The sequence below is a fragment of the Muscardinus avellanarius genome, assembly GCF_963383645.1.
Source record: "Muscardinus avellanarius genome assembly, chromosome: 1".
NCBI lineage: Eukaryota > Metazoa > Chordata > Mammalia > Rodentia > Gliridae > Muscardinus > Muscardinus avellanarius.
The window spans coordinates 131,044,676-131,188,854 of NC_137786.1; the positions used below are offsets into that span (position 1 = coordinate 131,044,676).

At 45.5% G+C, this 144,179-nt stretch overlaps 2 protein-coding genes and 1 pseudogene across 3 annotated transcripts; 2 read left to right on the plus strand and 1 right to left on the minus strand.

Annotated features, from left to right (window-relative positions):
- Window positions 1-23,830: 23,830 nt before the first annotated feature.
- ADAMTS8 (ADAM metallopeptidase with thrombospondin type 1 motif 8) lies at window positions 23,831-45,310 on the minus strand (the record flags this gene model as incomplete). Its single annotated transcript, XM_080705813.1, has 9 exons — window positions 23,831-24,401; window positions 27,463-27,638; window positions 27,747-27,919; window positions 30,439-30,622; window positions 32,688-32,989; window positions 34,167-34,334; window positions 34,908-35,043; window positions 37,291-37,530; window positions 44,570-45,310. 9 exons carry the CDS (start codon window positions 45,308-45,310, stop codon window positions 23,831-23,833), a joined length of 2,691 nt encoding a protein of 896 aa, XP_080561939.1.
- A 5,936-nt stretch (window positions 45,311-51,246) lies between these two features.
- On the plus strand, window positions 51,247-52,216 carry LOC308260510 (large ribosomal subunit protein uL30-like; annotated as a pseudogene). Its single transcript has 2 exons — window positions 51,247-51,948; window positions 52,155-52,216. The product of its transcript is annotated as a large ribosomal subunit protein uL30-like (transcript).
- Window positions 52,217-66,022: 13,806 nt separating this feature from the next.
- Window positions 66,023-90,334, plus strand: ADAMTS15 (ADAM metallopeptidase with thrombospondin type 1 motif 15; the record flags this gene model as incomplete). Its single annotated transcript, XM_080707542.1, has 8 exons — window positions 66,023-67,505; window positions 78,992-79,124; window positions 79,793-79,960; window positions 80,180-80,463; window positions 85,986-86,163; window positions 87,349-87,530; window positions 87,637-87,812; window positions 89,560-90,334. Exons 1-8 carry the CDS (start codon window positions 66,549-66,551, stop codon window positions 90,332-90,334), a joined length of 2,853 nt encoding a protein of 950 aa, XP_080563668.1. The 5' UTR covers window positions 66,023-66,548.
- Between the last annotated feature and the right edge of the window lie 53,845 nt (window positions 90,335-144,179).

Sequence of the window (144,179 nt, forward strand, 5' to 3'; positions counted from 1 at the left end):
CCACATGCCGTGGATGAAGAGAGGGCTCATGATAGAAGGCGCTCCTCCTGGGAGCCACACCATTGGCCCGGCAGGCAGCTCACTCTTACCACCTTCAATTTCCCGAGTTCAGAATCAGGCCCCACACCCTGGTGATAAGCTGTTAACCTCCAGCATCAGGGCCAAGCTACTGTGGAGACTTTCTCTTTCTCCAGCTTGGCCTCATCAAAGTCCTTCATCTGGACATGCCACAAAGGTCAAATGTTCCACCTGGTCTCATGATTTTGGCTTCTATAGATACCTCTGTGCCGCCGAAATCGTTATTCCAGGACATGTACATACATACATACATACATACATACATACATACATACTCTATAGTGAGCCAGCAAGCTTCAATTAAGGTGGTGTGTGTGTGTGCGCATTTGTAAAAGTGATTACAAATGAAACTGCCTTCTTAATTTTTTTTCAGATGGTTTGCTATTGGCCTATAGAAATGCTATTGATTTTGTATGATTTTGTTTACTGAATTTATTAATTCTAACAGCATTTTCAGTGGAGTCTTCCGGATTTTCTTTAGATATGATTGTGTCACTTGCAAATGCATGCATGTGTGTACATACAGGAACATGCCTATGCATATGCATACAAAAATGTGTAACTTTGGCTACACACCTTTATTCCTGGTACTTGGAAGGCTGGGACAGAGGATTGCAAGTTTGAGGCCAGCCACAGCAATTTAATAAGACCCTATTACAAAATAAAAGATAAAATAGGGTTTGGGGTGTAGCTCAGAGGTAGAATGCCTCTGGGTTCAGCCTTTAGTACTTTCCCCCCAAAACGTGTAACCTCTCAGTGAATGGGACATGAACCTCTTTGTAGACCTTTTTTCTTCTGCTATCTGATAGAATAAAATCTGAAATAACATACATAGTTTGAGGAAATCAAGAACATTTCTAGCACCTAACTCTTCACAGAAAAAGTATACCCTAGATTTAGAGACAGATTAGAGTTCTCAGATTCAGGAATTCTTTAGAGTTCATCCAGTTTTTCTTGCTTTGTCCTACCAAGTTACAGTCAAGCCATCAGCAGAGGGCTCCCTCAACCTTAGAAGCTGGTAGAAATGCTTGGAAGATGAGTCAATATAAATGGAAGAATTGCAGATCTTACTGTGAATTTAAAATCCAGTGCCCCATACCAACCTGGGGATTTTTTTTTCTACTTTCGTAAAGTATAAAATTGGTAGGGATTACATTAAGTGTGTCACTCACTTTGGGTAATATGGACATTTAAACAATATTAATTCTTATAATCCATGAACACAGAATGCCTTTCCACTTATTTGTAGACCCTTCAATTTATTTCATCAGTGTGTGTGTGTGTGTGTGTGTATGTGTTGTTGGGGATTGAACCTAGGGATATTCTACCTCTGATATATACCCCAAACCTATTTTATTTTTATTTGAAAATAGGGTCTCTCTAAGTTGCTGAGAGCCTTGCTAAGTTGCTGAGGCTGTCTTCAAACCTGTGTTCCTCTTGTCTAAGCCTCCCAAGTACTGGGATTACAAGCATGCACTACCATGCCCGGTTATCAAGTTTTATAGTTTTATTGTAGAGACCTTTTGCCTCTTTGACTAAATTTATTACTGAGTATTTTATTCCTTGTAGCTATTGGAAATGGTATGGCTTTCTTAATTTCTTTTTCAGGTAGCTTGATATTGGTCTACAGAAATGCTATTAATTTTTGTATGTTGATTGTGTATCCTGTAACTTTACTGAATTTATTAATTATAACGGAATTTTTTTGTGGTACTGGGGAAAGAACCCAGGGCATTCTACCTCCGAGCTACACCCCCAGCCCTATTTTTTACTCTTTATTTTGAAACAGGGTCTCACTGAGTTGCAAAGGACCTCACTAAGTAGCTGAGGCTGACCACAAACCACAATCTTCCTGTCTCAGCCTACCAAATGCTGGGATTACAAGTGTGTGCCACTATGCCCAGCTTCTAACAGTATTTTTTTAGTAGAGTCTTTAGTATTTTCTTTATATGTGGTCATGTCACCTGCAAATAAGGTGACTTCTTCTTTTTCAATTTGGATGCTGCTTGTTTCTTTCTCTAGTCTAATTATTCTGGTTGGCACTTCCAGTGCTATGTTGAATAGAAGTGGTGAAAATGGGCATCTTTGTCTTATTCCAAATCATGGCCATGGGAATGTTAAGTGAAATAAGCCAGGCACAGAATGACACATGCCATATGATTTCACTTATATGCAAAATCTAAAATAGTTGAGCTTATATAAGTATAGAACAGAGTAGTGGTTACCAGAGGCAGAGGAGGGTGGGTGGGGAAATGGGGGGCTATTGGGTAGTGGTACAAGTCATAGCCAGATAGAAGGAATAAGTTCTGGTGTTCCAGTATAGCCAACAAGATTGTATCATATAATTCAAAATAACTAGAAGGGAGAATCTTAAATGTTCTCATTATGAAGAAATGACAAACGTTTGAGATGATGGATAACCTAAATACCCTAAGTTGTTCATTACACAAATGCATAAATGTTCTGAAACATCATACTGTATCTCATAAAGATGTAGTTATTATCTGTCAATTAAAAATATCTAGTGCCTCAAAGTATTCTGAAGAGAAGAAACCCTAACCAGTCTTGAAAACAGGCCACTTCAGCATGAAGGTATTTGCTAGCGTTTACATTAAATGGCACTGTTTAAATTCTTGAATCAAGGTCAGCCTAATGTTTATGTTCAGAGTAACACATAGCTAAGTTATCCTTTAAAGAAACTAAGAAGTAGGTCAACTCCCTGACCAATGGTTTAATTGTTTCTGGGAGGGTGGCTTGGCAATTCCTATCAAATCACAGAACTATCACTCAACATTGGACCTGTAATTCTAGCACTTGGGAGCTGAGATAGGAGATCATAGGTTTAAGGACAACCTCAGCAACTTAGTAAGGCCTTTTTTTTTTTTTTTTGTACTTGAGATTGGACCCAGAGGCATTCTACCTTTGAGCTACACCCCATCCCTATTTTATTTTTATTCTGAAACAGGATCTTACTAGGTTGTTTCAGTACTTGCTGAAGCTATCTTTGAACCTACAGTCCTCCTGTCTCAGCCTCCCAAGTACTGGAATTACAAGGCATGCACCACTATACCCAGCCTTTCTTTCTTTCTTTCTTTCTTTCTTTCTTTCTTTCTTTCTTTCTTTCTTTCTTTCTTTCTCTTTTTCCATCCTCCTCCTCCTCCTCCTCCTCCTCCTCCTCCTCCTCCTCCTCCTCCTCCTCCTCCTCCTCGCCTTCCCCTTCTCTGGATATTAAACCCAGAGGCATTCTGCCTCTGAGCTATATACCCTCAGTCCTATTTTTATTTTCATTTTTGTGTTTTGAAACTGGGTCTGCGCTTCTTCTTTCAGCCTCCCAAGTACTAGGATTACAGGCATGCACCACCAAATCCAGCTGAGACTCTTGTTTCAAAATTAAAAATAAGTTGGGTGTGGTGGTGCACACTGTAATCCCAGTACTTGAGAGGCTGAAACTGGAGGATCACAGGTTCAAGGATAGCCTCAGCAAGTACTGAGACTTTCAGTAACTAACCTGGTGAAACCTGGTTATAAAAATGGGGGGGAGGGCTTGGGATTTAGTTAATTAATTTGTTAATACAGTTTAATAATTAATTAATATAGTTTAATTAATTAATTAAAAGGAATTGGGGATATAGCTTGGGGATGACTACCCTTGAGTTCAATCCTCAGTACCCTCCCCACCCCAAGTAACCATTGGTCCCAGGTGTGCACCAAAGCTTTTCAGATGCCACTTAGGTAGGACACCTAACTGACAAAGTGCCATTTTGGTGTATTAGGTGCCCACTGTCAGCTGTCTAAGTGCTCTGAATTACAGCTGAGGATCTGTGGGGTAAAAGCACTGCTAAAATACCATTGACCTAGCGTTACACCTCTTGGGGTACTCTCATTTCCCACTCTACAGGTACGGTGGCCGACGATCCAATTCCAGGTATTTTTAAGAATTAGTGTGAGTCGGGCATGGTGGCATCTGTCATCCCCATGTGCGAGAGGAGAATCACACATTTGAAGCCAGCCTCAGCAACTTAGCAAGTCCCTCAGCAACTTTTCTAGACCCTGCTTCAAAATAAAAAATAAAATAGGGTGGGGAGTCTAGCTTAGACATAGGATGCCTCTGGGTTCAATCCCCAGTACCTCCCCCCCCAAAAAAAATAAAGCAGCCGGCACATCCGAGTAGAAATTTAGGGGAAGCCACTCCAGCCTACTGCAGCGAGGAACTGGACAATTTCTGTTTGTCCTGGCTTCTTTCATTCAGATGTTTCTCATCAGCCACATTCAGATTGATTCCATTTGCAAAGCTCTCCTGGCAGTGTTGGTGGATGAGGCTTGGTGGCAAAATCTCTGGCATTTTCTGATCCTGTCCAGGCCCTGTCTACTTGTGTAGCTTCTTGGAGCTTTGGCTCCTCCGCAGAAACTGGCTAAGTGGAGGTTGCTGCTGAACACAGCCAAACGTAAAACAGAACACTGAAAAGCCGAAACCGAGTGGATTTTCTAAATGCGTGGGGGAGGGACTGCAGCAGAGGAAAGGCAGGAAAGAGCCAGACCAATCCACGTTCCAGTGAAGGCTTGTCATTGCCCCTCCTTGACAACATCTTCGCTGGTTGTGCAAAGACCCAAGGTCACATCCCCTTTTAGGCTCCAGTCTCTCTAGTGGATGTCATTTAAATACGTGGGTCCTACCCCGTGCCTCCTCTTATTTTCTGGTCCTTAGGAAAGCAGGTGATCTAGGAGACCCTGACTTTACTTATTTGGGCCCTGCCTTGCAGTTTCTCTGGGCTGCTTCTTGGTGCCCACCTCCTGAGCCCTTGGTTCCACACAGGTGCGCAGCTTTTGCTTCTGTATTGGATGCTAAGTTGGCTTGGATTGGTAGGGAGAATGCTCACTGTCCCACTCTTCATGTTGCGGTGGCAGGAGAAGGTGTCTGGTTGGAGAAACTGCCATTCCCCCTCTTCCCGCCTCCAGGAGTGGGAAAGGGACACTGCTGCCCACGGCCCTTGGCTCTCTTTCTCCTGGGCTGCCGCATGTGTTCTGTTGCATGGATTCCTCATCCTGCTGTCTGGGTTTTATTGCCCCACAGCAGGCAAACTAAACTGGGGAGGCAATTGATTCTCAGCAAAGAGGAAGCATTGTTTTCCGGTCTAAGATGTTATCTAGTCCAATAAAGGGTGTGCTCTCTCTCTTTCTACACACACACACACACACACACACACACACACACACACACAGTCTTATACTCACAAAGTTCACAATCCAAAAAAGTAAAAAGGGCATATAGGAATTGATTGTGGTGACACATACCTGTAATCCCAGTACCTGGGGCGCTGAGATAGGAGGACCACAGTTTCAAGGCCAGCCTCAGCAACTTAGAGATCCTCTTTCAAAATAAAAAATACAAAGGGCTGGGGGTGCAACTTGGAGGTAGGATATTCCTGAGTCCAATTTCTTATAACAACAACAACATATAGGGAAAGTTACCCCAATTCTTGTCTCCCACTCTCTTACTGCCTCTCTACAGAGGTAACCAATGTTTATATCTCTAGTGTCCTTCCAGGCATGTTGTATACATACACAAAGAAATACATGCTTACATATGCTCACATATTTTTTTCTACCATCAGTAGCAGGTGATATTATACATATGTTGCTATAAAATGTAAAAATATTAAAAAATATTTTTTGTGGTACTGGGGATTGAACTCAGGGGCATTCTACCTCTGAGCTACAGCCCTAGCCCTATTTTATTATTTTTATTTTGAAACAGGGTCTTGCTAGGTTTATGAGAGTCTCACTACTTGCTATGAGGTTGTCCTTGAATCTGCAATCCTCCTGTCTCAGCCTCCCAAGTACTGGAATTATAGGTGTGTGCCACCATGCCCAGCTTTATTTTATTTTGAAACAGGCTCTAAGTTGTTGAGGGTCTTGCTAAGTTACTGAGGCTGGCCTTGAACTTGTGATCCTCCCGTCTCAGCTTCCGAAGTACTGGGTTGTAGGTGTGCATCACTATGCCCAGCTTGTCCTTCATCTTTATAAATAACTAAATAGCATTTCATTGGATGAATTTCCTAATCTTGGACAAATGAGCATCACGTTATTTCATTATTTCTGATATTTTGACTTTCAGATCTTGCATTTATTTTTCAAGATCTCGTTACCCCCAGGAGATAGGAGTGGGATACGTACTCTATGTTTCTACCAAGCCTCACACTGGATTCAAAACTACATGCCCGGACTTCCGGGAAGATGGCGACCGAGAAAAGCGGGGCTTAAGAGTCCCGCTAACAACCAATCTCCATTACCACAAAAAGAGCGCCTTTCATAGCCAGAAAACACCATCACCAGAAAAACAAAAAAAACCACCAGGCTCCAGAGAGAAAGCGGACTGAGAACAGAGCTCAGGGCCACAGAGGAGACACACGTGCCCGAGGACGCGGCAGCAGCGCCATACTGCCGGCGGCAGCGGCGAACTTAACGGACGGCTACAGCAAGCCAGGTGAGCCGCTGCGGAACAGCCAGGCGGGATCTTTCGGCTCAGACAGCATTTAAAGCTCCCAGTGGCTGAGCTCAGCACACGCTGCAGGGATTCAGAGTGGAAATCAAAACCAGAGAAGAAAAAATACGCCAGCCTCATGGCCGAGGGCGTGGCAGAGGCGCCATATTGCCACCGGCGGCGGCAGCAGCAGTGAATTCACCGAGTCCAGTACAGCTACATCTGCGTACTCAAGAACAGTGAGTCAAATTGCGGGCCACAGAGGAGAAATCGCAGTATTGGGCCTCCTGGGACTTGACCCAGTGAGGGAGTGTTGGTGGCAGAGATATCAAACCATAGGAGAACGTGCAACCTGGCACCCCCCATAGTTTAAAGCAGCCTCTATCGACTCCCTGGGTCGGAGACTCTGTGATACAACCCAGTAAAGGAGTAGTGGGGTCTGAGATAATACAGACTCGAGATCCAGAGCACCTTAAGTGAAGCCATAGTGACCCAAGGGAAGAACCCAGAGAAGGCACAAACCTCCAAAATCATGGGAAAGAGGAATAACACTGGAGTAATGAATGTGCACAACCCCACAACATCAGAACCTGATAAAACAGAAAATCAGAGATTTCTAGAAGATCAAATCAGGAAAATAACTGTAGAAATAATAGAGGTGCTTCGAAAAGAACTCAGAGAGAGCCAAAAAGAGATAAAGGATGCAATTAATGAAGTAAAGGCCTCAATTCAAAGCACAAACAACCGATTAGACCACATGGAGAACAGAATCTCGCTCTTAGAAGATGAGCAATCCAAAAATGAATGCATAGTTTCTAATCTAGAAAAAAATATCCAACAGCAGGAATCTGACATTGAAGAAATATGGGCCCATTTTAAGAGAGCTAACCTAAGAATAATTGGAATAGAGGAGGGAAAAGAAAGTGATACCAAAGGGATCAACAATCTCTTCAAGGAAGTAATAGCAGAAAATTTTCCAAATATAGAGCAAGAGGTTGATACACAGATCCAGGAAACTTATAGAACTCCCTTTAGACAGGATCGGAGAAGAGGATCCCCACGCCATATAATTGTCAAAATGACCAATGTGGAAGCCAAGCAGAGAATCTTAAAGGCAACAAAAACAAAGGGCCAACTGACATTCAGAGGCAAACCAATTAGAATCACTCCAGACTTCCCAAACCAAGTCATGAGAGCCAGAAGGGCTTGGAGTAACATATTCCAAACTCTGAAAGAAAACAACTTCCAGCCAAAAATTTCCTATCCAGCAAAACTTTCTATCAAATTAGATGGAGAAATAAGAAGCTTCCATGACAAACAGAAACTGAAGGAATTTATGTCTTCAAAACCAGCGCTAGAGAAAATACTCAAAGAGATTAACTACAAAGAAGAAATAGGTAACACTCACCAGAACCAGAGAAACAAGAGTTTCCATCCAACAGACAACTAAGATTGGTTATCTGTGGAGATTCATTATTTATGTTAGTCTTTTACCTATCTCTAAGTTGTATTGTTTGCCTTTATTGTTGTTAATTTTTAGGATTTCTAGTTGGAATATTAATATACCTTCAGATATAGCATTTGGAAATATTTTATCCAATTCTATTAGTAACTTTTAACTCTGTTTACATTGTCTTTGGATATACAATATTTTCTTTTATTTTTTAGGGAGTTTGTATATTCTTCTGTTGCCTGTGCCATTGAAATCATATCCAAGAAATCACTACCAATTTCAGTGTTGTGAGGTTTTATGACCCAGATTTTCTCCTAAAAGTTTATAGTCTTAAGATTTATATTTAGGTCTTTTATCTATTTTGAGTTAATACTTGTATATGGGATTAGGTAAAGGTCCAATTTTATTCTTTTCCATGTAATTATTATTTTTCAACAATATTTAGTTAAAAGATTATTATTTCCACCACCAAATGTTCGTGGAAACCTTGTCAAAAATAACTTGACAATATAGGGAAGAATTTAGCTCTAGGCTTGTATTTAACTCCAATGGTCTATATATCTGCCTTTAGAACAGTACTACACTGTTTCAATTATTGTAGCTTTATATGGTTTGAAATCAGAAAATATATATCTGCTAGCTTTGTTCTTTTTCAAGATCGTTTTGGGTATCTAGAATTCATATTCCATATTAGGATAGATTTTTTTCTGAAAAATAAATATATAAATATATGATAGTTTCACCTAAAAAACAGAAAAAAATATGCTCTAGTTAGAAAGAAAGCAAAAAGAAATATTGAAATGCTATCTTTAAATCATCAAACGCTTGGTATCATACAAATGAAACTGTTATGTGAGATTATCATTTTTAATTTTGGATAAATTGCTATAATACTAGATGTCAACCACTAAGCCAAGCATGGGAAAGAGGGATGGGGAGAGAATGGGGTGGGGATCGGGTGGGGGCTGACTGGGCGATGTGTGCATGTATGTCTACAAAAGTTTGTATCCCACTATGATGTATGAATACAGTGCACCAATAAAATAAAATAAAAAAAAAACAAACTACATGCCCAAAATCATTCATACAGTTTTTTTTTTTGTCTCCCTTAATTTTCTCCAATTTGACCCCATGCACAGAATTTATGCCCCAGTTTGGGTGTTCACTAAATAAGGTAATTTTATGCTTATCTTTCTCCTCCTTTACCTATACTCTCCTTCAACCCAGGGATTTGGTTGTAAACAAAATACTGTTCCAGTGAGTGTGTTTTATTTTCTAAGGACCTGAGGTATTGAATTCCCTATATTCATGTTGTAATTTGCAAAGCACCTCAAAGCTGGGCGTGGTGCTTTACACTTGTAATCCCAGTACTTGGGAGGTTGAGACAGGAGGATTACAGATTCATGACCAGCCTCAGCTACTTAGTGAAGCCCTCTGCAACTTAGTTAAATACTGTTTCAAAATAAAGAATAACAAATAGGGCTGGGGATGTAGCTCGGAGATAGAATGCTCCTGGGTTTAAATCCTCAATACCATATAAAAAAATGAATAAATAAGCCAGGCATGGTGGCCCACTCTCGTCATCCCAGCATTTGGGAGGCTGAGACAGGAGGATCACAGTTCGTGGACAGCTTCAGCTACTTAGTGAGACCCTCTACAACTTAGTGAGACCCTGTTTCAAAATAGAGAATAAAACATAGGGCTGAGAGTGTAGCTCGGAAGTAGAATGTCCCTGGGTTCTATCTCTAGTACTACAAAATAAATAAATAAATAAAATAAAAATTAAAAAAGCGCCTCACATACATTCTTTCATTTAATGCTTATGTAGTTTTTTTTTTGTTATTGTTTTGTTTTTTTAGTTCGGTGGGATATTTTCTAGATGAAAAACTGAGGCTTGGAGGAACTGAGTCCATGGCTTATCCAAGGTTAATAAATGGCAAGAGCTGGGCGTGGTGGCGCATGTTTGTTATCTCAGCATTTGGGTGAGACAGGAGGATCACCATTCGAGGACAGCCTCAGTTACTACTTAGTGAAGCTCTTTGCAACTCGGTGAGACCCTGTTTTATTTTATTTTATTTTTTGGTGGTACTGGGGGTGGAACCCAGAGGCTTTCTACCTCTGGGCTATTCTCCCAGACCTTTTTTATATTTTATTTGGAAACAGGGTCTCACTATGTTGCTGAGAGCCTCACTAAGTAGCTGAGGCTGGCTTTGAACCCGTGCGATCCTCCTGTCTCAGCCTCCCAAGTGCAGGGATTACAATCGTGCGCCACCATGCCCAGCTGAGACCCTGTTTTAAAATGAAGAATAAAAAATAGGTCTGGGGCATAGCTAGAGGTAGAATGCCCCGGGGTTTCATTCCAAGTATCTCAAAAAAAAAAAAAAAAAAAAAAAAGGCAAGAAAACTTGAAACCAGACTATCTAACTTTCCCTCTGCTGCTTTTCTTTTTTCTTTTTTCTTTTTTGATTATGTTGGGTGGCTCAAGTTCTATCAAATTTCCCCCTCAGTTTTGCTTCCATCACCAGACAGAGTGAGGCTATTCAGACAAGAGGAATGATGGACCAGTTTATTCACACTGATCCACTGGGACAGTACACAATATAATTAGTGAGATGCAAATTGTCAAAAGAGCAGGAGAAAGATCCTTGTGCCGGGCATGGTGGTACATGGCTGTAAATCCCAGCACTTGGGAGGCTGAGACAGGAGGATTGGCTGTTTGTGGCCAGTCTCAGTTACTTAGTGAGGCCCTCCACAACTTAATGAGATCTTGTTTCAAAATAAAGAAGAAAATAGGGCTGACGGCATAGCTTGGAGATAGAATGCCTCTGGGTTCTATCTCTGATACTGCAAAAATAAATAAAATAAAATAAAAATAAAAAGGGCTGGGGGTGTAGCTTGGAGGCAGAATGCCCCTGGGTTGGGTGCCCAGTACCAGAGAGGAAGAGAGTTGTGCAGAAGGGCCAGGTTGGAAGCCTCTAGCCTGGAAGCTCCTGTCCAATGTGGAGATCAGGGCATGCGGTTGGGGAACTGGAAAAGAAGAAAAGAATGTCCACCATTTGAAGTTTGCTACACACCACACGTGTCCATTAATCACTGGTAGAACTTGGGAAGGGCACTCACGGAGCTATGACAAGACTGTGAAAGTTCACACGAGGTCTCCCTGATGCTCTGCCCAGCAGATAAGGAGCGGTTTCCAAGGGCAGTCGAGAGGTCTGGGAAGTGGCGATGCCCAGTGCTGAGTGATAGATTCTGTGCTCGACTCAGAATGTTCTTTTCCCTCCAGGGTCAAGTTCTCTCTATGTGTGTGTCTCTTTCCTGTCCTAGGATGGGGTTTCTCTCCAGCAGCTTCTTAGCTACTGTAGCACAAACTTCTGGCAGTTTTGCCACATCTGTTTACTGCATGTTCTCAGATATACTCCTTCCCCCCAGCCATCCAGACTTCCAAGGAGCTACTAATGGGGCTTGGCTGGATGCTGCTGCAGAGAGCCAGCAACCCTACAGGATGCTGGCGCTGTTGAAGAAGTCGGAACACCAAGTGCTCCCGAAGGAGGAAGCCCTGCCTTATCAGGGGGCGCTGCTGAGAGGCCCCGGAGAGAGGCGGGGCTGGGTTATCCTAGGCTCAGTTGCTGAGCCCGGGAGTTTAGGACTTATTCTATAGGAAGTAGGGATGAATGAGGAACTTTGAGGAAAGAAGTGACAGGATTAGACATGATCTAGATCCCTAGCACAGCAAAAGAAAAAAAAGAAAAATAAAAAGGCGCCGGGTGTGGCGGCGCACACTTGTAATCCCTGCGCTTGGGAGGTGGAGACAGGAGGATCGCGCAGGTTCAGAGTCAGCCTCGCTGGCTTAAGAGACCCTGTTTCCAAATAAAAAATATAAAATAGGTCTGGGAGTGTAGCCCGGAGATAGAGGCCTTCCAGGAACCCCAGTACCAACAAAAAAAAAAAAAAAAAAAAAAAAAAAAGAAAGGAAAGAAAGCGAATGCCCTTATTCATTTGTTCTCTGAACACTGAAAGTATATGCTATGGACTGAACTGTCTGCCTCTCCCAACTTTATCTGGCGGAACCCTAACTCCCACTTTAATTGTATGGTTGTCCCTTGGTATCTATGTTGGATTGGATCTAGGACCTCCTCTTCCCTCGTGGATATCCAAATCCCCAAATGCTTAACTCCTTTATATAAAACAGCAAAGTATTTGCATATACATCCTCCTATATACTTTAAACCATCCCTGGATGACTTCTAGTACCTAATAAAATGCCTACACATCACTCCATCACATTGAGTCCATGTTGTAACCAGCACCATAGCAAATTCAAGTTTTGCTGTTTGGGAATTTTTAGATTTTTTTTCCCCCCAAGTATTTTGTATCTATGCTTGGTTGGATCTGAGGATGTGGAGTTCATGAAATGGAGGGCTGGCTGTATTTGGAGCTGGGCCTTTGGAAGATAATTAAAGTTAGATGGTTAGAGGTCGTGAGGCCAGGGCCCACATGATGGGATTTGTGCCCTTACAGGAAGAGCCGGTAGAGGTCTCTCTTTTTTGCCACAATCATGCATGGAGGAAAGGCCTTCTGAGCCCCATAAAGCAGTGACCATCTGCAGACCAGGAAGCGAGCCCCAGCAGAACTCAGGCATGCTGCTGGCATTCTGATCTCGGACTTCCAGCCTTCAGAATGTGAGAAGTAAATTTCTGTTGTTTGGGCCACTCCTTGAGTGGCATTTTATTATAGCAGCCCAAGCTGACCCAGACAGTGTGTGATCACATGGTCAGCACTAGGTTTGCTCCACGTATCAGGCAGTGAACAGAGTTTTTGCCTGCATAGGGCTTGTAGTCTAGACAGGGAGGGGAGGCCTTAAGCATACCTGGAAGTAGAGGTACAGGGTGATTAGTTATGAAGGAGAGTAACTGGGACTCATTTGGACTGGCGAAAATGAAGAGGACTTCCTGAGGTTGGAACTATCTACCTGAGACCAAAAGATGACTTGGGGGAAGACAGGCAGAGAGCCGGGGAGAGGGGATTCCAGGTTGGGACAACAGATATGAAGGTCTCAGGTAGGCGCTCAGGTTTGGCAAGAAGCTGACAAGAGAAGATGTCCCCAAGAGGGAGAGAGAAATGACTGGAAGCTGACAGGCAGCAGTTCACATAGGAACAACATCGCCTTTTTTTTCCTTCTTCATAATACTGGGGATGGAACCCAGGGGTATTCTACCTCGGAGCTACACCCCCAGCCCATTTTATTCTTTTTATTTGAAACAGGGTCTCACTAAGTTGCTGAGGGCCTTACTAAGTTGAGACTGGTCGCAAACCTGTGCTCCTCCTGTCTCAGCCTCCCAAGTACTGGCATTACAAACATACATCACCATTTGCAGCAGGAACGTATTCTTAAGAGGTTGGCTTTTTATGCTTAGTGCATTAGGAAGCCATTGAAGGCTTTAAGTGGAGACGTGACTTGGTCCAATTTTCATGTTTAAAAGCGCACTCTGAGTAATGTGAGGATGAGATTAGAGCAATGTCAAATGAAACCTGAGCTGGAGTGAGGGGACTGAGCGTCCATGAAGGCAACAGTGGAGGGAATGGAGAGAAGCATTGGCATTATAGGGCCAGTGGATAGGATGGAGGGGGATGGAGGGGGAAAGAAGGTAAGCCAGTTGGGAACCTGAGACAGGAAGATTGCAAGTCTGAGGCCAGCCTTGCCAACTTAGTGAGACCCTTAGCAACTTAGTGAGAGCCTGCTTTTATTTTTTTAAATGGTACTGGGAATTGAACCCAGGGGCACTATAACTCTGAGCTATAACCCTAATTGTTTTTATTTTTTGTTTTGAAACAGAGTCTCCCTAGCTTGCTGAGAATCTTGCTAAGTTGCTGAGGTTGGTTGGTCTTGAACCTGCAATCCTCCTGTCTCAGTCTTTCAAGTTCTAGGATTACAGGTATGCACCACCATACCTGGCTGAAATCCTGCTTTAAAATAAAAATAAAAAGAGGTGGGGGTATAGCTTGAAGGCAGACTGGTCCTGGGTTAAATCCACAATTCTCCCCTCCCCACCCTGACAAAAATAAAAGAAGGCAGGATACAGGTGCAGCAGCTGGGAAGAAGGGTGAGTTTGACCAGGTGCATCTGGTCTGGTGGGGAGGGGGTTGGAAACATACTCAGTCTGTGTAGAAAGAGGTTAACACAGCAGGCCTGTTTCTGCTGTTCTTGGATTCGCCTGCTTGCAAGGGAGGTCCTTGCTGGTATCTGAGAACTTGGCTTTCAGTGCCCCCCAGTCATTATTAGTTAACTGATAAGATGGGGCTTCCCATGGCTAGACTGTGTGCCAACAATATGACTTAAACTGAATGCCAGTTCTCCTTCTGGGAGTCTGGAATTCTGGTAGCAGTAAGCATAAGGGGCCAGAATGGACAGCCCCTGGACAAACTTCGGGTACCGAGTCTCTGTTGGGCTTCCTTTATCGGAAACATCTCACACATGTTGTTGTATTTTTGTGGTAGGGGAAGAGTGAGCCTGTGTGGCCCTACATGGGAGGGAGATGGCATAAGGAAGGCTCATGAACTCCTGTAGACTCTGTTTGCGCCCTCGCCCCTCATGGTCCAGCTGTATATATGATCATACCATTACAGCAGGTCTCTCCAGAGTACAGCTACAGGCAAGTCCTGTGAGTCCTTCTAGAGAATTTTCAAGTAATAGGGTGTTCTTGGGGGCCTCATACCGCAGCTTTGGTATTTCGGTTTGGGAGTGATCAGCATGTAGATAAACACAGGACCCATGGGAAGAGATAAGATCTGCCAGAAAGGGCACGTAGAACTTCGAGGATTGCCACAGTCAAGGGACAAAGGGAGGGAGGCAGGCAACACAGAAGAGGACCAGGACCCAAACCAGAGGACTGGAGAATGTCTGCTAAGTTTAGCACAAGGTTGTCGATGACTGGCAAGATAGTCCTTCAAGCAGTTGTGTCATTCGGGGTCATGAGGAGAGGAGTGGGTCTTTCAAGTGTGACTGCAGAGGGAGCAGAGAGGTAACACGGGATGTGGGGGGAAAGCGGACATGTCTTTTTTTTTTTTTTTTTTTAAGATGGAAGAAAATGTGATCATTTGTTTTCTCTGTCTGCTGAATAACAGGCTTTAGGCTAGTCTCAGTATTGCAACTCCTGTAATCCCAGTACTTGGGAGGCTGAGAGAGGAGGTTCTCAGGTTCAAGGCTAGTCCTCAGCAACTTAGTGAGACTTTCTTTTAGATAAAAAATAAAAAAGGAGCTGGGCGTGGTGGTGCACGCTTGTAATCCCAGCATTTGGGAGGCAGAGACCAGAGGATTGAGGTTTGAGGACAGCCTCAGCTACTTAGCGAGGCCCTATGCAACTCAGTGAGACCCTGTTTCAAATATAAAAAGACTAGCTGGGCGTGGTGGCGCACGCTTGTAATCCCTGCGCTTGGGAGGCAGAGACAGGAGGATCGCGCAGGTTCGAAGCCAGCTGCGCGCACTGGCTTAAGAGACCCTGTTTCCAAATAAAAATGTAAAAATAGGTCTGGGAGTGTAGCCCAGAGGTAGCAGGGCTTCCAGGAACCCCAGTACCACACACACAAAAAAAAAAACCCAAATATAAAAAGACTAAAAACTAGGGCTGGGGGTGTAGTTCAGAGATAGAATGCCTCTGGGTTCCACCCCTAGTACCACACACACACACACACACACACACACACACACACACACACCATATATATATCCACACACAATAAAAAAAGGGCTGGGGGTATAGTTCAGAGGTAGAATGCCTCTGGGTTCCATTCCCAATACCAAAAAGTGCAGGGGCTGGGGATTGGAGCTTGGAGTTGGAATGCCCCTGAATTTAATACTCAGTACCAATTAAAAATGCAAATGACACACAGTAGGTTACAGGGTTTGACTCACAAGGTGTATGGTCCAACAGCAAAGACAAGAAGGAATCCAATGTGCTGGATGTTTGGAAGGTGAAGTGCATAGCACCTTGGAGGCCTTTAAACTACCCTGAGCATTTATTTGAGGATGACAGTGAAGTTTAATCTGGGGCTCGAAGAATAAGCAGGAATGTGTTGAAGTGGGGAGAGGAGATAGAGAAAAAGGAACATTTTAGGAAGAGGGAAGAATATATGTGAATATCTGGAGGGACAGAAGAGTGAGTACTTTGGAGTAACACGAGGGAGAGTAGAGGTGGCTGCAGAATGGCAGGAGGGAGAGGAGAGGGCACCTTCAATGCTGGTAGGAGGAGCCAGTGATGGGGGGAAGGCTCATCGCTGGGATGAGGTCTTTGATAAGGGTGGAGGGCTGTGGTATCTAGAGGGCCATAGTTTCAACAATAGGAAAATATCCCACCATGTATCAAAAACAGAGGGGGGAAATAACTGATTTTAAAAGGGAGGAATATAGTGAAGCCCTGTTTCAAAATAAAGAATAAACTATAGGGCTGGGGGTATAGTTCAGAGGTAGAATGCTTCTGGGTTCATTCCCCAGTATACACACACACACACAAAGGATGAATCAGGCAAGACCTTGGTACTGGTGATAAAAGATCAATAAAATTCTTGTATAATGGCTTTCACATTCTTGTAGGGCAGTTGCTTTTCTTTTTCCACCCTACCCTATTCCTGTGATCTGGCACATTTGTAGGCTAGGGAATCAGAAGGGTGTCTTTGAAAATTCAACTCAAGATGGAGGATAGCAAGACATCCTTTCGGAAAGCCAGAGATGAGCTTGCTGGAGGCCAAGGTGGACACTGTGGAAAGTCTTTTGCTTCAAACTTTATTTTCTTTGGTCCTGTCCCCTTGAGGGCTTGCCCTCTTCCCTTCTTCAGCCCTGGAGTCTGAAGAGCCAGCTCCATAGAGTAGTGAAACTAGACAGAACTGAATGTCTGGTAAATCATGCCAGAGGCCAAGGTTAGAGTCTGAGCAAGTGGTGGAGACCAGAGCAGTCAACGAGGATGATGGGGTGGAGGAGCTGCACCAGTGGGAGGCTTCATGTTAAGACCCAATGTGCTGTGCCCTTCAGAGGAGCTGAGGAATTACTTTAATAGGTAGAGGAATGTTCTTGTGAAACTTCACCCTTTTATGGACTTGACAGAGATCTGAATATGCTTCTTGAATCCAAAATAAGGTAGAATTGTAATGTTCCATTAGTGAGACTGTGTCTCCTCTTTCTCTGCTATGATAAGGGGTATACTGTGGATTCCACAGAGTAGTATGGGTGAAGTTACCTACTCACAATGAGATGTGGCAGCATCATAAACTTGAGGGAGTGAAGAAAGCAGAAAACCATTCCTGTGTGGACCCAGAGAGAGAGAGAGAGAGAGAGAGAGAGAGAGAGAGAGAGAGAGAGAGAGAGCTGCCCACTTGGGTTGCTGGACAGTTTTCATTGGACGTCGTGACTTTGTAGTGGCATGTCTGTGCTCCATGGAGTGATTCCCCAGTGGTGTGGATTCTGCTCATTAGCATAATGCTAATGAGTATGAGGAGAGAGTTGATGGATCCAGAGAAAGCCAATGGGGCTGGCACCAAAGAATGAGTATATCTCAAAAGAAGGGCCTGTGCTTTGCAAAACATCAGGGTTTCAGTGACATTTGGTGAGCTCTCGCTAACCCTTGAAAATTCGAGAGAGAAGGTATAAATCTCGTGGTGAGTTGTATCCAGGTCTGCAGTGCTGGTCCTCAAGGCCTCACCACCTTAAGGCCCACTCTGGACTTGCCCAACTGAAGAGAATTAAAGGCTTGGGAGGCTGAGACAGGAGTACTGTAGGATCAAGGCCAACCTCAGCAACTTAGTAAGACCCTTAGCAATGCAGTGAAACCCTATTTAAAAAAAAGGAAAAGAAAAAAAAAAGAGAAAAAACAGCTGGGAATGTAGCTTAGAGGTAGAATGCCTCTGAGTTAAATCCCCAGTCTCCTTTCCACCCCCCCCCCCACCAAAAGAAGAGAAGTAAGGTTAGATGGGGAAAGTACGTTTATGGGGGTGTTTAAGGACCTGGGTACCCTGTTGATGAAGAAAGACGTTTAGTGGGAGCTAGTGAAAGATCTGGAAGGATGGGAAGTTGTGGTTGGGGAGTAGGACATTTGAATTTATGACTTCAGAGGTAGAGAAGGTCTGAGTAATCAGCAAGCCAGGAAGTGGTCTTGGGAGGAGCATGGTTGACCTTTGTCATCACTGCGACCCCCTCTTTGATCCAACATGCAGATGGCTTTACTCTCTCCTTTTGGCATCTGATGTATCTCCCTTCCCAACTTCCCTCTCCCCACTTTCTGGTCCAGCAAGAGGAACTCACAGCATCTTTTCTTACTTCCGGAGAAATTTATTCCACATGTGTCTGATTCATTCGCATTTACAGAAACTCAAAATCTCCAGCGTCCAAAAATCCTTTCAACGATTTTTTTCCTTCCCTTTCTTAGAAGCAGGAAGTTGTGTTTGGCTGAGGACAAGCTTTCAGTGCCCCTGGGATGTACAAGATGTTTGGAATGAAGAACGGTGAGACCTGGGGAAGGCTTCTTTGCTTTCTCCTCTCCTGGGGTAAGCGCTTATCTACCAGGGGTAGGCTGGGCAGCTCCTGGGGACGGAAGACTAGCCAGAACTTTGCTGCTTTCCTAGCTGAGCCCAAGGCCTGAGGGAAAGTATGTTCTAAGACAGACAGGTGGCTTTCTCTTTACTTTAGTGTTGCAGTTCAGAATGTACTTGTATATTGGGTGTCATCTCTCTTTTCCCAAACGTTGAGCAGTGGCTAGCAGGAGTCCCTTTATCTGTGTTTGTCCTCTCTCCCAGGGAGTCATGGGTTGGCTAGCACTCAATTTTAAGCAAAACTGACTACTTCCCAGGTGAAGCATTAGAGAAGAAGGAACCAGGAAAACATAGTACAGGTTATAAAGGGACATGCCTATTTTGATAAGGCTGGCCTGGCCATTCCAAAGTATTGACCTACAGAGTAGACAGGTGCTGGTCAAGGGCCACCATGGTATAGACTAGGCATGGGCGTTCCAGTTAAATCACTTTGCTTAGCTAGCACTCCAGTTGCTAGCTCCTCTTGTCATAACCTTGATTGTTTAGAAGCTCCCTCCCTCCCTCCCTCCCTCCCTCCCTCCCTCCCTCCCTTCCTTCCCTCCCTCTCCTCCTTCCTTGCCTCCTCTTCTTCCGTTTCCACTTCATGGTGTAGGCACTCATGCTAGGCACCTGCTCCACCCCTGAGATACACTCTCAGTTGCCTAAAGTTGTTCCCTATGCAAGGTAAATGACCAGAGTATTTGCTCTTTTAATGATCACCCACATTGAGCCAGCAAAAATGTCAGCTTAAATGGGTGCCTTCTCTCTCTTTCATGTCCCATACGCAGCTTTCCCACAGCTGCAAGCTCAGCCAGGGGACCACCAATGGGGAGATGTGCTGTGCTGGAGGAGAGCTTCCTCATAAGGACGTACTGTCCTTTAGCCACGGCCACCAAAGGAGAGCAAATCCTGCTTATATTTCTCAAGGATAGAAGTTTCGTCCCTCATTTCTTCTGCTTTCTGTCCTAGCACACTGGATGATGTATTTCTCAGGACCTTGTAGTAGTAGTGAGTTTGACAAATGGCAGAGTTACTGGTGGGGACTGCTGGGCAGGGATATGTATCTCTTCACTTGCAGAATTCTCTCCCTAAACTTGTAAAATCCTCTGGTCAACTACAGGGGAATAAAAGGCAGAGAACAAACCCCAGACAAGAATTTACTTAGTGTGTGTGTGTGTGTGTGTGTGTGTGTGTGTGTGTGTGTGTGTTACTAGCGATTGAATCCTGGGGCATTCAGCTTTTGAGCTATACACTTGACTCTTTTAAGAAATTTTTGTTTTGAAACAAGGTCTCATTGAGAGTCTTGCTATGCTGCTGAGGCTGGTTTTGAATTTGGAATTCTGTTGTTTCAGTCTCTACAAGTACTGGGATTATAGCCATGGCTCACCACACCCATGGATTCACCTATTTTAAGGATGAAAAGTTAGAAATGGCCAGGTGTTGCCGGGCGTGGTGGCGCACGCTTGTAATCCCCGAGCTTGGGAGGCAGAGACAGGAGGATTGCTCAGGTTCGAAGCCAGCCATGCTGGCTTAAGAGACCCTGTTTCCAAATTTAAAAAAATATAAAAAAATAGGTCTGAGCCGGGTGTGGTGGTGCACGCTTGTAATCCCTGCACTTGGGAGGCAGAGACAGGAGGATTGTGCAGGTTCGAAGCCAGCCGCGCGTGCTGGCTTAGGAGACCGTTTCCAAATAAAAATGTAAAAATAGGTCTGGGAGTGTAGCCCAGAGGTAGAAGGGCTTCCAGGAACCCCAGTACCACCAAAAAATAAAAAATAAAAAAATAGGTCTGGGAGTGTAACCCGGGTAGAAGGGTTTCCAGGAACCCCAGTACCACCAAAAAGAAAAGAAAAGAAAAGAAATGGCCAGGTGTGGTGGCTCATGCTTGTAATCTCAGTATTTGGGAGGCTGAGAGGAGGATCATAAGTTCAAGATCAGCTTTGCCAACTTAGTGAGATCCTGTTTCAAAATAAAATGGTCTGGGGGTAGCTGGGCATGATGGCACATGCCTATGATCCTAGTACTTGGGAGACTGAAACAGGAGGATTGCCGGTTTGAGGACATCCTCAGCAAGTAGGGAGACTCTCATCAACCTCACAAAACCCTGTTTCAAAAAAGGGGGAGGGGCTTAGAGGTGAAGCTCAGTGGTAGAGTGCCCCTGTATTCAATTCCCAATACCACCACCACACACAGGAAAGAAAGCAAGAAAGAAAGAAAGAAAGCAAGAAAGAAAGAAAGAAAGAAAGAAAGAAAGAAAGAAAGAAAGAAAGAAAGAAAGGAAGAAAGGAAGAAAGAAAGGAAGAAAGGAAGAAAGAAAGAAAGAAAGGAAGAAAGAAAGAAGAGTTGGAGCCCAGGGTGGTAGCATACACTGTAATCTGGACTTGGGAGGCTGAGACAGGAAGATCGCAGGTTCACAGCCAGCCTCAGCTACTTAGTGAGATCCTGTTGCAAAATAAAGAATAATAAATAGGGCTGAGGAAGTAACTCAGAGATAGAATGTCCCCCCGGTTCAATTCCCATTACCTGAAAAAAAAAAAAGTTAGAAATGAACCTTGATGCTACTGTAGCACTTTTGAAATATTTCTGGCAGCTGCTTGGAGGATCTGGACATGGATCCAGATCAATGTCCAATGTAGATCAATGTGAGTCAGGGCCTAAGAGACCTCCATTAGAAGGTACCAGCACAAGTTTCCATCAGGAGCCTTAACTGGAAAATGCAAACTCTTAGCAGAGGAAATATAGTCTTTCCTTCTGTGGGTTAAGGGGGTGGTTGTGGTTGGCCAGGGCAAACAATGGTGTGGTCTCCCTCGGCAGCTCTGTTCTGAGTCCCTGAGCTGCAGCTGTTGAATTTCCAGACACAAACAAGTATGCGTTCTGTGAGCCTTGCCGAGCCCACACAGCAAGGGAGAGCCAAGCTGGATTCCATTCTGCTATGCACATCGGCAGCTTCGTTGCCAGCTGAACTCCAGGGCAAAAGCTGTGTCTGGTCATGATGCAGGCAGTGGGGATGGCACAGCTGGCTTCACATGGCGGACACACTTGCCCTTGCTTATTTGGGGGGAGAATGAGAAATGGAAGGAGATGAAGACTCGCAGAGACATTCGTTGGCCTCAACAAAACTGGGGCACAACAAGGAAAAATTTGCTTTTACTAGTGGTCAACAATATGCCTGTGTGTGTGTGTGTGTGTGTGTGTGTGTGTGTGTGTGTGTGTGTATGTTTAGGTAAGCCTGGCCTGCCACTCACTAAACAGATGAAGGAGACAGGGAAAAGCAGCCGACTTGGTGTCAGCTGCCACCATGTAGAGACTAGCTAAGGGACAACAGGGGCTGAAATCCCATTGGCCACCTTTGTCCCCTGAGGATTGAGTCCTCATCTATACCAGGGCTCCATCTAGCAACTTCTCTGCCCCTGTCTCCATGTCTTCAGAGAAAATTGAAGGGAAGGTCAAAGGGGTCAGAGGAAGATGCAAATTTAGGCATTTTTTCTGCTTTTGCTAGAATGCCATTTCTTGTTGTATATTTCTTTACACCCATTCAAAACCAAGGACTAAGTTTCCTATATAGAGGACAAGAACCAGGTCGTTCTTCTGAGCCATAAGACAGAAGAGGAGATATGGGCAGGAGAGGGGATTTTGGAAGCTCTCAGGTAGACTTTGTGTACCTTGAGGAGAATGCCATTCTGGGTACAGGGCTCACTGGGACAGTTCCAAGTTGCTTAGACCAAATGAGTTGTGAGATGTGGGTGAAATTTGGTACAGGTCAGGTAGACAGCAGGCGCTGAAGCCATTGAGATGATGTTACCTAGACATATTAGGATTCCTGAGATACTAAGAGGATCTTGTGCTCTTGGTGTACATAAAATGAGGCAGAATAGCTTGTAAAAGTGATGATGGGGCAGCTCATGAGTTGAATAGGATTTTTTTTTTTTTGTAAGAATAATGAGCACAGCCAGGCGAGGTGACACATGCCTGTAATCACACTGAGAGGATGAGATTGGAGGATTCCAGGTTTGAGGATAGCCTCCACAACTTAGTGAGCCCCTCAGAAAGTTATCGAGACTGTTTCAAAATAAAAAGTAAAAATTATAGCTTGGAGGTAGACTGCCTTGGGATTCTATCCCCAGTACTGCAAAATAAATAAAAAAAGGATGGAGGTGTGGCTCAATGGTAGAATGCCCCTGGGACCCGTCTCCAGTACAAGTCCAGAGGCACTGTATTACCACTGTGAGCCCTGAACTAAAATTTCTTGTAGCACAGGGGTTCTCAAAGTGTGGTCCCCAAACTAGCAGCCCCCATCTCACCTGGAACTTGTCAGAAATACAGATCTTCAGACCAACTTCTGTCCCACTGGATTTAACCCCCCAGGGGTGGGACTCACCAATCTGTGCTTAAGCCCCTGATGCCCACTGACACGAGAGCCACTTGTCCAGATCATGCCAATGAACAGTTGCCCAGATGAGCTGGATTCAGCGGGCTTGTTAGAACCTGAAGCAGTCGCCATCTTCCTGAAGGTCTGAGGAGACTTGGGCCAGGCGCCAGCTGCCCTGCGTGCACTCCAGGAGAGCTGACCTAGCTTTAACTCTTATCTTTGGGCGCTGGATCCTCTGCCCTTTCTCAAGAAAAGAATAAACCAGACCAGACCACTGTGTTGGCATAAGATCACACTTTAGTTCAGAGACACATTGGCATAAATACTTGAAAAGTGTCCACTCTGGCACGTGATAGCCTGGGAACACGAGGCTCTCCGCAACCCTGCAGTGGACCCTGTGACTCTCTAGACAACGAATTTTAATACTGACGACAGTCATGGTCATTTCCAAAGACATCTTGAGTGCAACTACAAAGCTGGCTCTGACATTTGCCATGACTCCTTGCCCCACATCGTTCTTGTGTTCATTTTTCCCCTTTGAGGTAGATTATTTATCGGGGAAACCAAATAGAACAAAATATATATATTTTTCATTTAACCTTGCTAGTCCTTTGCAAACAGACTGGCTCTGAGTCTCCTGTTTGAATCAATAAGCGCACTTTTACCCTTTTAACCTATGCCCTCTGAACCTGAGCAAAGGTTCAGCCCACTAGACAGTTGACTTAGGATCTGTCATCTCCGTCCCCTTATGATTTCAGGCAGTATCCAAAGGGCTGTGGCAAAAGAAGGCCTGGACAGGCTATGCCACCTTGCTACTCAGGGTCACCATAGTGGGGACCCTTGTCTATACCCCAGCACCCCAAGTCCATGAGCACAAGACACTTCCCTGAGATGGGATCACAGGGGACATGGCTGGCTTTCACACGGCTTGGCATCCTCAGGTTTTAAAGCTTTGCTGCAGGTGGCAGAGGCCTGGCCTGAGGGGTCCCTGCATTCCACAGTCCGCCGCTGCCAACCAGCTCCGCAGGTGCTGGAGCACTCAGACCAGTCCCCCAGTACCCACTGCGTATGGAGCAGCGGCTGGATGATGTTGGTGGTTGCTCTCTCTTTGCTGTTCTGTCCGCTGAAGTCCATGTTATTTGGAACAAAAAAGGTATATTTGACTTTGGGGGGGAAGACCTCACCGGGCACAGTGAGGAGCTGCACTATCAGAGGCTCAGGCAAAGGCCGGAAGCTCTGCAGCCGCTCCAGGGTGGCAATGGAGCCGCTGTACTTTAGGACGGTCCCCTTCACCAAGATGTCCTGCTCTATGGCAGAGATGGACAGGTTGCCATTGAGCAGGTACTGCCCGTCGGAGGTCCTCAGAGCCAGGTAGTTGCCGTCATTCTGGACCCCTGGGTGGCTCCGCTGTTTCACATCAATGTTTGTGGCGCCAGCTGGGATGGTGATGATGTCACTGTAGCCAAAACTAGGATAGGGATGGAAAGACATTGTTAGGACTGTTGGCTACCCAGCCTGGGTCCCCTGGGTGCCCTGGAGACTAAGTGGGCACTCAAGTCCTCAGGGAGGTGGACAAACAACTAGCCAATAATGAAGTGATTTCCCCACAGTTCTAAATAAATTCCCCATCGAGATAGATGGGAATGTCTCATATGCTGCGGTTTTCAAGGGTTTTGCTTCGTCTGGCGCAAATGGTTGAGTTGAGGTATCTTAACAACAACACGGAGAGGAGAGGAAAGCCCAGAGCATTTGAAAAGCCGTGCTGGTTCAAGTAAATACGCAACCATGGCTCAAATGAGATCTCAAATATTTTTAGCTACTTGTACTGGATAAAACCAGGGTTGGCCACCTCCACACCCAGACCTCAAGTCCATGTGGAAAAATCTGATTCCTTTATCTATTCCAGAACTGACTAAGATGGAAGTCCCACACCACCTCTTGGAGTCAACCAGCAACTAGTATTTGGTTACTGTGCACTTAGGGCAGGATCTCAGGATGGTGGTGGTGGGGTGGGGATGGTAAAGCCTGCTGCTTGGAGCCACTTTCTGGGTTGCCCAGATACCATGAGTACTGAGCTTCTGCAGTGAAGGATGCTGTTTTGGGGAAATATCCCAGGTCCCTTATAGGCATAGGAGTTTGTGAAGGATGGAGAATGCTTAGTCCTTTGTTTTCCTCTGGAGACTGTGTTAAATAGGCTGGGAAGAAAGTGAAGAGTACTGAGGAGGATAGTCACTCAGCTTCTTTATTAGTCTTGCTGTGGTCCCATCTGGAGCTGGCTGCTTAGCCTAGGGTTATGAAAGAATCCTATGTCTATCTTGAAAAATAAAGGACCCAGGATCTGAATAGCTTTCCCCTTTATATCCTTTGAGCTTAAATGTGAAAACCTTTCTCAGCTGTCTGCTATGAGTTAGTTCTATTCTTTGAGGCTGATGAGATGAAGAAAAAAATATACATGTATTATATATAACATATATGTAATATATTATGCAGAGAAAATGAGTGACTATGGAAAGGATGGAGCAAACAAGCATCAATAGGTAGAATAATAACAAGTGAATATTTTTTATAAGCTTGGAAGATCTGCAGGTAGGATGGGGGAAGAGCTTGGATGCTCACATAACTTCCAGAAAAACATGTATGTATCAGATGCCAGAGTGACATAGTGTAGCCTGTACACCTGGCCTTGCCCTTATTCTCTAGGAAGAACATAGAATGGCAGAAAGCAAATTCATGGAGGACTTAAGGAATCTCAAGTTCCCTGCCAGGTGTGGTGGCACATGCCTATCATCCCAGTACTTGGGAAGCTGAGACCTGAAGATCACAAGTTCGAGGCTGGCCTGGCAACTTAGCAAAACCTTGTTTCAAAATAAAAAACAAAAGGCAAGCATGGTAGCACATGCTTGTAATCTCAGCATTTGGGAGGCTGAGACAGGAAGATCACAGTTCGCAGATAGCCTCATCTACTTAGTGAGGTTCTTTGCAACTCAGTGAGATTCTGTTTTTTTTGTTTGTTTGTTTTTGTTTGTTTTTGGTGGAGGTGCCGGGGATTGAACCCCGGGGCCTCGTGCAGAGATTCTGTTTTAAAATAAAGAATAAAAAATAGGGCTGTGTGTAGCTCAGAGGTATAATGCCCCTGGGTTCCATCCCCAGTTCAAAACAAAAACAAATAAACAACCCCCCCCCAGAAAAACAAGAACAAAACCAAAAACTGGGTATTGGGCACATGCTTGTAATTCCAGCATTTGGGAGTCTGAGATAGAAGGATTGTGGTTCCCAGACAGCCTCAGCTACTTAGTGAGGCCCTTTGCAACTCAGTGAGACCCTGTTTCAAAATAAAGAAGAATAAAATATAGACCTGGGGATATAGGTCAGAGGTAGAATGCTCCTGGGTTTCATCCCCAGTATCACAAAAAAAAAAAAAAAAGGAGTTGAGTGTGGTGATGGACACCTGTAATCCCAGTACTTGGGAGGCTGGGTTAGGAGGATCACAGTTTTGTGGCTGCCTCAGCAACCTTGCAAGGCCCTTTGCAACTTATTGAGACCCTGTTCTGATATATAAAAAAATAATAAAATAGGGCTGGGGATGTGGCTCAGAGGTAGAATGCCTCTGCATTTGATCTCCAGAATCTATCTCTCTCTCTCTCTCTCTCTCTCTCTCTCTCTCTCTCTCTCTCTCTCTCTCTCTCTCTCTCTCTCTCTCTCACACACACACACACACACACACACACACACACACATAAATTGGGGGGGGGTAGCTCAGAAGTAGAGTGTCCCTTGGTTTAACCTTCTGTACTAAATGAATGTATGAATGAATGAAGGAGTAAATAAATAAAACCCAGGTTCTCTTTTTGGGTATTGTTACCCATCAATGTGATATTAGAAGAGTTAATCTTTTTCTGCCTTACTTTCTTCATCTGTAACATGGAGAATAATAGTACTGGCCTTGCCCACCTCATAGACTTATTTTAGGAATCAAATGAGGTCATGGAAGTCAAGGACTTTGGCAAACACTAGGAGCTTTATGAAGATAGGGCATGCAGATGTTTGGAAAGTGTTCTGAGTAGGCCACCGAGGCTACTCCTTTGTACCCCCTTCTCTGAAGATCCATCTAAAGAGGGAACAGACCTTGACAGGGAGAGACATCCTTCCCATCACGGAAGCCTGGAGGAGCTGTCTTCTGGCAAAGGCCCATGTTACTCAGCACAGCCCTCCTGTCGACTAACTCGGAGCCGATACATCCTATCTATGGGGCTCTGGCTCTAGTAAAATAATGGCTACCCTGGGTTCCACCCTTTCTATGACTAGACGCTGTGCTAGGCACTCCACGCATCCCATCTCACAGCCTCCTTACAGTGACTCTGAGATAGATGACTGCTGGCTCTCTACAGGGAAACTGAAACTCAAAGTGTTTAAATAACTTGTCCGATCTACGGAGCTATTAAGTAGCAGCCACAATTTAAAGTTGGGGCAATCAGAGTCCAAAGCTTGGTATGTTCTTCTGCCAAGGTATGACCACTAGGGATACTTACTTGGAGGGGGTGAAGGAACCAGAGACCTTCCTGCATGAGTTGCCTTTGCCCCCACACACCCCACATTTGTCCAGCTTCTTTGGTGAATCCAATACATGGTCACAGCCTGCCTTGACACACTGGCCTCGGACACAGATGGCCAGACTCTCTGGACCACACAGGGTACCATCGACCACCTGGAAAAGGAGAGGAGAGGGTGTGTGGAGTGCAGAAGCAGCCCACAGGTGGGGCAGCATGGGCGGCCTTCCTCCCCATCTCTGACCAGGTCCCAGGAGGATTCTCACCTTGGCTTCAAACACTTTGAACTCACTCCTCCCTCGAGCTCGGCAGAACAATTTGCAGCGGTCCCGAGGAGACACCCCTGAGTATTTGGGGACCCACTGCAGGAGATTCCCATCGAGGTCAGTATAGTTGTAGGCGTTATATTTCTCACACTGCTGTTCCCTGAAGCTTTTCCCTATAAAGAGTAGGAAATGGTGTGGAGATAATAGAGCTACTAAGATAAACAGGACCCAGATGGAGAAATTCAAGGCCCCTTTCATCCTCTACAGAAGGACCCAACATTCTTAGACACACCCTGACCTAGATGCAGGAGTGACCCTTACTCAAAGGAGCAATGTAAAGCCACCAGGCCTGGTGCTGGCCTTTCTAGGATAAATAGCCTTTCTATTTGGGAAATATATTCATTCTATTTTGCAGATGAACAAACTTAAGTGGGAATAGGGAACAATTCAGGAAGCATGGAAGGTACAGAATAATGCATGGAGCTATATTTTCAGGGCTTTGTTAATGGTCCTCTGTCTTCATTTCCTTGGTGACACTTGACACGGGGCTAAGAACTCCTCAACCTGCATTTCTAGCTCTGATACTACATCCCACTTTCTGCAATTCTGGGTGTTTATGAGAGAGAGCTCCAGTTGCATGTACGGCCATTTCCTCCAGCTCAGCAACGCCCAGCGCCATCTGGTCCTTCTACCAAATGGCTTGATTTTCATTTGATGACACTATCGTATTCTAGTCTGTGACTGGCACTCTAGAGTCTCCTGAGCATTGGAGCATCTCTATCTGTTATTTCCAATCTGTCACACACTCCTCCACTTTATGTAGGCCAATTTGTGATAGAAAATGCCTGCCTGCCATTCTGACTACCCCAACCAGCCTCTGTGTTTCCTGCAGGACAGGCATCCAGCCTCCTGTACGGCCTGCCTTTCCTTCCTCCTGCCTCACACTGCCTGCAACCAGTCCATTTGAAATAAGATGTGGGCATTTCTTCCTGCACTTGATGAAATTAGACCTGCTTTTTCTGCTGCAGTTCTCCACCCTAGCTGTGCACTTGAGTGGCCTATGGAGACTTCCAAACACCGACATGTTGTCTGGAACCTCTGAGGTTCTGAGTCCATAGAGTGGAGGGGGTCTGGGCTGTATTTAGAAAAACTTCCAGGTAACCTGTTGAGACAGTCATCACAGACAATCTCTGGAGGTTTTCTCAGCCTTCCAGGACCTTTGTGATCTGGTCTTGATGTGCTGATCATTTTTGGTACATCTCATACCTAGCCTCTATCTCAGTCCTCTGGACTCTCCTATGTCCACACTCCCACTTGAAACTTCTGCCTTGCACAGACTTTTCCTTTCTCAGAGCTCCTTCCAAGCCTCAGAGGTTAAGCTTTCATTGCTGTGTGAAGAGGTTTGGGTCTCTAATCAGAATGTAAGCCTCTTGAGGAAAGAGATCAGGCCTTGTATATTTTTCCATATAATTTTTTAACATCTATTATAGTTCTGGAGAGAAAAGAGTACTAAAAAATATTTGATTGAACCAGGCATGGCAATGCACTCCTGTAATACCAGTACTTAGAAGTTTGAGATAGGAGGATCACAGGTTTGAGGCCAGCCGCAACAATTTAGCAAAGTCCTCAGCAACTTGTTGAGATTCTGTTTCAAAATTTAAATGAAATAGTGCTGGTGTGTGGCTCAGAGGTAGAATACCCCTGGGTTTAATCCCCAGTACACACACACACACACACACACACACACACACACAGGGACACAACTTGACTGAAATCATGCTGTCACCTCTCATCTGTGCTTACCTGGCACCTTCGATTCATTTCCCCCGCCTTCCCTAGCAGCATCTCAGCCCATCTGCCAGGCAAACTCGCAACTTCAGAGCAAAGTTCTAGAGCCTCATGTTACTGCTGATCCTTCTCATCTTGCAGAGCCTACATATTCCTCTCTTAGACCTTAATCCAATGCCAGGTGTCTTGGTGCGTGGACGAGTATCCCAAAACTCTGCCTGTCTTTTTGGGTCTGCCAGTACTTATCTGGAGCTAATGGGGATCTGGATGGGACAATGGGGAAAAAAGTCCAAGGATTTCCTTTCATAAGATCGCTGCTGCCCTTTGTCACCTCTAAGTTAAAGTGCGTGTTTTCTAGCACATTCTGTGGGAAAATATGTCAGGGGCAGGTAGAGGTAGTATTGCTTCCTGGGAAGGTTCTGTCAGGCGGTTGCCATGGCCCCAAGGGAAGAGGGCCAACTCTTCTCAGCAGCAGTGCACACAGGAATCAGATTAGAACTCTTCCCTCCTCTCTGGGTTGAGTGTTGGTTGAGAGACCTTGGAGATTTGGCTGTGACACTTGCTTTGGTTGGAAAACACTCCCATTTTGTGCACAGATGAGGGCTCAGATACCTCCAAGAGGATTGTTATCCTAGACATCAACCCCTCTGTGTGTTGGTCAGGAGTGACATTCTCTGTCTCCCCATATTGGAGGTTCAGGGCAATCTCTCTTTTGACTTTTCCAGCTCCTCTCCACAGTGAGAGCTGTCCTGGGTCCCTGAGAGCCACTCCCAAGCAGAGCCCATTTTAGTCTGAATCTTGGGCTCAACTCTGCACCCTAGGAGACCCACCCTTCTCCCTCTGGGGATCTGTTTCATCAAAAACAGCAGCTGCTTTGGCAGGTGCAGCCCTAAGTGGTGATTACCATCAGGGGGGCATTCCTCCATGTGGCATGACTGGTACTTGGTTCTCCGACCTAGGCAGTATCTTCCTCCGTTCTGAGGCTCAGGGTCCTTGCACTCACGGTGTGAAAACTGCACTCCTCCTCCGCAGGTCCGGGAGCATTCTCCCCAGGCTCCCCATGGGGCCCAGCCTCCATCCACCACAGCCTGCAGTGCACACACACACACACCACAGAGTCAGGAGCAAAGGCGAGGAGCTTTAGTCATTGGCGCAAGCTGGTGGCCAGGGGCATGGCTTCCTTGTCTAGGTAAACTACTTTAATCATTTGTTTACTGACTGTGTGGGTAGCTTGGCTTAGCTTTGTGAACAGAGAGGCCATGCTGGGCCCACTCCCAGCTTACTGCTTGGTGTCTAAAACAGTGCCTTGCCTTGGTCATGAGCCCAAGAGAATACTTGTTGAGTGAGTAAAAGAGCCTTTCGTGGGAATCAGGTTGGGTCCGATGCAGTGGCTCTCCACTGGACCACATTCAGTCCTCTGGGAGACATTTGGCAAGGTTTGGAGACACTGTGTTTGCCCAAGCAGGGGAAGGGAGATGCTACTGGCATCTAAAGGGTTGAGATGGTGCTCAGGTTGGTGCTCAGTATCCACCAGCGTACATACCCCACAATAAAGACTGATCCAGCCCCAAATGTCACTAGTGCTAAGGTTGAGAAATCCTTGTCTAGAAGAGTAGTCGCTGAGGTGTTGTTCTTCATCTACCAGCTACTGGGAATAAAATGAATACCTGCCAGGTTTACAACTGACTTATGTGAACAAAGTTCCCCCTCCCCCGAAGGTTCATAGACAGTTCAAAATAAAAAAAATTTTTAACATATTATAAAAGTAATGTTTGCACATATAAAAATGATAAAAAAGAAAGGTATACTTAAATAAAAACAACAATTCCATTATCCAGGTAAAGCCATAGACATGATTTTCATCAATATCCTTTCATAGTTTTGCTCTGAATCATAAAGATGTGGTGCTTTCATTTTACAGAGATGCTCCTAGATACGTACATTATTTAGTGATCTGCCTTTCTGACTTAAAAGTAGATGACGACCGTCATCATGTCGCATTCTCTCTGCATTTAGCTGGGCTCTGCTTCTGAAGGTGGGTGGATCCACCTCCCTCTTCTCCCTTCATTAATTGAGGAGAGAATGAATGGGGAGGCTGGGAGGTGGCTGAGCATCTGAATCCATGAGTCCTGCATGGCTCAGGCTTAGGACGAGAGTGTGTGGTTTATGCAGCACCAGAAGGCTGCTGGGGGTCAGTGCAAAAGTCACGCCACTGAGGATAGCCCTGGGGACCGTGGTTGGGCCATCCTGGCAATTCTGTGCTGGGCAGGGACCAGGCTGCTAAAAACAGCGGATGCTGTTTCATCATGATGGCTCTGTGACTCGCGTTTTGGATGTATTAAGAACAGGGCAAAGGAGTGAATCATTAAAAACCCTCATTGGCATGGCCTTGGTTTTTCGTGTAAGTTTCCTTTTACTGGGCCAAGTTTTCTTTGCCTGGTCAGAGGTGGCTCTGATCTCTTCTCCCCTCCTCCTCTTGGAGTATGGAATTCCACAATTACTCTCATTCCCCTGACCTCTAAGTAGGAATTCAGCTCAATGTGGGTAGCCTATGAGCACTTTTCACTCAATCCTTGATGAAATGTTCCTACCTCACGTCACTCTCCATTTATAATGGAGTTCATACAGACTGCCCTTACTGAGAGCCTACCTTCTGGTTTTCACACCTCTCACTAGTCTGTGCAAGTCTGCAATTTGGTTCCAGTGCAGTGCAAGCAAGGAGCTACCTAACTGCCCGGAGCAATGGTAACATTCCATTGACTACGGGTACATACACTTTGGTTTCTTTGTTCCAAGATGAGTGATTTTTTACATGTTGTACTGCCAGATGGTTCACATGTTGTATAGCCAGATGTAGTGGCTCATGCCTGTAATCCCAGTACTTGGGAGGCTGAGACAGGAGGATTGTAAGTTCAAGAACAGTTTCAGCAAGTATTGAGACTCATCAACTTAGTGAGACCCAGTTTCAATAATAAAAATAAAATAGTACTGGGGTTGTAGCTTGCAGGTAGAATGCCCCTGGGTTCAATCCCCAGTACCGTACACACATACACACACATAAAAGAAAGAAAGAAAAAATATGTCCTGACCTTCGACTGTGAAAACAATCCTACCCTGCTTCTCCGTCCCTGCCTGCCTCTTCTTCCCTCTCACCTTGGGCTTCTCTGCTTCTTCCTTGGACAGACAGCTGCCATCCAAGCACATGTGCTCAGGTCCGCAGGGGGTACCGTCAGCCCAGGGAAGACTGCCATTCTTCGTGCGGCAAAGGGGCTCTTCACCATCCCTGTGGCACCAAAGCTGGGCACAGATGTCCTGGGCAGGGGTGTTGGGGCAGTGGTGGAAATCCAGGCCAAAGATCTGCTTGCACTGTTGGTCCAGCTCATAGAGGGCTTTGCTCCCTGGGAGGTCAGTGGGGAGGGGCAACCCCGAGGTGGGGGTATCCAGGAGACAGTCCCCTGAGGAGGAAGGAAGCCCAGTAAGAACAAGGGGCGGGGCCTCCCTCTCAGGTCTCCATGGTGTCCCTAGGATACCCAAACTCCACGTGATGATGTTTAAGATCCAGGCAGCATGGTTTCCTTGACCTCAATCTAAGTACTGTCCACAATCTTATCCACGCAAAGCATGGCTGATTTTGACTAACTATAGCAAAGGCTTTTTCAGAACTGACTTTCTCTTGCTTTCTGGAACATCTAAGATGCATTCCCTGTGACACTCAGTGTGGATATAGTAAATGCCGGCTAATAGTACCATTAATCCACATCTCAAATAACTGAGGATATAAAAATACTCTTAATGACTGTACAATTATTCTACATCTCAATATAATTTGAGATATAAATATACTCTTAATGACCATGACATGCCAATACAACTCAAGTATTGAAGAGTGGATGATCTACTATTTATTTATTTAGGTTGTGAATTCAGGTACATTCTACCTTTGAGCTATACTACAAGTCTTTTCTTATTATTTTTAAAATTTTGAAAAAGGATCTTGCTTAGTTGCTGAGGCTAGATTTGAATCTGCAATCCTCCTGCCTCAGCCTCCCAAGTGCTGGGATAACGGGCATGCGCCACCGTGCCCGGTGATGATCTACTATTTTTCCATCACCTGAGTGCCAGCTGACTTCAACGAGAAGAATCTATAATATATGGCTTCACTGCTTTACTCAACAGTTAAACTGTTTTTGCCAGGCTCCTGACCCCTCACTTCTTGCCCTCGCAGGACCTGTGCACTGCTTCTTTGTCATTTCTGAGCTACCATAGGATCCATCACTCCAGCTTGGAACATTCTCTTCTCTTTACTACAAACATTCTTCCATTCCTTTAAGCTCTGTTCCAACCTCTTCCAGATAACCTTCTGAGACCGATTCCACCTGCTCTGACGAATAAATCTGTTAGCCCAGAACTCAGCCTATAGGGAGATGGGGTAAGGATGAGCAGTTGGGGGGTGCTTAGAATGCCTTTCTAGAATGGCCAGCTCTGAATCTAGCTGCACCCTGTGAGCCTTGTGAAAAAGCACAGCTGCCAGGAGTCCCCGGTCAGTGCAGGTGCCATGAGCGGTCAGGAGACTGCCCCCCACCCCTGGGCAGCTGGGCCAGGAGAAGCAGAAAGGGAGTCAGTGGTGCCTACCGTGGCCATCGTCCAGGAGCTCAGTGAGGTACATGGCGCTGCAGGGAGACCAGGGCAGTGTCTTGTTCAGGTGGACAAAGAGTGGAGCCATCATGTGATGCTTGCCCAGGGGCCCAAAGAGCCTTGCGCAGGGCTTGGAGTCATCATGGGGCATGCTGAGAACGTGCCCTGGAGAAGCAGAGAGCAAGTGGGCCATTCTACCCTGTCACCCCCTGCCCCTTTCCAGCTGCCCTGCCCCCGCTCTAGCGCCCCCAAGTGGCCAGAAGTGGTGCTGGCCTCAGCAGTGCTACCTGGGTACCACGTCCTCAAGGGACCCTTTACACCTTGACTCCCTGAAGATTTTTGTTTCAGGCCTCATCTGGGCTTTTTTCAGCTGACTGAAGAACATGGTTCCCCTTTATTTTCTGCCCCTGCCCGTCTGAAATTCCCATTCGCCACACCATCTGTTGTCTAACATCCTCACAGCTAACCTCAGCTTATACATAGCATTGGGACTACCTGAACATTTGTTTCAGGGGCTGGCATTTTCTACGTGACTTTGGATGATTTGAATGTTGGGATCTTATGCTCAGGGTGGGAGTGCAGTGAAAATAACAATCACACGTCTGCGTGCATATGACCCCTCCGTGGGACTTAGGAGGCGATAATGGTTAAGTGTGATGGCTGGATCGGGGCAACTCTGAACTTAGAAAAAGCGTTCCTTCTGACATGGTGACACAGCTTGGGCAAGGTGAATCTTACCTAGTTCATGGGCCAGAGTGTAGGCTGCCTGGAGTCCTTCATCCTCGATCACGGAGCAGCTCTTGTTGGGGTCGCAGATTGTGCCGATATCCGCCACACCCAGAGTGTCGCACATCCCCTCCTTCCCACAGAAGTTCTGCTTGGCAGAGAGAGCCCACTAGTGATTGTGTGCCGGTGGGCAGCAGCCAAGGGGTCAAAGGGAGGAGCCAGCTGCATGTGGCATTTCCCACTGAGCTTCGTGGAACTCTCAGCTGATGTCAGCCTGAGCATGACCTGTGTTCACTGAGCTTTTGTTTCTTTTCTTTTTTGTGATTCTGAGGGTTAAACCCATGCACATTCTACAGCTGAGCTAAACCCCCAGCCCTATTTTATTTTTATTCTGAAGTAGGGTCCTGCTAGGTTGATGCGAATCTCACTACTTGCTGAGGCTCCTCACACCTGCAATCCTGTCTCAGCCTCCTAAGTACTGGGGTTACAAGTGTGCGCCACAGGAGTAGGTGGTGGCAGGAGGGTTTCATGTGTCTGGATATCCTACCTTGTGGCCCTGGATTATTGGGTTTTTCTGTCTTCATTATGATTAAGTTAGTTCACCCATTTTCTGTCTTTCTAACTTGGAAGGTGATCTGTAACATTTACTTTTGTTACAGCATAAAGTTGGGCATGGTGGCATATGCCTGTTATCACAGCCACTTGGGAGGCTGAGGCAGGAGGATAACAAGTTCTAGGCTAGCCTGGGCAATTTAGTGAGCCCTTGTTTCTAAAATAAATAAATAAATAAATAAATAAATAAAAAGGGTTGGAGTATAGCTCAATAGCATAGCTTATTTACCATGCACAAGGCCCTGGGTTCAGTCCATTGTATCATAGACAATAGGAACAATAACAACAAAACTATACACAATACACACACACACAGCTGTCGAGAGGGATTTCTGACTGACAGAGGACAGAAAAGTCTGTATGAAATGAACTATTCTCATAAGAAATGCTGTTTATAAATTAGGCATGGTGGCACAACCTATATCCCAGTACTTAGGAGGCTGAAACAGAAGGATTGCAGGTTCAAGACCAGCCTTAGCAACTTTTTAAGACCCTCAGCAACTTAGTGACACCCCATTGCAAAAAAAAAGAAAAGAAAAAAAAGAAAAAAAGAGAATGAATGCCAGGTGTGGTGGCGCACACTTGTAATCCCGGCATTTGGGAGGCTGAGACAGGAGGATCACAGTTTGCGGACAGCCTCAACTACTTAGTGATGTGAATGCCAGGTGTGGTGTCGCACACTTGTAATCCCGGCATTTGGGAGGCTGAGACAGGAGGATCACAGTTCGCAGACAGCCTCAACTACTTAGTGATGCCCTTTGGAATTCAGTGAGACCCTGTTTCAAAACTAAAAAAGACAAAACACTAGGGCTGGGGGTGTAGAGCGGAGGTAGAATGCCCCGGGTTCCACCCCATGTACTGCAAAAAAAAAAAAAAAAAAAAGTAAAAGAAAAAGAATAAGAAAGAGAAAAAACAGCCAGGTGTGGTGGCGCACACTTGTAATCCCTGTGCTTGGGAGGCGGAGACAGGAGGATCGGGCTGGTTCCGAGCCAGCCGCGCTGGCTTAAGAGACCCTGTTTCCAAATAAAAAAATATAAAATAGGTCTGGGAGTGTATGTAGCCCGGAGGTAGAAGGGCTTCCAGGAACCCCAGTACCACCAAAAAAAAAAAAAAAGAGAAAAAACAAAAACAACAGTCTGTTTCTCATTCTAGGCTGGCAGTGCTGTAGGGCTGGTGGAAACTTCATAGGCTCATTTTGGGGACGAAGCACAGTGTGGTGGTTCAGAGCATGACCCTACAGCGAGCCTCCCTGGCCTCAGCTGTATGTGGGGTTGCCATTGGATGGTGAGAGTTGTGTGGCTTTCCTATGCCTCAGTTTCCCTAGTTGTAAAAGTGGGATAACACCCTGCTTGGTCTGGGGTCTGCCATGGCACACTACTGTACTCTCTCATCTTCAGGAAGCCATAGAGACGGGTGGAGATTTCCTAATGGCGTTGGAAATCTCGAGGGACCCCCTGGCTACCTGCCCCTATGTTTAACAACCTCCTACTTCAGAAGCCTCAGCCCACTTGCAATCCCAGATCTGTCCCTGTGCAGCTCCAGCCAGTTTCCTCTTGTTCTGACCTCGGCAGACAGCTGGTCACAAACATTTGGAAAAGAGCCCTTAGGAGATTCTTCTTCCCTTGCAAATACCTCACACTTGTCCTCATGACCTCCTCCCGGTCATTCCAAGCATAAGGCTGCTGGCGGCCAGCCGAGGCCAGCGGGGAGACGGTTCCCATGTTTGGGCAGGACTAGTGCCCTCCCTTTGATCTGCCCACCGTCTCGTTTCCTGCCCACACACCTGTTTGGTGAGCAGGATGGCTGTGTCGTAGTGCTCCGGGTGGCGGTCACTGGGCTGGTTGAAACGCCGCTGCCAGTTGCAGAAGTTACGCAGCGTGAGCCCACCGTTGTCCGACACCTCCAGGCCCCATTTCTCGTCCTCCACTATGAGCACTTTGACCACCACGAGGTTGATGGAGTTCCTGATGCTGGGGTGCTTGTAGATGCGGGCTGCCACCGACATCAAGGTCAGGATGTGGTTCTGTTGGGAAGGAGGAAAAGTGGGAAGAGCAAAGCGTTCAAGCTCCGGGGTGTTGGCCTGGCCATTGCCGGCGGCTCTTGGGATGGGGCATTTATCAGGCTCTGGACTGAGCACTGGTTATACAGCATCTCACTGGGGACTCACAAAACCCTGTAGGGCTTGGAGTGATTTCTCTTCGCTTTCCATAGAAGAAAACTGGGGCTCAGTAGTTGGCCCAAGGTCATAAAGTACATGAGTAGACAAGCAACATTTGCACCCATACCCGACTTGCTCCAATGCGTGTGCATTTAACTTCCAGACCAGCTGCACGAGGCCATTTAAATCCTAGTTAATTAAAATTTCATAAAATTAGAACAGACAGTTCTTCCATTGCACTGGCCATATTTTTAAGTGCGTAGATAGCCATATATAGCTCCTGGCTACTGTACTGGAGCTGCGCAGAGCAAGTTCTACTGAGCTGTGTGGTTTACTCTGCCTTAATCTGGACACCAACTGTCTCCCTGCCAGCCTCCTCCCCTTCCCTGGCCTTAGCCTGGAAGCAAGGATCTGTGTGCTCAAGGTTAGAGTTTCCCTCTTGGAGTCCAGCCAAATATTTTCCTGAGGTCTATTGGGGGTAATTTCAACTCTTTAGGATAGAAATTACCCCTCCAAAACCTAGCTCAAATAACCAGTCCTAGCAATAGCTACTCTGCACCGGCCACTGGACGTACTAGGACCCCTATCACCTTATCAGATTCTCACAGTATCTCTATGAAGCAGACACAGTAATCTTCATTTCATGAGTGAGCGAGTGGAAAGCCACTCAAGTCCAATAACTTGCTGAAGGTCACACTGCCCTCGAAGCCAGGGCGCCAGCCCAGGTGTGTCTATCTGACGGTTACGCTTTGCTTTTCTCATTCTGTTTCCGAGAGCCCGGCTTCCTGGTTTGTGCCTGGATATCTCCGAAGGGTTTATTCCCTTCTGCCTGGGGCTTGAGATAATCCAGAGACCCAAGTGCTTAGGATCCCACCTGCTTTCAGCTCCACCCAGGCCAGCAGGAGGAGCCTACATCATTGCTTGGCCTCTGTCCTATATCCTTGGGCTGCCAGCTGCTCCCCTCCTGGGTTCCAAGGCTTTGAGAGCAGATAGGAGCTGACTCTCCCACCTTGGGCCCTCTTGGGGTGGCCCTCTTGAGTTATTTTATAGAGGCAGAGATGAAGAGGCACAGGCCGCATGCCTTGAGCCCTTGGTTTGGCTAGCAGGGCTGCCGTTCACAGGCCCTGCCTCTCGGCTTCTTGAAGTTGCAGCCTCTCCTTCTGTTTTCCTGAGGTCTGGAAGGTGGGAGTGGAAGGAGGGGAAAGGCTAGAGAGGGACATTCCAACTGGGGAAGGCTGAGCGTGTGGGAGTTCCAGATGAATCCCATTATTTGTGAATGGGACTTGTCTGTTCACCTCGGAGGCAACAAGCCAGGTATTTTGTTAGTCCTGCAGAAAGGGGCTGGCAGGTTCCTAAGCTCAGGTTACTTAGCATGTCAAGCAATCCAGTTATGTTTGGGCTGATGTAAACATCTTATCAGCAAAGCTGAAACTTGGCATTTGCTCCTGGACTTGGACTCCTGAGGGGAAAAAGAAATCACATATTATGCAAGTGGGGCTGAGGATGGAGGAGCAGTATCTTGCTAAGGCCAACTCCTGGCTAGGTCTTCAGTGCTTCTGGGTGGGGTGGGTGGGGTGGGGAGGAAGAGTCTCCTGGTCTCCCTACGAAGGACCAGAGTCTGACAGGCAGGGACCACACCTTGGAATCTCCTCTGAGGCAACCTGCAACAGTCCTCACAGAATTTCTTCCTGTTGAGTCCCCATTTCACCATCTGAAAACTGGTGAAGACAAAGTCTTTTAAAGATGGTGTGAAGCCATGAAATGTTAGCTGCTAAGCATCAGGCCGCAGCAGCTTGGCACCAGGGACGGAAGACTGGAGGTTTGTGAATGGTCTGTGTGCCTGAGCTGACCAGCTTAGACTGAGGCTGAGGAGGAGATGGCTCAGTGATCACATCCTCAGTGAGTAGAGAGAGGAAACAGTATAAAAACTGCTGCATGAAGCTCAGGGTAAGACAACAGAAATTCCCTGGAATTAAGATTTCCAAGGAAGCCTCCTCTGCGGTGTAGGGAGCTCCTAGGATTATCTTCTCCAGACACCGTGCAGCTGGGATGAGTGTTCTCCAGCACTGAAGGCAACTCTAGCAATACCTGTGGTTTATGGAGCATATGATATGTACCAGGCGCTGGGCCAGGTGCTTCCCCTATGTTGTTCTATCTTGAAGTCAAAGCTAAAATTGGAGTATAACTGCTTCTATTTTGCTAATGAAGAAATGGAGGTACAGATTAACAGGTAACTTGCTCAAAGGCACTCAGTTGTTTCTCTTTCCTCCAGAGACTATGCTCCTGGTCACCACACTGCCACCCAGCATTACTGCTGCAAGAAAAACTGTTGTTTAATCCAAACAAATCCAAAGCGCGCAAGCAAGGCTGCCCCTGTCATTGTTCATGTGCACTCAGCCTTTGGATAGTAAGATGTTTTCTTTGGGAAATACTCCATATCTTTGGTCATTCTGATTGCAGCAGACACAAGGGATAGATAAGACTCATTCTTTTGCCAGTGGGAATCACATAATTCATGCACATATAACATTTGTCTTTCACCCATGAAGAGAGGGATACCTACAGAGCAGGTGGGACCTTTGTTTTTCATTATCCACCAAACCTGAACACTTTTGACTTTGGAAAATAGTACCATGTGTAATTATGTCACAACAGAAATGAACTGCAACAGCACTAGGCAAACTAGGTTATAAGATCACTTTTAGTATGAGGGTTTGTGAAAGACATTTGCACCAGAGGACAGGTAAGGGGGGATGCAATGGCTGTATCAGCCCTTCCTTGAAATCAGCCCTTAGAAGCCCGACATTGTGATGCCCTGGATGCTTTGGGGAAGATGAGTGCCACTTCAAGACCCTCTATGCTAGTGAGAAAATTCAGAAACTCAGCATATGCTGGGCTTGGTGGTGCACGCTTGTAATCCTAGTACTTGGGAGGCTGTGACTGCAGGACTGAGGGTTCACAGACAGCTTCAGCTACATGGTGAGGCCCTTTGCAACTTAGTAGGACCTTGTTTCAAAATAAAAAATTAAAAAAATAGGGCTGGGGTTGTAGCTCGGAGGTAGAATGTCCCTGAGCTCCATCTCTAGTACTGAAAAAAAAAAAAAAAGAAAAAAAGAAAAAAGAAAGAAACACAGCTTACTGCTGAAACACTGGCAGAGGCTTCCCAGACTGAGCCGGGGACACGGCTCAGCCTCCTACTTGCGCTGTCCTGCTCCAGGTTCATCCAGGGGACAATTAGAAGTGGTCAGATATAGACAGAACAGTCTCTTCAAAGATGATCCCTCATTTCAGAAAGCTGTCTAATTCTGAAACCAGATAAGAAGGTGAGAGGCAGGGGCCTCTTGTCAAGGGATTAAGTGAACTCAATTGTACAGAGTTCTGGAAAAGGTCATTGTCACTTAGCAGTGAGACCAGCCTCAAGCATAGTCCCCCCCCCTTTCTCTAAGCTTTTTGAATGTGAAGGTGGATTCTTCTGAGGTCTTACACTTCAGCTGGGCACTTCTGGACTGCTGGCTTAAGGACCCATCCTACACCATAGACAAGAATCAGAGTAAAGAGAATTGCAGACCCTGCTTGAGCCAAAGAGACTGCATGGCACAATAACAGAGAGCCTGATTCAAGTTTGGGAGATTTGGGGTTATAGACCTAGCCCATCACCTACTAGCTGTGTGACCTTGGGAAACTCATATGTCCTCTGTGGGCTGTACATCCTCCCTCTGTCCCCCTCACTGATATTTCCATTGAAATATCATGTGTACAAAAACCACTCTGTAAGTTAAATATACTGAGAGAGTAGCTGAACCATCCTAAAGATGGGCCCATCATGAAGCAGCCTCCCAGGCACTTAGACTAGAATTGATCTACCTGGTCCAGGTATTTTGCTATTCTCTAGAAGAAGGAGAGGTTTATTTCATTACTGTCACACATCCCCTATTACTAAGGAGACACCCAAAGTGCCTTCTATCTGTGCAAATGAAGTTTTCAGGAGCTTCCTTGGAGAGTTACATGATAAGACTGGGTCCACCTGGCGGACATGGGTTTGAGCCCTCTTTTCTCTCTCAGCTGAGTCACGGATCTGGTTCAGGGAACCCAGAGGATTAAGCTTGGAATCTCAATGACTGGTCAGACAGCTGTGCCCCACCCCCTTTCCCACGCCTGCAGGCAGAGCAGGACTGCAGGTGAGCGGTAACATTAAGAGACTGTGGTAGCAGGGAGACTGTTCTAGCTCAGCAAAGACTTCTTTCCTGAGCCGGGTGTGGTGGTGCACGCTTGTAATCCCAGCACTTGGGGGGCTGAGACAGGAGGATCACACAGGTTCGAAGCCAGCCTCAGCTACTTAGTGAGGCTCTCAGCAACTTAGTGAGACCCTGTTTCCAAATAAAATATAAAATAGGTCTGGGAGCATAGCCCAGAGGTAGAAAAGTTCCACCCCCAGTACCATCACTACCACAAAAAAAAAAAAAGCTTCTTTCCTTTATGAGAAGTAGCCTCCCTAGGGAAAGGAGGACAGCCTTTTACAGGTGCCTGCACCTTTCTCATGCTCTCTACCAGGTGCTGGCTGGGTGCAGCGCTGCCTGTGTGTGACTGTCAATGGTCCGGAAACCTGTGTAAGTGGAGGGGGAGGGGATGGAGCAAGCATGACCAGCTAGTCTAGCTAGGTGTCCCAGGAAGATGGAAACTCCCTGGTGACTCTGAGACGGAGAAAGCCAACATGTCTGGGGCAGCGAACCTGGACTGCAAGTGGAAGTTAAGAAAACCTGGTGCCGAACCCAGCTGAGCCTTTTGCTTCCTGGAGCCCAGCACAGAAGCTTGGCTGCCTCTGGACAGCTGTGATGTCTGGAGATACAAAGTATGTCCTTGAGGGAAATACTTGGCATCTCCAGTGTCTAGGCGATGAGCTGAGAGAGTGGGACCATAAGAATATGTCTGGAAGGACATTTTTGCTCTAAAGCCTGAAAGAACTGCCCCCCCCCACTTCCCCAAGTCCTTGTTGGCTTCCCTGTTTTGGTTTTCAGATGTCAAAAGCTAGTTTCTCAGGGGGGACAGGCACAGCATCTGAGTTCTGGGTTTGCAATGAATGTCTCTCAGCTTATTTCTGGTAGAGCCCCCAGCAGCCGGCTTGGTGGCCCTAATGAGATAGCTTTTCCCCCAACTCCTGTCCCCATACCCTCTCCAGTACTTGGGGAAATGAGTCAGAAGGGGTTAGCTGATGCCTCCCCCTGCACTTAACAAATATTAAGCCAGCATTGATTGACCAAAAGCTGCTGGAGTGGACTACCTTTGTGTGTGCGTGTGTGTGTGTGTGTGTGTGTGTGTGTGTGTGTGTGGTACTGGGGTGCCTGGAAGCCCTTCTATATCCGGCTACACTCCCAGACCTATTTTATTTTTATTTTTTTGAAACAGGGTCTCTAAGCCAGCTCGGCTGGCTTCGAACCTGCGGGATCCTCCTGTCTCTGCCTCCCAAGCGCGGGGATTACAAGCATGCGCCAGCCACCAAACGCCCGGCTGGAGCGGACTACCTTGAGGGGACGGAGATGCCTTGCCATGCTGGGAAGAAGCCAGTACCACAAAAGCATGCAGGGAGGAGCCTCACCCGGGGTTTAGCAGGCTTCTCCCTAGCAAGAAGAGCAGCCACACACCTCTCAGCAGCAGCGCCTCATGCCTACTCCTTCTCTTACCAGATCTTTCTTACTCTGCATTTCCCAGTGATTGCAGGGTGGGGAAGATCTCAGGTGAGAAGCAGAAGGCTCACTGCCTCCTTTTCTGAAAGATTCTGCATAAGATGGCACACTTGGTGCCTCCACAATTGGGTTCCTGGGCAAGGATGCCATCACTGCAGAAACGTTACCTGAGCTGCAGTGGTGCCCGGATTCCTGTTTCAAGGAACCGTAACCTCTGGGCAGGTCAGTTCTTCTCTAGCTAGCACCTTTCTGGTTCTATGATTCCCAAGGGAAGAGGAAGACAGCCCTCTCCTGGAACTCTTAGTCTCTTCTCCTGGAAAAGACCTTCGGTCTTTTGGAGGGAGGTACTGGGGCTCAGGTCGACACTTGCGGAGTCAGCACCATCTTTGTATGTAATTAGAAACGGTCCGGCTACAACAGCCAGTCCCTGGACTCTGTTTTTTTGCCCCAGCTCATTTGAGAGCTGAGTCTGGGCTGAGGGCAGCAGGGTGGACCAAGCACAGTTCTGGCTCCTTCAGAGATACTAACTGCATGTCCATTCTCGTTCCCTGCTCCCTTCCCCTTTCACTGAAACTTTAGTTGCCTGGGCTGAGCCCCCAGGCAGAAGTTCTGTTCCCCTCCCTCCTTGTGCTGGGCATGGGCACTGCCAAGTTCTGCCGGGGCTGAGAGCCAGGTTGGCAAGGTAGTCCATGCCCCTTGATCAGAACCAGCTGGGCGCCCCTTTTCAGGTCCAACTCCCTCCAAAGGATGCCTTTTACTTCTGGTAAACTTCAATTCTGTACCCAAAGGAGTCCAATAGCCACCTCTTTCCAGCCCAGCTCTTTCCTTAAGGACATGTGCCAGAGGGATGGAGGGTTGAGTGCTTTGAAAGAGAGTGGGCACTCTTTCAAAATGTTCATTTAAAAATTCTCTGCTGGGAGAGGCAGGTGCCTGGGGAGAAGGGCGTGCATTCAAACACACTTTCAGTTCAGATAGCTACGTGCTGCAGAGGACCGCGGGGTAAGAGGGCTGGGGGAGAAGACGACGCCAGCACCCCCACTCTAAATTGGGAGAATTGGGGGTAGGAGAAGCAGGAAGCCAGAATGGCACCAGTGAAGAGCTACCAACTCTTTTCAGCAAAGACAGAATCTTTGGGGTCCGGGTGGGAAGGGAAGAACTGAGAGGCGCGGAGAGGCTCCTGGGGACCTCCAGGTGGGGCGACTGGGAAGCTCCTGGGGTCCTACCTGCAGGTCGGCCCCATAGAAGGCAGCCATGGACGAGTCGGCCACCAGCAGCGTTTCCACGAAGCGAGCCTCTGACACAAACCGCCGGGTCCTGTTCCTGGCCCTTAGGGGAGGTGGCGGGTCGTTGGCGCCTTCTCCCTCCTTTTCGCCGCCGTCTCCCGGCTGCAGCGGACCCTCTCGGGTCTCCACCTCCGGCTCCAGTCTTCGGGGGAGGGGGAGGGCTTTGCCTGCGGCGAGCCGGGGGTCCTCGGCACGCGCGCCGAGCACCCAGCGTCGCAGGCGGTGCGGCTGGACCAGGGACCCCCCCGCGCCCTCCGGCTGGATGGTGAACTTCTCGCCCCCCAGCAGGAAGGCGCCGCTCAGCCCGCGGCACAGGCTGAAGGCCGCCAGCGACTCGGGCTCCCCGTTCACCGTGCCCGCGAAGAAGCAGCTGCGCAGCCCCCGCTCGCCCCCGGCCGCCCGGCTGGAGCCCCCCAGGAGCTCGATCCTGAACGCGGGCGCCAGGAAGCTGGCGTCGGGCGCCAGGCGCAGCACGAAGTCCTGGCCGAAGGCGGACAGGTGGAACGCCCGCGCGCCCGCGCTGCCGGGCAGCCGCCGGGGCACCACCAGCTCCGAGGCCGGCTCCTGGGCTCCCGGCCCGGCCGGGGCGGCGCGGGCGAGCGGCGGCGGCGGCGGCGGCAGCAGCAGCAGCAGCAGCGGCAGCAGGAGCGGCGGCCACCGGGCGGCGGGGTCGGGGAGCATGGGGGCTTTGGCTGCGGCGCGCCGGAGAGGGAAGAAGCCCGCCCGGCGCGGGCAGGTGCTGGCGGCCGGAGCGCGGCCCGCCGCTCTCTCCAGGAAAAAGATCAATCGGATGCTCGCGGACTCCGCCCGCGGCCGCGGCGGTCCCCTGGAGGCCCCTCTGGCTGGCGCAGCCGGCTCCTCCCGCGGAGCTGAGCTGGAGCAGCTGGCGCCCCGGCCCGCGCCCGTCCTCCGCCCCTGCCCGCCGCGGCCCTGCGCAGCCGCCTCGCCTCCTCCCCACCCGGGAGCGCCGAGTGGGCTGCCGAGCCCTCCGTATTTATACTTCCTTCCCGGCTTTGACATAAGAGGTTTATTTTTGATCTCTCACTATTCCCGCTTCCCCTCCCCTGGGGTCAGAGAAGCTGAAAAGGAGGGGGGGGGGATGGATGAAATATAAAACCAATCAGAAGTCAGGGAAACCCGCCCCCGTCCCAGTCCGGGTGAGATGTCAATTCCAATTTTCCTCCTTCTCTGGGGACCCACGTTAACTCCTACAACGCTGGAAATACCCTTCAGATGGTCCATGGGGAAAGCCTCGCCTCTCCCTCCTCTGCCAGGTGTCCAGGACACAACCTCCCAAGAGGGTCCTGCACTGGACTCAGCTACAGTATTCGGATCCCTGCAGCGGCACCCCGGGGAGCCCATTGTTTCAGAAGAGAGGGCGCAGGGGAAGGTTCCAGAGTTTTTAATTGTGAAGCACAGAGGGAGGTGGAAACATCAAACTCCAATCATACTCTCCACTGCAGAGCTGAAGAAAAGAACCCCACCTGTTCAGTTACCCAGGACTCAGTGATGGCTGTGTTCCAGGCTGTGGGGCAGGCAGATCCCAGCTCAGAGGGAAGTCACCAGCAGCCAGCGAACTGCAACGGCCCCGGAGGGAAAGTTATCATTTCCTAAGAGGGAAGCGGGTCTCCAGTCTCCAAACTATCTTTTCCTTGGCCACGCAGTACTGCTACTTCAGGAAAGGTGGCAGCCCCCTACCCTGCCTTGCCCACAGCTCCAGGTACTCACATGTATGAGACTGATTCCTGCTACCCCATACCAGCACTTCTTCCTGGAGAAGAGTGTGGGACCCAGGTGGAGAGGGATGACATGGTTTCAGGACCACAGAATTCAAGCATTTGCATTCCCCTGCAGTCTGAATGGTGCAGGTCTGGGTTAGGTTCATCATCCGGTTCTCCAAATACTGGCTCTTGACTCAGCCTCTCTCTGCCCTCTCTGAGTTGTCAGCATGGAGGGTCTCTAGGGACCCCCAGACTTAGGGCCTTTAAGTCTGTTGCCAGCTCACCTACCCCCAACTACCCAGCGCTCTGCTTATGCTGGGGATACTGACACTTGAAGTCATCCCTGCTGCTTTTAACCCACTCCATCCCTTTCAGCAGCTATGAAGGTTCAGCATGCATATGAGACTCTCAGGCTTGTTACCTCTAAAGAAGAGACTCTTACAGCAATAAAAGTACTTTTGTGATTACAGAACCCAGGGTGAAGCTCTGCCAAATCCCCCCAAGTGTCTTTTCTCTCTCTTGTCTTTGTTGTCAGTATGAAGGGATAGTTGTGAGTTAACTGAAAAGGTGACCCTCCAACCTAGCATGGCAAAGAATCTCCTTTCCCACACAACTTTGGGAGGAATACTCTTAGAGGCAGGGGAGTGGGAAGAGGGACGTCTCCAACCATTTCCCCAAAATGAAGAAAATGCTTTATCCCAGGCACAGTAGGAGAATACACTTGGGCCAGCGTGACTCGTGCAGAAAAGAGTAACCCCATTTTGTCTCAGGCTGTTGTATTTGTCTCAGGTATTTTTGCCTTTCTCAAGCCCCTACTTGCCATTCCTCAGAGTATATATAGTTCCTGAGATTTTCAACAACAATCGGGTCCTCAACATTTACCTCCTTGTCCTTTGTGAGCCTGAGAAAAGTGGGGTGGAGACAGGTGCCCAGCTTCCTCTGTTTTCCTCCTGATGTGTAGAATGGCTAGAGGTGGGAGACTTAACCATACATTCAAGATTGCCCCTGGAGCTTCCATCTGGGAAGGAGACTCTGGATGTTGCTGTTCCTCTTTTTAGATGGAAAGAAATTCCCCCTTTTGGAAGTTCCCTTTGGAGAGGGAAGTCAAATAGCGAATTTTGGACTTGATCTTGCTCATTCCATCAACAGCCACAGCCATGATCACAACCACCGCCTCCACCACCACGGGCTGTCTCGCTGCCCCTTGCCTGCAGGGATGCTCTGTCCCTTCTGGATTCATTTCCCAGGATGTGTTTTGCTGGGAATCTCTAGGCCTGCCGTTTGCAATACAACCACAAGGTGTCAGGCTTACCTTAGATGTGCTTAATCCTAGGGTAGTTTGTAGTAGAAGCCCTTAAAGAATGGCAGACGAGCGTGCTCACGCGTGCTTGTAATCCCAGTACTTGGGAAGCGAAGACAGGAGAATCGCAGCTTTCAGATCAGCCTCAGCAACTTAGTTAGGCCCTGTTTCAAAAAAAAATAATAATAGAATAGGACTGGGGGTATAGGTAAGAAGTAGCCCCTGGGTTCAATGCCCAGTGACAGACAGATGGACACACACACACACACACACACACACACACACACACACACACTTGCTGAAGCCCAGCAGCACAGCAGTCACCCACATGTCGGCCAGTGAAAATCCCAGATGTGCATTCTGTCAATTCCATATTTTCTACATTCCCACTCTCCCAAAACATATGGTGGCAGAAAAGGTTGGCAAACTATGGCCTGTGGGCACACTGCTTGTTTTTATACATTCCCAAAGCCAAAAATGGTTTCTGAATTTGACAACAGTCAATTAAAAAAACTAGAAAGAATATTAGTATTTCATGATACTTGAAAGCATTATGAAGTTCATTTTAAAAAGGTAATTGGAATGTGCCCTCGGTTATTGGTTACTTGTGAGCTGTAAGGGCAGGGCTGAGTGAGCCTAATATATTGGCTATTTGGCTTGAGTTCTCAAAAGAAGTTGAGTTCTGAATGTATTATTTTTATTTGTGGTGATGGGGATTGAACAGAGGGGCAGTTTACCTTCATGCTATGCTCCAGCCCTATTTTATTTTTTATTTTGGAACTAGGCCTCACTAAGTTGTTGTGGCTGACCTGAAACCTGTGATTCTCCTGTCTTCGCCTCCCAAGTACTGGGATTACAAGCGCATGTGAACACACTCATCTGCCATTCTTTAAGGGCTCTACTTCCAACCACCCTATTAAACCTGTGATCCTCCTGTTCTGGCCTCTCAAGTTCTGGGATTACAGGTGTGCATCACCACGCCCAGCCTGAGTTCTGAATGTAAAGCAGCATTAATATAGATTTCCCAAATTTGGAATGTGGGGTTAGTTAGACTCAGTATATGTGATTCTTCTGGAATAAAAAGCTCAAAATAACTTTCTGCCCTGAATACAAAGAAAAAAATATATAAAAATTTAAACATCAGCTGGGCGTGGTGGTGCACGCTTGTAATCCCAGCATTCAGAAGGCTGAGTCCGGAGGATTGCAGTTCGAGGACAGCCTCATCTACTTAGTGAGGCCCTCTGTAACTTAGTGAGACCTAGTGAGACCCTGTTTCAAAAAATAAAGAATAAAAATAGGGCAGGGGCTATAGCTCGGAGGTCAAATGCCCCTGGCGTCGGTTCCATCCCCAGACCCGAAAAAAAAAAAAAAAAATCTTTGTTTTAATTTTGTATCCAGCAATTACTTGTTATTTAATTAGTACTTAAATAATTAAAGGGCTTTTATATTTATGGTGCTTATACTGTAGGCCTATTGTGAATTTTAAGTTTTTAATAGATTTGTATTATTGTCCATTATTTTGTAGTAAAAACTAGAGTTTTCTATAGTGCACATTATAATTTTTAGTGTATACTAAGTTCTGCTATTCTCTAGAATTCAAAACACTATGAGTAGAAGTAACATTAGTGGTCATCTAATCTACATCCACTTGTGTTTTGGAGAGAAGAGAAATGTAGGGTTTCAGTTATTTTTATTTTATTATTTTTTCAATTATTTTATTTTTTATTTTGAAACAGGGCCTTGCTAAATTGCTGAGGTTGGCCTTGAACCTGAGCCTCTCAAGTTCGAGATTACAGGCATGCACCACTATTCCTGGCTCATGAAATTCTTTGAAAAAGGTATTTTACAAACAAAGAAAGGGGTTAGATAGCTTAGGTAACTTGTTTAGGGTCACCTAGTGAGTAAGTGGTAGAAACAGGGTTCTTAATTAATGCTAATTAAGTAGATCATTTTTTTCTGAGGAAAAAGTCCCACACAGAATTAGTATCCATTTGAGTAAAAGCAAGGAAAAAAATCACAGTATTACAGAGCTGGAAATTACCCTAGGAATTTGTCATGCCAGTCTCCCTCTTTAGCCTTTTTTAAAGGACTCAAAGAAGGAAATGAAGAGCTTCCCTCAAAAACCTGCTATGGCCCCTAAGCAGAGCTTTTTCTTTCTAAAAAAAAAAAGGAATACCTTTTGTATCACAATCAATCCATGCCCATTTTCTATCATTTTGGCTAGTGTGCAATGGCTACAACTCTGTATTGTCTGCAGCGGAGGAAGGGTTTCCTGGTCCTTATCTACCATTCCACTGGACACACTTCTCAGGGCGGCCAGGCTTGATTGCTGGCATCACTTTTGTGCAGACACTCATCTTGTATTCTCTTTGGCATAAGTTTTTTTGTGTGATAGCCACCTGCATGTATGCAAGCTTTCCTGCGTGTCTTTATTGGCTAAATATTATCTTTTAAAACCTTTGGAATTTCACAGTGTTTGTAAAACCATCCATTCATATTCTTGGGGCTATTTTAAATTCGGTCCCCTCCAAAGTTCAAGTGACTCAGATTGATTGCCCTACTTTGATCCAGATGCTCTGGTGTTCAGAGACGCAATCTCAATTCTCCCAATTCTGTTATCTGTATCAAGGAGAAGCAGATCTAGTACACACTCTACTGCAGTCTTGACATTCTTACTTGCTAATAAGATTTAAAAAATTTTAATGCAGTGAGAAAGGCACAAATAACCTTTTTGTTCCTATTGTTTATATGTTTAGCAACTGTCAAGTGTTGCATGCCCAAATTTGCTTAAGAGATAGTCCCTACCTTCCCAAATTAGTCTAATAAAGGAGTCTATGGGCAAGGCACAAATAAAGGCCTTCCCAGCATTCCATGTGGAATGCATCTGTGATTACAATCTGTGCTCACTCCTGTAACTGGCCGCTAAGAGTTACTTGCACATTTGAGTGCCATATGCAACAACCCAGTTATTGTGCTGAGAACAGAGCCTTACACGTATCAGCCTCACCACATATGACCAGAGGGTGGCACTGTTGGAACTTGGTATCTCAGCAACTTTCTTGAAAATTAACAATTTATCATGTTATAGAAATGTAATTCTATTATGTCATGCACAAGCAGTCCTTCAAAACTGTACAAATGAAAATCTGAGTGTTGATCAGATTTCATGTAAAAGGTTGAAGAAGGCATTGTCTTGTTTAATGTAACTTTTACTCTATCTCCTTCCTATGGTCCTTTCTTCATCTTGATTCCTGTTCTTTACCAACTTAGTGTCTCTCAACTCAAATGATTGGGCAGCCCAGGAGATCTGGCCAAGCTGAGACACTGCCAGCGCCTAGGACCACCTCAGTCATGATGATGGCTTGGTTTCTAGACACCTGGTTAATTAATGAAAACAGTATGTTTCTTCCAAATTTCACTATCGATTCTAACCACCAGATGGGAGTGTCATCACATTTTCCTTTTATATCTAATAGAAGAAAGTCTGAAATCTCCTTAAACAATGGATCTCATTAATTACCTCTTTCTGGTTTTATATAAAAATGGTTAAGTGGCTATATATATAAAACCAACTTGCAAAATCACATTTATCTCTTTTTCCAGCTGGACCATGGGGAATGCCAAAGAGAAGAAAAAGAAGGTTCCTGTGGTGCCAGAAACCCTGAAGAAGAAGTGAAAGAATTTTGCAGAGCTAAAGGTGAAGTGCCTGAGGAAGAAGTTTGCCTAAAAGATGCTTTGAAAGTCAAGGAGGATGCTTACCTATGAAAAAGCTAAGCACTATTACTAGGAATATAGGCAGATGTACTATATTGAGACTTGAATGGGCTAGGATAGCAAGAAAATCTGGGAACTTCTATGTACCTGCAGAGCCCAAACTGGCATTTGTCATCATAATCAGAGGCATCAATGGTGTGAGCCCAAAGGTCCCCAAGGTGTGGCAGCTTCTCTGCCTTAGCCAGATCGTCAGTGGCATCTTTGTTAAGCTCAATAAGGCTTCAACAAACATGTGGAGGACTGTGGAGCCATACGTTGCCTGGGAATACTGAAACCTGAAGTCAGTAAACAAACTAATCTACAAGCATGGCAGTAGCAAAATCAGTAAGAAACAAATTGTCTTGACAGACAGTGCTTTGATTGCTTGATCTCTTGGTAAATATGCCATCATCTGCTTGAGTATCTGATTCATGAGATCTAGAGTGTTGGAAAGCATTTCAAAGAAGCAAACAACTTCCTGTGGCCCTTCAAGTTATTTTCTCCAGGAGATGGGATGAAGAAAAAGACACCTCATTTTGTTTTTTGTTTTTGGTGGTACTGGGGTTCCTGGAAGCCCTTCTACCTCTGGGGTACACTCCCAGACCTATTTTATACTTTTTTATTTTTGGAAACAGGTCTCTTAAGCCAGCGCGGCTGGCTTCGAACCTGCGCGATCCTCCTGTCTCTGCCTCCCAAGTGCGGGGATTACAAGTGTGCGCCACCACGCCCGGCCTGACACCTCATTTTGTAGAAGGTAGAGATGCCGGCAACAGGGAAGACCAGATCAGCAGGCTCATTAGGAGGATGAACTAAGGTATCTGTCTACCATGGTACTTTTGTAATTTGGTCAGTTAATACACAGCCTGTTCTCAAATTGAAAAACACACACACTTGTTTATCATTGATTTTAGAAGAAAAGAAAAGAGAGATGAAGGAAAGGACCTTTAGGATGGACAGTGATTGATGTAAACTTATAAGACCCCATTGATTCTAATTTTCAAATATTCAGGAGTAGTGGAAGATTCTTTTGTCTCTGGCTAAGAAATCCAAGATTTTTTTTTTTTTTTATGTGTGTGTGTGTGTGTGTGAGTGTGTTTTGTTTTGGCTTTTAGACATCTATGCTTAGTGCAAATTGTTCACCTGCCCACTGATTGTCCTTCCTTAGATTGCAGGGGTTGGTTCTCTTTTTCAGAACATTTCTTTTTCCAGCAATCCATTCTGTCTGGAGTCTCATCCTGCTCGTTGGTATTAGAGAATATACAGACATTAGAAGGGGATGGGAAGCCGGGTGTGGTGGTGCGCACTTGTAATCCCGGCGCTTGGGAGGCAGAGACAGGCGGATCGCGCACGTTTGAAGCCAGAGGCTGGCTTAAGAGACCTTGTTTCCAAAAAAATAAAAAAAGTATAAAATAGGTCTGGGAGTGTAGCCCAGAAGTAGAAGGGCTTCCAGGAACCCCAGTACCACCACCACCAAAAAAAAAAAAAAAAAAAAAGAAGAAGAAGAAGAAGGAGGGGATGGGACCTAAGAAACCTCTTTCTCTGATCGCTCACTTTGCAAATGGGGAATTGAGATGTCATTTGATCGGAGTCACACATCTGGTTGGCAGGAGATTCTGCGCCAGAACTTGGGTTTCTAGCCTAGGGTTCTTTCCATATAACATTTAATGGCACTGTGTCCTGAAGAGTGGGATCTGAGGGCAACATGACCAAGGACCTAGAGCTGTCTGGGCGCAGGGCTGACAGCAGAATTTGGATCCCCAGAATGCAGCGAGACAAGCTGATGGATTTCAGCTTCTTCCCTAACCAAAGGTATCATTCCACATTCCCTCTCATCTCTTCCTTTTGGTGTTTGTTTCTCTTGAGAAAAAAAAAAAAAAAACAACCCCATTCCATTATGGAAGAATTCCAAGTATTTAGAATTTAGACCTATTTGGTGACTTACATAGGAGTGTTTCATCTTGTGTAAACTTATCTAAAAATATAAAGGTATCTTCTGATCGCCTCACAGGTGAACGGAGAGAAGGCAGGCCTGAGGTCTTAGAAAGAGAGTGCCCTGTGGCAAAAGGAAAAGGGAGAAATAGGAACAGATATGGCCTGGTGTACTTGTGTAGAAGAGCATTTTCATTAGTATTGAAGCTCAAATGTTGAAGGCATTTTTTGATTCTTTGTACAAGTAAGAATGTTGAGGGCATTTTTTGATTCTTTATGTACAAGTAAGTATAGATACTTACCCACTTGCACCCAAACCTACCTACCTAACCATATATACACATGCACATGCAATTGTACACAAACACATTTTGGTGGTGATAGGAGAAGTAGTATATGCATCTTTTATTTTTTATTTTATTTTATTTTTTGTGGTACTGGGGATGAAACCCAAGGGCATTCTACCTTTGAGCTACACCCTCAGCCATATTTTTTATTCTTTATTTTGAAACAGGGTCTCACTGAGTTGCAAAGGGCCTCACTAAGTAGCTGAGGCTGTCCACTAACCATGATTTTCCTATATAGCCTCCCAAATGCTGGGATTAGAAGCGTGCATCACCATGCCCAGCTCAACACACACTTTTTAATTTTTCCTCTTAATTTTCTTCTTTTGCTTCCATCTCTTTGGCTTCTACCTGTTTTCTCTTTTCTTGGCCTTTTTAAAATTTTCTCCTCTTTCTGAATTTCTTTCTTTCCTACTTTCATTTATCAGCTCTTCATCCCCTATATCTTCACTTTTAGTCATTCCATAAATTTAGTAGGTACCGGAAATAGTCCCAGACACCTAGAGGCAAAGAAATGCCAAAGATTTTGCATTTTCTGATTATCTAGTTCATCAAGGCAGTCCTAATCTGGTGAAAGAGAATGTCAAATAGTCAAACAACTGTCATACACTTTTGCAAAAATAAGAATAAAGTGATGTGATAAAAGCCTGATGTATAGAGTAGAAACTGAATAAACATTTGTTGGTGGAATTAATTAATAAATAAGGCATGAGCTCAAGAAAAAATTGCTGTTTTGAAAGAAGAGGACTGAGGAAGATCCACAGGCTGACATTTTTGTTGGACTTTAATAATTGAATAGAAATTCTCCATGTACTAGATGGAGAAAACTCTTTAGAAAGGTGGGCCTCCCTCCCCCAAACATGAGAGGGTCTGGTATGTGTGACGAGAGGAGGGGATCCAGCAAGGCCTGCAGGTCTGTAGCATAAGGAACTGCTGCAGAGTAGTCAGTGACGAAGGTGGAAATCAGCTGGGACCAGTGTGCAGAAGGCTGCATTTGTTGCTCTAGGGACTGTGAATTTCTTTCCAGAGGTAAACACAGAGGCATTCAAGATTTAATCAGGAAGTGACGCGAGGATACTAACAACTATATGGGATAAGGATCACATGAAGGCAGAGGTTAGATAATGGAGAACTGTTAGCATGTGATTGCAGGAAATGGCGCTAGCCGGAGTGCAGGGTGCAGGTGATAGGGAAGGAGAGGAAGACACAGGAGCCCCTTTGAGTTAGCACTGTTGTTACCTGGTGACGGATGTGAGGCTGAAGTAGAGAGATGAGGTGAAGAGAGGTGCCATTGGCTTCCTTGAGGAAAATGGAGAGGAGGTTTATTTGTCCCTGTGTGTTGCTTTGGGTGTGTATGTGTAGTGGGGAGTAAGAAGGTTGGTTTCAGGCTAGCTAAGGATTGTCTGGGATGAAGCTCAGGCAGTGATGGGACTAGACATGCAGATCTGGGAGCCAAGTGTGGACAAGAGGATAGTTGAAGCGCAGTTAGGGCTTCTCTTTGTTTCCCTTACAAATTCTACCCATTTTTTTCAGATTGCCCTATTCGTTCCCTTTTCTCTTCCCCCCCTCCCCCACTTCCAAAAGCACAGGTGACATCTGCCCCACTGTTGCTGTCCTCTCTCACCCCATACTTCAGCCCCTTCCAGAAGCAGAAGTACCCTTGGCTTTTATTCATGGGTTTCACGGTACACAGGTGTTTTCCAGTTGGTCCACTGGCAGATACAGAAGGTTGGAGTGGGATGTCCTGATGTGAAGGAGGAGGTCCTGGCTAGTTTCAGGAGGAATGATCTTTGCTTGGGGGTGGCTTGGCTTTAGAAGTCTCACCGACTGCAGCTGACAGTATTGTGTAAGTCTCTGGGATGCTCTTGCCTGGTGACTGAGAAGTGACATTATTGGATTCTATCACCTCTTGCCTTTCCTCTGGGGCAAGGGAGGCTGCATAGAGGAGCAGGGAGAGGGAAATGAGGGAAATAAGAATATCACAGCCTCAGAAGAAGGAACTTCTGGTAGAGCAGTGGGAATGCAAGATGGGAGAGCTTCAGGAGGTGAGGCACCCTGGGCTCTGCTCTGGGACCAGTCAGTAGGGAAGAGATGAGCCAGGCCCTGGGCAGCCACCAGAATTATATTCTTCTTTAGAGTAAAATTGTTGGCTTTCTAATTTCCAATGTCTTTGAGGACCAGAGGGAGCTCACATTAATATGCCTCATGCCTATTGGGCTGTGAGTACTCAGTTGTAAATCTGATCTGCCACTTTGGTCTCATGCTCTGACCTCAGCCATCCATGAGGCTCATTTCCATGGACCGCTCACTTCCCCACTTTAGAGAGGCATGAAGCCTGGAGTGAGGCACTGTACACTGACTAGGTTAGTAAAAGACATGGTCAGAGAGGTAAGCAGTCCACCAAACCTTTTTAAATGAGATACCAAACAAAAACTTTAGGGAAGTAGTTCATTAAGTGGAAACCCTTTTATCACAGTACTGTTGGATTAAGAAAAATGTCTGATGGGTGAGTACAGGGTTAGTAGATGAAATCAGTTGTTGTTGCACGTGGTTTGTTTTGGGAGACCCTTGTGGATGAGAATTGTTACCCTAGCACTGTGCTGTTCACAACCTAAGTAACTATTAATGGCCACCCTCTCTGGGAGGGTCTTTTTGTCACCTCATTTATTCCTTCTTCAGTTTTAAAGACTGTCCTTGCCTGGTTAATGTTCAAAATTCTACCATTAGACCTTTGCTATGAGAGACTTTGATCTTTTTAAGGTGTTGTCTCAGTCAACATTCTCACTGATGCAATCCAAAACAACTGACCATACAACTTCGAGGAAGGAATATTTATTTGTTCACAGTTTTGGGGGATGTATGCAGAGCTCAGGGCGTGGCAGGGGAGCGGGGGGGGGGGAGAACACATAGACTCTGCCTCACATCATAGAGGCTGGAGCAGAGAATGAGAGCAGGGTGAGGAAAGGACCTTATATAATCTCCAAGGCCACAACTGCAGAAATGCCTCCTTAGCAATCAAGCCCAGCTCAAAACATTGCCTTCTTGTTTTCATGAGGGCTAGGGAAACATTATAAATTTAAACCATTATATTCTACCACTGGCCCCCTAGACCTTACAGCTACTTCACAATGCAAAATGCATTTAGTCTATCTACAAGTGTTCCCATAATTTTAACAGTTTTAGCATCACTCAAGAGCCCAAAGTCCAAAGTCTCTTCTGAGATTCAAGGTAAACTCTTGGCTGTGAGCCCCTGTAAAAACAAGAAGCAAGTCACATATATCCAATGTACAAAGGCACAAAGTAAACATTTGCATTCCAAAAGGGAGAAATCAGGCCATAGAAAGAAGGAATGGGACCAAAGCAGTACAGAAATCCAGCAGCTCCACTTTGGCATTTGGGGCACATGGTGGTGAGATGTGATCTCCAAGGGGCCTTTGCATGCCTACCCCTATGGCCTGGTTGATTACAATGGTCGGTATATTGGCTCTTCTAGCTTGTCTCCATGGCTCACAGCTTGAAGCATTTCCTCACAGTTGTTCCATGTTTCTGGTATCTCTAAATCACAGATGTTTTCTTACAACCTTGGCTTCACTCTCACAGCTTCACAAATTGTCCCATTTGGGCCTGCTTGTAGGGATTCCAATTCTGATACACATTGCCTGGCTTCCCAGGATTTCCTTTGAAATCTGGGGGTTAGACTCTATGACATTTTTTTTTTTTTCCTAGCAAAGCCAGCATTACATGAGAACCAAGATTGATCACTAGTAGAAAAGGTAGGCACACCTTTTTAAAGCATTGCCATTGGACCCTTTTCTTTCTTTCTTCTTTCTTTCTTTCTTTCTTTCTTTCTTTCTTTCTTTCTTTCTTTCTTTTCTTTTCTCTTTTCTTTTCTTTTCTCTTTTTCTGGTACTGGGGATAGAACCTGTTTTTTAGTCTTTATTTTGAAATGGGGTCTCACTTAGTTGCAAAGGATCTCACTAAGTAGCTGAGGCTATCCATGAACCTCGATCTTCCGGTCTCAGCCTCCCAAATTCTGGGGTTAGCCAGGTGTGGTGGCGCATGCTTGTAATCCCCGTGCTAGGGAGGCGGAGACAGGAGGATCGCGCAGGTTCGAAGCCAGCCGCGCTGGCTTAAGAGACCCTCTTTCCAAATAAAAAAACCTATAAAATAGGTCTGGGAGTGTAGCCCGGAGGTAGATGGGCTTCCAGGAACCCCAGTACCACCAAAAACAAAACAAAACAAAACAAAACAAAAAACAAAAAATTCTGGAGTTACAAGCATGCACCACCATGCCCAGCTGCCATTGGACCCTTTTCAACCATATCTCCTAGGCCTGAATCCATCTGGGCTGCTGCTGGGCCCATTGTCATCATGGCTGCTGCTGGGCCTGCCTTCATCATTCTTGCGACTGGTCTCTCTCCATTCGGCCTGCTACTGGTCCTACTTTGAATATAGCCACTGCTTCCTCCTTCCTTCCATCCATCTTACTTTCTTTCACAATATCATCTCTTTGGGCTCCAATTTTACACATGCCTTTATGGCCAAACTGCAAATATATGAATTCTTTCTGTTTTACTTTCTGCTCTTAGGAAATTTCGTGTACAATTTGCTGAACATGTACATCAAAATCTGCAATGCAGTTTGGATACTTTATGTTTCAGGATTTCCTCTGCCAGCTTAATCAGTCTATTGTCTTTAAATTTGCCTCATGCAAAGTTTCAGGACACAGGCAAAATGCTGCCAAGTTCTTTGCCAGAATGTAAGATGTGTGTCCTCTACTCCATTTCCCTGTGAAATCCGTTTTGCTCTTTGAAATCTCTAGAGCACACTATCTACTGTCTGCTCTTCTATCCACATTCTGGCTCTTCTAACTTCCTCTCACAAAACAGCAGTGACCCCACTCTGCTGGTACCAACTCCTGTCTCAGTCAACTTTCTCACTGGTAATAGTTTCCTACGGTTTCCTGCACTCAACTTGGAGGAAGGAAAATTTATTTGCTCACAGTTTACTTGGAGATTTCAGGTTCAGTCTATGCCAGGCTGAGTGTGCGGAGCTCAGAGCATGGCAGGAGACAGCAGAGAGAAGGAAAGCATCAGGCTTTGTTCCTCACATCTTGGAGGCCAGGACAGAAAGAGAGAGGGAGAGAGAGGGAGGGAGGGAGGGAGGGAGGGAGGGAGGAGAGAGAGAGAGAGAGAGAGAGAGAGAGAGAGAGAGAGAGAGAGAGAGAGAGAGGAAAATCTCTAATCCCCAAGGCCACATCCCCAGGGACCCCTCCTTAGCCACCAAGCCCCACTTACAACGTTGCTACCTTGTCCCCATGAGGCCTGGGGGGCATTATAAATCCAAACCATTACAGGCATAAATATACACTAACAGGAAATATTTCTGAGCTGTTGTTAGTTACTTGCACCTTAGTGTAAAGGCGATGTTGGCAGCAGCACATTTTGAGAAAAGAGAGTGAGGATGTGCGAGAGGAATAAGGAGCCAGCGTAACAGAAAGCAGAGTGGTGATGGGGCCGAGGGAGGGGGGGGCTACAGGGGCAAGCTGGGGGAGACACAAGTGGAGGGGAAGCAAGGTACAGACAGGAAGGGCTCATGTTTTTGGATTCGTACCAGCAACATGTCTACCTCATTATTTGCTCAAAGAAGAGAGCAACAACTTGCAGATCACTCCAGTTTTTCTTGGCAGAACAAAGCACGTAAATTGGAAACTCCTGAAGTGAGAGCCATATCATACTTTCTAATTATAAGAGTTCCAAATAATGCTGTTCACTGTGTGACCTCAATGTGTTGCTACTAATGATAACAGGAACACTTGCTCTTCCATGGGTAAGGAATTCAACACTCTAGCAGGCTGAATCATGTAGCTAGCACCCTCACGTAAACCACCACCAAGCACAGCCGTGGCCGGGTCCTGAATTTCTGACTTGCAGTTCAGGTGTTGAGTTAGGCTGTTCACTGCTCCTAGTCTGAGATGTAAGGGTGAGTGTATTATACTTCCGCTTTACACAGCCCTTTTAAAAAATTTTTGTTTGGTGGTACTGGGGATGGAACCCTTCCACCTCCGGGCTACACTCCCAGACCTATGCTATATTTTATTTGGAAACAGGGTCTCTTAAGCCAGCACGGCTGGCTTTGAACCCGCACGATCCTCCTGTCTCTGCCTCCCTAGCATGGGGATTACAAGTGTGTGCCACCACGCCTGGCTATTACACAGCTCTTTCCGAATGTCCAATTTCTTAACAACTTGCTCTCTATGGTAGAAGAGACATTTCCTCCTCTTTGTTTAGCAGGGCTGCTAAACATCTAGAAGTTGAAGAATGGACTTCTGGAAGTCTGCACATCTCCCAAAGGTATGGGAAACAGTTTTTATGTGCAGCTACCTGTGTGTTTCTTCAGGGATGAGGTTCCACAGTGTCTGTGGCATTCTCTAAGGCCTCGAAATGGTTGAGAATCTTTGTGCTGGAGCTCAGGTGATCTGTGCCGATCTTCTGTGAGCTGGGTTCCATTGGTGTCCCAGGTCACAGAGAGGATAGCGAAAATGGATGCAACAGAAAAAATACTTTTCTAATACAAATTAAATAATACCCTCTTTTATGAGTGTTCTCCATAGATCTCTGTAGACCAAGTCACTTTAGGATCCTCATGGTAACTGTTGACCTCGAGGAAGGTCCAGCTTCAAGGTAACTAACTCACTGGATTCTTATAAATTCCACTGAAAATGGCTCATGAGTGTTGAAGGAGAGTGAGAATCAGGGTGTGAAGGTGGGGAAGGGCAAGATGGGTAGCTGGAACATGGAGTAGAATAGATGGGCCACACCCATGGTATAAGTGAGCATGGATAATAAAGGTGGAAATGGGATGGTTTTGCTAGAAGAAAGGCAGTTGAGGTCTTAGAAGTCCCCAGGGAGGAAGCTTAATACAAGGTGAGTTTTAGTCCTAAATCTACTACTCACTAACAAGATGATCTTATTCCAGTCATCCAAACTTCCTTCCTTCCTTCCTTCTTCCTTCTTTTCTTCTCCCTCCCCCCTCTTCTTTCCCACCCACTCTCCCTCATTTCCTTTCTTCTTTCTCCTTTTGTACTAGAAATTGAATCCATGGGTGTTCTTTTCCCTAGCGACACCCCCAGCCCTTTTTATTTTGGAACAGGAGCTTGCTGAGTTGCTGAGGATTTCACTTTGCTAGGCTCAAACTTGCAATCCTCCTGTCTCAGAATTTCAAGTACTGTGATTATAGATGTGCACCACCATACCCTGCTCTACCCATAATTTTTTTTGTGTGTGTGGTTCTGGGGATGGAACCCAGGGACATTGTACCTCTGAGCTATACTCCCAGCCCTATTTTTTTAGTCTTTTTATTTTTTTAAAATTTATTTTATTTATTTTATTTTATTATTATTATTTTTTTTGGTGGTACTGGGGTTCCTGGAAACCCTTCTACCTCCAGGCTATACTCCCAGACCTATTTTATACGTTATTTTTATTTTTATTTAATTATTTATTTATTTATTTATTTTGCGGGTCTGGGGATGGAACCCAGAGGCATTTGACCTCTGAGCTATACCCCCTGCCCAATTTTTTATTCTTTATTTTGAAACAGGGTCTCACTGAGTTGCACAGGGCCTCACTAAGTAGCTGAGGCTGTCTGCGAACTGTGATCCTCTGGTCTCAGCCTCCCAAATGCTGGGATTATAGGCGTGTACCACCATGCCTGGCTAAATCCATAATTCTTAACCAAAGTAGAGTTATAAATAATTTCTATCTCACCATTCTACTCTTTAGGTGTTATTTTTTTTTCTCTTTAAATTTGTGGCGGTGCATGCTTGTAATTCCAGTACTTGGGAGACTGAGACAGGAGGATCGCAGGTTCACTGCCAACCTCAGCAACTTAATGAGGTCCTCCACAATGTAATGAGACTCTATTTAAAAAGAAAAAAGAATAAAATAGGGCTGAGGGTATAGCTCGGAGGTAGAATGCCCCTGGGCTCCATCCTCAGTAACACGCATACACAAATTTTTTTGTTGGTGCATAATAAATTTCATACAATAGTGAGATTCATCGTGAGCACATAACATGATTTGATCAATTTTCCTGAAGAGTTTTGTTGAGGATAAACGGAGAAAACATAAAAATTCATTTACAAATCATATGTTATATGTTGTTATTATTATTATTATTATTATTATTATTATTATTATTATTATTATCATTGTGGTCCTGGGGATGGAACCCAGGGGCCTCTACCTCCGGGCTGTGCCCCCAACTTATTTTATATTATATTTTATTTTATATTTTATTTTGAAACAGGGTCTTAATAAGTTGGTGAGAGCCTCACTAAGTAGGTGAGGCTGGCTTTGAACCTGTGTGATCCTCCTGTCTCAGCCTCCCAAGTACTGGGATTACAAGGGTGCACCACCATGACCGGTTCTTATATGTCATTTTCTATGTGTTAATTTTTTTTATTATTAGGAGAGAGAATGGGCTGATGAAGGAAACCATGGTATTTGGGGGAACGATAAGTTTGATCTTGGAGTCTCAACTAACGTGGAGAAGTCTAGAGGTCTAACTGACTGGGGTGGAGCCAGAGGCCCAAGGTCAAGTTCAATCTTGAAGACTTTGTGGCTGATGCTGATGGTTGATGAAGAAAGGGACATCTGGAATGAGTACAGTATACAGAAGCTTGTTTGAAAATATCAATTTTCTAAATCCTTAGGTAGGAGTTGAGGATTTAGCATTCATTTCATCTCTAGGCCAGGTATTCATTCTCAACCAGCCCCAAGGCCAAAGGAACAGCTGTATTCGGAATAGCCAAGCGCTCCAAAGTAATTTTCATCGGGTGTGTTTGTGAAAAGCTATAAAATAAATGATTGAATTGGGAGTTTGAGACAAGAGGGTGGTAGCTCTTACTTAAGGCTGCATAAAAGGGATTCAGGTTGGAAGAAAGAGATACCTTGGAATTGTTTGTTGAGTTTGCCCAAGTCAAATGAAGACCCTTTGTTCTGACCTCCTAGTGTTCAAAGGAATAAACATAGGAGTTAAGTACCAGAGAGACTTCAACTTAAATACTTAGCCCCAGAGAAAAAACAGAGTGGGAGGCAGAGAGGAAGAGAACAGAGTTAAATATTTTCTCTGAGCAGTGAAGAATGGACCCAGGCCCAGAACTATAATTCACGGGGCCTTAGATGAATCTCCAACTGCTTCAGCTGTCTCCACATCTGGGAGAGAATTGGCCAAGGGCTCCAGCAGTTGTGGAAGCCAGTGGATGATGGCAGCTCCATAGGTTAACGTTCACGGGGCACCCACAAGGCTCCCAAGGCTGCTGCCTGCCATCTGCAAACACAGCTTCCATGAAGACCAGATGAAATACACCTGGAACTTTTAGAAATCTATAACAGATAATGATAAAGACATACAGAAAAATTAGTGAATCCATAAATCTCTTTTCATGTTGTGGTGTAAGACCTGATTTAAATTCTAGAGTGGTGAACCAATGATTTGTAGTATCGGATGTGAGCAATCAGGAGGTTCCTTCCAATCACTTTTCTTCCCATTAAAATCTTGCTTTGATGCCAGGCATGGTGGCGCACGCTTGTAATCCCTGCACTTGGGAGGCTGAGACAGGAGGATCGCACATTCAAAGCTAGCCTCAGTTACCGAGCAAGGCTCTTGGCAACTTAGTGAGATCCTGTTTCCAAATAAAAAATATAAAATAGGTCTGGGAGTTTAGCTCGAACGTAGAAAGCTCTGGGTTCCACCCCCAGTAACACACACACACACACACACACACACACACACACACATAAAATAAAATCTTGCTTAGACCATAGTGACTACTCTTGCACTTGTTCTCTGCTTTTCTCCCGAATCCTTTTTTCTTGTTTTGGGGAGATCCCACAGGATGTCGTCCATAGGCCTTAATCAGTCACATAATATTTGATCTGAAAATGGTCTTAGGTATCTGTTATTGAGACCAGAGGTTCCAGATACAGTTTTCTGATGGGAGATCTCTAATCTAGGATGATCCCTTCTCTCTCTTTCTCTTTTTGTGGTATTGGAGATGGAACCCAGGGCCATTCTATTTCCAAGCTACTACCAGAGGCTTTCTACCCCCTAGCCCTATTTTATTTTATTTTTTTAAAATTTTGAAACAGAGTCTCACTATGTTGCGGAGGATCTCACTAAGTTCCTGAGGCTGCGACCCCCCCTTCTGCTTCAGCCTCCCAAGTATTGACATTACAAGCATGTATCACCATATTCAGCTTATTCCTTCTTTTTTGATGAGAAAATTCAGAGCCCAAGAATTAGGTTAGTGATGGAAATGGAAGGTAGATCCTGAGTTCTTCCAGCTTCTACTAAAGTGCTCTCTGGATACTATATTAGCATATTCCTCCATCCTCAAATCCTGGTTAGAAAACCCTGGCAAAAGAGCTTGAATGGTAGGTTCCCAAGAGGGAAGAGACAAGTGTCCCGTAAATGAATGCACATAGAACTTTGGGTGCAGTGTTTGGAGCATAGTGTGATATGCATCAGTGCCTTTGAATACCAGGTGGCCAGTTTTTATGCTCAGGAATGAGATTGGCTGCCTATGCTTGGGGAAGAGGAATTGAGGTACTTGGGTGGAAACAAGGCTTTGTCTCCCTGGACTTGCCATCTGAATTGACATGCTGCAGGCCTTGCCCAGACCCATTGACCAAAAGGAAAGTAAAATGTGATTGGAAACCTTGTAATTCACCGTTAAAACTGCTGGGTGTAGGAAAACAATCACGTGCCCTAGATAAATGACCTATCACTGCTCTTGGTTGTCTGAGTTGCTGTTTAATTGGAGGCCCTCTCTGAACACGCAGGGCCTTTGTAAACTAGAACTCCCTGTGTCTGCACACAATCCTCCCATATGGTACTCTCCCTTTCATTTACAGAGAATAAACACCCATCTCTTACTCATTCACATAATGATTTTCAGCTTCTTGTGTCTCAATTAAGGAGGGGCCCCAGGAGATTTATAAGCATCTGTACATCTTCCTATTCCAAGGCCCTAGGGGCTCTTCTAAGAGTGGGTCTAGTATAGGAAGAAGATAATGGGCAAAAACTGCTCTTCACTAATGGACCAGTTCCGGCTTTTTCCTTTCCTTCCACAACAGAGTTGTTTACTTGAGCAGTCACTTCTCTAAGAAAACTACCAACTCCTTCTGCTCTAGCCCCTTCATGCTTAAAGCCATTGCACATTGTCCTCTGCTATTTCTCCACTTGCAAATTCAACTCAGAGCCCTTCGGTTTTCCTTTCTTCTTTGTCAGAGAAAGAAGCGGCTTCTGCGGAGAGGTAAGGACAAACTTGAGATCTAGAGGCACACACGGGTCCTTAGGCTCTTCTCCAAAGTAGACGAGAACTTGTGCAGTCCTGTCTTCTCCACCTGTTTGGTACTCTGCCTCCCCCTCTCATGCCCAGTTTAATTCTTGGTCAAGGATCATCGTATAGACGATGCACTGCCTGATTGTTCATCAATCCCTTGACCCCTCTCTGGCAGGAAGTCAACTTCTTTCTTGTTCCTGCAGCCCCAGCCCCTGCTCTCAATATTTTTCCAGGCATAGAGCGCTGGCAAACCTCTATCAAGGGCGCATCTTCCTCCCGAAGCCGTGATTGGCAGCATTTGCTATAATTGCACCAGAACCTATTTCAAGTGCCCATTGTGATGTCTGTGAACAGGATGTCAGATGGATGCTGCTTAGTGGTGTCTTCATTATGTTTCCACCCCCCTCTGTTCTTTTCCTGGGAACTCTAAGCTGTTGGAAGAGGGTTGGTGGTTTTGATGGCTCAAGACCGTAGACAATAATAAAGTAATTAGGAAGTGGTGGGTTTTGGACATTTATCAGCTTCATTTTAAAATATAATTTATTTAGTTGTGTGTATATTTAGTAATGGCTGTGTTTAACTGCTGGCTGGCAAAATTCCAGAAAACTTAACATTGTGGACCAGGCTATGCAGCACACCACTGAGCCCAGGGCAGAACTGGGGCCAGCGAGGCTCTGAGTTCCTGAAGGCTCTCAGGGTTTCTTGGAAGTTGCTCTTGAGGCAACAGGACATTTACAGGGGCAATTCCTAGTTCTGGGTCCTTTAGGGGACTTTGTGATTTAAGAAACAGCGGGGACGTTGTAACGGAGAATAAAACGGGCCTGGAAGAGGGGGTCTTCATTCCTAAATTCTGATCCCAGCTGTCTTGAGGTTAGGGTTAGGCACAGGTGACCCCCGCGGACAGAAGTTATTGGTGTTATCCACATCGCGGCATACCCCCGGGCAAAATGCAAACCTAGACTCCAGCTCGGGTTTTCTCTGGCCAGCCCACGCCTCCGCCTCAGCTCAACGCCACTCCCTCCCAGCCAAGTGGCTCTCGGCTCTGGAGGCGGGACCGAGTTCTTCGGTGGCCCCCGGAGGCTGCGAGCTCTGGGAGGCTGAGAGGGTGGAGAGGGGAGGGGCGCTGACTGGGCAGTCCAAAGAGGAGGGGGCCTTTAATAGGCTCGCCCAGCGACTGGTTTGCTGCGCCGCGAGTGGCTGAGGTTGCAAGAAGCCGCCTGGCACCTCCCGCCAGTTCACCGCTGCAAATTTTCGTCCTTGCACTTGACAGCGATTGTACTTAAGCTCTCAGGGCGCTCCTAGCTTGGAAAGGCACTGGCGGGAGGCGCGGGCTGCCGGGTGCAGGCTCGCGGCTCTGGGAGGCGTCTCTCTGCCTTGGTTGGCTCTCCTTTGGGGGAGCTGCGGGCTGTCCTGGAGCATCGGTGATTCTGGTGTGTGGGCTGCAAAGAGACTGTGCCGGCGGCTGGGAAGACCGGCCGAGCCCCTTCCTAGAGCGCGGCGGTGCGCTGCCCTGCCCGGCGCCATGCTTCTGCTGGTTATCCTAACCTCGGCTCTAGCCGGGCGACCTGCAGGCGGCTCCAAGTCAGAGCAGGAGGTGGTCGTTCCCATCCGACTGGACCCGGACATCAACGGCCGCCACTACTACCGGCCGAGTCCCGAGGACTCCGGGGATCAGGGATTCATTTTTCAGATCACAGCATTTCAGGAGGACTTTTACCTACACCTGACGCCGGACGCTCAGTTCTTGGCTCCCGCCTTTGCCACTGAGTATCTGGGCTTCCCGCACCAGGGGCTCACGGGCAGTTCTCCAGACCTGCGACGCTGTTTCTACTCCGGGAACGTGAACGCCGAGCCAGACTCGTTTGCGGCCGTGAGCCTCTGTGGGGGGATTCGCGGAGCCTTCGGCTACCGGGGCGCCGAGTATGTCATTAGCCCGATGCCCAACTCCAGCGCGCCCGCGGCGCAGCGCAGCGGCCACCGCGCACACCTCATCCAGCGCCGTGGTACTCCCGGGGGGCCTTCCGGGGACCCCACCTCCCGCTGCGGGGTGGCCTCGGGCTGGAACCCTGCCATCCTGCGGGCCCTGGACCCTTACAAGCTGCAGCAGACGGGCTTGGGAGAGAGCCAGAGCCGGCGCAGGTCCGGGCGCGCCAAGCGCTTCGTGTCTATCCCACGGTACGTGGAGACGCTGCTGGTGGCGGATGAGTCCATGGTCAAGTTCCACGGCGCGGACTTGGAGCATTATCTGCTGATGCTGCTGGCCACGGCAGCGCGACTCTACCGCCATCCCAGCATCCTCAACCCCATCAACATCGTCGTGGTCAAGATGCTGCTGCTTGGAGACCGTGACGCTGGGCCCAAGGTCACGAGCAACGCGGCCCTGACCCTGCGCAACTTCTGCGCCTGGCAGAAGAAGCTGAACAAAGTGAGCGACAAGCATCCCGAGTACTGGGACACCGCCATCCTCTTCACCAGGCAGGTGAGTTATCTGTCACTGCTTTGGAACCAGTTAGCCCCATTCTCTTAGGGTCACCGTTCTTATCTCTCTAAGTCCTTGTGCCGCGCAGTGTGCCCGAGTTTAAATTCCGTCGACCTCTTCCAACTCCAACTTTCTTTGCAATGTCCAGGAAGCGCCCTCTCCTAGGCTCCGCGGGGCTCCGGCTCACGTGCATCTGGGCGGCTGGAGCGGAGCCTGCTTCTTCCGAAGGTGTTGGCCTGCCTTGGCCAATCAGCGCCTCCTGGATCGGGCGCCGAGGGGCCGTTACCCAGGAAGTTGCCGCCCCGGAGCCCCAGTTTGCTTTCAAGGCCGATAGGAGGCGCTTTGAGGTTGGTGTTGGAAAGGGCGGGAATATCCGCCGCTAATGGTATGGGGCGTCTCAGTCCTCTCCCACACTCCCTTAGAGGCTTCTTCTTTTCCCTGGCTGTAGAATCCGAAGGTGATCCAAGGTCAGCACCTGCTACATTTCTCGCGGGTAAAATGTTATCCTTTCTCTGCCCTGGACCTGGAAAATCTGGATTGGGATGAAGGGAATCATTGGCATATTAGGTGGGTTGCAGTGAGAGGCCAAGTGCATACTGGGAGCATCCCTCCCTCCTTGCTGCTTCTCCCACACCCTTTTCTGCTGGATCTTGTCCAGGGGATTGCAGATCATTCGGAGCGGGCAGTTTAGTTTAGGACACCTGTTTGGAGTTGGGACTGTTTCACTTGGAGCTGAGCTGGGAAAATCTCTTCCAATATTCCCGGATCCTTGTTAGCAAAGGGTGACCCATTCGCCCAGCTGTAAGCTGCAGAGCAGAGCAGGCAAGATTGCTCATGTTCTGAACTCACTAGAATTCCTCTGACCCCACTTGAGTGCAGGGCTCCAGCTTTTTTCCTTGCTGCAGTGGGAGTGATGCGCTTAGTCAGGAGCACTTGGAGTCTCCAGCTGTAGGGCTGGAAAGATACTGAGTGCTGGGATTAGCGATGGATCTAGACCAGGAAAGCAGCTATGCCTTTTCCAGGTCTTTACCTGATATTCTATTTCGAAGAAGCTATGAATCTGTGAACATTTAGATTTGGAGGTGTTGACGTGGTTGGACACTATGAAGGTTCTGGATTCTTGAAATCTGTCAGATGCAGAAGACTGGGAGGAAAAGGGCCGTCCAGATGCCCTGTTGTTCTGACTTTGGGGGCTGCGGCTCGAATCCCTGCCTCGTTCTTGTTTTGTCATTAGCGTAACCACAGTGTTCTGGCGATGGCACAGAATCCTTGGTTACCTCTGGGGCGCTCACTCCCTGCTGTTTCCAAATGGCTACTCAAAGCTGGTCTGGCGCCCACGGGCTGGAGCTGGAGTCTTCCACAGTAACCCATTTGGCACAGTTAGTCCCTTGCTAGAGTTGAACTTCCTCCTTTCCCAGCCGTCTTCTCCTCCCACCACCTGGTTTCTCTAGGGAGGTCTTTGGCCAGAGCTTTGTTTCCTTTCGCTCATACTTCCAACTGAGGTCTGTGGAGCGGCCACTGCCCAGCCCCGACAAGCTCTGCCTGAATCACAGAGAAACTGCAAAGGAGGTGGCTTCGACTTCTTCACACAGACCTGCTCTGCAGCCAGATTGCTGGGGGAAAGGAAATAAAGGCCAAGCACGGGATATTTTAATGGTCAAAGCAGCTGTTGCCCCATTTGCCACCCAGGATGCCGTTGTGGAGGTCACTCACTGGCTCTAAAGTAAAGTGTCCGCTGCCTCGTGGTTCAGGCACTAGTGGCTGACTTTTGGGACCAGTCCTAGGAAGAGGAGTCCCACTGGGAATCTGGGCCATACCACCCCAAGGCTTGCGTCTTTTGAAGAAGAAGCAATCAAACAGCATGACAGCTTCTGTTTCTCAGTGCTGTGCTGGACCCCCGGGGGCCGTGTTGTCATGCATAATGGGTACAAGATGCATGACCACTCGGGTCAGAAGCAGGGACGTGCAAGATGTGACTTTTAGAAGTTGTTTGCCCCTTAGGCGTCTAGAGAGCAAAACCAGAAAGCAGGGAGGCTGTGTTGGCATGTCCATCATCAAGGTATGTTGTCATGTGTGTGTCGTGTTTTGGGTAAACATCTTGCCCCCACCTCCTCACCAGCCCAAACTTCTGGGCCTGCTGCATTCTCAGAGTCTTAGCAACTTCTCATTCCTGAACTCCCCAGGGGAAGGTACGGTGTTGGATGAGAACACGAGCAAACAGCTGCTTCTTCTAGACTAAGGCAGATGTGGTTCCTTCCAGGAACCTTAACTCTCTGGAAGGGAGAATACATTGATCATCCAACAAGCATTTTGACAATCTGAGGCATTTGTGCAAAGATTTAGAGTGAGTTCGTGGAAAAAGGGTGCACATCTGATTTTTGCAAAGCAAGCAGCCTCCAGGCTTATAACAGTGGGGTGAGGTCAGTCCAAGACTGGAACAAGGATCGGCCCAGAAACAGAGCCAGAGTCTTTCTCATTTATTTCTACGAAGAGAAAAGATTCTCTGGTTTCTCACTGCATCGGGCAGCAGGCACCAGGTATTTACTGCGGAGACTCAGTAGGTCCTCATTTGCTGATTTCTCTATCTTTAGATCCAATGCCCCTGCTGTTTAGGTGACCCTTTGTGGTAGAATGGCTCTCATTCATTTATGGAGCATCTACTATTTCTAGGCACTGTTCAGGACTGTAGAGCTCCACATATAAGATGTGGCCTGGGGCCCTCAGGAATTAGCTGTGTGGCCAGGAGCAACTAACTACAGTACTGTGTGCTAAGTGCCAGGATTGTTGCACAGAGCCATCCCTGTGGGAAGCCATGGGGGGGTCATTCTCCTCCCCAGGAGCCGAGGATGCTTCCCCAGAGCAAGGCTGCAGGGAGGGCACTGAGGACTAGGAGCTGGTAGGGTGGGGAGGGGAGCTTGTTTTCTAGGGTGCAGGACACACGCTTCTCCTTCCACCATCTGTTTTGCTATTTGCGACATTTCCTCTTTTGAGATGACTTCATTTTCATATTTTATGACTTGGAGTTCATGTTTTTTCTGCCTGCTTGTTCTTTATTTCCCCCATTATGTTGCAGTATCACTCTATGCCATACTTCTTTCCCTTCTCCTCTTACTCTTTGCTTCTCCCTCCTTTGGGATTATACAGGTGGGCTTTTCTTCCCTTATTTTCTCCATTTGTATCTGTGGGTCTTACAGTTCCACACTCGGCACCGCTCTTCCTTCTCGCGTTGGCCTGGAGTGGCACCATGCGGAGCAGGGCAGCATTCTGGAACCTCCTGAGACGCGGAGGCCAGGGCTTTCTAGAATGAAGCACTTGTAAACTGAAAGCAGATTGAGTTCAGACTGAAAAATACAAATAGTAAAATGATGAGATGCATTTTACATGTATCTTCCAATATAATAAAAAGGAATTATGTTTTCAGGATCTTTTTAAAGTTAAGCCTTGGAAGATATTGGGGCGGAGGGGCCATCTGAATACATCTTTTTGTGGCACTGGAGATGGAACTCAGGGGCCTTTTATCTCTAGTCTACACTCCCAGACCCATTTTATTATTTTTTTAAATTTGGAAACAGGGTCTTGCTAAGTTGCTGAGAACCTTACTAAGTTGTTGAAGTTGGCTTTGAACCTGTGATCTTCCTGTCTCAGTCCCCTAAGTACTGACATTATAAGTGAGCACCACCACGCCTGGCTCCTGAAGACTGTATTTAATAGTTTGTCATTCTTGTTTACTACATGGAATTGCACCATGACTCCTAGACAGAGAGTGAGAGGGGAAGGAGTAGAATATGGTGATTCCCTGATGATCATAGGGTGAGGACTCTTTCTGTTGTTTCCCTACATCAAACAAGTAAGCCTGGTATTAATGGCAGAAAATGGGGGAGAGGAGTGGAGGATATTATTCCTTTTTTTTTAATGGGGGTTGGGTGGGATCTCTATGTTATCCAGGCCAGTCTCGAGTCCCTGGCTTAAGTTATCTTCCTGTTTCAAAGTCTAGCTGGAACTACAGGCATGCCTCACCTTGCCTCGCTTTGCTTCTTTTTTAATCACTGGTTTATTTAAGAAGGCAAGTGAGATTTTCTCCTTCCTTAGGTCTCATTCTGCACCTTCTTCAAAATTCTGTGTGGTTATTTCTCTCTCTCCCTTAGCACTTCCCCCGACCTTGTCTTGACCCCTTGATTTGGTCACATGGTACAAGGGAAAGCACACAGGCTTGAAGTGGGGCACAGTTGAGTTTGAATCCTGGCACTTGAACTTCCCAGCAATGGACAGTGAATGAGTCAGCTATTTGAAGGTTCACTTTCCTCATCCTTAGAAGGAGGCTGACGATGATGACACGCTACCTAACTCCCGGGGCTCTTTCGAGGATGTATTACCCACCAATCCAGAAGAGCTATCTAATGATAGTATTATCGGCACCTTAGTAGTCACTAAAGATAGGTTTTTTTGTTGAATAATTACCTAAGATTCCGTGCCAGAATCTGAACTAGGGGAAGCCCTCGATTTAAAGCTTTCTGTCCTGTTGTTCTTATAAATACACGTCACGCTTGTGTGATTACATACTCCTGTGTTTGTGTGGACACCATGGGTGCCAGCATTTGCCATTCTGGCTGATGGAAAGCAGGGACCTCTCTCTCTCTTTCTGTAGTCCGGGCCTCTGCATCTGGTCCTGCAGTAAGTTGCATGGAAGGAAGGTGTATGCAACAGCGCAGGGCCTGCCTGTGGCTGCGGGCGCTGAGGTAGTTTTGCCTGCCTGCTTGCCTGCCTGGGGATCATTAATCCACCTTTCAGGCTGTCAGGCTGCAGGGTTGGGAGAGGGAGTCTTAGGTTCTTTTGGCATTGCTTCTTGGCTCTTTGCCATTAGGCTTTGCCCTGGGGAAAGGCGAAGTCCCAGAGAGGAGCGTGTTGAATCTGTCCCAGAGTCAGCAGACAGGGTGCAGAGCAGTGACGGGGTCAGTGTGTCAATGCAGGTGTGGGGCAAGGAGCCAGGGACTTGCTCAACAACACGCTGCTCTCAGCACTTAATCCTGTTTCTTTCTCCCCACGACTTTCCTCACTTTCAAGCACTGGCTTGCTCTCTGGCGAGGGGGTAGGACAGGGTGGGCAATCTTACCCTCTTGAGATTCCTCAGTGCCTTCATTCTTGGGGTGAACGTTTACCACAAGTAGTAGAGAATTTTGGTTAGAGTCTGGCCCTGAGGCGACATCGCCTAGATTTCAACCCTTACTCTTCCTCCTCCCTCTTGGTCTAAACTAGGGCTCACTGTGTCACCCTGGGCTAGTTACTTGCCTTTTATTGGTCTGTTTCACCAAATGGGGCCTTATAATGGCATCTCCCCTAAAGCTGTTATGAGGATTAAATGAGAGAATCCAGGGAAAGCTTTTGGAACAGTCTCTAGCATGTAGTAGCAACCCAATAAATGCTAGCTCTCATCATTAAATAGTTGGTAGGTAGGTACTGGGGCTTGAACCCTGGGGCATTCTTCTTGCAAGCTACACTCCCACCTTTTAATTTTTTTGTTTTGAAACAGTCTCACTAGGTTTCTGAGGGTCCTGATAAGTTGCTGAGGCTGGCCTTGAACCTGTGACTCTTCTGTCTCAGCTTCCCAAATACTAGGACTATAGGCATGTGCCACCATACCTGGCTAGGTACCCTCTTTTTTTTTTTTTTTGTGGTACTGGGGTTCCTGGAAACTCTTCTACCTCCGGGCTACACTCCCAGACCTATTTTATTTTTGGAAACAGGGTCTCTTAAGCCAGCGCGGCTGGTTTTGAACCTGCCTGATCCTACTGTCTCCGCCTCCCAAGCGCGGGGATTACAAGCGTGTGCCAAAAACGCACAGATCCCAGGCCTATTTTTATACTTTTTTATTTGGAAACAGGGTCTCTTAAGCCGGCAAGCTGGCTTCGAACCTGCCTGATCCTCCTGTCTCTGCCTCCCAAGCGCGGGGATTACAAGCGTGTGCCAGCACGCCCGGCTCCCAGACCTATTTTTATACTTTTTTATTTGGAAACAGGGTCTCTTAAGCCAGCAAGGCTGGCTTCGAACCTGCCTGATCCTCCTGTCTCCGCCTCCCAAGTGCTGGGATTACAAGTGTGCACCACCACGCCTGGCTAGGTACCCTCTTTTGAAGTGATGTTTCTAGAGAAAGTTTGGCTTTCTTGCAAGTTTTGGCTTCCTCTTCTTCACTGAAGTAATTCTTGTGGTTTTGGTTATTTATGTCTCTTGCAATAATACCATTTTGTACATCTGGAGGGTTTTATGTGCCAGTGAAACCAAATCTGCTAATAGAAGCAACTACCCTTCCAGGCTGTACTATCTGCTTCCCCACCAGGCAGACTTAGTCACACTGTCCAGGCACTAAACTGCTAGATTTTTATTTCTTCTAGAAAACTGAAGCCCTCCTATCCTTGAGGATTACAAACAAATGGATTTGGGACTGGGCAAGAAAATGTTACATGGCAGAGATTCAAATGGGAAGCAAGTTAAAGGGGCATAGTTATTACTAGCATAGGGTGCTTTTCACCTCTAATTATGGTATCCTAAGTAGGAAGGTATGATTCAGAGCAAAGGACACTGCTGGATTGGCCTGGGTGTCCAAAGATGTGGATCCAGAATTCCATTTTTCTGTAATACTGGGGATTGAACTCAGGGGCATTCTACATCTAAGCTGTACCCAAAGCCCCCTTTTTAAAAAATTTTTTGAAACAGGGTCTCACTAGGTTGACAAGAGTCTCACTACTTCCTGAGGCTGGCCTTGAACCTGTGATGTTCCTGTCTCAGCCTCCCAAGTACTGGAATTACAGACCTGTGATACCATACCTAGCTCCAGGATCCCATTCTTCACTTAATAACTGTATGACCCTGGTCGTATAATCTCAATTTACTGAGTCTCAGTTTCCTCATCTATAAAATGTGAAGGCAGTGCTGAAGCTTGGTGAGTATGATACTTGGGTGCTGTGATGGGACCATGAAGGCAATTCCTGGCTCTTGTGCCTAGGACTTCAATGTCAGCAGGAAGTCAGTTACCCAGAATGTGTATATTTTCTGCAGCATTAAAAAAATAGCTGGGTACATGCTTGTAATCCCAGCGCTTGGGAGGCTGAGACAGGAGGATCGCACAGGTTCAAAGCCAGCCTCAGCTACTGAGAGAGGCTCTCAGCAACTTAGTGAGACCCAGTTTCTAAATAAAGTATAAAATAGGTCTGGGAGTATAGCCTGGAGGTAGAAAAGGTCCTGGGTTCTGCCCCCAGTACCCCCCCCCCCCACACACACACATACACCACACTAGCCGGGTGTGGTGAAACACGCTTTTAATCCTAGCATTCAAGAGGCTGATACCTGAGGGTCGCAGTTCACGGACAGCCTCAGCTACTTAGGGAGGCCCTTTGCAACTCAGTGAGACCCTGTTTTAAAAAGCATAAAGAATAGCCGGGCGTGGTGACGCACGCTTGTAATCCCCGCGCTTGGGAGGCGGAGACAGGAGGATCGCACAGGTTCGAAGCCAGCCGCATTGACTTAAGAGACCCTGTTTCCAAATAAAAAAAGTATAAAAAATAGGTCTGGGAGTGTAACCTGGAGGTAGAAGTATTTCCAGGAACCCCAGTACCACCACCAAAAAAAAAAAAAAAAGACTAAAAAAATAGGACCGGGGGTGTAGCTCAAAGCTAGAATGCCCCTGGGTTCCATCCCCAGTACTGCAAAAATAAATACATAAATAAATAAATAAATAAATAAATAAATAAGCATGCTTGATTTGTATGGGACCTCTCTCTCTCTCTGTGCTCTGCAGGAAATTATTGACCATTGTAGTGCATGCATGGGAAACGGAGGAGGTGGGAAGGAGGCTGAGTAGAAGGAGAGCTGTGGAGGAGGCTCTAATATGGACAGTGATGTTAGTAAACAGGGTTTGGGAGCCTGTATAGTCTTATCCTTATTTACTTATTTAAATTGTGGCTCCAGTCCTAAGTTATTTATTTACTTATTTGCAGAACTGGGGATTGAACCTGGAGTATTCTATCTCCGAGCTATAGTCCCAGCCCCCTTTTTCATCTTTATTTTGAAACAGAGTCTCACTAAGTTGTGGAGGGCCTCACTAAGTAGCTGAAGCTGGCTGCGAACCCTTGATCTTCCTATTTCAGACTCCCAAGTACTGAGATTACAAGTGTGCACCACCATGCCTGGTCCTATTACTTTATTGATCCTTTTCCCCCCTTGGTACTGGGGATTCTACCTCTGAGCTAGAAGGTACCCTCAGCCCTTTTTATTTTTCAACAGGGTCTTGGTAAATTGTGAAGGGTCTCACTAAGTTGCTGACCTGTGCTCCTCCTATCTCAGCCTCCCAAGTACTGGAATTACAGGCATGCACTACTGCACCTGGCCCCTAAGTTATTTTATAAGAAAGGATAAGAATAGTCCAGGAGAATAAGGTTCTCTGCCAAGGTGATTCTTGGGTCTCTTGGACAAGCAGCTGTGACTATACACAGCCAATGGCCAACAGGTTAGGACTGGACTGAAGAATGTCTCCAGCTTCCAGGAAGAAGGAATTAGAACTGCATCTATTCTCTGAGCTGAAGAGGTTAAAGCAGTTCATTCAAGTGCCGCTGAATTCCTTCCAGAAGGGTGGAGACATTCAGTGCCATAAATGATGCACAACTGGGCCTGTTCAAGTGCCCATGGGTGTTCAAAGCTCTAAGGCCCAGCGATTCATCGCCTGCTGGGGAGGAGGCATGGGTGGGCGGAGCTTCTGACTCCAACAGTGGATCCTCCCACCACCATGACTATTGTCACTACAGGATGCTACTCTGTGCTACATTCTTGCTCTAGAGAAATTTGCTGGCTCTTTCCTAGTTCCTCTGGTTTGATCCGGTAGAGCCGAGATTTCTTGATGGAAAGAATAGGTTGCTGCAGCTACATGTTTTGCTCCAGAGAAAATTTGCTCTAAGGATTTTCTAGCCTTAGAGGCAGGCTGTGGAGCTCTTGCTCTGGTCTGGCCATTTCTGGGGAGCAGGACGAGGTGCATGCACTTTGTATGTTAGCAAAGGCAGGGGTGACCATCATCTTTCTGTGAGTTAGTGCAAACCTCTGTGTAACACAGACCAGACAAGAGGCTCCTTAGGGTTCTTTTTGTTCTGGAAGTACATCATTCTGTGTGTTCCTTTTATAGCCTGCATGGGCAAGAGGGGCTGAGGCTTAAGGGACCGGGCAGTCCAAGTTCTAGTTCAGGATTGGCCCTTTCCCAGAGCAGGAAACCGAGGCCCTGAGGTGAGAAGGGATTTGGCCAAAGTCACATCCTCTTATTGATCCAGCCAGGACTGCACTCCAGGTTTCTTGATCCTTATTCTGAGTTCTCTTTCTTGCATGAGGCCAGCGATGAGTATGCAGGATGGTCCAGACGCCATGGAGTGTGTCTGCTCTGTAGGCTTTGCAACAGGTTTTGACGGCCAGGCTAGACTTTCCAGAGAGTACTTGTGCCAGTTTGGGTCTAGTGTCAGGGACATACAGCCGCATTTCTACTTCCTGAGCATGAGCCTTTGCCTCCCTCCCTGGTCCTTTCAGTTCCCTGCACTAACAAGCTGGTTCAGGAGCCGGAGCAGCCACAGTCCTTAAGCTGCTGCTCCAGTGAACTTTACAGCTCAAGTTTGACAGCAATTTTTCCCCAGCTTCTAGAGCTTTGGGAAATAACAACTTCCCGGGAGAGTGAGTATTAAAGAGGGAAGGGGACTGGGAAGGGAAGAGAATTGAATTTGAAGTGGAAGAAACACATGGTGCAAACACAGGCAGCTGAACAGAGGTAGGGTGTGCATGGCTTTCTGACTCTGGCACACCTGGGGTTCAAGCTGGTCACGACCCTTGTGCCTCTGTGGCCAGAAGAACTGTTAACTCATTAGGAAGTGTGATGATCACCTGATGGTGGGAAGACAAGTTTGACTGCTCAGGTGATAAACTTCTGAGTGCTTTGGATTAAATTTTGCTGATTTTCTGTACTCTGACCACTTTTCCTCCCATGCCCCCTTGCCCTGCCAACTCCGCTGCTCCCCCACACCTCCAGGTCAGCAGATGCATGGGCGTGTGCACCCGCACACATGCACACGCAGCCCTACTGGGAAACGAAATCGAGAACAGCTCTGGGTGTGTGCTCACGTGAACTCCTCGGTTTCCATAGGAGAATGACATGCTCATTCTGGGCGATCGGCTGTGCTGTGGTGGAAAGGGCACCGAGTTCCCAGTCACAAAGACCCTCGGTGTCTGTTTCTGCTCTGTGACTTGAACTTATCTGCATTTCAGCTTCTTTGTGGAAGGTGACGATCAGCCATTATTTCAGTGGAGAGTTGTAAGGATTACTTCAAGCCATGCCTGTAAAAGGCATGCATGATGTTAGTAAATCACGGCCATGATTAACTATCATTATAAACCCTGGTTTCTACCTTTGACAAATAGATATAAGGACATGTCTGACTCCTGAAATGGTTGCAAGGATTGAATGAGATGATGGATGAAATCACTTCTTGCAGCATGCTCCACACATTAAAGACAGCCATGTAACGGAGAAACTGCCAGTCACTCATTTAACACACATTATCTGCAGGGGAACAGAATGTGCACCAGTATCTTATTTTATTCTAGGCCCTGGGCTCTGAAGGTCTCCAGATTTTGCCACTGACCTACAGTGCTCAGGAGTTCTTTGAGCTCTCCAGCCCAGGAGCTCCATTTACCCTTCAGCATCTTTGGGAAATACTTCTGATTAGGATGTGCTGCTGGAGGCCTTAACTTCTGAAGCAAGCTAAGCTTCTTCAATGCAAAAAGGAGGACCTTCCTGCTTATCAGATGACCTGTTTACCTTTTGTTCCTAGCAGTTCTTAGCCTGTGGTTCCCTTGAGCGTTCATAGCTGACTGAAGTATATGTGGATGGTGGCTTGCATTGCCCTGGCTCTGCTTCCTTCCAGCCCAAGGGAACCAGATTTCTGACATGAGTGGCTCCTTGGCTGGTGATTCTTTGGCTGAGAATCTGAACTTAATTCATGGTTGTCGAAAAAACAGTCATTCAAGAAGGACCAAAGCTGACTCTGGATGAGGAAGCGGTTGCCTTCTACCCTCATCTGTTTCGAGGAGCCCTAACCAAAACCTCACTCAGCTGTGGGAGTCGCTATTTTTTCCAGTCTGGAAGGCAGTCTCTATATAAAGCAGTGGCCCTTGTAGTTTAATTTTATACCTCCTAATTTCCTTGCTCAGGACTTCCCTGGGTGAGGCTGGGCACAATCTTCTGGGCGGGCCACGAAGCTTCCTTCTTGAGCCTCCTCCCTCAACCTGGGTTGATTCCATGAATAACCTGTCACCCTTTGGCAAGTTGGGCCTGGCCATAACTTCTGAGCCTGGCTAGGGATGGAGTGGGGAGGAGTTGGAATGTCTTATGGAATGCTCTTTCTTCCTTTCAGTTCTCTTTGTCCCTGTATCTAACTTTGAGGTGTCTCTTCTTCCTCACCTGGCAGGACCTGTGTGGGGCCACCACCTGTGATACCCTTGGCATGGCTGATGTGGGCACAATGTGTGATCCCAAGAGAAGCTGCTCCGTCATTGAGGACGATGGGCTCCCGTCAGCCTTCACCACTGCCCACGAGCTGGGTAAGGCTGGAAGAGAGGGGTGCTGCCCTCTGTGGTCCTTCTGGGCTGTGCTGGGTGCTTTGGCAATGGGCAGAGAGACATTTGTTTTTGTTCTCATATTGGAAAGCCTTCAGGGTCCTCTCTTAGGGCCAGAGTTACTTGGCAGTGGCTTAATATTTTTTTTAATTGAACCCAGGGACATTCTACTCTGAGTTATACCCTGAGCCCTATGTTTATTTTGAAACAGGGCCTCATTACATTGCTGAGGCTGGCCTTGAACCGGGGATCGTCCTGTCTCAGCCTCTCAAGTCCTGAAATTACAGGTGTGTGCCACCACACTTGGCTTTGTTTCATTTTTTTATGATCGCTCTAGCCCGGTTGGCTAGCGATATGGTCTGAGTACCTGTGTAGAGTGTCTGTCACTTGGGTATAATGGGGAGAATATATTAAGGGCCAGGAGATATACTTCTGTCCTCACTGAGCTCACAGCCTAATGGAGGTGACAGAAAACACAAGCATGCAACCTTGAGGACATTTGTTGCAAAGTGGTCTGTTGACAAGTGCAAATGAGCATCCTGAGAGCCATCCCATAGGCTTTCTATCCACCCCCCTTTCTCCCTTGACCTCTTGGGCCAGCCATCCTGTGCAGCCCTGTCCTGCTCCTGAGCCCTCTTGTTTCGCCTCCACAGGCCACGTGTTCAATATGCCCCATGACAACGTGAAAGTGTGTGAGGAGGTGTTTGGGAAACTCCAGTCCAACCACATGATGTCCCCGACCCTCATCCAGATTGACCGTGCCAACCCCTGGTCAACCTGTAGTGCTGCGGTCATCACCGACTTCCTGGACAGTGGCTACGGTGAGCTGGGGTGGCAGGGGCCTTGCTGTTGTCACTGGTGTTTTCATCATCACTCTGGACTGTCCTCTACCTAAGGTGTGGCAACCCCGAGGGATTAGGCTCTGACATGGGTCCATTCCAGTTACCCGTTGGTTCACTCTCTCCCTGGCATTCAGATCCTAGGTCAGCCAAGCCTCGCTTCCCCTAGCTTGTCTTAACAGATGTTCACGCTCTTTGCAGGTGACTGCCTGCTGGACCAGCCCAGCAAGCCCATCTCCCTGCCCGAGGATCTGCCAGGCACAAGCTACACCCTGAGCCAGCAGTGCCAGCTGGCCTTTGGCATGGGCTCCAAGCCCTGTCCGTACATGCAGCACTGCAGCAAGCTGTGGTGCACGGGCAAGGCCAAGGGGCAGATGGTGTGCCAGACCCGCCACTTCCCCTGGGCAGATGGCACCAGCTGTGGCGAGGGCAAGCTTTGCCTCAAGGGTGCCTGTGTGGAGAGACACAACCTCAACAAGGATCCGGTGAGTGCTGAAGTTGTGAACTGAGAGTGCTGAGAGGATCCCAGGAGGCCTGGGTCCCCCTGGGGAGCTGCCCCATCACAGATTGACTATGGCAAGTAGGATGTGGTGGCGGATGCCTGTAATCCCAGTACTTGAGAGGCTGAGACAAGAGTATCACAGTTTTGAGGGAAGTCTCAGCAACTTAGGAAGACCCTTAGCAACTTAGTTGGATCTTGTTTTAGGTAGAACACCTCTGGATTAATATGGTAGGTCAGAGAGCTTGGTGATTGATGCCTTCAATAGCACTGCAGTCTCAGCCCTGAGCTGGGTGTCGTGTCCTACGTGGGGAGAAGCTCTGTGCCTAGAGCCGAATGCCTGGCATTAGGAGGGGCTCACTCTCCAGCTCATCCTTTCTTTCCTCATCAACTATTTCTGTTTTATAGTCAGGGAGCCAGGGACCACACAGATGAATGAGGCTTAGAAACGAAATGAAGCCAAACCCCAGGCAGGCTGCAGTAATTTAGTAATTTGACACATCCTGAATTCAGCTTCAGTTTCTATTGTAATTCTCTCTCTCTCTCTCTCTCTCTCTCTCTCTCTCTCTCTCTCTCTCTCTCTCTCTCTCTCTCCTGCCTCTTTCTCTTATTGAAACATAGTTGAACAAAAAATTGTTCACCTAGGTAAATAGGACTAGCATAAACTAAAATGAGAGTCCCAAATATTCTCTGAATATTATATTAATATTAAATATTAATATACTTTATATTTTTAGGCCTTGTGTTAGTGTAGCAAAGGGTTGTTTGATTTTACTACCCTAATCAGCCAAGGTAAAAGCACAAGCTTTATCTCACAAATCATTGCACCCCCAGAAATCTCAGATTCAGAATCCCTGTCTGACCACCATGGTCCCATCTTCTCAGCTCACTTCTCTGGTTTTTGGACTGGTAACAATTCTTCAATCCCATCTGGGCCTACCATTCATCAATACAACCATCTCTCCATCTTATATCCTTCCTTCCTTCTTACTGAGCTGAGATTCTCTGATCTGTTGATGCCCTCACCACTCTCTCTCTTGTCACTTAGAATAACCACCACCCTGGTTGAACTCAATCCACTCACGGACTCAGATGTGCCTGATAGGTGAATATGGCTGGAGGAAAATGTGCAACTGGGTTTACTGGTCTCAGCTCAAATGAACAACTCGGGCACTCAGTTGGGCCCATAGTGCTGGCCAGGAGTCACACATTTCATGTATTCTCCCAAGCTTCTAACTTATCAGTTCACACCTTCACCTCTCTCCTCCCATTACCAACTCCTTCTTCCTCATTTTTTATATCCACTAGTGTAGTAGTTAATTTTCCATTTGTATAATGAATACCCGAGCCTGGGTAACTTAAAAAGAAAAGAGGTTTATTTAGTGCAGTTGTGGGAGTAAAACAGCATGATTCAGGTTTTGGTGAGAGCCGCCTTCGTTGCTTCTCTTCATGGCTGATGGCATCGTGGTGGGAGAGATCACTTGATGAGATAAGAAGTCAGAGTGTGGGAGGATTCAGGCTCACTCTATCATCTCACTCTCATGGAACTCACCAGGTACCAGCACTGCCACACTGAAGAGCAAGCTTTGGACATGTGAACTCTTGGGGGACAAACCACATCTTAATTATAGCAACTGGTGACCTTTCCCCCCATTTCACTAAGAAAAAGAAAGCAATCAAACAGTTAGATGAGAACTTCCACCAGCTCACAGCACTATATCCCCTGTCTGACCAGCTTCTGTGCAACCGAGCACTCCACCATTCCCTCATTATAGTGAGTGGATGGTTCATGCGCTGACCCGAGGACATACCTTGTACTTTGCACTATGCCTCTCAACTATGCAAGGACATCACGTATCAATTCTTTCCTTTCTCCTGCAGTATCAATTTTTCCCCTTTTTGAGTTGAATCATTCCTAAAAAGATACAAACCTGCTGTAATTTCTTCCTTCTTAAACAAAGCCTCTCATGATCCTACATCCTTTCCAAATATTGCCATCTGTACAGCAAAGTTTCTTGAAAGAATTGTATGAACATGCTCTTTCCAGTTCCTGCCTTTTTGTTTTTCCCCACAGTCCACTCTAATTAGGTTTCCACTCCTACCATCCCTCCAATATAACTCTTGCTCAGGCCACCAAATGGCCTCCAAAATCTGGGTTGGTTACCATCCCTTACTTGGCTTCATCTTTTGTAGCATTTCACACAGCCCATCACTCTCTCTCCTGGGAACACAGTCTTTACATAGCTTGAGACACCCCCCCCCATTTCTCGTGGGTTTTCCTCCTCCCTTACTGGCTGCCCTCTCAGTCTCCTGCCCTGGTGCTTTCTTGTACTCATTTTCTAAAGGTTGGAAGTACTCCAGGGCTTAGTGTACGCCATCTTCTCTAAACACACTTGATCTCTTAGGAGATTTGTCTAGACCGTGGCTTTAAATGCTATTCACAGGTTGAAGACTCCTAAATTTGCATTTCCAGCCCATGCTTCCTGCTGAATTAGACTTGTATAACTGAATCTTGGCATTCCCTTTTGGATACCTGATAAGCATCTTAAACATAGTGGCTATAAAATGAGCTTCTGATCATATCCCCTAAAACTGTCTTGGCAGCTCCACTTTCTAGTCACTCATACTAAAGCCCCTTTTCTCTTCTGAATTTCATATCTTATAGCTCCGCAATTTCTAGTGACCTCACCTTCAGGATAGATCCAGAACCCCCTTTCTCACAATTTTCTCTGTTACCATCCTGGTCTAAGCCACCCACCATCCTCTTTCCTCTGGGATATAGCAGTCACTTCACAACTGAGCTCCCTGCACCTGTTTTCTGCTCTTATTCCTTCTAGACTATCCCAACACAGCTGCCAGGGGCGTCCTTTTAAAATGTAAGTTAGAAGCTGGGCGTGGTGGCGCACGCTTGTAATCCCAGCATTTGGGAGGCTGAGACTGGAGGATCATGGTTCACAGGCAGCCTCAGCTACTTAGTGAGGCCCTCTGCAACTTAGTGAGACCCTGTTTCAAAAAATAAAGAATAAAAATCAGGGCAGGGGGTGTAGCTTGGAGGTCAAATACCCCTGGGTTCCATCCCCAGACCCGCAAAAAAAAAAAAAAAAAAAAAATGTAAGTTAGGTTGTGCCACCTCTCTGCTTGGAGTCCTCAGGGGCTCTATACCTGGATCAGAAGGAGCCAACACAATCTCTGCTTCCATCTCCTGCTCCTCTCCTCTTGTTGCTTTGCTCTAGGGACACTGGAGCACCCCAAGTACATCATTCCTGTCCCAGTCATCATTTTTACTGTTGTGATCCCTAGCAACTGTCCACCACCACTTAGAGGAAGAAATATTTATTTGCTCACAGTTCTGCAGATTTCAGAGATTCAGTCTATGTTAGGCAGAGTCTGCAGAGCTCAGGGAACGGTGGTGCAAAGCAGAGAGAAGGAGAGAGCAAGGGATCTGCTCTCACATCATGGAGGCCCAAAGCAAGAGAGAGAAGAACCCCTAGGGATCCCTCCCCAGCAACCAATTCCCACCTCCATCATGGTTGCCTCCTCTCTGTGAGGTCTTGGAAGATGTTTTAAATACAAACCATTTAATCCTTCAGAGTCTTTGCATTGCTTTCTCTGCTTGGAATGTTCTTTCCCTAATATCTGCATGGCTCATACTTGAACTTCCTGCAAGCCTCTGTATGAGTGAGGCCTCCCTGACCCTCATAATAACAGAGCAGCCCAACCTGCTGAGGTCCTCTCCACCCTCACTCCATCTGCTTTTAAATCCATCCAGCACTCTGCGTGTACTGACTTATTTCTATTGTCTGTCTTCCCTGACTAGTGGTTTTGAGGGTGGGGACCTGCTACACATGGTGTCACCCATGTAGTGGGGATTCAGCACACACTTGGCAAATAAATGAATGGATAAATGAATGGCCCATGGCAGGAATCCAGTGCATGTTTTTGTACAAATAGGTGGGGAAAAAAAAACACAATAGCAGCTAAAAACTAAAGAATTGTCCCAGAAGCTTCAGGAACAATGTTAAGTATTGAAGGAAATTTGGAGATTGTAAGGCTTAGGCGCAGACTCATTCTTTCTTTAAATGTTCATTACTGACTTTTGAGAGAGCAGCTTCCCTAACTGAAGCTCTGCAGAGTGAGGATGAAGGAAGAGTGAATGCAGATGACTATCAGGCAGCAGCAGGAAGGAATGAGGCAGGGCACTAGTTTGAGAGAAAGCAGCGATAAGAGAAAGTGTATATGTGTCTTTAAAAAAATAGAATAAAACAGACGTGTTGACACAATGAACCAAGAACTATCTGACAGTAGGACAGATTGAATAAATATGCTGACTCTACACATAAGTTACAGAATTTATGTTTCATGCAAGCAATTCTGATTAGGTCCATGTGGGTTAGCTACTTTACAGATGAGCTGTGATAATTTTAATCCCAGGCTGTACAACTGGGCTGCTTCCTCTGTTGCCCAACTAATGTGTGTTCAGGAAGTGAAAATCCATTTTTTTCTATTATTCTAGGAAAAACAGAATAAAAATTACACATTTTCTATCCCTTCTCTACTATGTTAAATCAACAAATAATCAGAAAACCAAAATAAATAAAAAATAACCCTCCCATTGCATAATCCACCTCAAGGACAAATAGAGTTTTTGAGTTAGTTATCTTATCTACATATCCTCTTAACATAAAAATTAGCACTGCTAGCTGGGCATGGTGGTGCATGCTTGTAATTCCCGCGCTTGGTAGGCTGAGACAGGAGGATCGCACAGGTTTGAAGCCAGCCTCAGCAATTTAGTAAGACCCTGTTTCCAAATAAAGCATAAAATAGGTCTGAGATTTAGCCTGGAGGTAGAAAAGCCCCTGGGTTCCATCATCCCCAGTACTGCCACAAAACAAAACAAAGCAAAACAAAACAAAAAATAGCACTGCTTATAGTAAGACTTTCTCAATTGCAGCTCCTGATGAAGGTTAAGATTTGTTTGATTGGGTAAAGAGTCTGAATTTTCAGACATTTACAAATAAGTCTATTCATTTATACTTATGGCAGTATTGTTGAGGGGCACGGCTATTGGCTAGAACTGCCAAAGGTTTAGAAACTCTTAGAAAAACACTGACAGACCAAGAAGGCAACTCCTGCACAGAGGCAGGCCCCATGCTGGGAATTTTCATACCTGTCACTTCATTTAAGTCTTGCATCTGATCTTGGACCCCAGTATTTGTGGCCCTGTTTTGCAGGCAAAGCATGTGAAAGTTAAGGAAGTTTGGCTATCAGCTCAAGTTTACTCTTGTAGGCTTGTAGGCAGTTGGTGTTTGCTAATTAATCAGTTGAAGTATTGTGTGGGTTTGTGCATAGGAATCATGTACTTATCATCTTTATTTTCATTATCCAAAATGGATAGCATTCTGTTGGGTGGGATGGGAAGCTGAGGCTGTACTGGAAGCATTTCTTTAGGATAAAGAGTGCGTGTGGCACCTAGACACCTGCAGGACTATAACCAGCTCTGCTTCACAGGTGGACGGCTCCTGGGCCAAATGGGAGCCCTATGGTTCCTGCTCACGCACCTGCGGTGGGGGCGTACAGCTGGCCCGGAGGCAGTGCAGCAATCCCACCCCTGCCAACGGGGGCAAATACTGCGAAGGAGTGAGGGTCAAATATCGATCTTGCAACCTGGAGCCCTGCCCCAGCTCAGGTAAGGCAAGAAGGCAGCAATGTTCAGGGCCTGGGGAGGTGAGCTCAGAGGTAACTGTCCCTGCTCCCTAGATGTCCAGGGCAGTCATGGTCACAAAGGGACTGCAGTTGAGAGTCTCCCCCCGCCCCCCACCCCAGAGAGAACCTGGGAACAGAGAGGTACCTATTCCTCTTGAGAGCACTCCCCTGCCTGCTCGTCTTTGGCAAGCATGTTTCCCTCTGGATGTTTCTACATCCAGAGGCTAAATGGGTCAGGGGAATAAGATACCAGAAGTCTTCTTAGATAAATACTGACAAGCCCATCTCCCAAGCAAGAACCTATGAAATTGTTAGGAAAAAAAATTGCATCTCTATTTTTAGTAATGTTTCTTTTTTTAAATAAGTAAAACAAATAAATAAAACTTTAACTTGATGTCCTATTAAGGTTTTCTTTTACCAGGTTATTACAATTATAATTAGAATGTATATTTTATTTTTTAGTAACGTTTCTATCTAAAACTTAGTATTTCATTCAATCAGAAATTCAGCTTTTTAATTTTAACTACTCTTTCCATCTAAAACTTAGTATTTTCTTCAGTTAGGCAACAAACTACAGCAGTAACGGAAATACCTTGGTCATTGATGAAAATCATGAGGATTTCATATGACGTTTTAGTTGTTGAAGAATTCTCAAAATGCCATTTATGCTCACCTCTACTTCAAAACTACAGTGGTTATTAAGATTCACTATTGAATCTTCTTATTTAATGCATTAACAAGGAAGCACATGTATCACACACATTTTCAAAACATATTGACAGTGGTGTATCAGTGTAATTGGTATTTTTTGTGTACCTCTGTACTTTATTTTATTCATTTAATAACACTATCACGAAAATTGTTTCAATAAACTGCTAAAGGGTTCCATAATAAAATAAAATGTTTATGGTACCTGTTATAGCGGGAGTTCAAGGTTAAGTTATTGGAGAATGTGGTTCATTCCTTAGGGCTGTTTTACCACCTGTGCCCTGTATATTTTGGTCCCAGCCTGACTTAGTTCTTCGAGATGGGGAGGCTGTGGCTTCAGGGATCAGCATCACCCTGCTGAGGGTGGGGAAGGGCTGATCAGTGTCTTGAGGGTTGGCATCCCTGAGGACATTCTCCTTTACACTCCCTGTAACATCCTGCATGTGCTTGCCCCCTACAGCCTCTGGCAAGAGCTTCAGGGAGGAACAGTGCGAGGCTTTCAACGGCTACAATCATAGCACCAACCGGCTCACCCTCGCAGTGGCTTGGGTGCCCAAGTACTCAGGCGTGTCTCCCCGGGACAAGTGCAAGCTCATCTGCCGAGCCAACGGCACTGGCTACTTCTATGTCTTGGCACCCAAGGTGAGTGAACTAGGGCAGGAGGGCAGAGCAGGGATCAGGTCTTCTAGGGAGCGTTGGGCTCAGCTGCCCCTCTCTTCTTCTTCTTCCCCTCCTGGGGGCGCTGCAGGTGGTGGATGGCACGCTGTGTGCTCCTGACTCCACTTCGGTCTGTGTCCAAGGCAAGTGCATCAAGGCTGGCTGTGACGGGATCCTGGGCTCCAAGAAGAAGTTCGACAAATGTGGGGTGTGTGGGGGAGACAACAAGAGCTGCAAGAGGGTGACAGGTCTCTTCACCAAGGCTATGTGAGTTCTGGGCCCTGGAGGGTGCAGCCGGGGAGCAAGGGGGGAGAGGGAGCAGAATTCCCTAGACATTGGAAGTTTGGATTAGATTGGGGTGGATGCCAAATCCTGGCCTATATTTGCTGTGGAGGTCACTCATACTCTTCTAGGGCTGATTCCTATCCATTTGTCCATCCCTCCCGCACACAAATATGAATGCTCAAGGACACACTACTGAGGCTGAGGGGTTTGACAGTGTTGGTAGGACCTGTCTCATGTTCTGGAGTAGGACTGACCTGTACTCAGATCTCAGTTCCCCACTTTCTGAGTGACCTTGGGCAAGTGACTCAGTCTCCACACTTCTAAATGTCCTCAGTTGTAAGGTGTGTGCAATACTAAAGTACTTTGCTTGTGCTCTTGTGAAGGATAAGTAATTTAATCCAAATAAAATGGTTAGTATAGTACCTGGTGCAAAATAAATGCTCACTATATGTTCGTAATGATAGGCAGCATGTGACAGCCACCACCATCTCCCAGGGCCTGAGGACCTGGCCTTGGGGTTGGATTGAGGAGAATGGCCATAAATGTCAAGGGGTAGTGAAGGAGTGGATGGGACTGAAGGATCCTCCACTTCCTAAATGAGCAGGATCAGCTGAAGAATCATCTCTTGGGCTCTTAGACCCAACTCCATTATCTGCAGTCCAAGCACATTCTCTTTTGGAAGTCCTGACCCACATTGCAGAAGACATAGGGGCAGGGAGGGTACCTGAAGTATCAGTCGGGAGCAGGGAGTATGGTTGGCCCTGAAAACTTGAGAGTTCAGGTGCGGACGATGGAAAGACCCAATGGCTGACCTAGAGTTTGTCTGTGTGGACACGATGCTCTCTGCTGAGTCCCTAGATGGGCAGTGCTCTGGAGGATGCCCAGCCCCTTCCCTGGGAGTTCTGGTGCCGCTAGTGGAGGTGTTCCAGGCTGTCCTTCATAGGAGCTGTAGTGGTCATGCAAGAAGTTAAAGATACATACTCCAGACTTCTTCATTGGTTAAATGGCAAGTGTTCCTTCCCCATCTCCTTACTGGAGCTGGAAGGAGCCATAGAGGTTATCTAGCTTAACCCATTTATTGTATAGACAAGGATACAGAACCTACAAAAACTGAATTGCATAATACTACTAGGGAATTGGTGTCTGAGTCAGGGCTAGATCTCATCCCTGGCTTCCATTCAGCTCTCAGCCTTGAACGTGGGCACCATGGGCTGATTTCCTTTTTCCTCTGTCATCATCATGATGGCCAATTCCCATCTGGTCCTCACCATGCCAGACACTATGCTACATGCTTTGTGTGCTGTGGTCTTTTTAGTCTTCCTTACAGTTGAATGAGATGTGTGTGATTATGAGCTCCATTTTATAGCTGAGGAAACAGGTTTGAAAGAGCTGAGACTTACCCAAAATTCACAACAAAGCGTGGGGTGCAGATCTGATGCTAGAACTTGTGTTTTTACTTCCACACGAGAATTCACCAAAAGATAAATTTACTGAAGGAAAATGATCATGAGACTCCATAGCCAGCTATTCAGTCTCAGATGATCTGACAAGCTTCTTAGGTTTCCATTGTGCCATGGATGAAGCTTGGACAGCATGGAGACTGAGCCTAGCCTTTGAACTCTGCTACCATCTTTGTGACCCTCCCTGAAAGGGGGATCAGTTATGAATTTAAAGAGGAGGTCCTTGGGTCCAGGCATCTGTCTAATGCATATCGCCCTTTCTATCCTAGGCATGGCTACAATTTCGTAGTGGCCATCCCTGCAGGTGCGTCAAGCATTGACATCCGCCAGCGTGGCTACAAGGGTTTGATTGCAGATGACAACTACCTGGCTCTGAAGAACAGCCAAGGCGTGTACCTGCTCAATGGGCACTTCGTGGTCTCAGCCATGGCGCGGGACCTGGCGGTGAAGGGCAGCCTGCTGCGGTACAGTGGCACGGGCTCAGCGGTGGAGAGCCTGCAGGCTTCTCGGCCCATCCTGGAGCCTCTCACTGTGGAAGTCCTCTCTGTGGGAAAGATGACGCCTCCCCGGGTCCGCTACTCCTTCTATCTGCCCAAAGAACCTTGGGAAGACAAGTCCTCCCGCTCCAAGGATTCCCGGAGTCCCTCCCTGCTGCACAACAGCGTCCTTAGCCTCTCCAATCAAGTGGAGCAGCAGGACAACAGGTCCCCTGCGCAGTGGGTGGCGGGCAGCTGGGGGCCCTGCTCTGTGAGCTGTGGCCTTGGCCTGCAGAAGCGAGCCGTGGACTGCCTGGGCTCCCCGGGGCCACGCGGGGCCTCTGCCTGTGATGCTGTCCATCGGCCAGTGGAGACTCGAGCCTGTGGGGAACCGTGCCCAAACTGGATGGTGGGGACCTGGTCGCCCTGCTCCAAGAGCTGTGGCCAGGGATTTAGGAAGCGTCCACTCAAGTGTGTGAGCCACGGAGGCCAGATGCTGGGGCGGGACCAGTGCAACCTGCGCCGCAAGCCCCAGGAACTGGACTTCTGCACCTTGCAGGTCTGCTGAGTGGGATTGCTCCCTTCTCCCTCATTCTCTGCCCACTGTCATGCTGGTGTTCTGGTCAGCGGAAGCGACAGATGGCAGCCAGGGGCCTAGGCCACGGTGTGCCACTCATACCCGGAACAAAGACCATGGTTTAGGGAGAGTGGACTCTCCCTGGACTGGGTGGGGGCCACTGATTAATGCACATTCTACCTCACACCCCGCTCCTCCGGGGCCCTACTGCGGGGAGAGGCTGCAAGGTGCAGGTGCTGGGCAGAAGGTGCTGAGGCCCAGTTTCCATGGACCTGGAGGATGGGCGCCTTCCAGGCAGAACTTCAGGGACCTCGGCCCGTATCAGGGAGGGCATTGGCTGCTGGAAGAGCCACGACCCAGCAGCTGGGCACCCTCAGGTGGCCCCAGGGGCTCTGAGCGTCTCTGAACAAGACAGGGTATTTTTGGTGCTTTCCAGCCCTCTTCCCTTTTCTGACTGGCATGGACTGGACAATAAAAACTGCCTGCAGGTGGGTGGAAGTTGAGGGGAGGGTAAGATTGGGTACAGCTGGAGCCCGGGCCCCTCCATTTGTGAAAAGGCGGATGCATAGAGTCTCGAGGTTTCTTGAATCTTCGGTTTTGGCCTTCCTGAAAGAGCCAACTTCTTCTTCCCCTGAAGTTCAGGGCATTAGACTAGCAGCAGGGATGTCACCAAGGTATCCTCTGAGCCTTGTAGGCAGAGAGAGCAACTTTCCGGGAAGCCTGCCATCTACGTGGAGAGGGATCCGCCATTGCAAAAAGATGCTGGTGTTCATGAAGGGTGACGGAATCTGGGATGGAAACAGGGAATGTGAGGAGAGATCTAGAGGATTTCTCTGCCTCCAGGGCTGAGGTGGGCGAATGATGAACTCTGGACCTGGCTTTGGGGATGTGCCCCTAGGACGGGGAGGAGGCGGCTCTTATCCTGATGGAGTTTTTCTTCTGAGATTGTGATGTAAGTAAGGGTGATGCTGTAGAGTCTGTATTGCCTCAGAACTCCCCAATGGCCACAGTCCTGTAACCACTGAGCAGGATGTGCCTAGGAGGGACAGGTGTGGAACACCGGCAGCCTGCAAGCTAGTCTCCCTGACAGCTCCCTCTACGGGCTCATCATGTTACACCTGTAGGCCTTTGCCTGTTGGGAAATGGGGTTCACTGTTTGCTACCTCAGATTATGCTCTCTGGGAACCCACCCTGTCCCTCCCCAGGGCCAGAGTTGACCTGGTGCTCCCACCACACCCAGCTATCATCTTCATAGACCGATCTATCCAGCCATGGGGATGACTGCGCATGCCACCTGTCAGGCTTCCACAAGAAGCTGGGGGCTCTTTCTCCAAGTTCTTTGGGAGGAGGTTTCAGGAGACACCAAGAATCAGTGACCTGACCCAGAGGCTCTTGGCAGCCACCTGTAGGAACAGCTGGAAACCCATCTTGCAGATCTGTCAGGGGAATAGAAACACAGGTGTTTCCTCTAGCTCCAAGTGGGAGGGTATTTTGGTTTTAGTGCTCCTTTGGCCCAGCAAGGTATTTCTCAAAGGTTCAGATGTCCCAGTGTGAAAAGGGGCTTTTCTATCTTGGGAGTGTAGATCCAGAACCTAATGAAGTTCACTGAGATAAGACCAAAGCACACTTTCCCCTGGGGTGAGGAGGTTCAGTCCTTCTATGTGATTTTTCTCTAATGGTCAAAGTCCCTCTGGCTCAGCCTCTGGGATGGTTAATCTGGGGCTAGAGAACTTGTAACCAGCTCCTGCAGGGGGTGAGGGAGTGTGGCTCTCTGAGGTAGGGCCCTAGTCAGCCCCAGGGAGAGAAGTGTCCCTCTCTGTGCCACCAAGCATTGAGGCTGCAGAGACACAGGACACAGGGGCCATAGGCAGAGGGAGTCTTGCTGGGTGACAGCACTGCGCCCTGTGCCTGGTACATCCTTTGCTAGGATGCCCCGGGCTGTGCAGAATGGGCAGGGGAGGAGGTGGCTGGGAAGGGTGGTGCCATTGCTGGGTGTTTGCTGACAGTTGTTTTAAAAATCATTTCAAGGAAGGGATAACCACTCTTGTTCTTGACACAAGCCAGGTCTTTGTGCTCTTTTCTGTCATGATGTTTTCTCTTCCTTCTTTTTTGATACTGGGAGTTGAATCTAGGGGTGCTTTACCACTGAGCTGTACCCCCAGCCCTTTTTGTTTCTTATTTTGAAACAGGGTCTCTCTTAAGTTACTGTGTGCTGGCTTTCAACCTGCAATCCTCCTGTCTCAGCCTCCTGGGATTACAGCCATGCACCAGTGCATCTGGCTTCTTCTCTTCTCTTCTCTTCTCTTCTCTTCTCTTCTCTTCTCTCCTCTCCTCTCCTCTCCTCTCCTCTCCTCTTCTCTTCTCTTCTTTCCTCCCCTTCCCTTTCACTCCTTCCTTCCTTCCTTCCTCTTTCTTTTGTAGAATCGAGACAACTTGGGTAGTTTGTCTTATCTTTGAACATTCCCTCAGTCTAACCATGTTCTCCAGGGCTGAGTAGAGATGAGACTCAAGGCAAAGGTTTCTGGTGATGGAATAAAAAGTTATGGTGGTACCTCATGCCCATGGAAGAATAGGAATATTCCAGTGGCTCCAGCAACTTCTTCAAGGGGTGTGGACCAATAAGGCTTTGGCCTCAGGATTCCCTGGCCTCCTCTGCCCCTCACGTGCACTGATTGGTTGGATCTGACCCCAACACCCTCCTATGGACCTTGTCATGCTGGAGAGGGGACTGAGGACAATTTGAGGGACCTGAGTGCTCCCAGCCTGGGAGTCAGCTCTTGAAGACACTAGACACTGTCACTGATAGAGTTCCCCACGCGCTTGGTTCTTTTGCATTCTATGCTGCAGAAGGTTGGGAAGGCCTGGATACTGGCTGGGCATGTATACTGTGTATACCTGGGGGCTGGCTGCTCAGGTGACGACAGCCTCCTCCTAATAAAGTCGTAAGTATTTAAAACTCGTGTCCTGCCTCTGTGACTGCGTCTCATCCATGCGCTCCTTCCTTGCACTTATGAAACATCCACCTTGCCACCAGCCATAGTGCCAGGGGTATGGAGACCACGGGGACTGTGACAGGTGCTGCCCCAGTCCCATGGAGCTTCCAGGGGAGCTGGACTCAAGTCAAAAGCAAAGAGACAGAATCAGGAGAGGCTGTGGTAAATGCAAAGAAACCGATGATGCTAATAAAAAGCCTGGCTCAGGGTGTTTATGGATAGGTGGGTGGAATGGCCTGGGAAAGCCACTCAAGAGGCTGGGACAGTGAGCCCACGAATGAAGGTTAGAAAGCAGGCCTCTTGCTGTGTGTGTGTGTGTGTGTGTGTGTGTGTGTGTGTGTGTGTTGTGTGTGTGTGTGGGAGATACTGAGGATTGAACCCAGGGACATTCTACCTTTGAGATATACCCCATAGCCTCCTTTTTATTTTGAAACAAGGTTGCACTAAGCTGTTGAGGATCTCACTAAATTGCTGAGATTGGCCTTGGACCTGCAATCCTCCTGCCTCAGCTTCCCAAGTACCAGGATTACAGGCACATAGCACAGTGCTTGGGTTGACCCTTATCAAAGGGGGAAGAGCCTTTCGGTAGAGGAGCAGCAGGCCTAGCCTAGAGAAAGGGGTGCTTAAAGAGGACCTCTGGGGCTGTCCTTGGTAAGGGGGACAAGGCACAAGGATAGGCCAGAGGGGCCCATAATACAGGGCTTCCAGCCACTCACAGCTCCAAGTTCCCTGAGAGAGAGTTTCATTCTATTTGGAGAATGTTTACCTCTTTATAGTTCTGTGTTGGTCTGATAACGTTAGCACACAGACAGACACAGCTGGGGTCTGACACATTTTAAAAAGCATCCAGAAACTTGCATTGGTCCCAGATCTGAGATCTTCTCTGGGAATCTCTTGTTCCGTTTGCAGAATAAGAAAGGTAGATTCTATGTTCCTCTAGGAACATCCAGCTTCGACCATCTGGTTTCTAGGCACAGTTAGGGTTTGGATGGCTGACAATCCGGTTTTAAGAAGTGGTTGTGTTTCTCCTTTTGATTATCTGGCAGAGCAAGCCCTTGTTGGAATGACTTCCCCATGTGCAGAGAGACCCACTTTTGAGGCATGTGTGGGAGGCCGGAGGAGGGGGCTTGGATCACGCCTCAGCCCATGGTAGAAGGTTCTGGAAGATGGAGAAACCAGTCAGAAAAGCCCGTGTGACCCTGTGAGTTAGTAAGAGGCCTGGAAGGGATCTAGAGAGGTTCAGGTTGATGTCTATGCTGACGGCAACTGTGAGGCCTTTGTGAAATTGCCCCAAATGTAGTCACATTTCTGGGGTTTTTATTTTTCGTTGTCCCTCTGGTTTCCATTGTAGCAATTGCTGCTAAAACCTTTTTAGGTAAAAGTCCTGTTGGCTGGCTTGGGGGTCAGAAAATAAAGAAGAGGGAGCTGAGAGGTCTGGGTCCCACCCTGCAGCCCAGCCTGGAGGCTTAGGAGATGGTAACTGAAATGTCAACTCCCACCAAAATTGGAAGTTGTGTCTGGATCTGACAAACTCTCCTGGACGTGCTTTTCAGCTCTGTGGAGGAGGAAGAAGCAGTGTTCTAACCTTCTGGCCTTTGAAGAGAGGCAGAACAATTTTCTTTGGGACGTGAATGTGCTCTTGCTCCAGTAAAGAAAAAGCCCTGATAATTGCTATAAAGGGCTTGACTCTCTGGGTGGGGCTCTGCCTGCCTCGCGAGCCCTGGCTAGCCCCCAACAGGCTCAGCTGGCACCTCCAGGGGCAACGTGTGTGACCCCAGATTCGTTCAGCTGGGCCTTGGCCGGCGCCCAGCACTCTTGGGTGAGTCAGCCCCAAAGCCTGCAGTCCCTGCAACAAATCCCAGGAGAGCGAATCAGCTTCCTTTAGACTGTGCAGCGTCACCCACAGCAGCTGGGAGAGGGTTGCGAGAAATGCCAGGGCTCCCAAGAGCGGAGTCTGCAGAAGGCGAAGCAGCCTGACCGGAAGCTCCGCTCACCCTTTCCTGCCCAGGCCGTCCTGCCTGCCTTTGTTCTGTCCTCCTGTGCTCTTGAAGAACTCACCAGAAGGTTGTGAAGGAGGAGATAGGAGGCATTCTGAGGAAGAGACAGCATTGATTGTTTCCAAAAGAAATCGTTTTGGCAGAGAGGGCAAGACAGAAGGGCAGGAAGAGAGAGAGGAATATCTTAGGAAAAACCAGATTTGCGAAAATATTGTCTTGGTGAGTGGTTGGAGCTGATGAGATCTTAGCTGCATCTCAAGTTGTTATAAACAATCTCCTTTGTTTACCCCCAACCCCACCAACCTGGTCATATTCAGATAATGTTCAGGGGCCTGGGCCACTGCTGTCCTGGACTTCTGAGTGGCTCTTGGATGAGCTCAGGAGACTGCAATTCTAGTCTTGGCAGCCAGGGCCCATGCCTCTGCCTGGGTGAGCGAGCAGATGCTCCTGATGAAATTTTCTTGAGGATTTTGAGGATAGAGGCTTACGATAAATCCCCAAGAAGTGCGTTCAGGGGAATGACGGGACATCTTCGAGTACCTGTTTCGGGCTGGGTTTGTGGGTTGTCCTTCCAATTATCTTCTGTGGAGGCTGGTCAGTCTTCTGGTGAGGCAGAGAAACAATTACCCCTTCCTTTCTTTTGATTTGAAATACCCTTGTAGTGACTTATGGTCACGTTCTTGAGACGATGTTCTGCTGCTCCTAAAGAACCATTAACACACCCTGAACTCGCTCGGGATTCCTATAATCTCTCCCACTAGGAAACTGACTCTCTTAATTGGTTTCTTGGCATGTTTCCATTGGCACTACTTCTGACATTTTCGGGGTTGGAATTTGGCACCTGGAACCACCCTGCCTCCAAAGAACCTCAAGTTTAGAGAAGCCCAGATACCTTGAATTGTTTGAACGACTTCAAGTGTCAAAGGGGCAGAAAGAACAAGAAGGGAGCCAAAGTCTGGCAATGGAGTTGCTACCCAGAGCTCTTTGCTTTCCCTGGAAACTACCACAATTGTTTTTTTCCCTTTCCTTTTCTTCCAATAACTGTGCAATAATATGACAATATGAAGACATAAAAAAGGAACAAAAAAGGATAATAAAATAAAATCTAAGTATTAACCAGTGTAAGAAATAAGACATTACCAATAGAGTTAAGGTCTCCATGGATGCCCCTCCCTCTTCTAGTTCAGGTAATAATCATCTCCACTTCAGTGCTTATCATTTCCAGCTATTCCTTTAGTCTTTTAGTATGTATGTTTATAGCCCTAATCAATCTATAGTTTGCTTGGAATGTTTTTTAGTCAGCTTTCCCATCACTGTGATCAAAATAGCTGATAAGAACAATGTAGAGGGAGAAAGTTTATTGGGGCTCACTATTTCAGAGATTTTAGTCCATAGGGCTGACTCTGAAGCATGAATGCTAGTAGAGGAAGGATGTGCAGAAGGACTCTGCTCTCATATCACAGGGGCCCAAAGCAGAGAGAGAGAATATATATATATATATATATATATATATATATATATATATATATATATATATATGATAGATAGATAGATAGAGAGGAGGAAACGAGGGACACATGTTCTCCAAGATCACATATCCAATGATCTACCTTCCAGCCACACCCTACTTTTCTACCTTACCACCCAATAAATCTTTTTGCATTATTAATTCATTAATGAATCTATCCACTGATGAGATCAGAACCTTCATGACTTAATTATTTCACCTCTGAACCTCTTTGCATTGCCAATATGTGAATGTTTCCAGGGAACAGTCTATATTCAAACCTTGGCAGCATGCTTTCCATAGCACTTTATATGCACTCTTTTAAAAATTACTCTCTTAGCTCCAACTGTGTCTATGGGTATCATTTGTGCAGATCCAGGTAGTCCTAGTTCATTTGTTTTGTGATATGGTATATTATTTCAGTGTGTGACTGTGAATGCTGGATAGATATTTAGATTGTTTCCAATATTTTGCTACATAATCTTTCAGCAAAAATTCTCATAAATATTTTCCAGTGTGTGAATTCTATGAGAGTTTGTAGGAGTGGTATTTCTGGGCCATGAATGTGTGTGTATTTTCAACTGTATTACTAGATATTTCCAAATTATCCCCCAAAGTTATTTTTATCATGCCCAGAATTTGCCAATTGGCTTACTTTTCTGGGGGGGCTGCCTTTTCTACCTCCTGACATACTTTACCACTGGGTAGGGTTCACTTTCTCCAGCCTTTCTCCTCCCCTTCTGTATTTCACTAGAGTAACAGAACTCACAGGACACACATATGGTAAAAGGGGATTTATTGAATCAGCTTACAGTCCAAAGGAGTGTAGTTCCAAATTGCCGAGTGTACGCGGAGAGCCGGAGGAACCAGCAATGGGTCAAGCGGTCCAAGAGCTGGAGTCTCAGAATCCAAGCAACAACTAATTCAGTCCTAATTCAAGATGGAAAGACCAGGAGTCTCTCCAGAAAAACAATTGTGAAGGTCCAGTTCCAAGAGCTGAAGGCCTGTATCTCAGATGAGAGCAGAAATGCTTTCTTCAGGAAGAACCACATGTATATCCATGTGGTTTTTTTTCCCTTCTTTTACCCAAGTCCTGTGCCTATCAGAATTGTGCTGCTCTCATTCAGGGCAGGACTTTTGCCCTCAATCTGCCATTACATAAATTATCTCATCAAGACACCCCAAAATCACATAATTTTAGATGTTTCATGATCCAGTAAAGTTGACAACCCAGACTAACCATCACACCTCTCTCCTACTATCAGCCAGGATTCCAACAGAAAATAGAATGGCCACTTTAAGATAATCTTTGGTGAGAATTGAATAAGAACACCTTACAAAGGCATATGCAAGGGATAGGAACCATCCATGACCTAGAGCTGCACTCCCGCCTAGTAACAGAGGGGCCCTAAAGGATGAGAGGAGGAATGCTAAGAAGACAGTTTGAAAGGTCTGTGTAGAAGGGATCCCAGATGAGAGCTGTATTACTTTATTTTCTATTGCTATAGCAAACTACCAGAGACTGGGTAACTTATGAAGAAAATAGTCTTATTTAGCATGTGGTTTTGGAGTCTGAACAGAATACACTGACTGTGGTGAGGAACCCTTGGCTACATCACATCTTGGCAGATGGCGTAAAGACTGGGACCATGCAAGAGGAATCACATGACACGACAGGATGGGAAGCCAAAACAAACAAGCAAACAAGCAAACAAGCAAACAAACAAAAACAAACACAAATCCCCCCAAACCCCCAAAACCAAAAAACCAAAAAACTGAAAGAAGCAGACAGTCTTGCACTTTTATAAAAACTCTCTTGAGTCTAACAGGGTCCCATGAAAACTGTTAATTTCTTCTGAGGGCCACCTCCCCAAGGACATCCTATTTGATTCCACCTCCTTAAAATCTTACCACCTGTCACATCACTGCACTGGGGACTAAACTTCCAATGGGTGAACCTTTGAGGGACACATTCTGATGATATCCAAACCCTAGCAGGCTGAGACTGTGTGTGTGTGTATGTGTGTGTGTGTGCGTTACTGAGTATGGAACCCAGGGGCATTCTACCTCCGAGCTATACCCCAGCCCTATTTTTTATTCTTTATTCTGGAACAGTGTCTCAGTAAATTGTGGAGGGCCTCACTGAGTAGCTGAGGCTGACCTAGAACCTGCAATCCTCCTGTTGCAGCCTCCCAAATGCTGGGATTACAAATGTGCGCTACTACACCTGGCTTGAGGCTAAGATTTTTGATGGGGACCACAGCTTTAGTTGTTCTATCACAAAAGGAGGAAATGATAGCACTTAACTCACACAGCTGTCTTGTGGATTCAGCGGGCTAAGTGTTGAGCACAGCACTTGCCATGCAGTTAAGTGCTCAGTAGACGCCAGTTAGATGTTGCTCTAAACCAAGAACATGACGCGTGGAACTGAAGAACGCTCAAAGAACTTTTATAGTCATTATTTCCCAATCTGTGTTGAAATATAAATGGGCTAAAGTTGTTCTCATGATTGTTTCCTGACATTTGCAAAATAAGAAATATGGTCTCCCCATCTTTGGACTTTTCTAGAACTCCCTGTTCCCTTTTATCTGACTCTTCAGGCACCAACATGGTTCCTTCTTCCTGGATGTCACTAAACTGTTTTTGGGAAATGAATTTCCATTCTTTCCCCAAATGTTTATTATGAAAAATATCAGACAGCAAAACTTGAAAGAATAACAGGCAATCATGTATCTTCGACTTTAGAGTCCATTAAGTATTATTTTACCATATTTGCTTCATCTTTATCATAGAGAAACTTTGAGGGAGTCAAACCGGAAGTTGTATCCTGATATTGTACCCATCAATAAATCAGCATGCGTTTTCTGAAAATAAGGTATTTAAGATCCAGAACTCGAAAGTGTCTCTCTCCTTCATGATCAATAGCCTGAAGTCTACCAGGGTAAAGTAAAAGGCACATTACTATTCCCATAAAAGGCCTTTCATGTGTCTTGAATGTTACATGGGGCATTTGAATCCAAATTTTCTTTCATTTCTCTCATAGATATTTCTGTATCTACCAGGCATCAGGCAGTAGGAATATCAAGAATGCCCTCCTATCTCATTGGCTGCTGCTGTGCTCCTCTTCTCCATCTGTTGGTCCAGCTCAGCCTCCCTTGAGAGCTCCTCCTCCTCCTTTAGTTTACTGACTTGTAATCCTCGCAGCCCTTTGCTTGGCACATGTTCATACATTTTCCTTGGAGATCCCATACCTTCAGTTAAAATCAGTCTATCAAAGGCTCCTGAATCTGCACAGCTAACCTTCTCACCCATATTCTCCTAACACTGAAACCCAATTCCTCATCCATCTTTTTTTTCTTCCCACTGCTGTAGTCACACAGGTCAGCATCATGCCCCATCTGGACTATGTCAGTAGCACATACCTGTTCTTTCTGGATCCACATTCACCCCTTTTCAGCCCTTCCCCCAGGAATGATGTTCAGCCTCAGCAGTAGGTATCCATCTCAGACTCTCCTGGCACCCTCTCTAACCTTTGATATTGCTCTAATTGTCTGTCTTCAGTTATACTCCAATTACCTTGAGGGTGGGCCTTAATAGTCCTTGCCTTAAATAAGTGTTTGGCACATAGTAATGGTAGCATTAACTTTATATGAGCATTACTATAAAGACTTTCCTGTGTTACTGTATTTATTGTTTATAGCAATGTTACGAATTATGTTCTATCATTCCCTTTTTTACATATGAAAAACTTGACAACCATAGATGTTAGGGGCCTCATATGTCTCCCCAACTTGTAAACGACAGAGTGAGGACTCTGAGCTCCATATTTACTGAATGAGTTGTAGAATGAATCCACTTGTCTTCTCCTCAAGAGACTCCCACTTGGATATGGAGACAGGCATGAGCCTCGGATTATGATGCAGTGTGAAAAGGGCCAAAGTAGAGGTGTGGACACACATCCATGGGAAGATGGAGGGAGCAACTGCAGGGGTTGCTTTGAGTGGATTTTGGGGGACCTCACAGAGAAAATGGTACTTGAGCTGGGTCTTGGAGAATGAATAGAACCTCACACTGTGAACAGCATCCACCATGGCGCAGGAGGTCAGGTATTGCAAGAGTCTGGTCTGGCTGGCCCGCATGGGAGACAGTGACAGGCTCACAGCCTGAGCCCAGCTGGGCTTTGCTCACTGAAGGGCCTTCTAAGCCATGTTAAGGAGTTCCTGCTTTGTTTGCCATGCAACAGAACCACAGAAGGATTTTAAATCAGATTTGCAAGTCAGATCACACTTTAAGAATTTTGGGACCCTGGAGAGCTGGTAGTAAGCATGGGTCTGGATGGGAAAAGAGTGTTGGCAGAAAGATAAGTGAGAGGCCCTGTGATAATTCAGATCGAAGCCAGGATGAGGGTGGTATAAGTGGATTGGGGAGGATGACCTCAGTCCTCGAACAATACAGGAGTAGCTGAGCTGATCTTGAGAACTAACTGACAATGAAAGCAGTGTCAGAGGAAACTGAGAATTAAAATGTTTTCCATCTCAATGACTTCCTTGCTTTACAAAAGAAGTTTAAAATTGGGCTATTTCTTTACACATGGACCATGCAAAAAGGGGAGGAAAAGTACGACAGAACTTTTCTCTTGGGATTAGGTTTCTCTAATATAGTACTGCCAGGATTCAGAAGGAGGGGACGACTTGTTCCTTCTTTCTGTTCCTCCTGGCTGCCCACCACACCACACCACACCACACCACACCACACCACACCACACCAACCACACCACACCACACCACACCTCCTTTCTCGCTGCCTCAGTTTCCGGCACCTCCCTATCTCTCATCTTAGTATTACATGGTTAGCCTGGCACTGAGGAAACATAGTAAAAGTCATGAGAGATCAAAAGGAAGAAGGATAGAGAGATCAGAGGAAATGACAGAGGTAGTCTACACAGATTAGTATGAAAGCAACTTGCTGGTATTTCCAATGTATTTCAGCATAGGTCATATAAACAGATTTATTTTTTAATATACCCCCTGTATCTTTCAATTAACCATACATTGTACATCGTATATTTCAATACTTATATCTCAAGATGGGAATAGCAGAAACATATGTTGAGTGAGTTCTATGAACTCTGGGGACAGTACCACTCACTGGGTTTCAGATATTATGGTGATACATGTTTTAGCAACATATGTTACCCATAAGGGATCTTGGGGATTTATTTATTTATTTATTTATTTATTTTTTTGGTGGTACTGGGGTTTCTGGAAGCCCTTCTACCTCCGGGCTACACTCCCAGACCTATTTTTACATTTTTATTTGGAAACAGGGTCTCCTAAGCCAGCGCGCGCGGCTGGCTTCGAACCTGCGCGATCCTCCTGTCTCTGCCTCCCAAGCGCGGGGATTACAAGCGTGCGCCACCACGCCCGGCCTTGGGGATTTAATATGTAACACACTCTCGTCTGGATTGGTAAATGGATTTGAATCAGGCTGAGAAAAATGAAGACCTTTTGAATAAGAAATTGTATGCATTATATCCAAAAAAGCCTCCTGAAGGAGCCTGCCCGAATCTCCTTGCAGCCCAATCTCTATTTGATATGAAGATTTCCAAAGGCTAGCCAGTTGCTCTTTTGTTCCCATCATCTTGGGAAAGTTTGACACATATAAATTGCCTTTGAGATCATTAGATAAATACCTAATTGCTGAATGGAAAAGTTTCCCTTTCTTCTCTCCAGTCCTAGCTAGCCACTTTGTTCTTATTTCTTCAAAAGTCACCTAGTTAGGCATGGCTCCAGTGGTCTGGGCAATCACAGCCCTGGGAGTTAGGAGAGCCGGGCTGCTGTCTAGGCCATGCTGTCACTGACCCAAGTGACCTTGTGCAAACGGCTTGTCTTTTCTGGGGCCCATTTCCTCATTTATCAGATGAGGCATTGGACTCATCATTGATTACACAGTCCCTCCCTTTCAAGTGTGGAGATTCGCTGAGTCCATAAATTGAAAATCTCAGCTCCAAGAGGATTTTCAAAAGCATATATCTGCTACTTCTTCTGAAACAAAAGGGGATGTGTTTTTTTTGGTTTTATACTTTGGAAATTTCCATGTGTCTTCACTCCTATTTGGAAATTCCTTGCCCAAGGCATGCTTACCGGTTTTTCCATCTGTGGGCAGCCCTGTGAACAAGAATAAATAGTTGGGAAATCTCAGTAGATAGGTTTACTACTGCCACCGGAGGTTCCTTAGCTCCTTTTAGCTTTAGAGTGATTGTAGATATCAGTCATCAGGAAAATTTTGCTCAAAAATTTCTATTTCTATTAAGCAAGGGTAGCACATGCCTGTAATCTCCATACTTGGGAGGCTGAGACAGGAAGATTCCAAGTCTGAGGCTAGTCTCAGCAACTTAGCAAGACCCTGTTTCAAAAATAAAATAAAACAAATGAAAAGGTATGGAAGTCTGGCTTGCAGATAGAATGCCCTTGTCTTCAATCTCTATTACAAATATATATACATATATATATATATATATATATATATATATATATATATATATATGTATTTAAATTTCTTCCTGTCCTTATTTATCATGACTTAGCAAAAGAAATCCATCTGAACTCTGTGCTGCCTCCTAGTGGGTAACTCTCATCACTGCATTCTCCCTAGCCTGGGCCTGGGGAGAGAAACCTGGATGCCTTTTGAAAGGGGGTAATGGTGCTAAGAGAGGGTTTTCTGCAACCATATGTCAGATATGTTATGCATGTTTAATAGGCTGCAAGTTTTTATATGCTACATGTTGTTTGTTCTCACTGCAACTTGGTGCAGTACAATCATCCCCATGTTGCAGATGTGAAAACTGACTTTTATAAAAGTTCTTAAGTAAACCGGGCGTGGGGCGTGTGCTTGTAGTCCCAGCGATTGGGAGGCTGAGATGGGAGGATCGCACAGGTTCAAAGCAGCCTCAGCTACTGAGTGAGGCTCTTGGCAATTTAGTGAGACCCTGTTTCCAAATAAAGTATACAGTAGGTCTGGGGGTGTAGCCCGGAGGTGGAAAAACCCCCGGGTTCCACCCCCAGTACCACACACACACACACACACACACACACACACACACACACACACACAGTTCTTAAGTGGTCATGAGCTTGGTAGGATTTAGGACTAGAAACAGTGAGAATGATTTCTCCCGGACTTCTCATCTTTCAGAGGCTCCCAACAGCTCAGTTTCTGTCTCAACTGCTCCTCAGACATCAGAGACAAGCAGATTTGCTGCTGGACAGCATTACCAGCGCAGTTCCATAGCTGGAGAAGAGAGAAGGGAGGTGGCCAGTGGATGGAAGAACGCGGAGGAGAGAGCTTCTGGAGGCAGCACTGTGTCCTCCCCTGTTCTCTTTATCCTCCTTTCCCTTTTATGATATTCATTATTTTCTCACTATATCCAAGAAGCATGGAATTGAGACAGGGTCTGCATGGTAAGAGCTCAGTCTAAGAGCGGTGTGCATCATTGACCTGAGCAGAGGCCCTGTGCCTGATAGTTGTGTGGGTAAGAGGGGAGCAGCACCAGTATGTGGGTCTTCAGTTCTGCCCTCAAGGCTGGGGCTTTATGGTGAGGCATAGTCATGGAAAGTCTGGTTTCTAAACCAGGGAATAGCGTTCGAAAACCATGTGGTATTATTGACTCTTCCAGGTAAGAGAAATAAGGAGAGAAGAGGGGAATATGCTTTGTGCCAGAAACGAGTCTCTGTGTTAGTGTGTTTACCTCTTTGAAACCAGCTATGGAGGACTCCAGCACTGCCATGCCACTGTTGGCTCCACCCAGAACTATTCCTGGAGGGACTTAGCTGGGACAACAATGACATATTTAGCAATGACAACCCTATTCACTGCTAGGATTGCACTGCTTCCTATTTTGTTTAGTGTGGTCTCTAAGAGTTTAAGGAATTGCTTAGGGAACTCAAGAGATGATGAGCCCTAAGCTGGAACTGGAGGCAGAACAGGCTCCTTGACTTTCATGCAGCTGAAGCTTCTGCATCTTCCGGAGTTAAGTATGTGAATGACTATTTTTTCCCCTTCCTATTTTTAGCCACCTCTCGATGAAAAAGTTCAAATGCAATCCAAAATGTGAAACAGGCAACATAGGAGGAAAAGTAGGAAGCCAAGTTAGTGCTGAGAAAGAACTGTGATGAACTGTTTAACAAACCACGTGTGTGCAAAAGGCAAAGCTCCCGGACACTGCACACTGACTTCTAGAATAGGCTTCTCATTTGACTTGAACACTTTCCCCACAAGTCTAACCTACAGAAAGGGTCATTCACAACCAAGCAACCAAGCAAGAGTATCTACAGGAATGTTCATTTGAGCATTGTTTGTAATAAAAAACAAAGGGGAGGGAGGGAGGGAGGGAGGGAGAGAGAGAGAGAGAGAGAGAGAGAGAGAGAGAGAGAGAGAGAGAGAGAGAGAAGAGGAGAGGAGAGGAGAGGAGAGGAGAGGAGAGGAGAGGAGAGGAGAGGAGAGGAGAGGAGAGAGAAGAGGAGAGAGAATATCAAAGGGAATTATTTAAATTTATTATGAAGCTGGGCATGGTGGCGCACGCTTGTAATCCCTGTGCTTGGGAGGCTGAGACAGGAGGATCGCACAGGTTCGAAGCCAGCCTCAGCTACTTAGTGAGACCCTGTTTCCAAATAAAATATAAAATGGGTCTGGGAGTATAGCCTGGAAGTAGAAAGCCTCTGGGTTCCACCCCCCCAAAAAAAAATTATTATGGACGGACCTGGAGAGCATTATGTTAAGTGAGATTAGCCTGTCACAGGCACAGAACAGAAAGAGAAGGGACTTATGTTTTCTGTAATATGCACGAGCTAGGGAGTATTGGGGATACCAGAGGGACTCCAGATAATGGAGGAGAACCTCAGTGGAGCCAGGGAGGAAGCGTAGAGGAGGAGAAAGACTGAGGTCCATTAATGGAAATACTACCATCAACTATAGGTACACATGTGAATATACCATTGTCAATCCGGGTACTTGGTATTGGGAGGGAGGGAAATGGGGCGGTCGGGGGCACCAAGTACTGTGTGAATGTATGCCATTGTCAACATGATTTACGTTATGATGTGAGACTATAAGGCACCAATAAAAACAAAACAAAAAAACAACTAGGATTAGGTTCTTTTAAAAAATGAATCTATTATGGTCCATTTATAAAATTGAATTCTATGTATTAGTTAAAAGAAATATGGTAACACTATGTATTAGTTTTTTAGAGCTGCCACAATACTACTGCAGCTGGGGCAGTTTAAACAACATAAATTAGTTTTCTCCAAATTCTAGAAGTTCAAGGTCAAGGTATTAGTAGGGCTGATGTCTCTTGAGGCCTCTCTCCTTGGCTGGTCAGTGGCCATTTTGCATGGGCTTCCCTTTGTGAATGTCTGTGTTTTAATCTTCTTTTATAGGGACACTGGGCATGTTGGATTAGGGCCCACCCTAATGACCTTATTTTAATGAAATTGTTCCTTTAAAGATTCTGTCTCCAAAGAATATGAACTTTAGTACATAAATTTTGACAGATAGAAGTGAGCTCATAAGAAGCTATATAGACTCAGAGGGAAAGGTGCCTGAAACTGTTTAACTAACGATAAGTTGCAGATCAATATACATATACATATGCTAATATATAATATATATATATATATATATATATATATATATATATATACTAATGATCTAACCTACAGAAATGTTCATTCACAACTAAGCAAAAATATATATGGGAATGTTCATTTGAGCATTGTTTGTAATAAAAAATAAAGAAAGGACAGAAGAGAGGGAGAGAGAGAAAAAAAGAGAGAGAGCCTATCAAAAGGAAATTATTTAAAGCAATTATGGTCCATATATATTATACCATATATATGTATTTATATACACATATAACAGCAAACACACATATATATACACACATATAACACCAAAGATATATATACATACATATATATGTGTATATGTATTATATATATTTAAAAACATTTGGAAGGATATATTCTGCTGTGGTTTGATGTAGTTTGTCCCCTCTGAAACTCACTCTGAAACTTCATCTGACTATAGTGTTTGGAGGCGTGGCCTTCGGGAGGTGATTAGGATGAGCTCAGGTCATCAGATGGAACACTCATGATTTAGTCCTAGTAGCTTCATAAGAAGACAGAGAGACCAGAGCGGACATGCATACCTGCCCACGTTCCCCTTGGTAATGGTTACTGTAATCCTTTGAGCTGCCCTTGTAATTGGAAAATAATATTTTGTGACAACCAGATGAGATAATGAATGGAATGCATGAAGCACCATGCTTGGCACCTAGGAAGACCAATGGATATTAGGTATTTTATTATGATGATAATAAAGAAAAAAAGCTCTGTTTGCAGTGTCCAGTTAAGAGGCAGAGTGTTCTTAATCCTAGAGTATTGTCAATTAAAATCATGTTTGAAGGGTCCGAGAATTGCCCACCAACCCAAATATCGAAGGACTCACAAGAGATGTAAAATGCAAGCGAGGTTTATTGTGCTGCAGCTGTCCCGGCTAGCCAGGGGTCGAGACCAAGACACTATGGCCGAGGTTCGACCCCTCCCCACTCCACGCTCTGAATTTTATTACCCTAGGAGGGAGTGATTACACACGAGGGAGTGGTTACACACACGTCAGAGCCCGCCAAAAGTTCGAGCCCGCCAACCTTAGAATACAACCAATCAGATACAAGGACAAACAAGTACAACCAATAATTTTAAAACATGCATCCACACACGTCAGAGCCTGCTCTGCCTTTCCCACCCACCTTGGCTGGGCCAGGCTTATCTCTGCACTGAATAATCTGCCTGGAGAGCAGATTAGCCTGGCCTTGTTTGCTGATCTAGCTCAGAGATATGGGGATGGGGTCCCATTTACAAAGACCTTGGCCGGCAAGCTGGAGATTAGAGGCTTTGACCTTGTGGGTCCCCTATCCTTGTCCTTGAATCCTGCAACCTGGGCAGCTGGGCTTATGGATCTTCATTTTATTTCCAATCCTACCTTACTTCTATATCTTAACTCTATATTTTAATACCTTATTTCTAATCCTAATATGGAAGAAGACTTCTCTAGTTAACCTCTCATACTGGAGGGAAAGCGCTTCTTCCAGCCTGCTTTCCAGCACCCCTACAGTGTTCAATTTAATTGAACAGATAATCAAGAGTTCACCCTACCTGCACAACACTGCTTAAATCTGTCAAGGAAAGAAGTTAGACCAAAGTCTGCCTGCAAGTAACTTAATAGGCAGCTATAGCTTCAGCTATAAAATAACAACTAATTTCTTGAGGGGATATTGTGACCATTTAACGAGGTTTTGTTTTTGTGGTACTGGGGATTAAATTCAGGGGTATTCTACCCTGAGCCACACCTCAAGCCTCTTTTATTTTTATTTTGAAACAGGGTCTCACTAAGTTGCTGAGAATCTCACTAAGCATGCAACATCACACCTGGCTAAACATTGTGTGTGTGTGTGTGTGTGTGTGTGTGTGTGTGTGTGTGTGTTTCTGGAGATTGAACTCAGGGACATTCTACCTCTGAGCTATCCCCCCAGCCCTACTTTAATATTTTAAAAATTATTTTTAAACAGGGTTACGCTAAGTTGTGGAGCGTCTTGCTAAATTGCTGAGGCTGTCTTCAACTTTTCAATCCTCCTATCTCAGCCTCTCATGTACTAGGATTACAAGTATGCACTACCATACCCAGATTAATGAGATTTAATATCTATAAAGCACTTAGGAAGAATTTAATACATGTCAATGATTATTGTTGTTATTATTTGCCTCTCTTTTGTAACAAAACCTATTTGAAAAAGACTATGTAGAAGGAAACTCAGGAAGTATAGATTCAGGAAAAATTACCCGAAGGAAATGTCACCATGCTATGCAGAGACTGGTACATTCCAGACTTCTCTAGAAGCAGATTAAAATATAGCCACCCCTCAGTATTTGAGGGGAATGGGTTTTAGAGCCCCTTGTGGATACCCAAATCCATGATGCTCAAATCCGTTATAACAATGGCCTCAGCATTTGCCTATAACCTATGCATATTTCCCATATATTTTATATAATATCAAAATTATTTGTAATACATAACACAATATAAATGCTATGTACATAGTTGTTATATTATTTTGTTTAGGGATGAGGAACAGGAAAAGATATGTGTGCACATGTTCTATTCAGATATAATTCCCCCCTCCCCTAAAATTTACAAATGTGCAGCAGAATCCATGGATACGAGACCTGCAGATACAGAGGAAATACTGACTCTGTTGTGGTGGTCAAGGTTGTCCACCTACACCAGAGGTGGACTCTCTCTGACAAAGTCCCTCTTCAATATTCATTCTGATGACCAAGAGACACAGCTTTTCCACAGAGACAATTTGTGGCTTTTTGTTTTCCTGGTACTGGGGATGGAACTCAGGAGCATTCTACCTCTGAGCTACACCCCAGCCCTTTATTCTTTATTTTGAAACAGGGTCTCACTGAGTTGCAAAGTTGCCTCACTAGTAGCTGAGGCTGTCTGTGAGCCTCGATCCTCCCATCTCAGCCTCCCCAATGCTGGGATTACAAGCGTGTGCTACCACACCCGGCTAAGTTGTAGCTTTTTACGTCCTTGTCTTGACCCAAGAAATTGGGACTTGCTTCCTTGTCCAGTGGGTTATTTCCGAAAGATTCTTGCAGATTCTATTCCCTCGCCTGTCTCTGTGTCTTGAAATATAGTTTCTTTGTGGGCCCCCGTTGGCCAGCCTGTGGTCACTAACTGCGGCTGTCATTTGTCGGTCGCGGCGGTGATGCTGGGTCCTGAGCATCTGCCTCTTGCTCTTTCTCGTGCCAGCCCAGGTTCTGCATCTTCCCATCTCGGGAAGTGTTCGTCCTGGACACATCTGCTCACTGTGTGCTGCGGCTGGTGTCTGATTCCTCTTCTTAATCCCAAAAAGACAAATTTAGTAAACCCAGCTGGATGAAAAAAAAAAAAAAAAAAAGAAAGAGTACTCGGGCCACACATAGGGGAATATCTCATTTCTTTTTATTTTTCATTCTTTCCTTTGGGGGAAAGTCATGTGGAACTGATTTTTTTTTTCTTTTTTCTTTTCTTGTCTTTTTTTTTTAATGTGGAACTGGGGTTTGAACTTGGGGGCATTCTACTTCTGAGCTACACCTTTAGCCCTTCTTATATTTTATTTTAACAAGGTCTTAGTAAGTTGCTGAGGGTCTTGCTAAATTGCTGGTGTTGCCCTTGTCTTTGCCTCCCAAGTACTGAGATTATACCTGTGCACTACCATGCCTGGCTCTGAGTTTTCTGTGTGAGAGAGATGAGGGAAAAAATAGATACAGTCATGGATTCTTTAGTAATGAGCAGATGTTCTGAGAAAAGCATAGAGGCATTTTGTCATTGTGCAGGTATCACAGAGTGTGCATACACAAACCTAGATGGTATAGCTTACTACATGCCCAGCCTATATGGTGTATGCGTGGTATAGCCTATTGTTTCTAGGACCAGGATGAACACAAGCTTCAATCAATCACAGGGGAAAACAATGCAATTAAGAGATGTGGTTAAGCTGGGCGTGTGGCACAAGCCTGCAATCTCAGCACGTGGGAGGCTGATAAAGGAGAATCAAAGATTTAAGGATAGCTTCTGCAACTTAGCAAGACCCTGTTTCAAAAAACCCACAAATACATACATATATATATATATATATATATATATATATATATATATATATATATATATATATGGCTAGGGATAAAGCTCAGAGGTAGAATGCCCCTGCATTCTGTCACGGTGACATATGTTGCGGTGTGGGAATGTTATGATTTTGGGGAAACTGTCCCCGGGGACCCCTGTTAGGGTCCCAGACACAATTTCCCTCAAAACACAAAAAACCCCAAACAGAAAATCCGTGGGTTCTTGTCCTGAGCTAAATGTAAATACACTTTAGCCCGGACTCATGCTGAATATAGAAGATAGTTACAGCCCCATGCCAGAAAGGCATGGGGGTGGTGGTGGTTCAAATGAATGCCCCACCCAAGATACAGCACTTGGACTTTTTATACCCATGACCTCCATCTTGTTTGCATAATTCTGACACAGTAAACGTCCCTGTAAGGTTCCTCCCCCAGCAAGGTGTGGCAAGGTGTCTCCTTTCCAGAAGATGGACCCCTCCTACTATCCTCCCTAGATTGTGTAGATCTGTCTTTTAGAAAGAGGAAGCCCTAGCTCTCCTCTCCTACTGACTTGTTAATTACTTTTATCTAAGTCAATTTACATTGGAATAGTTGCCTGCTTTTAGGCAGAAACCAAGTCCTTTCACAGATTTTTGAAATATAATGATCATAGCTTTCTCAAATCTTCCTAGGCCATTCCCAATACTGGTACATATTCAATCCCCAGTAAAAAAAAAAAATTATTAAAAATAAATAAATAGATGTGGTAAACAGGAGATGTTTGAGGGGCTGCTGGCATAGCACAATGAGTTTTGTTTTGTACTGCCAGGGATATTTTACCTCTGAGCTACAACTACAGCCTTTTTCAGTTTTTATTTTGAAACACAGTCTCACTAAGTTGCTGAGGGCTTTGTTAAGTTGCTGAGGCTGGCCTTGAACCTGTGATCTTTCTGTTTCAGCCTCCCAAGTGCTGGGATTACAGGCATGTGCCACTGGCACCCAAGTCTTTTAAGGAGTTAAAAATATATATATGTTGGCCAGGTATGGTGTCATATGCTTGTAATTCCAGTACTTGGGAGGCTGAGATAGGAGGATCGTTCAGGTTTGAGGCTCTCAGTAACTTAGTGAGATCCTAATTCTAAATAAAATATAAAATAGGACTGGGAGTATAGCTCGGAGGTAGAAGCCCTTGGGTTCCATACCTACCTAGTACTCCCCTCCATATATATATATATATATATATATATACAAATACTGAAAGAATACACTCTAGAATGATATAAAGTATTGACTATGTTACGAATTGGGAGAATATGGTTTGGGGAAACTGTTCCCTTGGGACCCTTGCGAGGGTCCCAGACACACTTGCCCCCAACCCATAACAAAAGCCAAAAACAACCAAAAACAGAAAATTACCGCGGGTTCTTGTCCTAAGCTAAGAATAAATATGCATAGTTTAGACAGTTGCTGAAGATTTAAAGAAGTTTATTAAAAGACAGAAAATAGAAATACAGTCCCATGCCAAAATGGCATGAGGGGGTGACTCGAAATGAATACACCAAAGGGATTACACATGGACTCAGCCTTTTATGCCCTTGACCTCCATCTTGTTTGCGTGACTCTGACATAGTGAACGTCCCTGTAAGGTACCTCCCCTTAACCCTGAAAGGTACCTCCCCCAGCAAGGTGTGGCAAGGTGTCTTCTTTCATGAAGGGCAAGGTCAAACCCTGCTCCATCCTCCCTAGATCATCATGAAGATCTGTCTTTAGATAGAGAAAGGCCTAGTTCTCTCCTATTGACTGGTTAATTACTTTGAGCTAGGTTAATTTACATTGGAATAACTGCCTGTTTTAGGCAGAAATGAAGTCCTTTCTTTACCCATGTCTGCCGCCATTTTGACACAACTATTTTGAAATATACCAATTATTTTCTTTTGAAATATATTAATAATCAGAGCTTTCCCAAATCTTCCTAGGCCATTCCAATACTGGTACAGACTAGTAAATACATAAATAGATAAAACTGGTAATATAGTCTTTTATTATCACTATCAAGTATTAAGTACTGTGCATAAATAATGGTCTGTGCTATACTTTTGTCTGACTGGCAGGGCAGTAGGTGTGTTTACACTAGCAGTCACAAACCTGCAAGCAATGTGTGTTGCAGTGTAAATTAGGATGGCTCTGACCTCACTAGGTGATAGGGTTTTTTAGCTCCATAACAATTTTATGGGACCAGTCATATATATGGTCCATCCTTGACCAAATTGTTGGATATCCCCAAAGGCTTCATGCTTAGAGACAAGCAGTTTGGAAAAGTATGGTGAAAGGGTCACAAGAGGGTCTCAGGGAATGAGTTGAAGAGGAGGGGGCTGATGCGCATCACCTGGAGATGGAACTACAGTCAGCCTTGGAGCAGGTAGTGGGGATCTCACCTGGAGGGGGACAGAGGAGGGCCTGGCGGGCCTGTGGGAAGCCCAGGTGCTGTGGAGAGAGGGCTCAGGCTGTGTCCTTGTGGACTTGGCTTGACCTTGGGCAATTCTGGCTCCAAAGCTCCTCCCAGGGTTTGGCTTCCTTATCTGTAAACAGAGTTAATGGCAGTACCTGCCCTAAGGCTTATGGAGGGGATTAAGTGAGATAATCCAGGAAAAGTGCTCCAAACCCTAGGTACCTGGCTGTTCTTATCATCCAAGTGTGCAGAGAAGAGGTAGAGGCCTGACCGGTGGGAGCTCAAGGACGCAAGACAGGTGAGGCCTGCTTCTGCCAAGACTTATTTCTTCCCATCTCTCAGGTTTTGTCACTTGGACGGATTCTTGGTGGAGAAAGTACCTCTCTTGACAAGGTCACTTTTCCAAGGCTTCAGCATTAGGAGGCGGTGTCTACTTGACCATCAGCCACCGAGCGCCTTTCTCTGGGGATGAGGCTCTTTTCATGTTGATATTCTTGGCCCAGCTGGCAGAGAACTGTGCCACAGCTATAGCTGTCCCTGGATGGTAGCAGATCTGCCTCTCTGGGCAGGCCTCTCTCTGCAGTAGAAATCAGGGGCCAGCAACCTCTCAGGCTTTCTGCTGTGGACAAGGCCCGATCCTTCTTGGACTTTCATGTTGGAAATATGAAGTGTGACTTCCCTTGAGCAGAGAAGCCTGAGCCAACTCAAGACTGGGCTTATCTCTATACTGAGCACAGTGTTTGTTTTAGGAAAATCAAAGCTTGTTCTCTTTCTGCTTTCTTCAAAGGGAGGGAAAGATCTACGCTGGCTGCTTCTTGGGGAGGAGTTGCTGCCGAATTCAGGGGTCAGATCAGAGCTTCCTTCTGCACCTCTGCCTCTGGTCCAGGCTTATCCCTTTCTTGGCTTCACCCTCATGGAATTAGAGTGCACCAGGATAGTCAAATGCTAGGCCTACTTCTTGGAGTCTCTCTGAACTTGGTGCTGAGAGGGGAGCCTGCCATTCTGGGCTGGGCAACTCATGCCCCTTCTGGCTGGGCTGCTCCTCTCTGCAGATTTAGCTGCAAAGCAAGCTCACTCATGCAAGCCAAAGCTTCTGTCCTCTGGAATGCTAGTTCTCCTTTTCCCCTATTCCTGCACTTTCTCTTCCCACCTCAGTTCTTGGGGCCAGCACCACATTACCTCTTCCCCACTCCAGGGAGGGTTTGGAGAATCGGTCCTCTCCCCACCTCTACTGAGGATCAGAGTTTCTTGTTGCAGGCATTGGGAAGGGAACAATCAGCTCATTGAGACATTTCAAGATGGGTCACTGGGTGCTGTTGGCTGGGACCTGAGCGGAACAAGGTCTGTGGGTGAGCTCTGGAAGCCACTGGGGCCTTAGGGAGCTGTTGCGTCACAGCAGCAGTGAGTGATCAGTAAGCCCTGGCTAATGCACCGCAGGGCTCAATCTTGCATGGGAAATGTTTAAAATAATTATTTTAAAATTTTATTTATTTTTATTAACGTGTATTAATTGTAGGTATTAATAGATTTCAGCATCATATTTATATACATGCATACAGCAGGCACTGATCAAATCCAACCTCCCCTTTTCTACCTCTGGCTCCCCAAACTCTCTTTCAGTTTGACACTTAATTTTTAGCGTCCTCATATGAGAGAGAACATTGGATACCCATCTTCTGTGTCTGACTTACATCACTTAACATAGTAGCCTGCAGTTCCATTTGTTTTGCTGCAAAATGATGAGATTTCATTCTTCTTTATGGCTGTGTGTGTATGTATGTATAATTTTCTTTATCTGTTCATCCACTGATGGACAGCTAGGTTGATCCTGTATCTTAGCTATTATGAATAGTGTCTAAATAAATGGGCATGTAGATGTCTCTACTGACTTCATTTCCTTTGAATATATACCTGAAAGTGTGGTAGCTGGATTATGTCAGATTATTTGTAGTTTTTTTGAGGAGCCTCCATACTGGCTGTATTAATTTACATCCCTACCAACAACAGATAGATCCTTTTCCTCTCCATCCTTGCCAGCATTTGTTATTTAAAAATTTTTGTTTGATACTAGTCATTCTAGCTGGAGTGGGATGGAATCTCATTGTCATTTTGATTTAAATAAAAAGAAAAAGATTTATTATTGTGGGTATTTTCTTTCTTTTCTTTTCTTTTCTTTTCTTTTCTTTTTTTTTTTTTTTTTTTTTGATGGTACTGGGGATGGAACCCTTCTACCTCTGGGGCTACACTCCCAGATCTATTTTATATTTTATTTGGAAACAGGGTCTCTTAAGCCAGCAAGGCTGGCTTCGAACCTATGCGATCCTCCTGTCTCCGCCTCCCAAGCGCGGGGATTACAAGTGTGCACCACCACGCCTGGCTATTGTGGGTATTTCCAAACACAAAAGCAGAGAGGCAAGAACAACAAAACCCCAGGTGTTCATTACCCGGTTCCAAGAGCCTGGAGACTTTCGGAGCTGTAGCTTCTCATTGCCTCCCTTTCCCCAATCCTCTTTGACTTGCAAGTTGATGACTTTTTTAGATGAATCTGGCAAGTGCTTCTCTGCCACAGGAAGCAGGAAGCAATGCTGTTATCATGGCTTAAGTTTTACACTCAGGAGTCATGATCTATTTTACTAAAGAGTTTAATCCAATGGCAAATCACTGTCAGAAGGAACAGTCCCACCAAGGCCAAATGGAAAATAATTGTTTTCTGCAGGGCTTTTCCTACATTCAATCAGACAATGTTAAATCATGATGTGAAGGCCAAGTTATGCAACTGCTTGGTGTTGGGCATCAGCTGGGGACTAGCTCTCTACTGGGAAGAATCCTTTTCCAACCCCTACCAAAAGCAGGGCCTCTCTAGTTAGGAGTTCTTCAACAGCCTTGCTGCTGTAGTAATTGAGGAGTTAAGGGTATTGCCCAGTGTTATTCACCAGCCTTTTAAAAGAAATGACACCATAATTCCTTCTAGAAGGTAGCTCAGGGAAAGGGTTTATCTTTCCTGATAACTGATATGATTTTTTTATAACACCATTGTGTTTTGCTTTTTGCTTTGGCTACCAGGAAGCTTAGGACTAACTTTAGAGCTCAGAGTGACTATTTCACCTCTGATTTCAGTTAACTTATCTCTCCACATTTCCTGTACAGTATCTATGAGATTTCCAATTTCTTCCTTTTTAATCATTATAGGCTTAGGGCACAAAGCTTTTATTGTACCCAGGCTTCATTTTAATTTCTTTAAAATGAGGAGTGGTAGAAATGAAAAGCAAAAGCAAATAGAATACAACTGTACGTTGCCTATGAACCTCACCCACAGAGCTCCATTGTTAAGAAACCAAAGGGTTAAAATGGCAGCTCAAGATGTCCTGGTCAGCCAGGTGTGGTTGCGCACACTTGTAATCCCAGCATTTGGGAGGCTGAGACAGAAGGATCACGATTCAAGGACAGCCTAAGCTACTTAGTAAGGTCCTTTGCAACTCAGTGAGACCCTATTTCAAAATAAAGAATAAAAAATAGGGCTGGGGGTGTAGCCCCTGAGTTCCATCCCCAGTGCCGACTGCAAAAAAAAAAAAAAAAAAAAAAAAAAGTCATGATAGGGACAATCAGACCATACATATGTGCAGAGCATTTATGCTTTATAATTTATGATTTATAGCTTTAAAAGGTCTTGCTTGAATCTTGTCTGAATTTGTTCTTCATTTATTCTCTCAACATATACTCACTGCCCACCTTATTTGTGTCACAGCTGGCGCTTTGGGTGAACCAATAAAGATAAAACAAACACTTATCTTTAGATAATTATAGTTTACTAAGGCATATTAGACATGTTCATTTAATTATAACACAAGATAGAAGTGGAGGAGTGTTTTAGATAAAATTTATTGGAGCTGAGAGGAGTTACAGTATTTATTTTTATACATTTATTTATTTTTCAGAAAAAAAATATCCTAATATGAAATATGAACTCTAAACACCTAAAACAATCATGAAAAAGAACACAGCTAGAAGATGTACATTTTCTGATTTCAAACTTTATAAAGCTATAATAATCGAAACAGCGTAGTACTGCTATAAAGGCAGATATATAAACCAGTGGAATAAAATAAAAAGCCTAGAAATAAATTCTTCCATATATGGTCAAGTTATTTTTGACAAGGTTTCCAAGAACATTTGGTGAAGGAAATAATAATCTTTTCACTAAATATTGTTGAAAAATAATTACATGAAAAAGAGTAAAATTGGACCCTTACCTAACACCATATACAAATATTAACTCAATATAGATAAGAGACCTAAATGTAAATCTTAAGACTATAAACTTTTAGAAGAAAACCTGGGTCATAAAACTTCACAACACTGAAATTGGCAGTGATTTCTTGGATATGATTCCAAAGGCACAGGCAACAAAAGAATAAACAAACAAACTTCATAAAAAATTATTGTACATCCAAAGACAATGTAAACAGAATTAAAAGTTACTGATAAAATGGAATAAAATATTTCCAAATGCTATATCTGAAGGTATATTAATATTCCAAATAGAAATCCTAAAAATTAGCAACAATAAAAGCAAACAATACAATTTAGAAACAGGTAAAGACTAAAATAGGTAATGAATCTCCAAAGATTTTTATATGACCAATAAACACATGAATATCACTCATCATTATTATAATATAACTAATCATTAAAGAAATACAAATAAAAACTGTAGTGAAATACTACTTCACATTTGTTAGGATGGCTACTTAACATGAATTGCCTTGCTCCAGCCCTTTACCTTGAGTTTGTTCTTATCTTTACTTGTAAAGTGTGTTTCTTGTAAGTAGCAGATGGATGGGTTCTGGTTTTTTAATCCATTTTTCCACTTTATGTCTTTATTTATTGGGGAATTGAGGCAATTTACATTCAGTGTGATTATTGAGAGATAACTTTTAATTCCTAACATGTTAAGATTTTATTTCTGTTTGAATACTGTTTATTCTTCTTTGCTTAGTTGTCTGTTGGATGGAAAATCTTGTTTCTCTGGTTCTGGTGTATGTTACCTATTTCTTCTTTGTAGTTAATCTCTTTGAGTATTTTCTCTAGCGCTGGTTTTGAAGACATAAATTCCTTCAGTTTCTGTTTCCCATGGAAGCTTCTTATTTCCCCATCTAATTTGATAGATAATTTTTCTGGGTAGGAAATTTTTGGCTGGAAGTTGTTTTCTTTCAGAGTTTGGAGTATGTTACTCCAAGCCCTTCTGGCTTTCATGACTTGGTTTGGGAAGTCTGGAATGATCCTAATTGGTTTGTCTCTGAACGTCACTTGGCCTTTTGTTTTTGTTGCCTTTAAGATTCTCTCCTTGGCTTCTACATTGGTCATTTTGACAATTATGTGGCATGGGAACCTTTTCTCTTATCCTGTCTAAAGGGAGTTCTATAAGTTTCCTGGACCTGTGTATCGACCTCTTGCTCTATGTTTGGAAAATTTTCTGCTATTATTTCTTTGAAGAGATTATTGATCCCTTTGGTTTCACCTTCTTTTCCCTCCTCTATTCCAATTATTCTTAGGTTAGCTCTCTTAAAATGGGCCCATATTTCTTCAATGTCAGATTCCTGCTATCTGATTTTTTCCCTAAGTTACAAATTATGCATTTGTTTTTGGAGTGATCATCTTCTAGGAGCAAGATTCTATTCTTCTTGTGGTCTAATCGATTGTTTATAGTTTGAATTGAGGCCTTTACCTCAATGATTGCTTCCTGTATTTCTTTTAGACTCTCTCTAAATTCTTTTTGAAAGTCCTCTATTATTTCTACAGTTATATTCCTGATTTGATTTTCTGGAGATCTCTGAATTTCTGTATTATCAGATTCTGATATTATGGGGTCATGGGCATTTATTGCTCTATTGTTGTTCCTCTTTCCCATAATTTCAGAAGTTTGTGCCTTCTCTGGGTTCTTCCCAGAGTTCTTAACAAGAACCAAGAGAGGAAGAAAGCTTTCTATAATCATTCTATCTGTGTCTTTATGTGGGAGATTGATTCCATGGATTTACAGCAGTGAAAGTCTGGATTTTATTTATTCTTATGCAACAATTACAGGTAGCCCTTTGTAGATGTAGGCCCTGCCTCCATTGATTTAATCAATTGCACACCTAGGATAAATCCCACTTCTTATGATGTATAATTCTGTTCATATATTGTTAGATTGAATTTGCTAATATTTTGTTGATAACTTTTGGATATATGTTTATGAGAAATTGATTGTTCTGTAACTTTCTTTTCTTTCACTGTTTGTCTGACTTTGATATTAGGGTAATTCTTACCTCATTGGATGAATCAGAGTTGGGGGCTATTCCTTTTCTTCTACTTTCTGAAAGATATATGGTAGAGAATTGGCATAATTTCTTTCTTAAAATTTTGGTAGAACTCACTACTGATCTAAAATGAACTTAACATGTTCTGTTTGAGAATTATCAACTAAATTCCTATAATAGATATATATCTATTCATATTATCTATTTCTTCTTGCTTGAGTTTTGCCAGATTGTGTTTTTTAAGGAATTATCCTATATCATCTAGAAAATTTGGAGAATAGAGGTTTTCATAGTATTTTTTTTTTTTTTTTTTTACTTTTTATTGGTACATTGTAGTCATACATCATAATGGAGTGCAGGATGGTAGAGGCATATATGCACACATTACTTATCACTTAATTAGACCTTACACAAGTTCCCACCCCATTTTCTCCCCCTCCCTTCTTCTCATGTTTGACTTTGTGATTGACTTTGATATGTTTATTAATACACAACATGAACATTAGAGAATTTCCCTCTCCCCTTTCATCCCCACAGTTTGGTTGCCTTATTTGCTCATCTGTTGGTCATCATTATTTCCTTCATCTATAGTTCTTCCTATGACCGTTTTCTCTCTAGCTTTCGCATATTAGGGAAAGCATCCAATTTTTTATTTTATGTGACTTACTATCTCACTTAGCATAATGTTCTCCAGTTGTATTATTTTAATATTTATGGGATCTGTAGTTATGTCCCTTTTTGTTTTCTATATAAATTATATAATCTCTCTCTCTTCTTTTAGTTAGCCTAGCTAGAGGATTATTAATTTTATTGATCTTTTCAAAGAACCATCTTTTGGTTTATTAATTTCTGTTTGCAGTTTCACTGATTTTGGTTCTAATTTTTATTCTTTTCTTCTGCTTATTTTGGGTTTGATTGGCTTTATTCTTCTACTTTCCTAAAGTGGAAGCTTAGATTATTAATTCTAAATTTTTCCTTTTTTATTTTTTCTTTTTTTTAATTGGTGCACTGTATTCATACATCATAGTGGGATACAAACTTTTGTAGACATACATGCACACATCGCCCAGTCAGCCCCCACCCGATCCCCACCCCATTCCCTCCCCATCCCTCCTTCCCATGCTTGGCTTAGTGGTTGACATCTAGTATTATAGCAATTTATCCAAAATTAAAAATGATAATTTCACATAACAGTTTCATTTGTCTGATACCAAGCTTTTGATGACTTAGAGATAACATTTCAATATTTCTTTTTGCTTTCTTTCTTACCAGAGAATATTTTTTTTAGGTGAAACTATCATATATTTTTATATTTATTTTTCAGAAAAAAATCTATCCTAATATGGAATATGGACTCTAGATACCCAAAATGATCTCGAAAAAGAACAAAGCTAGAAGATATATATTTTCTGATTTCAAACCATATAAAGCTACAATAATTGAAACAGTGTAGTACTGTTCTAAAGGCAGATATATAAACCATTGGAGTTAAATAAAAGCCTAGAGCTAAATTCTTCCCTATATTGTCAAGTTATTTTTGACAAGGTTTCACGAACATTTGGTGGTGGAAATAATAATCTTTTAACTAAATATTGTTAAAAATAATACTTACATGGAAAAGAATAAAGTTGGACCCTTACCTAATCCCATATACAAATATTAACTCAAAATAGATAAAAGACCTAAATATAAATCTTAAGACTATAAACTTTTAGGAGAAAATCTGGGTCATAAAACCTCACAACATTGAAATTGGCAGTGATTTCTTGGATATGATTTCAATGGCACAGGCAACAGAAGAGTATACAAACTCCCCCCCCCAAAAAAAAAATATTGTATATCCAAAGACAATGTAAACAGAGTTAACAGTTACTAATAGAATGGGATAAAATATTTCCAAATGCTATATCTGAAGGTATATTAATATTCCAACTAGACATCCTAAAAATTAACAACAATAAAGGCAAACAATACAATTTAGAGATAGGTAAAAGACTAACATAAATAATGAATCTCCACAGATAACCAATCTTAGTTGTCTGTTGGATGGAAAATCTTGTTTCTCTGGTTCTGGTGTGTGTTACCTATTTCTTCTTTGTAGTTAATCTCTTTGAGTATTTTCTCTAGCGCTGGTTTTGAAGACATAAATTCCTTCAGTTTCTGTTTGTCATGGAAGCTTCTTATTTCTCCATCTAATTTGATAGAAAGTTTTGCTGGGTAGGAAATTTTTGGCTGGAAGTTGTTTTCTTTCAGAGTTTGGAATATGTTACTCCAAGCCCTTCTGGCTCTCATGACTTGGTTTGGGAAGTCTGGAAGTGATTGTAATTGGTTTGCCTCTGAATGTCACTTGGCCCTTTGTTTTTGTTGCCTTCAAGATTCTCTGCTTGGCTTCCACATTGGTCATTTTGACAATTATGTGGCGTGGGGATTCTTTTCTCTGATCCTGTCTAAAGGGAGTTCTATAAGTTTCCTGGACCTGTGTATCAACCTCTTGCTCTATGTTTGGAAAATTTTCTGCTATTACTTCCTTGAAGAGATTGTTGATCCCTTTGGTTTCACTTTCTTTTCCCTCCTCTATTCCAATTATTCTTAGGTTAGCTCTCTTAAAATGGGCCCATATTTCTTCAATGTCAGATTCCTGCTGTTGGATATTTTTTTCTAGATTAGAAACTATGCGTTCATTTTTGGAATGATCATCTTCTAAGAGCGAGATTCTGTTCTCCATGTGGTCTAATCAGTTGTTTGTGCTTTGATTGAGGCCTTTACTTCATTAATTGCATGCTTTATCTCTTTTTGGCTCTCTCTGAATTCTTTTCGAAGCACCTCTATTATTTCTACAGTTATTTTCCTGATTTGATCTTCTAGAAATCTCTGATTTTCTGTTTTATCGGGTTCTGATGTTGTGGGGTTGTGGGCATTCATTGCTCCAGTGTTATTCCTCTTTCCCATGATTTTGGAAGTTTGTGCCTTCTCTGGGTTCTTCCCTTGGGTCACTATGACTTCACTTAAGGTACTCTGGATCTCGAGTCTGTAGTATCTCTGACCCCACTACTCCTTTACTGGGTTGTATCACAGAGTCTCCGACCCAGGGAGTCGATAGAGGCTGCTTTAGACTATGGGGGGTGCCAGGTTGCACGTTCTCCTATGGTGTGATATCTCTGCCACCGCCACTCCCCCACTGGGTCAAGTCCCAGGGAGTACAGTACTGGGATTTCTCCTCTGTGGCCCACAATTTGACTCACTGTTCTTGAGTACGCAGATGTAGCTGTACTGGACTCGGTGAATTCTCTGCTGCTGCTGCCGGTGGCAATATGGTGCCGCTGCTACGCCCTCGGCCGTGAGACTGGCGTATTTTTTCTTCTCTGGTTTTGAGTTCCACTCTGAGTCCCTGCAGCGTGTGCTGAGCTCAGCCACTGGGAGCTTTAGATGTTCCCTGCGCCGAGAAATCCCGCCTGGATGTTCCGCAGTGGCTCACCTCGGCTTGCTGTAGCCGTCTGGTGAATTCGCCGCTGCCGCCGGCAGTATGGCGCTACTGCCGCGTCCTCGGGCCTGAGGCCAGTGTATCTCCTCTGTGGCTCTGAGCTCTGTTCTCAGTTCGCTTTCTCTCTGGAGCCTGGTGATTTTTTTGTTTCTCTGGTGATGGTGTTTTCTGGCTATGAAAGGCGTTGATTTTGTGGTAATGGAGATCGGTTGTTAGCGGGGCTCTTAAGCCCCACTTTTCTCGGTTGCCATCTTCCCGGAAGTCTCTTTTTTCTTTTTTGGTGCTACTAGGGGTGGAACCCAGAGGCTTTCTGCCTCCAGGCTATACTCCCAGACCTATTTTATATTTTCTTTGGAAACAGTTTCACTAAGTTGCTGAGAGCCTCATTAAGTAGCTGAGGCTGGCTTCAAACCTGTGCGATCCTCTTGTCTCAGCTTCCCAAGCGCTGGGATTCTAAGCATGCCCCACCACGCCTGGTGGCTTGAATTATTTCTTTCTAAAATATATATTAAATACTGTAGAACTCCATCAAAGGATTGCTTTTACTGCATCCCATAAATTTTGATAAGTTGTGTTTTATTTTTTAATTAATTAATTAATTAATTTTTTGGTGGTACTGGGGTTCCTGGAAACCCTTCTACCTCTGGGCTATACTCCCAGACCTATTTTATATTTTTATTTGGAAACAGGGTCTCTTAAGCCAGCGCAGCTGGCTTTGAACCTGTGCGATCCTCCTGTCTCTGCCTCCCAGGCGCGGGGATTACAAGCATGCCCCACCGCCCGGCTAATTTTTTATTTTTTAGGTTTTTGGTGGTACTGGGGGGTGGAACCCAGAGGCTTTCTACCTCCGGGCTATACTCCCAGACCTTTTTAATATTTTATTTGGAAACAGGGTCTCACTAAGTTGCTGAGAGCCTCACTAAGTAGCTGAGGCTGGCTTCAAACCTTTGTGATCCTCCTGTCTCAGCCTCCCAAGCATGGGGATTACAAGTGTGCGCCACCACGCCTGGCTTGATAAATTGTGTTTTAATTTTTATTTATTTCAAAATGTTAAAAAAAATTTCTCTTGGTATTTTTTTTTCTGTGACTCATGTGTTATTTAGAAATGTGTTGCTTAACTTTCAAGTATTTTAGAATTTTCCAGTTATCTTTCTACTACTAAATTTTAGTTTAATTCCAATGTGGTCTAAAAGCATACACTGTGTGATTTCTGTTATTTCAAATTTGCTAAGGTTTGTTTTATAGCCCAGATAAACCTACAAAAAGCATGTATTTTGCTCTTGTTGAATGGAGTAGTCTGCAGATGTTAATTATATACAGTTAACTGATGGTGCTGTTGAGTTCTACTATGTTCTTACTGATCATCTGTCATTTGGATCTGTTCATTTTTGATAGAGGGGTGTTGACATCTTCAATTATAATGGTGGATTCATTTATTTCTTCTTGTTTTCTATAAGATTTTGCCTGTTATTTTGATAGTCTATTGTTAGGTGTATATATTAATATTGTTATATCTTCTTGGAGAATTTGATCCTTTTAACATTATATAATGCCGCTCTTTATCCCTGATAATTTTCTTTGTTCTGAAGTCATCTCTGAAATTAATATAGGCATTTCTGCATTCTTTTGATTAATGCTAACATGATATATCTTTCTGCATCTTTTCTCTGTGTCTATAATTAAAGTGAGTTTCTTATAGACAACATATAGTTGGATCATGTTTTTAATCCAGTTTGTCAGTATATGTCTTTGAATGTCATATTAAACCATTTACATTTAATATAAGTACCTTCTTGTGGGTTACTTGAGTATTTTTTTAGAATTACATTTTAATTTCTTATAGTGTTTTTGAATACAACTCTCTGTATAGCAGTCAAAGTGATTGCTTCAGATAGTACATGTATATATACAACTTATCAGAATCTGGATGGTATGGTCATTTTACCAGTTTGAATAAAATGTATAAACTTTCCTCCCTTGCGGGGTATGGTGGCACATGCTTGTAATCTTCGCGCTTGGAAGGCGGAGCCATCCTCGCTGGCTTAGAAGACCCTGCTTCCACATAAAAAATAGGTCTGGGAGTGTAGCCCGGAGGTAGAAGGGTTTCCAGGAACCCCAGTACCACCAAAACAAACAAACAAACAAACCACAACACAAAAAACCCCTTTCCTCCCTTTGTATTACATATCCTTTTCTCATTTATAATTGCATTAAATGTTTTCTGTGTGCATTTAGAATTATTTCAGATGGTGTTACATTTTTTGCTTCAGCTATTAAATACTATTTTAAAAGGCAATAGGAACAAGGACATAAACAAATTACATTTATGAATATTTTAATTCTTTTTATTTTTTTCCTATTTGATGTTCCAAGATTCCTTCTTCTATCATTTCTTTTATGTTTAGGGAACTACCTTTAAATATTCTTTTATAGTAGGCTTGTTGTTGAGAAACTCTTAGTTCTCATTAGAAGATGTCTTGATTATACTCTTTTTTGTTGATATTTTTTGTTGGATATAAAATTTTGTATTAAAATCATTTTTCTTTAACTCTTGAAAACTATTATTTCACTGACTATAGCTTTTGTGATGTCTGATAAGAAAGCCACTGTCATTCAAATTCTTTTCCTCTACACAGTGTAACTTCTTTCTTGGGGGACCTTTTTTTTGAGTTCTTAGAAGTTTTTCTATGACGGTCTTGGTGTGGATAGCTTAGTGTTTACCCTTTTTGAGTTGGCTCACTTTCTTGAGTCTGAGTGTTTATATCTTTTCTAATTTGTGGGATATTTTTAATCATTTTGTCTTCAAGTATTTTTCAGACCTGTCCTCATTCTTTCCCTCTGATAACTTAAATGTTATCAGATTTTTATTACAATTTCACATATCCATGAGCCTTTGTCCATGTCTTATCAGTCTTTTTTCTCTTTGTTCATGTCATGTATTTTTAAATTTTCCTATCTTTAGGCTTACTACTTCTTTTATTCTCTGTCCTCTCTATTCTGCTATTGAGCCCATCATTTGAGTTACTACATTTTTCAGTTCCTAAATTTTCATTTGGTTCCTTATATCTTCTATTTATTTACTTAAGCTCTCTATTAGTAGACTTTCTTTTCTTTTTCATTTGTCCCAAGTATGCTCATAAGCTGCTAAGACATTTTCCATGATGTTTACTTCAAGATCTCTGTTAGCTAATTATATAATCTCCGTGGTATTAGTGTTGGTGTCTATAGATTTTCTTTTTTTCTTTTATTTGAATTGCTTTCCTGGTTCTTGGCAGGATGAGGGCTTTTCAAATGAGACACATACACTTTGAATATTGGGACTTTGAATATGAGACTCTGAATCATATTTATACCTTCTGTGTCAGCTTTTCCCCCTTAAACACCATTCCAGTGGGGGAAGGGAACCTGGTTATTGCCAGTTGGAAGCAGGAGCCCAGGTTCTCCAGCCAGTATCCAATGGCACCTGGGATGGGAGCCCTCATCATTGCTGGAAGGGTAGAGGAGAGGAGATTCTCGTAGAATTGCCTTGCTGCTACGTTCTGTGTTTATGTCTTCTCTGACATAAACTCTGCAGAGGGAGGGAGGAGCACCTTATTACTGCCACGTGAACAGGAGAATTCTAGACCCTCTCTTTGGTCTCCATCCACACCACTGGGGTGTGTGTGTGTGTGTGTGTGTGTGTGTGTGTGTGTGTGTGTGCTGTAACTGCCTGATAAGGGTGAAAGTCCCAGCTTGCATCTTGGCCTCCTGGGACAGCACCATGTGGGGTGTTGGAGCCTTGTGGCAGTTGGGAGAGGGTGATGGAGAGGCACTCCCACTGTCCTGTGCTGGTGTTAGCATGGTTGGGGTCACAGCTTTTCTGTGCTGTGTGGCTGGAGCCAAGCAATTGCTGTCTACAGGCATTTCTGTCTTGCCTAGCTGATCCTCTCCTTGACTGGGAGAGCGGGCCTTTATTGAGGTTGCTTCATTTTCTTTGTCTTCACTTTCAAGTGGGATATATTTGCTGCCAAAAAGGAAGCCCAGGGAGCTCACCACTGTGTCATATCTGGGTCCCTCGATGCCAAGCTGGTCCACCTTCATCTGTCCAGCTTTCAGATGCTTTTTATGTTTGTTTTATGTATCATGTCCAGGACTTTTAGTTGAACTTAGTGGGAGGAATAGGGACAATTTGTCTATTCCATCACCCCCAAAGTGAAAATCTGACACTCCTTTGAACCCTCACAAAAACTATCATGATAATAATTAAACTTGGGGCCTTGGATTCTGAGCAAGGGAAATTTTTCAAAAATAATTTTTTTTTTTTTGCAGGTCTGGGGATGGAACCCAGAGGCATTTGACCTCTGAGTTACACCCCCTGCCCAATTTTTTATTCTTTATGTTTGAAACTGGGTCTCACTGAGTTGCAAAGGGCCTCACTAAGTAGCTGAGGCTGTCCTCGAACCGCAATCCTCCGGTCTCAGCCTCCCAAAGCTGGGACTACAAGTGTGCGCCACCATGCCTGGCTAAAAATAATTTTTAAATTTAATTTTTATATATTGTTAAATGTACATGTGTTTAAAGCCTGATATCAAGATTTAAGAGGCATAAGCTGGGTGTGGTGACGCCTGCTTGTAATCCCCACATTCCGGAGGCTAAGACAGGAAGGATCAAGGTTCACTGACAGCCTCAGCTACTACTTAGGGAGGCCTTTTGCAACTCAGTGAGACCCTGTTTTAAAATAAAGAATAAAAAGTAGGGCTGGGGTTGTCGCTCAGAGGTAGAATGCCCTTGAGTTCCATCCCTAGTACCAAAAAAATAAAAATAAAAAAAAATTAAGAAGCATAAACTATGCAAGCAGCTTTATGAGTGTCCTCTCATTGAATTCCTATAACTCTGTAGACATTGCTATTCCCCTGAATTTACAGGTCAGGATACTGGTGAGTGGCTCACCAAGGGTCACTCTGGTGGTCAGGCCAGGGCTGGGCTGGAAGCCTGTACCTGACTCAAAGTTTAGGATTCCAACCACCATGTCCTTCTGTCTGGGAGGCCTGGGAGGCTGCTGGCACACTGATGGGTTGTTGACTGGAGGAGTTATGTGGTTTGGCCAGAATCTCACTGTGGTCACTGGTACCTATCAGGATCACACCCACCCAAGAACGTACTTGGGGACAATTCTTAGAGAGGCAGAGTTGGGCTTAGGACCTTAGTGGTATCTTGCCTTCTTTCTTATTCTCTAAACCTAGCCTAGTCATTTCCTTTAGAAGGGGTTTGTCCCATCTGCCTACCTCACAGGAATTGGATGCAGTTCAACATTTTTACCAGCTTATTTGAAATAGACTTAGTTTGTACCCCCGAGTCTCTAAATGAGAAAATAAAATTTTCTTTTTTTACCCAAGGAGCTTTCAGACCGTGCTTAGGAATTCCTGAGAAGGGACCCCAACCCCCTACAGAGTTTCCAGCTCAGGAAACCTGGCTTAAAAACAAATACCAAACATTTGTCTTGGACTTTGACCAACTCTACCAATCTGACACTCTCTTTAAAGTGCAGTTGTTACTCTAAAGTATGTGGTAAAGGAAAAAAAAAAAAAAGGAACACCTTTCATACATCACATCTCTGTCCATGGCTGGAGCTGAGACCTCCTTTCCCGCTGATGTCTGCATGGGGTGGTGGCAGCTGGGGATGGGGGATATGGAGGGGCCGATTCTTCTCCTCCCACAATACCAGGGGCCTCTACTAGTACCAAGGAGCTCAGAATTGATAGGTCCCTAGGAAATATAGCCATGTGCCAACAAACATGCTCCCTGGTTCCCATGTTTTAGGATAAGTGATAAACTCACAGGATTTCACTGACTTTGAGATGATGACTTTGGCATCAGAGATATGCTCGTATGTGCTACTGATTGTGTGTCATCTGGAAGGTTCCTTTACTTCTTTGGGTTTCACTTTCTTAGCTATAAAGTGAGGATAATAAGACTTGGCTCCAGGGTTTCTGTCCTAAGGGTTACATTAGATAATGCAGAGGAAATAAGTGGTATACACTAAGCACTTAATAAACAGCCGCTGTGTTAATTAGACTTCTCCACGATGATAGAACCAATGGGGTCTATTTATATACAGCAAGTGCTGTGTGCATGTAAGTCCCTATCACTTTGAACTTCAATATGATGTGAGACTATAAGGCACCTAATAAAGGTATATTAAAATATATGTCTACATAGAAATGTCATAAGATTTATTATGGGAATTGGCTCATATCATTAGGCAGGTCCAGAAGTCCTACAGTCTGCAAGCTGAAAAACCAGAAAAGCTGGCGGTGTAATTTAGTCTGAGTCCAAGGGCCTCCTCAGAATCAGGAGAGATGATGTTCAAGGGCAGGAAAAGATGGATATTTCAGCTGAGAAAAGATAGTGCAAATTTACCTTTCCTTAACCCTTGATGGATTGCACAATGCCCACCCACACTAGCGAGGGTGTAAGCTCTTTACTCAGCCTATTGACTCAATTACTAATCTCTTCTAGAAATGCCCTCACAGACACACCCAGGAGTAACTGTCTTTCTGGGCATCTCTAAGTTGACACATAAAATTAATCATCACAGCCTCAGTACCAGATACTGTGAGTCCATGGTATGATCAAAATGCAACTAAGGATTTTTGTGTGTCTTGTCCCTTTAAAATTACTCAGTGGGTATGCTATTGCCTGCCATGGAAGGAAGCTCCATCAGGTACATACCACTGATTAAGAGGCTGCAAGGCCCAGTGCAAGACACTAGCCAACATTCTGAACTACATTAAGTACTAAATGTTTTTTCTCTTTTGGCTCAGGTGAACCTTGGGTGATATGTTCCTGAAGCCAGCAAAGACAGAGCTGGCGGGGGCAGTAAGAAAACATAGGAAAGGCCCAGCGGCTTTATGTTCTCTGTGTGTGCAGAGCACCTTTTCTGTGGACACAGTGAGTTCTTCAGAGATCTCCACCTTCCCGTCTGCAGATCCCTGGAGTCAGTGGTTATATTTTTAAGCTATAGAGATCATAAGCAAGGAACTCAGACAATACTGCTACTTTTGTTTGTTCTAATCAGTGCATCCTTTCGATGACTTCTTTCAAAGTGCAAGTTTCTTGAGGGAAAATCAAACCCACAAATAATCCCGGTCAAAACATCACTATGAGGTGATGGATGAAATGTGTTCATAAACCACACTTACCTGTATTTGGGACAAGACTTTGTCCTGTGCACTGCAGGTGAGGGGCAGCCATGGTGTACAGTCTCTGAACATGTTGCGTGTTTTAAGGTATTTTAAGGTAATGTTTGTCATGTCTGTTTGCCTGGTACAGGCTAATGACTCCAGGCAGGTGGCTGCTTGCAGCTTCTGGCAAAGCCCCAGCTGTGTCCCCTCTGTCCTCTTAGGGCTGTAGCCCCTCAGCTCTCTAGGTAAGCTTTATTGACAGTTTGCAAGAAAGCTTCACACTGCTTCTTGTCTTGGGCTAATGTCTCATTACCTGGGACACCACACATTCCTGGCCCGATTGCCATGCAGCCACTTCCCCAGGGCCACTTTGGTTTCCCAGGAGAGACTTGACACTGGGTATCTTTGTTTTCCAGCAGCAGAATCCCAGTCCAGAGCTTTCTAGGGAGCCTCTAGAGTCCCCTTCTCACCAGTCTTGGGTTTATAAGGGAGCCTCAGATGTCTGTTGCTCTTGAATGCTTCTTTATAACTCTGTCACTTTCTTTTTTCTTTCTTTTTTTTTTATTTTGGTGGTACTGGGGTTCCTGGAAGCCGTGCGGGGCTGGCTTTGAACCTGCGTGGTCCTCCTGTCTCAGCCTCCCAAGTGCGGGGATTACAAGCGTGCGCCACCACGCCTGGCTATAACTCTGTCACTTTCTGTATCGCTGGTCTACCTATAGGGATCGGTCCCCTCCCTATTCACAGTGAACCCAATTTTTTTATGTAAGCTCTTCTGTCGAATCGTTAACTTTAGTGTCCTTTCATATATTGACTAGGCCCAGTAATTAAATCCTTTTGTATTAAAGCCACAGTCCCACTCACTGCCAAATCCTGGCTAATTTCTTCTCTCTTTGCCCTCCTGATAAAAGGCTGGGTGTAATTACTACTGCTGTCCCTCTCTGAGGTTTACTCTTAAAATCTTTGGAGAACTGGCTTCCAGTGACTGGCACTGGTCATTCAGTTCTGAACTCTAGATTCAGTAGGAGGTTCTTCAAGATAGAGACTTGAAGTCCAATAGACATCTGGTGTGGGCCTGGGTGGGTGTGGGAGGAGGATGGGGTGGGTAGTGAGGTGGTGCTGAGCTGCTTAGTTGGAGCAGTTTGCTCTCTGAAGCGTGAGTCAGTGGCCAGTGGCCAGGACAGAGGTGCCGGCACAGGGGATGGCAAGGTATCTGGTGTCCAGCCCAAGCCAGAACTGGAGGGGGCATCCTTTGGGAAGTAATGGATGTGGTGTTGGAGGAAGCTCTGCTCCAGGCTGCCGGCTTCCCCAAGGGTCCTGGAGTTTTCAGGCTGCTCTTCTGTTGGAGATTACCTCCTTACTCACTTTTCTTACTAACTGGAGCTCACTTGGGGGAAGAACACTGATGGGAATTGAGGGGGTGAGGAGGGCGGGGGTAGGAAGGAGAGAGCATGGTGTCCTTTTCTAAATTGTCAACTGAAGCAGCTGGATGGGAACCTAGTCAGAGTCCCCTTGTTCCTAGCTCAGGATGTCTCCATTTGTGAAAGTTGGCTGCAGCCTGAGCTTGGACCTGGGGAGGAGCCCTGCCCATCCTTCCCCATCTGGGCTGGTGCCTGCATGCTGGCTCAGAAGGAGCACACACCTAGATCTCATGCTCGGGCTTCAGGCCAAGTGGCCTCCTCTCCACTGCAGCCTCTGTGTGGCTCCAGCTGATGATTTATAGTTGCCCATTAATTCTATTAAAACGGCCCAACTAACTCTATTAAAATGGCTCAGCTCTTGGGAACATATGCTCTGCGGTAGGGAAGCCATGACATTTGCAGGGACATGTGGTCAGATTCTTCTGAGGGCAGATCAGGCTCATGGAGGGACAGATGCCAGGACTTCCGCTGCCTGGAAAAGGCCAGGCTCTCTTCAAATTCATCCAAGTACAAACAGGCCTTCTTCTTACCATTTACCATTGCTTAGAGTGTGCATGGGCTCTGCCTGGCCCTCTTGCCTCCAGCACCTGCCTAGAAGTTCTGGATGTGATGGAGGAAGGGAGATTGTAAGTTTGGACCAGTAGTTCTTAAGCCTGAAGGGCTGGAAACATAGATTTATGGGTCCTCTCTCTAAGATTTCTGATTCAGTATGTCTGGGGCTTATATCTCTAACAAGTTTCTTGGTGATGCTGATGCTGCACTAGAAGCTGCACTTTGAGAAGTGCTAGTCTTGGCCAATTCTGGAACTGGACGTATCTTAGGGAAGATTATAGAAGTTCCAGGACCATAGTGGAGTACTGAAAGGATTTAGGCATAGGCAGAGGAAAGACAGAGGCCAACTGTCTTTACTGATTTATGTGAGAATCAATCCCACATCAGCCCAGGAACCCAAACAGTAGGTAACAAGTAGGATCTAGTGGAGAGACCACTGAATCTGGCTTGTGAGCAGATGGCCTTGCCAGATGTATCTCGATGTATTAGTTGTGTGTGTGTGTGTGTGTGTGTGTGTGTGTGTGTGTGTGTATGTGTGTGTGGTACTGGGGATAGAACCCAGGGGCTTTTCTACCTCCGGGCTATACTCCCAGTCCTATTTTATATTTTTATTTGGAAACAGGGTCTCACTAAGTTGCTGAGAGCCTCACTAAGTAGCTGAGGCTGGCTTCGAACCTGTGCGATCCTCCTGTCTCAGCCTCCCAAGTACTGGGATTACAAGCGTGCACTACCGCACCCGGCTACTTAGCTTTTTTATTGCTTTGACCCAAATACTTGACCAGAACAACTTAGGGAGGAAAGGTTATTTGGGCTTATGGTTTTAGAGGTTCAGTGGACGGTTGGCCTACTCCAAGGCAGAAAGATCATGGTGGTGGGTGTGGTGGTGGAAAGCTGCTCAGTGGCTAGGAAACATAGAGAAGAACCAGAGGAAGGGATCAAGGACACTTACAATCCCTAAGACCACATCCCCCACAGTCTACCTCCTCCAGCCACAGACTGCTGGCCTAGGTTACCAGTGAGTTCATTCAAATTATTATTCTATCAATGGATTTATGCACTGATGAGATTAGAGTCCTGGTTCATTTATTTTACTTCTGGACATTTTTGCATTGCCAACATATGAGCTTTTGCAAGGGAGATTCTATATTTAAACTGTAACACTGAGCTTCTATGGGTGAGTGTGATCTGCTCGGTGAGCCTCATGGAAAGAGTCCACTTTGCAGATATTGAGTCATCTGAGTAGAAGGATTGTCTTCTGGAAAGGTTGAGGACCCCAATATTGGAACCCAACTTTTTCTGGGGAGCTTTCTGTATTTGGACACCTTCTCTTCATCTCTTCCCACTATCCCATCCCTCAGAATGAATGGAGACCCTCTTTTTCCATCGCTATCTGTGATGAAGCACCAGGTTCAAAGCACCTGCTCCAAAATCCAATCTGCAAGAGGGGCTGGAGGGCATGGCCAGGCATCTGGGTCTGCCACCCAAGCATGCCATTCAGACCATGAGCTCCTGTGGGGAGCTAGCACGGTTTGAGAGCCTGCTTTGCAAATGTAAGGTGTAGTTCAGGCTGAAGCTGAAAAAGGGATGCAGTGATTTGAGAGTTGGTGTGTGTGCAATGAAGAGATGAAATCCGGGCTGAGCAAGCTACTTATCTTTCAGCAGAGCTGAAGGCGTAGGGCGGGCTTGGGCTTGGTAAGGGACAGTGAGTCAGCTCACTGACATGGTGACAATGCACAAAGGTTAGCCGCAAGAGAGATGGCCATCTTGAAAAGTGACACTGCTCCGAAATGCATCCTTGAAAGCTTCCTGGCCAGGCAGCCTGGGGAGGCCATGTGAGGACACCCCATTTCTTACAGCGGCAGTCTCTGCCTTCTTTCTTTGCCCTTTCAAATGCCACCTCTCCCCATCCAGCCCTTGCATGTCGACTCTGGTGATTCTTCCTTCCCCAGCTGCTGCCCCTTGCATGCCAAGAGTTTGTGGCCAGAATGGAGGGTCGTGCGGAGAAGTGGGGGAGAAGGAAGCCAGTCGAAGGGCAGTTCTAAGGGTTTGCCTTTGGTGTGGCTGGGTGTTTCAGAGCAAGAGAAAGGACGGGGAGGGGGGGAACAGAGACAAACAAAACTAGAGATTTGACTGAGGAAGCTACTAGTTGACTGAACTGCCTTTTATTCCAGGAACCCAGGGCTCTGGAGCCTGGACTCCATCTGTCCTAACTGCAGACTCTCCTTCTCCCCTGTGCTCTGAAGCATCCTTAGAGTCTCCAGCCCCTGTGGGGGTACAAGGAGGCCCTCAGGCCTTTGCATATATCTGTGCAGATGTTTACGTGGCTGGCTCTCTCACATACAGTCAAGGTTTAAAGAGGAAAGCACACCCACTATGAGCTATGGGAAGGCGTTGGGAAGCAGAAGGGAAGCTGAGTACTGGTGCCCCTGTCACAGGCAGGGTGGCTTCCAAGGAAAGAGCTGGACGGGAGGGGAAGAGGATGAGGACAACCCATGGCCCTGTGGGCACCTCTGCATCCGCCTGTTACCACATGGAGCCTCGGCAGCCTTGACAGAGCCATCTGCTTCACTCTTGCCTCCAACACCACACAAGTCCCACCTGTGGACAGTTCTCACCCAGAGCCACGCAGGGAAGAGGATTCTGGGAAACAGCTCCAGCAGAGCCAGGCTGTCTGTAGAACAACTACAATATATCTGTGAGTTTCTAGGGTAATGGTCAGCACCTCTGACCATTACACCAGGTGTACCAGGAGGATGAAGCCACTGAGCTGCAACATCAAGAATGGGAGGACACCAAATCTATTTCCCGGTCCCAGTGCCCATGTGCTTCCCAGGACTTTTGGGAAATACTTGCTGTTTGTTTTTGCCTTTCCAAACCCCAGTTCTCAATGCCTGCTTGGAGCTGAGGTTTGATCTGCTGAGGGGAGCACTGGCTAAGGCCCATGGGTTCCCATACCTGCCAGCAATGTCAGCCATCCTCAGGCTTCCAGGCTGAGCCTCCAAGGGCCACAGCAGCACTTTCTTCCCTTGGCCAATTTTAGTGTGTCACTGAGGGGAGTGGGAGGCCCAAAGGTTGTTGAAGGGGGTGGGCTTTTTGTCTCATAAACCTGTGGCCTGTGGTGCTCCAGCTCCACAGAGTGCAGATATTTCGGTAGGTCCTTTGGAGGTCCTTGGCTTCTCTGGAGGGGAATGAGCTAACTGCTCGAGAGTGGGTTCTCTCTCTCAGCAGTTTCTTTCCTCCCTCCTTTGGTAGCTCAGGCATGTGGCTCTCACATGGACAACATTCTGTTGTCATAGTAGCCCAGGTTTGGAAGTCAGACCGAATCCCAGGTTTGCCTCTGCGCTCTCTATCTTTCATTTGCTGGTTAATTTAATCAGTTGCCTAATATCTCTGAGCCAGAGCCAGAGAGGCTCTTCTTCCTAAAATGGGGAGACTAATAATCACCTGCAGTTTGGTGTTGGGTTCACATCCCTGCATAGGGCCTCTTGCATCAGAGGCCCTCATTCATCATCTTCTTCCTGCAGCTCAAGACTGCTGTCTTAATTCAGGGTCAGCTGGGCAGCTAGGCACAGCTCTGTCCAACCCGAGGATCATGGTTTCATAAAGTCAGTGGTTCACTGAAATTCAAGACTGAGCACCTGTTTTCTTCAGTACACTGGTTTGCTAACTGAATGAGTGAATAATGAGTGGATCAAGGAAATCTGTAGCTTTGTTAAAGGTGGGGAAACAATCCTGACCAATATGTTCTCAGGATCTTTCCAGATCTGGTAGGAAAAAGTATTTCTGTATTTACTGTAGGAACTACAAAGGTTGGGCCCCAGTGAGCACTAAGATTGGAGATGAGAAAGCTGAGACTTTGTTTGTGGGAAGGAGGTGGAGAAATGGCCTTAGGCAAGTGATCTAGCCTCTTGGAGCCTCACCTTCCTCTATGCAATTGAGACCACAGGACCCATGTTTTAGCATGGTTATAAGTAATGAGGCACTACTTATGTAAATCAGCATCAAGATGCCTGATGACAAGCAACCACTCAGTGGCAGTTCTTGGTGCACTGGTATGTGTTCCTGGCCATATTCCAGGTGCATCCTCTCAGCACTCCCCACTCATTTCCACTTCTGGTCTTTTTTAGGTTACTTTTGGTCCCCTGGCATACTTTATGCTACTCTTCTTCCTGCTGAGATGCTTGAAGATCCTCCTGGAGTCCCATCTCTCCATGAAGACTTCCCTCGTGCTCTCTGAGTTCCTGCCTTCACTTGTGGCTGCTCACACGCTGCTCACAGTTAACAGGAGTCTTTCACAGGCAGACAGTCTTCTCTCTCCAGGAGATGGTTGGCGCCTTATAGACAGGAAATCTTTCTTTTCCATCCCTTCCTGGTGCCCAATGACTGTATATGCTAGTGGTGGTGTCCACTGACATCTTGCAGGATGCCATCCTCCCTAGCCTCCTCCCTACTATTGAGACTTGGTGGGAAGTTAAATTTGAGAAGAGCTTAGTGTTTATTGTGCAGATTCCTCTGTTTCCCAAAATATGCTCAAGATTGTATCTGTCCTAAGTGTAAAAAACACAAACAACTTTACACCAAAACCTTCGAATAACCCAATCAATTAATGAACAATTGAAATAAATGAACATTTTTTCCAAAGAAGAAATACAAATAGCTGAAAAAAAAAAGAAAAAGAAAAAATGTTCAACATCCTTAGCAACCAGGGAAATGCAAATCAAACCTCATGGAGATTCCTTCTAACTAGATAGAATGGCAATAATAGCCTGGCGTGGCAGCGCAGGCTCATAATCGCCGAGCTTGGGAGACAGAGACAGGAGGCTCACACAGGTTCGAAGCCAGCCATGCAGGCTTAAGAGACCCTGTTTCCAGATTTAAAAAAAAGTATAAAAATAGGTCTGGGAGGGTAGCACGGAGGTAGAAGGGTTTCCAGGAACCCCAGTACCACCACCAAAAAAAAAAAAAAAAAAAAAAAAGGAATGGCAATAATAAAAATACAAATAATAAAAATGTTGGTGAGGATGTGGGAGAAAGGAATATTTATGATGGGATTATAAATTAGTTCAACTGCTATGGAACTCAGTATGAGGTTCCTCCAAAGACTGGGAATGAAACTACCATCTGGCCCAGCTATACCACTCCTCAGTATTTCCCCCAAAGAATTAAAGTCAGAATCCTATAGTACCCATGCATGCCCATATTTATAGTAGCATAGTTCACAATAGTCAAGTTATAGAACCAACCTAGATATCCATCAACAGCTAAATGGATAAAGAAAATGTAGTAGATACACCATGGGGCTTTACTTACCCATAAAGAACAGTGAAATAATGTCATTTGCAGGAAAATGGAAGAAGTGGAGAACATCTAAATGAAGTAAACTGACTAAGAAAAACCAAGGATGACATATTTTCTCTCACATGTGGAAGCTAGAAAGAAAAATAAATAAACAAATAAAATAAGAAAAAGGGACCTCATGAAAATAGGAGCAAGACCAGTGAAAGGGGGTCAGAAAGGGAGGAGGGAAGAGAAAAGGAGGTACAAGAAAAGAAACACACCAAATAATGTTATATGCATATAGAAATTTATCATTGTGAATCTCACTATCATGTACAATTACAATGCACCAGGAGGAAAAAAAATATTATGTCTATCCTGCCTTCCACCGTCACTTCCCAACATGGAGTTGTGGGGCGGCAGAAACCCAAAGGAAGGGGAAGCAGAAGAAAGCTGCATTTCAGTACCTGGAAGGCTGATGCTGGAAGTTTAAGCATCCTTGCTGGACAAAATGTTATCCCCAGAGCAATGACTAGTGGCCACCCTGGCCTTCTTTGCCATGTATCTTTTTTTTTTTTTTTTTTTTTGCGGGTCTGGGGATGGAACCCAGGGCATTTGACCTCCGAGCTACATTCCCTGCCCTCTTTTTTATTCTTTATTTTGAAACAGAGTCTCACTAAGCTGCAGAGGGCCTCACTAAGTAGCTGAAGCTGTCAGCGAACCGTGATCCTCCAGGCTCAGCCTCCTGAATGCTGGGATTACAAGCGTGCGCCACCACGCCCGGCTATCTTTGTTTTTACAAATGGCTTCCTCCTGGCCAAGTACGACAGACAAGGGCGTGGGTGGGGTGGCATTTGTGAGCGTGTGCATGACTGTGTATACATGTATAGTGAGGGATGAGGGGCAGCATGAAAGTGGGGCCAGCAGATCATCCAGATTGAGCCCATGCCTGGATACGTGGCAGAGGCAGAGATCTAGGGATTGCCTGAGAATTGGTTTTGAGCAGTGGCATTTCTCCTTAGAGCTGGCATTTTCTTAGAAGGTTTTGTGTTATAAAAAGAAATGCAGGTGAGCTACATTGGGTGTACCTGAGGCTGAGATAGGCCTGTGGAATCTCTGTCAAAGCACACAGTTGGAACTCTTGAAATTCCAAACCTCACTCTTGCCCAAAAGGAGGAATATTAGTGTCTCTTTTGCTATTAGCGATTGCCTGGCAAGGATGGGACCTGACAGCTGAATTTCCCATCTTTCTATGAGGTTGTACAACCTAAAGGCGTTATTCTTGTTTTTGACTCCTGCGTCTCTTTTCCACGATAGCACAATGCATTTGAACTTGCTGTGGGACTGAGAGGAGGCTCTGAGGGCTCAGGGAGTGAGGGTGTTAAGTGTGCTGTGTACTTAGCAACAGTGTTTTTGCCTAGGGGTAGAGGCAGCGGGACACCCTCCAGAGGGGCTGTTGTGCGTAGCTGGTGTGTGGGGTGTGTCCACGTGTGTGTCTGTGTGGGGCCTGGGCGGGGAGGCGGCCCCAGGGTGGGGGTGTGCACATCCTGTGTGTGGTCTTCCTGGCCCGGCAGCCCATGGAGGCTCTGGTTTGGAGTGGGTCTCAGCATTGGAGGCCCTTGGGCTGCTTCCAGCGGAGCTGGTTGGTGTTGAAGGGCCATGGCTGATGGCTGTGGGAAGGGCAGCTGCCTGCCTGGCCTCTGAGGTAGCTGGTTTCCTCTGTGTCCCTGGGAGTGGGCAGTGGTGTCACAAGCTGCGTGGGAAAGGAGGGCTGCCTGGGGTGGGGCTCAGGACAGCTCGGGTGTAGTCTGGGAGGGAGACAGACGGAGGAGGCTTGGGGAATAAGGAGCAGAGTTTGAAAACTGGGATAAGGCATTTCTTCAGCACTTGGCTCCCTTTATCTCTTAAAATTAAAGCCAGGCCTCTTCTGGAACTTTCCACTTGGGATTCTGCTGAGAAATGAAAAAGACTGGGGAGGAGTGGGTGGTTTGTGGGCCTTTCTGCCTCAGTTGGTAGTGTATATGCTGGCTTGGGCAGCACAGCATGTTGGTATTTATTCATTCAGCAGTTAGTTATTGAGTACTTACTGGGTCCTAGGCTCTGGCTTAAAAGAAACGTAAAATAGAAGTCATGGTCCCTATAAGTAAAGAGCTACCAGACAAATATAAATATGAAAGCATCTTCAGATAATCCACATTTGAAATACCGGTAACACACACAATTGATATGCTATACTTGCTATTATGGCATTTCCACCAAGTTATTATATTTATCATCTATCTATCCAGAATTACACATATGTATGTATGAGTCATGCATCACTTAACAGGAGGGACACCCTCCAAACAGTGCATCATTAAGTGAATTTGTCAGTGTGCAAACATCACAGAGTGCAGAGGCGATAATGGTTAGTGACTTGACACAGCCTCTTAATGCAATCAAGAGACATGGTAAACAGGATTTTAGAGTAAGGTTTTTTTGTGTGTGTGATTCTGAAGACTGAACCTAGGGACACTCTACCACTGAGATATGCCCTCCATCCTTTTTATTTTTTATTTTAAAACAGGATCTTGCTAAGTTGCTGAGGCTGGCCTCCAATCTGTGATTCTACAGTCTCAGCTTCTCAAGTCTGGGGTTATATGTATGTACCACTGTGCCCAGTTTACAGTAAACTTAATTTTCTTTACAAGTAGGGTTACATTGTATTTATTTATTTATTTATTTTTGGTGGTACTGAGGGTGGAACCCAGGGGCTTTCTACCTCCGGGCTATACTCCCAGACCTATTTTCTATTTTATTTGGAAACAGGGTCTCACTAAGTTGCTGAGAGCCTCACTAAGTAGCTGAGGCTGGCTTCGAACCTGTGCGATTAGGGTTACATTGTAAAACAACAATAAGAAGCACAGTATATTGGATCCATAAACCAGTAACAGAGTCATTTTTCATTGGTAAGTATTATGAATAACCCATCCCTGTGCTGGACTTTAGACAACTAGCAGTGCAATAGGTTTGCTTAGCTCAGTGTCACCACAGATACGGGAGTGCAAGTGATAGCTAGGTTGTCACTAGCTGATGAGAATTTTTTTTTCTTTATATAGTCTTCTGGTACCACTGTTGTATCTTCAGTTCATCACTGACCGAAACATTATGTGGTGCATGACTATGTCTCTACATACTGAATGTACTTTGCCACTGTTGTTTGGACTGTTGTCTGTTAATTCATATGTTCCTTGCGACAACTTCTGCTAGCAAGTGGCATCACTGGAATTAACCCTGCCAGTCTTCCTCCAGGGTCTGTCTCTTAATTACCCCAGTGGAGTTTCTCAATAGAGGTGGATACACAGCACAAGAGGGGGTCCAGAGGGAAACACATTCCTCTTACTCTATATCTCATTATGATGTACAATTACAGTGTACCTATAAAAGTATACATACACATAAAAAGAGGAGATTAGAAAAAAGAGCATTTAACTCTGCTCCAGGAAGCCAGGAAAGGCTTCACAGAGAAAGAGTTGTCTTGGAAAGGTTAGAGTTCCCAGATTGTGCTGCAGCTGTGTGGTGGCGGGGTGGGGTGGCAGGTGTTCCCAGTGAGGAATCAGAACTGCCCAGGGCATGGGCATGAGACACAACCAAGGCACCGCGTTTCAGGTCAGCCCTGAGCAGGTCATTCCAGCCCCAACCCTTCCACCCCACAGAAGGCAGGGCCGGGGCCAAACACGTGCATGGCTCCTATCAGCTGACTGTAATCCGGGCTCCAGTCCCTCCGGGCCTTGACAACAGTGCTGTGCTGAGTCCAGCCAGCATGGGAGGGAGGGGAGGCAAGAGGGAGAGGAAGGTGGGGGCTTGGAGCCAGTCTGTTTCCCAGCAGTGATACCATCCAGCCATGGGCGCCTTGCCAGTGGGGTCAGCACATGCATGGTGCGAGGGAGGTGGAGGAGCCGTCTGCTGTGTTGCTCAACCTCCGGCACGTGGAGCCGATGGCCTGGGGCAGCTGCTATCTGGGGCTTGTTTAATATCCCTCCTCCTGTGAGCCGTGCTCTCTGGCCCATCTGTCCAGCTGACAGGGAGGTTTGCAGGCAGAGGATGCCGGTCTCCCAGGTCTGGCTGTGTCTCTGTAGCCAAACAGATGCTTAGAATAAATAAACAGGCCGGCAAGTCTTAGAGAGGTCGTGTCAGGCGTAGTTGAGACATGCTGTCTTTTTTGAAAGCTGCTGATGTGCTTAAAGGGCTGAACATCCGGAGCCAGATCCTGTCTGACTGTGGCTAAGGCCAGGATTCTCAGCTCGTCCACAATGATGGTATCTGCTATTTGTCTCATGCTTTACTGTTTTTAAGAGTCCTGAGATTGCCAGCCAACACAGCCTTAACTGAGGTTGTGCCTTCAGGATCCCAGACTCCATATGTGAGCTCTTTTCCCGGCCTATGCAGATTCATGAGTTGGCATGTTAGTCTAGATCACACTAGAAGTCCCTTCAGAAATCCCAAGCTGCATTTAGTCATATTATTGATTATAGATCCTTTAGGAGAACATTCTTACTGGAAGCTTTTGAAAATGCTTTTGAGGGTTTTGATCTGAGGGGTGGGGAGGACCAGGGACTCTTCTCTATAGTCAGACATTTACCATCCTGGGGTGGGGAAGGAATCAGACTCAGGAATTTAACCAACTGGGTTGTGAACACTGCCTCCCTCTGCAGGCCCTTGGATGGGTTCTTTCTTTCCTCTGAGCCTTGGTTGTCCTTTTGGTGAAGTGGGGGCAACATACTTCATAGCTCTTGGTGTCCTGTGAGAATTCCTAGGGTAAATCGACAGCTATAACTTGCTTCCCAGCTCTTCTCTGGCATGTGTCTCAAGTCTCTTCTGGCAGAAAAACCACATCTAATCATTTGGTCCCTCTCTTCTTGGCTGCCTCAATTTCCAGCCACTCTTTACCCTTAGCCTCAGAGTCATTGGGAGCCTGAGCATCTGCCTGTGGTCCAGCCCTCACCCAAGGCCTTAATGTAGAATGAGATAACTCCAGGTCCAGCTTTTATTTATTTATTTATTTATTTATTTATTTATTTGGTGGTACTGGGGATGAAACCCTTCTACCTCCGGGCTACACTCCCAGACCTATTTTTTATATTTTATTTGGAAACAGGGTCTCTTAAGCCAGTGTGGCTAGCTTTGAACCCACGTAATCCTCCTGTCTCTGCTTCCCAAGCACAGAGATTACAAGTGTGCACCACCACGCCCGGCCAGGTCCAGCTTTTAGGCATAACTGTTGTTAAGTAGGATCATGAAGGAAAACATAAACAATTCCCAACATCTTGGAGCAGGAAGGGACGTCTGTGATTACTCTTCTCTAATTTTTCTTTTGGGAGATGAAGCCTCAGTAGTAGAATAAATTTGGATCTGGGAGTAGAACCCGGGGATGTGCTTACAGGGATGAACACCTGGGGCCAGGTCCTATCTGACTAGGTTAAGAGGGCTTCTCAACTCACCTATAATGACAATATTTACATATTTAATGCTTTATTGTGAGTAGAGTCCTGAGATTATCAGTCAACAAAGTGTTAACTGGGGTCTTGCTTTCAAGTTTCTGGGCTGCACATGTGAGCTCTTTTTGATTGGGTTCATTATTTGTTTACTTATTTATTTATTTATTTTTGGTGGTACCGTGGTTCCTGGAAACCCTTCTACCTCTGGGCTACACACCCAGACCTATTTTATACATTTATTTATTTATTTATTTATTTATTTATTTATTGGTGGTATTGGGGTTCCTGGAAGCCCTTCTACCTCGGGCTACACTCTTAGACCTATTTTATATTTTTATGTGGAAACAGGGTCTCTTAAGCCAGCGTGGCTGGCTTCGAACCTGCGCGATCCTCCTGTCTCCGCCTCCCAAGCGTGGGGATTACAAGCATGTGCCACCACGGCCGGCTACTTTTTTTTAATTTAGAAACAGGGTCTCTTAAACCAGGGAGGCTGGCTTCAAACTTGCTCAATACTCCTGTCTCCGCCTCCCAAGCATGGGGATTACAAGCATGTGCCACCACGCCCGGCTGGGTTCATTATTTAATTTTGCATATTTACTAGCTGCCCAGTCCTGCACTGAGTATTGACTGGCCTATGACGACAAGCAAGACTTGGTGCCAGCCAGGAATGAGCTCATCATCTGCTTGGGGAGACAGGCATATAACAGTGTGCAGGATATTGGGGTAAGCACAATAACAGAAGCATGAATGAGGCATCTGGAGAGTACAGAGGAGAAGCCTTCATACAGACTTACAGGGTTAGTAAATGCATCTTGGAGCTAGCAGTGCTGAGCTCCATTCTCACGGCATAGTAGGTAGAGGTTAGTGGCTGAGGGTCTATGCTAGGCAGATCGGCTATTTCTGGTGAAGGAGAAAAAAAAATATATGGCATGCTCAGACAACTAAGAGCTTCCTGATTTCTGCACCCAGGTTCCATGGAAGAAGATCTTGAGTGGGAGTTTGTAAAAAGCAAGAAAAGATCATTGGTAGAGAGTGGCTGTTCCCTGAATGAGGCTTGAAGGCAGAAGCCACATAACTAGATATGGGGTACAGCTAGGTGTGGTGGCACATGCTTGTAATCCCAGCATTCTGGAGGCTGAGACTGGAGGATCGTAGTCGCAGACAGCCTCAGCTACTTAGTGAGGCCCTCCACAACTTAGCGAGACCCTGTTTCAAAATAAAAAAAAATAAAAAATAGGGCAGTGGTATAGCTTGGAGGTCGAATGCCGCTGGGTTCCATCCCCAGACACTGCAAAACAAAACAAAAAAATGAATATGGGGAACAGAAAGTGGATTGGAGTAGCAAGGTGTGAGTCAGAAGGTTGGGGTGGAAACTGGTTAAAGGCCTTAAAATCTGTTTTTCTCAGATCCTTCCCTGTGGGTTGCAGAAGAGCATTATGTCTCCCAAACATATATTTGCTTAAAAAAGCTTTAGGATGAAGAGAAGCAGGATACCAAGAGAAACTAGGTCATCTGTG